We start from the raw sequence: 139,536 nt of genomic DNA, 5'->3' as shown, positions 1-139,536 counted from the left end.
TTTTATTTTTTTTAAATATGAATAGCAGGGATTCATACTACCATAAAAGCTTCAGTAACCCGACAAAGATTGATTATTGTAAGGTCTCCCATAAAGGAGACCTTGCAATGTTCTCAGCAGCTTAGTTAAATAAAGTTACATTATACCAGGTATCTCTAGCTCTGTAATGAAAAATTAATTTTTCACCATCATGATTATTGTTAGTTTATGCAAAAGTTCTTAAGTTGGATATGTGGGATAGGAACGACTACTGAAGTATTTCTATACATGTGTTGGCTCCTATCCATTTGGTTTGGAATGCTATAACACAATGATTAACATCATCAGGGATCTACTTTGTCAAAAGATAGAATCCAGTTTTGAAAAAAATTTGCACACTCCTAGGACTTTCTGCTATATACACATGCAATTTTCTTTGTCACGGCAGGCCGGTACCTTGCTCGGAATTCTTACAGCTAAAGATGCACCTAACATGATTAAACAGGCAAGGCCGCGAGATACTTGGTCTTTCAGAAGAGTTAACTTTCGATTTGTTTTTTCACATGTCATAGACTAGAATACAATATTTTCTACCCTTAGAAACTTCGTTAGTTTAGATTTATGTCACTCACTTTGACTAAATAACATACATTTGCGTAATCTCAGGAAGGGAATTTATCGGACATGGAAGTACTTGGGGATTTTAAGCTTGCCGTGATGAAGTGAAGTTAGAACTTGAATCTGATACCCTGTCTGCTTAGAATTTGGTTGGTAGTGCCTTCTTGGAATTGTTATGTATTTAAAGATGAGGTTAGACCTGTTCTTACACCATTTCAGTCATTCGCTAAAGGGCTTTGTTTGAGTTGGGAGTCTAAATTCAGAGTTTTCCAAACTTTTTTCCTTAAGGTTTTGCAAAATATCTTTAATACAGTGTGCAATATCTGTTTTGGTTTTCTGTAGCTTACCATGACCACATTATGTAAAACTCTTTAGAATTGTACCAGAGACCTATTACTTCAAACTCATGGTACTGGGACAGTCAACCCCATAGTATTTATCTAATGTGACTTTTATTGTCATTGCTAGGGAGTCCCTTGAACAAAATGTTGAAATCCACACTTTGGTGTATAAATAACTATATGACGCTTAGCCGTTTGACGGCAGGAAAGCTGAAGCCAACTGTTATGCAACAATCAGTATTTGGGGGCCCTCTTCTGGATCCTCACAAGTTCAGTGGTATTCACAATATAAGCTTCTTCAACCTAAATGTGCAAAAACTAGTTCACTCATTGCAGCAAACCAGTACCAATTTAATTTCTCTATCATTTCATCTCACATGTAGAGCTAATGAACCTTAATATGCATGGAACCTGTTCCATATTATGGTGGACACGTATGATCTTTCTGTTAGTTACTAATAAAAAATCACAGTTTTCTGTTGTACATTCATTCACTTTTGTTTTGCAAGTCTCTGTAAAGTAATATCCAAGTTTGATGATGGAGCTTTCTGGATCAGTAGAACTTCAAAATATGTGTTAGAGCACATTGCATTTTCTCCAGGTTCCTTACTAGATTTTTCTGTTTTAGGTAAGTCAAACAAAGCTGACAAATAACAAAGAGTATATATATTAACACAAGATTGATTTTACCAAAATGTTTGCTCTTCAGTTCAGAAGCCTAGAGTGAGATTGAGTGTACTTTTTGTGTATTTGGTGTTCTCGATCTATTTATTCTAGGGGTTTTGCCCGTTTGCCCAAAATCATGATGTATTTTTCCCAATCAATCAATCAAGTTGGTATTTTGCCCAAATACACAAACTTTGGGGGAAAAGACTCATAAAGGTAGTCCTTTTTAGGGTAGTGCCAAATATATCCTACGCTGACTTTCGGGTCCAAAATTCACTTTTTCTTAGAAAAACCTGTTCAAACTTCTAAGAAAAACAAAACTAGCCTTCAACATGCCCAAGTTTTTCACCTAACGGTTACTTTAACAGGCGGAATCACTGTTGCTTGTTTCTATCCTAAGCTGAGGCAAATTTTCTTAAGAAACAGAAATTCTAAACTTAAAGGTAGTACAAGATAATCGGCCTAACATAATAATCAACAATAACATATAACTTGAAAATTTAAAAGACTTGATGAAGTGGATGAGCACACTGAAAATATTTATTTAAACATAATTACAAGCTAAGAATTCAGAGCCTCATTCTCAGGTAAACAGCTAAAAAGCTATTTAGCTATCCATAAGAATGATTACAGATACTTACTTGTAATGAAAGCACACTACTTCACACTAAACAGGAAGGAAAGAACACACTACTACTATGACATTCTTCTTCCTCGAGAGAAGACTCTTCTGCTCAAGTTTCTTAAACTATTTTATCTGATGGTGGAAGTTTTTTTATTTTCCAAATTTTCGATGCCTCTACAAATGAACCTAAGGCTCCTTATATAGGGAGCGGAACTCAAACTAGAATTCAAAACATAAAAATGTACGGAACAACTCCGTGATCATCTACTTTCGAGAGTGCTCCTGATGATGGAGGTCGGTTGACGAAAAGCAGATTCCTTTAGGTGAAATGTTTTTCACCTTGTTCTTTTCTGAAAAGCAAAAGCACCTTTTGGGAAGAATCCAAAATTGCTTTTCGGTGCTTTCTACACCTGCTGCTTCACATGTTCTCGTCTGTTTCTGAGTTGTGGCCGAAGACAAAGGAGTTGCTGTCCATCCTGACCATTCTGGCAGTGGTTGCATTTTCTTTGACATTTGTATCTACATACATCTTGTAGTGGTTGTCATTTTCAATCTTTTCAACCCACTGTAAGCATGCTAGTGTCGAGTCTATCTATTTTCTTGTGAGAGATATGAAGAGGTCACTACTGATTGCTTCAGGATGATCATAAGCAGTGATTATTGTCTTTTCTCCTGCTGCCAGGAAAGTATTTCTTGTATCTTCTTGGATGATCTTCTTGATGTATTCAAGAGACATGGCCTTCATCCATGGAATAGTTGAATTTTCCTGGCCATTGTATCCAATACAGGCGGGTTGAAGATTTCATTTTTGAATAATTCTCACATAATGATAAGGAGAAATGTATTCAACTTCACCATTTGTTTTGTGAATCCATTCCGGTGGAGTAGATCTGAACTTCAGTCGAAGAGAGCAGTAAGTTTTTCTGACATTTTTGACTGTGTTAACGACGATAGGGGGCAGGCCTTTGAGATCATCATTTGTTTTGGTCCATAAATTATGGAAAAAACCATTTTCAACAGGCCAAAGCTTGTGTTCTTGAGGATGTTCACTCTGAACATTGACTCAGTACCTTCCAGCATAAGGTCCTGCAACAATGAAGAGGGTTGGAGGAATACAAGCCTCAGAATTGTGACTTCCTATTAGATTGTGGAATTCAAACCAATCTGATTCTTTTAATGCTATGATAGGAACTTTAGCACTTTCTGGATCTTCAAGATAGTGAATTTTTTCACTTCGATCAGCACTCTGCTGTGTATGAACTTCTTCAAACTGTGGTCTAGCATTTTCATGGAGTTCTTCAGCTAAGGCAAACAGAGCTGGGAACATAATACCACTGTTTCTCTCTTGAAAGGCAAATAGAAGATTATCGAGGATTGCCTTCTGGTGGTAAGCTAGCCTCCTGCCAGTTCTGAACACAGGATTAGCAAAAGTTTGTAGTTCATAATTAAAAACATTTATTACTCCAGTTGGAGTTGGTTTTCTTTTTGGCAAAGCAACAGCCTTCAATGGTCTTGATGAGCCTTTACCGTCTGCCGTTTGAGACGGGCTAGCCAATTCTTTACCCTGGGATTGATCAGTTGTAGCTAGTCCTTTTGGGCCTAGCAGGAATCTTTTGAGGATTTTTTTCTTTGGGATCCTCAGTGGTTTCATGTTCTTTCCCTGATCTTCTGCTTCTGGGATTGCGACCTTCGTCGTCATCTTTCTGGCTGAACATTGTCATTTCTCTAGTTAAGGTGTCTGGAAGATAGTTCTTGTTTCCTGCAATTAATTCAACATTATAATCATATTGGTTAAGAAATAATTTCCAGTTTGCTAATCTTCCTCTATCAGCAGCTTTATCGAGTTTAAAAGCTTTGAAATTCTTTACTCTAGCACAATCGGTGCAAACAGTAAAGAGTTTTCTAAGAAAAGCTGGAGAATTTAAAATTGTTTTCTTAACAGCTAAAATTTCTTTTTCCCCTGTGGGAAAATTTTGTTCTGCAGGGCTGAACTTACCACTACAAAATTTGCAGATCTTTTCAATGTCAGTTCCAGGCGTTTTTGCCAAAACAACACTAGACTAGTAATTATCACTCACATCTGTTTGGAGGATAATTTCATCATTTTCCTCTGGTTGTTGTAGAGGAGGGAGGTTTTTGCAGAGAGCTTTTATCTGCTTTACGATTTTCTCATCATCTTCAGTGAAGTTCCATTTTCTCTTGGAACTTGTTTTACTAGATAACATTGCTGTTAGTCCTGAGATTTTGGGAATGAAATCTCTCCCATAATTGATAACTCCTAAGAATCTTTCTAGACTCTTAGTATCAAGAATCCTATCTGGGAACTTCCAGATCTTCTCAAGGATGTGGGGTTGGAGTTTTATCACTCCATTCTTGATGTTTGTTGCTAGGAAATCAACTTCATCTAGGATAAAGCAGATTTTCTTTTCTTCTAGGATAATTCCATGCTGAACTATCAACTTTACAACCTCATAGAGCTGTTTCATGTGTTCTTCTCTGGTTTTGGAGAAGACAAGGATGTCACCAATATAGACGACGCAGAATTCAACCACATGCTTGAAGATGTTGTCCATTTTCTTTGGAAGATTGAGGGGGCTTGTTTTAGACTAAAAGGCATTACTAACCATTCATAATATCCTTGTGGTGTTCCAAATGCAGTGAGAGGAACACTCTCATGATGCATATTGATTTGCCAAAAACCCGACTTTGCATCGAATTTCGAAAAGGCTTTAGCTCCTTGGTTGATCAGTACTCGTACTTGAGCAATTTGATAACCGTCTTTAACAGTCTTTTTGTTGACATCTCTATAGTCAATCACCATTCCAGCTTTTCCTCTAAGGTTTTCTACATGATTTCTCACGTAGAATGTGTAGTAAATATGCACCTTTTACCCAGAACCTTGTTTCTCTTTATAGGCTTATGACTGTGCAAACAATAATAGGATGATGATGCAAAATATCATAGCAGAAAACCACAGCACACGAACACAGAATTTTATAGAGGTTCGACAAAAACTTTGTCTACGTCCTCTGTGTGATCTCTCTTGAGAATCACTAGCACTATGGAGAATAACAACTTGATTACAAGTACTTATTGAAATCCCTATGCTAATCCCCAACCTCTTTGCTAGATATCTCTATCACCCTTGGCTCTCCCTGCCCCTGTGTTTGTATGTTAACTGAGATCTCTCTTTGATCTCTTCTCTGATCTGAGGACACATTATATGAGCTCCCTGCAGCCCTATTTATAGATTATAGGTGCTGGTTACAAACATATCACATTAGGATTCCTAAAACTATTAGAACAATGAAAGAGAGCTAGCTTTCCTATTCCTAACTAGAATAGAACTTACTTTCCAGGTCTAAATCAATAGGAATAACTCTTCCTATTCCAAAACCCATTAGGATACTAGAAGAATTCATGTGCGCACTAATCTTCATTTACCCATCTGGTTTTGCCTTGAATCCTAATCAATTTAGGCATATCAACGAGCCAAATTCACAACAATCTCCACCTTGGTGAGTTGATACCAAACTGATTGCTGCAACCTCCAGGATATCTTGTACTTCTTGAAGTAATCCTGAAACCTTCAAGAACCTTCACCTTGGCAAGACTCTTCTTGCCTCAACACACCTCAAGTGAGGAGGTGCTCCACCTCAATCTCAACATGCTGTAAGATTGAGCAGGTTCAAGTAACACTTGAACTCCTCCATGGCAATGGTCCTGGTCAAACAATCTGAGACATTCTCCCTTGAATGAACTTTCTCAGTTGTTATCTTCCTTGAGATGACCCAATCTTCGCTGCGATGATCATGAACATCAACATGTTTCGTCTCTGCTTGAAACACTTGATTCCTTGTCAAATTGATGACCCCATTCTTCATCACAGCTTCTTGTTGAATTCCAAACTCACTCATTAATCCATTAAGCCATAATGCCTCTGCGGAAGCTTCTGTTAGTGCCATGCAATCTTCTTCAGTGGTAGACAACGTCGTAGCTGATTCTTTAGTTGCTCTACAACTCACTAAACCTTCACCACAAGTAAATACATAACTTGTTGCAGGTATTATCTTGTCTAAGTCTCATGCCAAATCTGAACCCTTAGGACCAGCGATGCATGTTTGATCTTGTTATCTTTCAAACACAGATTCATGCTCCTTGGTGTCTCTCAAGTAATACAGAATCCACTTCACTGCTTGCCAGTGTCGTCTACCCGGATTCGCCATATACTTGGACATAATGCTCAATGCTTGAGCTAAACCTGGTCTTGTGCAGATTCTAGCGTACATAAGACATTCCACTACTCTTGCATAAGACACATTCATCATCTCATCTAACTCCTTCGTAGATGATCTCTGCACACTCAATTGGAATTGTGCTACTGGTGGAGTAGACACGGGTTCATAAAACAGCCATATTTTTCCCGCTTCTCTGTCCCTCCTTTTCTTCACTCCTAGGATCTGTTGTGCAGCTTCCAGATCCTTTATGTCGAATTCCTTCCTTAGTTGTGTCTTTAACTTTGAAATTCTAGACATATCCTGACATGTAGTTAACACGTCACCTAAATAAAGTAGCAATAGTAAAACCATACTATCCTTGAACACATGATGATAAACGCAGCTATCCGCTGGTGAGATTTGGTCATAATTGACCTTTACTTTCTGCGAATACTCCTTGGCCAATACCCGAGCTTTGAATCTCATGGCTTCCTTATCACGCATTCCTTCATTTTTCCTATAAACCCACTTACAGCCAACCTGATTTCTTTCTTTGGGCTTAGGAACCGACTCCTGAACCAAGTCCTTCTATATGGACTTCTTCATCTATTCTAACATAGCTCCCATCCAACTTTCTTGTACATCATTTGCTATAGCTTCCTGATAAGTGGTTGGATCTCCTGGACAGAAACTTAGAGCATACTTGTCCAATGATATGCTTCTCTGGAACTCCTGTCCAAGTGACTGACGAACCGAGTCGTAGGTTCGCAGTGCTAATTGCTCCACCTGAGCTTGTATCAATGACTGTTGTTGTTGCTCTAAGACTTCTTCCTCGATAACCCTTTTATCATGCTCCATCTGCTCAATTTGCTCCACCTGAGCTGGAGTTTCTTCCATGATCCCTTTGGTTAGAGGAACTTCGGTTGCTTTCTCTACAACATCAGCCTTCTTCTTCACCTTACTTGTCTTGACTTCATTGAACGGCATTGTCTCCTCATCAAAAATGACATGTCTACTTAGAACCCTTTTCTTGCTGACAATATCCCATAACTTGTAGCCCTCCACTCCTTTCTCGATACCGAGAAATATGCACTTGTGTGATTTTGGCCTGAGTTTGGTTCGCTCATTGTTGGAAATATGAGCATATGCGTTGCAACCAAACACCCTTAAGTTAGAATAGTCAACTGGTTCTCCAGACCATACCTCCTCTGCACACTTGAAGTCCAAGACTTTTGATGGTGACCGATTAACCAAGTAACACGCATGGTTAACTGCATCTGCCCAAAACGTGTCCGGTAATCCTGCATGCAGCCGCATGCTTCTTTCTCTCTCCAAGAGAGTTATATTCATCCTTCTAGCAGCTTCGTTTTGTTGGAGATTCTCCTTCACCGTGAAGTGTCTCGTGATTCCTTCATCCTTACAAAATTGTAAGAACCTTTTCATTCTATATTCACTGCCACCATTACTTCTCAAATACTTGATTTTTCTGCTTGTTAGATTTTCTACTTCTGTTTTCCACTCCTTAAACTTGGTGAAAACCTCGGATTTCTCCCTCATAAAGTAGACCCAAATCTTCCTCGAAAAATCATCTAGAAAAGTAACAAAGTACTTGAAGCCTCCCATAGACCTTACTGGTGCCGGGCCCCATACATCTAAGTGAATATAATCCAGCAATCCTTTGCTTTTGTTCTCACAATTTGCTAACTTGAATGCCACCTTCTGCTTCCCAAGAGTACAATCCTTGCAGAAGTTCAGTTTGCAAACACTGACACCTTCTAGCGTACGTTTCTTGTGGAGTTCATGCATTCCTCTTTGACTCATGTGCCCAAGGCGATGATGCCATAGCTCGGTCTTGTCTTTTACCTCAGTAGACATTGCAACTCCACCTATTATTGTAGTCCCTTGAAGCTTGTATAAGTTGTTAGGTTGAATGTCGCCCTTCATCCCAACAAGTGATCCCTTGAGAACTTTGAGTCTTCCCTCTTCAGAGCGATACCTATATCCGCCCTTGTCCAAAGTACCCAAAGATATCAAGTTCTTCCTTAACTTAGGAATATATCTGACATTCTCCAGCGTTCTAACAACTCCGTCATGCATTCTGATTTTCACTGATCCAATACCTATGATCCTACATGGTGAGTCATCTCCCCTAAAAACCTCTCCGCTGCTACTCTCCTCATATGTGTCGAACCATTCTCGGATTGCGCACATGTGGAATGTACAACCGGTATCCAAAATCCAATTTCTGAAAGCATTGGAGCTGGCTGCTACCACAAGGAGTTCACCGTCATCTTTATCTTGTTTGATGACTACATTGGCTGTGTTTGAACTCCCTGCCATCGCCGCTGCTTTCATCTTCTCTTCTCTGCAGTTTCTTTTCAAGTGGTTGGTAGCACCACATTTGAAGCAACCTTTCTTGTATTTTTCCTTGGATTTTGATGTACCCTTGTTACCAAATTTATCCTTCTTACTCGTCAACTGACCTGTCTCCTTGCCTTTGACATGAAGGCCTCCTTGAGAGCTTTTGGTCTCCCTACTCATCTTAAAATAAGATTGAATAGCTTCGGTAATCTCATCGTACTTGAGAGAATCCTTACCGGAAACGAGTCTGGTGATGGAGTGCTTGAGTGAAGCTGGTAAAGATCTTAGCAGCATAAGTGCTTTCTCCTCATCTTTATACCTCACATCCACCTTTGATAAATTGGCAACACAAATCTGAATTTTATTCAGATGACCCTGCAGATCCCCGCCTTCTTCCATCCGAAGACTATAGAGTTCGTCTTTCAAGAAGAGTTTATCCGCGTCAACCTCTTTGACATTATCCAATGTCTTACTGCTGTCCATATTCTCACCAATATGAACCTTACCCGCATAAACCTTCTTGAGATAATCCCAGGTCTCCTTGCTGTTCATATTCCTACCGGCACTAGCCAATACATGAACCAATACATGATCAGCAAGATGTAGCTCTATAAAGCTTCTTGCCTTCTTGTCCATCTTCTGCCAAACCTTGTCTGCCATATCAGCTGCCTTATTCTCTATCCCGAGAATAGCCTCATACAAACCTTGTAGAATCAGGACACTTCTCATCTTCCTCTGCCATAATGTGAAGTTATCATTCCCATTCAATATAATGGGCATCACATTGCTGCCTGCATCTGCCTTGTCATCTGCCATCTTAGAAACACCTTGAGCCTAAGCTCTGATACCACTTTGTAGTAAATATGCACCTTTTACCCAGAACCTTGTTTCTCTTTATAGGCTTATGACTGTGCAAACAATAATAGGATGATGATGCAAAATATCACAGCAGAAAACCAAAGCACACGAACACAGAATTTTATAGAGGTTCGACAAAAACTTTGTCTACGTCCTCTGTGTGATCTCTCTTGAGAATCACTAGCACTATGGAGAATAACAACTTGATTACAAGTACTTATTGAAATCCCTATTCTAATCCCCAACCTCTTTGCTAGATATCTCTATCACCCTTGGCTCTCCCTGCCCCTGTGTTTGTATGTTAACTGAGAACTCTCTGAGATCTCTCTTTGATCTCTTCTCTGATCTGAGGACACATTATATGAGCTCCCTGCAGCCCTATTTATAGATTATAGGTGCTGGTTACAAACATATCACATTAGGATTCCTAGAACTATTAGAACAAGGAAAGAGAGCTAGCTTTCCTATTCCTAACTAGAATAGAACTTACTTTCCAGGTCTAAATCAATAGGAATAACTCTTCCTATTCCAAAACCCATTAGGATACTAGAAGAATTCATGTGCGCACTAATCTTCATTTACCCATCTGGTTTTGCCTTGAATCCTAATCAACTTAGGCATATCAACGAGCCAAATTCACAACAGAATGCTGGAGCATGATGAGGGCTAGTGGATGGTTGAATTAATCTCTTGTTCAGGAGATCTTCAATATCTTTTCTGAATTCTTTTTGGTCTTTCTCTTTGTATTAAGGAATTGCTTTGACATGACAGATGACATTCATGTCATGTAATCTTAATTCACAGACCGCTGGGTCTTTTTCCCAAAATTTCTGATGGTCTACATCGATATTATGTTCGAGTAGTTTCTTGATTTTATCAAGAGTAGGAATTTTCTGGGACTCAAGCTTATTCTGGAAGTGCTTGAGATTATGCTCATGGATGAAACTAGCTTCTTCATCTTCATTAGTCTCTTCTTCTTCTTCAGAAGATTCTTCAACAAGTAATTCTTCTTGTTGTTTGATTTGGAGTATGGTTTCGAATTTGGGCTTGTAGGGGGTAAGATCACCACTATTCTGTTGCGATCTCTGACACTGCTTTGTGAAGTTTGGACCTACTGCACTTTTTGCTTGTGTAAGTCGTCTGCCCAGAACACTCGTTCTCCTCTTCTGAAGCCTATCGCTTCTTCATCCTGGATGAATCTCTATTGGAGAATAAAATCATTTCCCAACAAGAAATCTGATCCTTGGCCTTCAAATTGCCAAACGTTGTGGATGATAAATGTTCCTCCACCAATGGTGATATGAACATTTTTAGCTACTTTATTCATTGTACGATGGCTTCCATCAAACGTGACACCAGTAGCTGTTCTTTTCTTATCTTCTTTCCAGAGTTCTTCTGGAATTCCAAATCTCTTTGCAACAGTAAATCCCGATCCATTATCTACAAATGCATGTAGATGATATTTCTTGTGATCAGGAAATTTTAATCCAATCTCTATGTAGTTGCTGTATCTACTAGTAGAGACGATTTTTGATTGTTGAAGCTCATGTTCTTGAGCTTGTTCCTGTGGTATGAATGGTTTGCATTCTTTTAGAACATTTTCTGGTGGTTCAACCAGTTCTATATTTTTATCGATTTTTTCTTCATCAATTTTTTCTTCCTTTATTTCTGAGGAAGATGGTTCCATAATTTCTTGGAACAAAGTTTCTACTTCTTTCTCCTTTTGTTCAGAGAAATATTCTTCATATTCTTGTTCCACCAATTGGCTGATAATGCCATTCTTGGTTTTTCTTCTTGCTTCAGCTATGAAGCATTCTTTGTGATAAGTCTTTTTTGACTCTTCACAAAACATAGGAAGTCTATTCTTTTCGTGACATAGGCAGTAGTCACAAATGATTGTACCAAGGTTCACCTGATAGGAAGACGTCATTGCTTCTGTCTTGCTTTCTTCCCAGTTTTTGACTTTAAGAACATTCATCTGTCTAGATTCTAAGTATTCTACTTCAGAATCTATTTCTGAGTCAGATGATTCTTCTTCTTCAGACCAGGCAGAGTAAACTGACCTGTCATCTTCTTCATCATTAGAATAGGCTATTTCGTAGCCCTTCATATTTGCTATTTCTACTATAGGCTCATATTCTTCAAAGAGAGCTTTAGTAGATCTTTTACCCTTTTCCAGGCATTCGTTGGCATAGTGTCCTTCAGCCTTACATAACCAACATCTGCAAGCTTTCTTGTTTGGCTGTTTATTCTGATGGTTAGTTTGATAATTCTTCTTTTTCTTGAAGAATTTCTTTTTAGGATCTTCATCCTGTTGTTTCTTGACATTGGAACTTTTCTTGAATTTCCAATCTCTTTTCTTATTACTCTTTCTGAATTTTTTCGAGTAATATTTTTCTTTTCTTTTTCTGTGGAACTTGGATTCATGACATCCCCAGTTGGTTGGCATATCCAGTATTTCGTAACAAAAATTTTCAACTCCTTTGAGTTGTTTCTTAGCCATCTTTGCTCTAAGATTGACTTTGCATTGCTCTTTTAATAATTGCCTGATTCTGTCGGCAATTCCTCCAACTGAAAATCTTTAAATTGTTTTTCAGCTATGCTTTCTTTCACAGTTGTTCTCCATGGTTCGGGGAGCTTTCTGTGCAACAGGTTAACTAGATCAGTATTTTCTAGTTCACCGATTGTACAGTAGTATTCTTGAAATTCGTTCAAGTATTCTTCAAAATATCTCATGTCACAAATTTTGAGAGCATAGATATTTGATTTGGCCGTTTCTTTAGCCTTCTCACTTAGATTTGAGAGGTCTTCACAGAACTGATCGTATAGGGGTACTGCAAAATCATACGGAGATTTCGAAGTTTTGATCTCATCTAGCCAGTCTTTTCCTCTAGCAGTCTCCTTGAAGGAGAAGTAGTACTTTTTTGCTACTCCAGTGAGAGTAGTTTCATAGTACACCTAAAGATCTGGTGCTTCAAAATTTTCAAGGGTTAGAGCAGAGGCCATCATCAGGCTATCAACCCATTGGTCAAGAGTTTTTCTCTTATTTAGAACTTTGTCTAGATTTAACCAGATACCATGAGAGGAAATTGGTCTCTGGGTATATTGTCCTCTAGTACAAATCTTTGAGAATTTCTTTCTCCAATTTTTCCCGTGTGGGCTTTCTGTATAGAGAGTTTTACTTTTCCCTTTTCTCGGGTGATGAAAGCTTTGGAATTTGAGCTTTCTCCTTCTTCCATTTCAATATCTTGATAAGGAAGGAGTTTTCTTTCCTTTCCTGGTTTGAATTTTTTTCATTTCTTTGATTAGTTTTTCTAATCGTTCAGGATTTTCGCAAGATCCTGCTTCATCATAGAGATCATAGAGCTTTTCTGCTATAAGCATATTGACTGGTCTGTTTAGATCAGCTTCTAATTCTTCTTCAGTGATGGGCTTTGTTGGTTCTTCAACAGAGAATTTGGTACCACTCACACTAGCTTCTCTAGTGTTGTAGCTTCTTCTAAGAAGATTATTGACAGACGTCACTTTTCCTGTGATCGTCGAATTTGAGACTGATATCTCCAGTCTTTCTGCTTTCATAGATTGCCACTTTGGCATGTTCTGCTGGTTTTTTTGGACCAGATAATTTCCATTCAATAGGAAAAGTTACTTCATTCCAAGTAACCTTGTGAATCTGTTGTGAATGGTTCTTCTGATTGGTGAGGAATCCAGTAGTAAGACCTGGGATATTTGATATCCTTGTCTTGGGTTCTATTGTGGTACTCATCAGTTTATAGTATATTCGGTATACTATAGCTAGTTCTTGCATATCTTTTTTCATTGATATGCCATCTGTCTTGACTCTCAGTCTTAGACAGTGAGCTGCATCTTTTAAGCTAGTTGAGAAATTTGGGAATTAGTTGAAATAAGCCACTTGATTGCATAAAGATACTTCAAGTGTTCCCAACAGACTAGCTTGAAAATCTGTTAGTCTATTGTCTTGTAAGACACATAGAACTGAACAGTTTATGCCTCTCGGGCAAGAAGTTTTATGCCTACTTGGACTGCTCCCATATGCATAAATTGATAATTTTTTGTTCTTGCTCGGGCAACTTCATCAGGAGTGATCATCAAGAGATCTGTTTCTCTTGTTGTAGAGAGGGTTGTGAATTCCAATAATTTGAAGTGATGGCTATCCATCAGGTCAAACTTTCTCCTTTTGTAGATTTGTTTGAAATCTAACTTTGGAATTGAGGAGTTTTTTCCCTCCTATTCAATTTCGTTGAATTAAAATTCCTCAACATTTAGGAGTTGTACTCCTTTCTTTTTTCCGAAAATGCTCATCATTCTAACATCTCAGGTTTTCATACCGAATACTAGTATGACTAGTAGATGGTTCCAGAAAAATCATGTTTGGAACATGATTCTTTTCTGGTCTTTCTAATGGTTTGAATCCATTAGTTTTCTTTGTTTTTACTGTAGACATTTTCTTGTCCTTCAGTATATTTTTCATAGAATCCAGCGTTTTTTGCTGTTCATTGATTTTTCTACTAACACTTGTTAGATTTTCTTCTTCTGTTTTTGGAAGGTCTTTGATAAAGTCTATTTTGTTTTCCAATTTTTCTAATTGGTAGAGTATATCTGGTAGTTTTCTAGATGATTTTGACATCTAGACAATTCTTTCTGTAGGTTATGATGTTTCTCATCAGAGGAAATAAGTAGAGAATTCAACTTCTCTAATATTAATTCAAACATTGTCCCCATTAGGGATTCCCCTTCTGAGCTCTTTGCAAGCTCTGATACCAGTGATTTGCGGATCTAACAAATGCTCATATAATCAAGAGGTTTTTGTTCCTCTTTAAGAGTATATAAGAGATTTTCAATATTCTGCTCAACTTTATAGATTCTTGTTTGGATTCTAAAGATGGTATCCCAGTAATCGAGAGTTTCTCTTTTAAGACTTTCTCTATAGTTTTTCAATTTTTTCAACTTTTCTCTTTCTTTCTTCAATTCTTTGCTCGTAATATTACAGATAGCAATTAACTCAAGTCTGTCAACGATCAAAATTATGAATAGTAAAATTTAACTGTTTCTCTTTGAATATAGAGGATGAAGTTTAGCTGCAATTATAATCTAGACAAATAAATTTAAGATGGGCCCACCACGTTTCATCAAAAGGAAAAAAAAACAAATTAATAGTAAAAGCAAGAATTGGAGAGAGAGAGAGGTACTAATGGTATAAACATTAAGTGAAAGGAATAGTTGGGAGAAAAAGAGAAAACTTTTGTATGAATGGGGTTGAAAATAAGTTGGTGGAGTGTATGAGGTGTATTTTGGTATTTTGTGGGTAAGTGGTCATTATCCCTTTATTCTATTGGAGAACAAGAGGATAAAAGAGATATCACTGTGATATTTTTATGCAGCTTTTTGTTTGGTTAGTTGTCTGTGTTTTATCTTTAATTGTTTTGCATTTGATGGATTGTGGGAGTAGATGTATGTCTCGGTTGCTCAGATGTCTATCTAGGTAATTCATTGCTTACCTCCGTTACTAATGTAATCACCTTACTAAGTATTTGTAAGTAAACCTAAGCGGATATCATTGTTAGTGGACATAGTGGTGTATAACTTCCGCAAGTCACGCGTTAGTGGGTCTATGACGCCATTCTTAAGATGATGTTGGGGAGGATTTTCTGCTTGCTATGGATTCATTCAAGCAAACCGATTCTGCGTTATCTAGATCCACCTCTAAGAGATTTTCTCTCGAGTAATTTCTCAAATAGGTCGGGCCGCCTCTCTCTCTGTCCATTTCATGACTAAAACTGGATTCCGTCTCACCCAGATCCGCCTCAAAGGGATTTCACATCGAGCTGACCAATTCTCCTTATAGTGAGGCCGAGTGGATTTGCCCTTTTAGGAATTTCTTGAATAGAATGGACTGCTTCTCCTTCGACCCATTTATTAATTAGGAATCAATTCCAAATATTTTACAGTCCTACACCCACGTTGTCTCTTTCTGTCTACATTTAGATTGGGCTGCAAGTACCTAATCTCTTCTTGCCCATATTAAATAGGTATGAAAATCCTCCACCTCCAAAAGTTGGCCCAGACCAAAATTAGCTAGTAAGTTCAGTTTATTTTTGTTATTAAAAAAAAAATTTATATTTGGAGGTCGCAAAAGATTTCAGTTAAATCAAATTTATAGTAAATTGAACAAGTCCAGTAAAATCAAAGTTGGAGCAAGCGCGAAGCACAAACTAAAGATTCCTAACCAGAAAAGAAGTTTGCAATTGAAGCACTGCTGTACGACGCTACGCGGAGGAGGAAAAACAAAGCGTCATCTTATTCTGCATTGCCGTAGCTGCCTTTGTGTCTGATAGGACGGAAAGCTTAAAAATTAAACAAGGTAATGAAAATTGATAATTCTTTTCTGCCTCACTATCCATCTCATACATACATATATAGCCTAGTCTCATAATATGCTTCACACATGGTGGGCTCGATCAGCCACTTCTTTAGATGGACAAGAGGTAATTGGTGGGAGACAAACTGCCTTTGGTGGGAGACAAGGTACAGGCTATACGTGCAGGAAACACGGACTAATAAGATAGATTAAAGAGGATTAGTTAGTTTATTCCTAACAAGTCCCACCCCCTTAAAAGGCAGGCCGACCTCGGCTGCCAAAGTGAGGAAAACGTGCCACGATAGTTTGAACCTCTTCCCAAGTCGCGTCATCCTTGTTAAGGCTGTCAATTCCGACACGATCCAATAACACGACTCGAAACCCGCACGAAATAAAGCGGTTTGAATCCGCAAGATTAAAAAGCGGGTCGGTTGTGGGTTAACCCGTCATGACCCATTTAATAAATGGGTCGGCCACGGGTCAACCCACCAACACGAAATGAACCCGTATAACCCGATTATGCTATACTTCATCTTGAAATTTTAGACGTTTGGAATATTTGATCATAGGATTAGACAATTTGAAATATTTTGCTTTATAATTATGGGATTTAATTATTTATGAATTATATATTATTATTTATATTTTTCATCTTGTGGAGTTTTTAGTGAATTTAATACATTTATGCATTTTTTTAGTTAAATGGGTCGCATTGTTAACCCTTAAATTGGTCATTTTGTCAAACACGACACAACATATTTATTATATGGATTAAGCGGGTTGGAAACTGGTAACCCGTTTAATAAATAGGTTGAGTTTGAGTTTAAATTTTTATCACGATTATTAAATGGGTTGGGTTTGGGTTTGTATCTTGCGATAGGACAAATACTTTGACCCGACACGACCCATTGACAGCCCTAATCCTTGTGCATGCCTTTCCATTGCACAAGCCACTATGTCACCGATCTCCCCTTCTTTTGCACTACTGCCATGTCCAACACCTTTTCTAGTGTCCAGATAATCTCGCCTTTATCTTCAAATTGAGGCAAGGTTTGGGAGCTGGGTGATGAGTTGCCAATACGGCGTTTGAGCAGAGACACATGAAAAACTGGATGGATTTTTAAAGATGTCGGCAGCTCGAGTTTGTATGCTACCTTGCCGATCCGATCAAGCACTTTGAAAGGTCCATAGAACTGGGGAGCCAGTTTGTGGGAAGGTCTCTTGATGAGTGATCGTTGGCGATATGGGTGTAATTTGAGGAAGATCCAATCACCGATAGTGAACTCCCGATCGGTACGGCGTTTTTCTGCCTGTTGTTTCATGTGTTTTTGAGCCAAGGTCATGTGATGGCGAAGGGATTGGAGGAGCTCATCACGATTGCGCAGCGCCGTGTCCACTGCATGTACCGCTGTGGTTTCGGGCAGGTAGCGATTAACCGAAGGTGGAGGGATGCCGTATAAGGCTTGGAAGGGTGTTATTTGATGGTGGAGTGGTATGATGTGCTGTACCACCATTCTGCCCAGTGGATCTAGTTGTGCCAGGAGGATGGTTTATCAGCGACAAAACACCGGAGATAATGTTCAAGAGATCGATTTACTACCTCGGTTTGGCCATCCGATTGTGGGTGGTAGGCAAAGCTTTTGCATAGTTCTGTACCTTGGAGCTTGAAGAAGGCCTCCCAGAAGCGGCTAAGGAAGATTGGGTCACGGTCGGAAACTATGGATTTGGGCATGGGCATGGGCATGCCATGTAAGCGGAACACTGCTTTTATGAAAATATCTGCAATTTGGCTTGCTGTGTAGGGATGGGTGATGGGGATGAAATGCCCATACTTGGAGAGGCAATCGACTACGACAAGGATTGAATTCATGCCTTGGGATAGTGGTAGTCCGTCCACAAAATCCATTGAAATGTCACAGAAAACTTCGTCCGGAACCGGCAAGGGTTGGAGGAGACCCGGTGGATTGATGGCCTAGTAGTTCTGCCGCTGGCATTGATCACAAGCTGCTATGAAGGCTTTGACATTGCGACGGACCCCGGGCCATGCAAAGTTATGGGAAAGGTGAACAAGTGTTCGGAAGTACCCGGAATGGCCGGCTTCAAGGGGCGAATGAAATTCTTGTAGGATCTATACCCTCCATTCTGAGGTCTAAGGTACGAACAATTTTCCCTTGTAATACAATTTGTCGTTCATCCAAGAGAAGCCCTTCTTTGTTTTCTGATTTTGTTTAAGGGCATTGGAAATGGCTTGAGCTTCTGGGTCTTTTGAACAGGCATGTTGGATGTGCGTGATACCGTCGAAGACTGGTGTTGAAACTGCTTGAAGGGCACAAAGTTCATGTCGACGGGACAAAGCATCCAGAACGATGTTCAAGTGGCCGGCCCTGTACTCAATCCGGTAGTCATAACCTAAGAGCTTTGACTCCATTGAGATCCACTTGTGTTGTGACGGAGTGGAAATACATTGGTCCAGCAAATGCTTCAGAGTTTGGTGGTCCGTTAAGATCGTAAATTGGCTTCTAAGAAGGTAAGGTCTCCATTTCCCCACTGCATATAGTATAGCAAGCATCTCCTTGTCATAAACAGAGAGAGCTTGATTTCTTAGTGAAAGTGCTTTACTGAGATAGGCAATTGGGTGTTTCTCTTGTGATAGGACAGCGTAAATTCCGATGCCGCTGGCATCTGTTTCCACCATGAATGGTTTGGTGAAATCGGGCATGGTAAGGACTGGGGCAATAGTAACTGCGAGCTTGAGGCGGACAAAGGCGTCCTCTGCTACTGGTTTCCAACAAAAGTTGTCGGTCTTGAGCATAGATGTGAGAGGTTGGGCTATAAGTCCGAATTGCTGGACAAAACGTCTGTAGTACCCCGCAAGGCCAAGAAATCCACGAAGGCCCTTGACTGTTTGTAGTTTGGGCCAGTCCTTGAGGCATTGGATTTTGTCTGGGTCCACAGCAACTCCTTCACTTGAAATGACTTGGCCCAAATAGTGTACAGATGCTTGGGCAAAAGAGCATTTCACCAGTTTTACTTTCAAGTGCTCTTGTTGTAACACTTTGAACACTTCTTCTAAATGAATCATATGAGAGGTAAGATCTGCACTATATACCAGAATATCATCGAAGAAAACTAGTACGAATTTACATAAGAATGATTTAAACACATGATTCATCAAAGCTTGAAATGTAGAAGGTGAGTTAGAAAGCCCAAAGGGCATTACCAAGAATTCATAGTGACCGTCATGAGTACGAAAGGCGGTTTTGTGAATGTCCTCCACCTTCATACGGATTTGGTGGTAACCGGGTCGTAAGTCTAACTTGGAGAAAAATTTGGCACCATGGAGTTCATCAAGGAGCTCATCAACGACCGAAATAGGAAAGCGGTCTTTGATTGTGATAGCATTGAGCTCTCGGTAATCCACGCAAAATTGCCAACTTCCCTCTTTCTTCCTCACCAAAAGCACCGGTGATGAGAAGGGGCTACGACTAGGGCGTATGAGTCCATTCGCTAGCATCTCCTTAACTTGTTTCTCCAATTCTGCCTTTTGGAAATGTGGATATCGATACGGCCTCACATTGACCGGGTCCGTGTTAGGCCTGAGAGGGATGCTGTGATCAATATGCCGGATTGGAGGTAGGCCTATAGGGTTGAGAAATAAATCTCCAAAACTTGTGATCAGTTGTTGCACTTTTGGGTTGTGGGCTGCGGCCTGGGGAACATGAGGGCCCAAGGTGGATGAATTAGGGTCCAAATGTGCCTGTGACATAAGAGCCATGAGAGAGCTGTAATCCATCTTTCTGGTTTTCTTGGTGATACCTTGAAGAACTTGACAGCGACCTTTGGCCGTGAAAACCATTAGCTTTTCTAAGAAATGCCAGCCAACAAATCCTAGAGAATCGAGCCAAGGGGCTCCCAGAAGCAAGTCGCAGCCGGGAACAGGCAGGAGGAGAAATGAAGATTGAAAATCATAGCCTTGAATCGTGACTGGTACATCCATTGCCTGTTTCGAAGTCGAGAGCAGAGCACCGGTGGCGGCTGTGAAACGTAGTGGGGGAGCCTCCTCTATTCTGAGCCCTAAACGCTTGGCCACTTTGGGATTTAAAAAATTCATTGCCGATCCATAATCGACAAATACTTCGGACTGTCATTAATGGTCCCATGAAACCTCATCATTTCACTCACCGAGGTATTGGTGATGGCATGGATAGGCAGAGGTGTGTCAGAGTCTGAGTTGTTGTCCTCAGCAGGAGTCTCTGCGATCTGCAAGTCTTCTAATGGAGCCGGGGCTTCCAGGATAGCCAAAACAGGTCTTTTGCACACATGGGTTTTAGACCACGCCTCGTTGCTGAGACAAAAAAAAAAAACTTCAAAAGTCTAATTCGATGAAAGTTGGAGCCCAAAGCAACAAATATGTAAGTTAATTTGCCCACTAGATCAACAAATCAATTTCATGTAATTGACTGATCGGAAGTGTTCAAACCAAAGGGAGATAAATATGGAGGAAGGCCAAAACTAAATTGCACCTCTTGATGTGATTGGTTAAGTGGTCTCTATGCTTATCTCAAAAGGAATACAAATAGCAAGCCAACAAGAAATGGAGATTGGCTTTAACCATAAATCATTTTGAACTTGTGAGCTTATCAGCAAGTATTCAAAATTATAAGCAATCAAAGCAGAGGATACATGGGTCAGTCAAAGGGGATAAGAGCTTTAACTGCGCATGAAGATTGGGTCAACTTAGATTGAAACTTGAACGTCCGTGTTCAAATTAAATGCAAGCTTATCTGATCAAAAAACCAACTCCCTCTAAATTGCCTATAAAAAGGAGAGTGTACGCAACAAAGAAGAGGGAGGAGAAAACACTACAGAGGGCAGAGGAAAAAAAGAAATACAAAGAGAATAAGAGAAATACAAAACAAAGGAGGAGACGCAGCAAAACGAAACAGAGAAGAAGAGCTACCAGAGAAAGAAAGCTGCAGGTATACATCTGCCTTTCCTATAAAGCCTCTCCAGTTAATCCTCTATGTCTTGTGACCTCCAAAGCTCTAATAGGCCGTTCATGAACGACCATTGTTATTAGAGTTCTTCATCAAAATGACATTGTTGCTGCTCTCCAATTCTTAACGCAATGAAACAAAACGGTTGTTCACGAACGGCCTCGTTTCATTGCTCAAAATTCCTCCCAAATGCTGTTGCAAACTTAATGCATTAAAAAATCTGGTTGTTCATGAACAGCCCAGCTTCAATGCTAAATTCTCCCAAAAGATGACGCTGTTATCGCTTTAACGGAGGTTGTTCACGAACAGCCAAAGTTATGGATGGTCATCATACAAATATTCCTTGAAGCCAATGTCGAAGCTGTGGTCAGCAAACAGAAACTTAGACTAGAACAAAAGTTTGTCTCTCAAAGTCTCATCCATTGCGACCACGTTTCAAACAAAATTGCATGACAAAGCTTGGCGGTGGTGTGAAACCTGCAAAAGAGTTTATATTAAAGCAATACAAAAGGGTCTGGACAAAAGCTTTGACAAGAGCCAGACGCTCAAAAGCAAAACAAATTAAACTTTTGCTTTGTTTAATTGAAGCGGTGGGATGATAAACAAGAAGACAATTAATGGCAAGTGATTGTGAAGACAACACAAGCTGGGAAGCAACAAAATGAAAACAAAGCTTAATTGTTTTCTTCTTAGAATCAGTACCAGGCATGATTAACAAGAAGACAAGAAACATGGCTTTATGGTTCAATCTGAAACTTGCTATATGTCATAAGCAAAAGTCAAATGATGGCAAGCATAATTGAATTAATAAATTCCAACTCTCTTGAAGCGGTGCTACACATGATCAATAAGAAGACAAAAACAAAGGCTTAATTGATCATTCAGAAAGGTGGACTGTACCAAAAAATGGGTCGCAGGCTCTTTGTACACCAGCTGACTGACGAGTTACTGCAATAGAAATTTGTCCTATTGCCACACCGAATTTGCAGCAGCGAAGAATTAAATTTGGAAATCTTGGTCGGCATTTCGATTGATCAAAACTCACTGAAAAGAAATACGAAAGATGGAGGCTTTACCCAGTTCGTGATTATAACATCACGGGCATGAAACCCGCTATTTATACAGAGCCAGGCTGCAAGAGTTAGCTTCCATCTCCAAACACGATCTGTACCAGCTCGAGGCAACTACGAAAGATCCCAGCTTTCTGATGTGAAGACAAGAGTCTATCAGTTTGGTCTCACAGGTGGAGCGGGCTTTGCAATTGGGCCTGACGCAAATTAAAGCTAAAGGGCCTGCAAAGAAAGATGGTTGTCCAATACATGGGCCTGACGCGAAACAAAGCTAAAAGGCCTGGAAAGAAAAAGGGTGTCCAAATCATTTTTATTCGGGCCTAGCCCAGTATGGAGCTAAAGGCCTAGAAATATGGAAGAAATACACACCACCTTTTAAACCCGTTTACCTCGATGTTCGGGTCGGGCCAAATTCGTTTGTCGACAAAACAAAAGCCCATTCACCTGGCCCAGTACAAGATTTAACACATCAGGTGCCCAAATTAAATTCGGGTGTCTACAGAAGAAATACATTTGACGGATTCAAGAATGAATATATGTACATCCGTCGACACAAAAATTCTCCCAACACTAGAAATACAATTTCTATGAACTACCGTCGGTTTGATCCCACAATGGGTACGTAGGCAATCTAGCAACACCCACTAGATGCAACCACAAGTCCAAACAGAATCCCTGACTCCACCAGTCAAAATTCAGCCAGTCCTAAATTGAATCATTGGCTCCAGTCAAGTTCTGCCAACACCAAAAATACAAATTCATATGAACTACAACGGTTTGATCCCTTCACAGGTTATGTAGGCAATCTAGCGACCCACTAGATACAACCGCAAGTCCAAACAAAATCCATGACTACCTGGTTCATCCAATCCGAATCCCGGACCTCATCAGTCAAATTCCGCCAAACACAAGGAAACATCACAGCCTTTCCAAACAAATCCAAAACAAATCAAATCCCTGGTTCACTTACACCAAATTCGTCCAAATACTATTCACATTCCAAAAGCAATACCCTCCAATGGGTCATTCACCCAATGGAATTCTTGAACTACAAGTGGCTTGATCCCTCTCCAAGGGTATGTAGGCAGCCCATTCTAATATCCGGGTGCAACCGCAAAAACAAATAAACAAACACACATCCACAATTGGTTTCTTCATAAATGGAATCAAAGGGTGTTTCCCTGTAACAAGGGAATATAATTAAGAGACATATTCTATCTTGAATGGGTCGAACCCGAAATAATTAAAACTCTATTCCCTAATGAATACGAGTGAAATTATGTTGGGTGACATTTATGCAATATTTTCCTCAACACTCGTCACAATTGAAACAGAGGCCTTTGGTTCTTCTTTCTTTCTGCTCATTGGGTGTTAAGTGACGAAAGGGACCCATTGTTCTTTGCCTGTGGGATGAGGTGGGAGTATAGGGTATCATTTGAGTTGTAGTAGAGTGAGGTGGGATTTGGCTTTGTGTGGGGGCAGGAAGTAAGTTTGATGAAGAATGGGTTTGACCGTGTGCCCTGGATGAATAAGGCTAGAGAGAAGGACGGTATTGTCTGGAAGCCCTAATGTCAGCAAGCTTGAGCTCGAAGCGACGCGCCAGACGTTGAGCAAATGCTAGAGAACGTGGTTCCAGAGCGATTACATCATGCTAAATTTCCGGTTTGAGGCCACCAAGAAAAATTGGGAGCAGTTGTGAATCCGACCAATTCGGAGCCTGGGAGGAGAGCTTGGTGAAGGCAATGATGAACTCATCCACAGAACTAGTGTGCCGCAATTGGGAAAGTGTGGTCTGGATGTCAGAATCGCTGTCGGCAACGTAATGCTCCAAGGAGGTTGAAGCAAACTGATTCCAAGTCGCTCTAGGGTGTCGCATCTTGAAAGCATTCATCCACATGCATGCATCCGGGCCGAAGTGGGATGCGACGGTAGAAATGTGCTCTGAGAATGGAGTCAAAAAGAACGAGAAGATTGGGAGTTTTCAAATATATTTCTCTTCTCCAAGAATGGAGTATATATATACATCAAGTCTGACTAAAAAACTATATAACTAAATAATATTCCTAATAATTCTATCTAGCTTGTCTACCACCATTGTCACCCACCGCTCCACTATTCAGTGTCTACCACCATTCCACTACTCACGCCAACACTCCTCCTCAAGTTGGTGCATACAGATCACGGATGCCCAACTTGTCAAGTGAGTCATAAAAGGCTTTTCTCAAGAAGGCCTTTGTAAGACTATCCGCCAATTGTTCATTAGTAGGAACGAAGGGAAACAAAATGATCTGCCCATCCAACTTCTCTTTAATGAAGTGTCGATCTACCTCCACATGTTTCGTGCGATCATGCTGAACAGGATTGTGAGCAATTTCAATTACAGCCTTATTATCACAATAAAGTTACATGGCCTTTTTCTGCCTGAACCCCAAATCTCTCAACAAATTTCCCAACCAAAACATCTCGCAAAGTCCTCGGGCCATTCCTCTATACTCTGCTTCTGCACTGGAGCGAGCTACCACCTTTTGTTTCTTGCTCTTCCAAATAACCAAGTTACCACCCACAAACTTGAAGTAGCCCGAAGTAGACCGGCGATCTGTAATATTACCTGTCTAGTATGCGTCTGTATATCCGGAAACATCTAAGTGATTGTTTTTTGAAAAAATTAATCCCTTGCCTGGAGCAGACTTTAAATACTGCAGAATACGAAATACAACATCCATATGGACCTTACTGGGGTTATGCATAAACTGACTCACCACACTAACTGCACAGGCTAAATCTGGTCTAGTGTGGGACAAATAAATCAACCGTCCAACTAACCTCTGGTATCTCCCTTTATTTGTAGGTACTTGGTCAACGTACTCTGCCAACTGATGATTCTACTCGATAGGAGTATCAACAGGTTTACAATCCAGCATACCTGTTTCTGCCAACAAGTCTAGGACATACTTCCTCTGACTCAACACAATACAATCCTTCCCACGAGCAACTTCAATTCCCAAGAAATATTTCAAATTACCCAAATCTTTCATCTCAAATTCAGAGGATAACTGACCTTGTAACCTTTGAATCTCCTCAATATCATCACCTGTCACAACCATGTCATCAACATAAATAATCAAGGCAGTCACCTTACCACACCGATGTTTAAGGAATATGGTGTGATCTGAATTGCTCTGTCGGTATCCAATTTTCTTCATGAACTTGGTGAATCAGCCAAACCAAGCTCTGGGAGATTGCTTCAAGCCATAAAGCGACTTCTTCAATTTGCACACCATCTGCTCTCCAGTGGAAGTACCATATCCAGGAGGCAAATCCATATAAACCTCTACATGCAGGTCACCTTCAAGAATGCATTCTTAACATCAAACTGTTGTAAAGGCCAATCAAGATTAGCAGCTAATGAAAGAAGTACCCGAATGGTGTTAATTTTGGCCACTGGTGCAAATGTCTCATCGTAATCCACTCCATACTTCTGAGTATAGCCTTTAGCCACTAATCTTGCCTTGTACCGGTCCACTGAACCATCCGAATTATGTTTTACTGTATACACCCACCTACAACCAACTGTCTTCTTCCCGAGTGGTAATGATACTAACTCCCACATACAATTCTTCTCAAGAGCATCCATCTTGACTGTCATTGCCTTCATCCACTTCTCATCTTTCATGGCATCCTGTACTTTACTAGGAAGAGACACATAAGATAATTGATTCACAAAGGCTACATATGGTTTAGATAACCTATGGGTCAACACATAATTAGCAACAGGGTATTTAGTCTTAGCACTAAGAGTAGGTTCATAGTGTTTCGGAGGCTGACAACGGGCTGAACGACTGGGTAAAGTTTTGATGGGAATACAACCTGACACAGAAGGACTATTAGACAAGGAAGGATTAGGACATACCTCGGGTGATGATTGAGCAGGTGAGACCACTGAAGAGGAGGGAGAGACGAAAGAATTGTCTAAAACACCATCAGAAGACTGCAGAACCTCATCTGAAATGGGATTAGAAATGGTCTCCCCGGCCGACCTGTCAGACTGATTCTGTTGACCAGTTGGTAATACATTTCTCAAAGCTTCTTCTCTACATGAACCCTTGTTTTCCCTATTTTCCTTTTCAATATTAGACGATGGGTCCTCCAACCTTGAGAACTCAGATGCCAGACTCTCACTTTGCCTATTAGACAAATCTTCATAATAACAAGACCTCTCCCCCTGACTAGGAGTCACAGTAGGCAAGAAATAACAAACATCTTCACTGAAAGTAACATCCATGGTGACATAAAATTTCTGGGATTGAGGGTGATGACATTTGTAACCTTTCTGATGAGACTCATACCCAACAAACACACACTTAAGGGCTCTAGCATCCAATTTTGTCCTTTGATTTTTATACAGATGAACATAGGAAACACAACCAAAGACACGAGCAGGAAGAGTATTAGATGATGGGATAGAAACATAGTTAGACAAGACCTCAAGTGGGACACGACCTCGAAGAGGGGCAGATGGAAGGCGATTGATAAGATGAGAAGCACATAATTAAAACAACTTCTCCCCAAAGGTACTTAGGCATATTAGCACTAAGCAAAAGAGATCGAGCCATATCCAAAAGGTGATGATTTTTCCGTTCAGACACCCCATTTTGCTCAGGTGTCTGTGGACAAGAAGTTTGATGGATTATGGCATGGTGTTGGAAATATTCATGAAAAGAATGATTAATAAACTCACCCCTATTATCGGAACGAAAAACCTTGACATGAGCATCATTTTGAGTACGAACAAGACTATGAAATGCTGTAAAGGCAGAGAAGACAGAATCTTTGGACTTAAGTAGAACCACCCAAGATAGTCTGGTAAAGTCATCGATGAATAACACAAAATATCGTATTCCAGAAAGGGTAGAATGTTTAGAAGGACCCCACAAGTCTGAATGAGTTAACTCAAAAGGCATAGTACTAGAATGAAAGCTTGAAGGATAACTAGACCTATGACTCTTAGCCAAAGCACAAGTTTCACAATGCAAGCTAGAATCACTTAGTCCCAAAAATAACGAAGGCATGGACTTTTTCATAACTCCAAAAGATGGATGACCAAACGCCTATGCCACAACCATAACTCACTCAGTCGATTAGAACTCAATGTCAGAGCTAAATGTTGTTCTTGTTCTTGTGTTGGTCCTGCGTACATGCAATCCAAATGAAACAGTCTCCCCCTCAGGTCTCCCTTGCCAATGATCACCTGATTGCATAGATTCTGAAAAACAACATACATTGGATAAAAGGTTACTGAGCACTTATTCTGTGAATTCAATTGAGATACAGATAACAGATGATGAGACAACAAGGCCACATAAAGGACATCATGTAAAACAATGGATGGTGTAACATGAATAGACCCAATACTTAAGACCGGAAAAGACACACAATTTGCATTAGAGACATGAGATATAGAAGGAGATGACATAGACACAAAGAAAGACTTGTCGTAGGTCATATGATCAGACACACCAGAATCAATTATCCATGTATCATTACCAGTAAAATCATAAACATGTAAAGCAAAACCAATTTTACCTCGAGTTTCCTTAGTCAAGGAAACATTACCCTTAGAGAGGTCTTGCCCTTCAACACCATAGAAATCAGGTTCTGGCACCAGTTGGACTGCTGCTTTGCCTCTCTGACCTCTACTTCCTTCAGTATTACTTCCTCCTCTCCAACAGGAATTGTTAGAATTAAACCTTCGCAGCTTAGGACATTGATTCTTGAAATGACCAACTTCCTTACAATAGTTGCAAGTTATTTGGTTATTGACTGGAGCCAGCCCTCGGCTATAATTCTGTTGGTACCCCTGACTCCGAGGTCGATAGTGACTTGGAGATGGAACACGAGATAAATTCCCATACTAAGGAGACAAAGATAAAGGTTGAGGTGATCTACTCTGGACTGCTAAAACTGAAACTTCAATATGAAGACCCTTTGCGCAACCTTGTTGGCTTCATCTTTTCGAATATAGGCAAAGGCTTGCTCCAACGTTGGTGGGGTTGCAAGACGCAATAACTCATTCTTTGCCCCTTCCAAATGAGGATCTAGACCAGCAAGAAAGACATGAACACGCATCTTATCTTGCTCACTCCTGTAGGAAGTGATGTCTGCTTCGCAAGTCATAGGATTAGGATTTCTCTGATCAAGCTCCTGCCAGATTGTCTTCAAATTTGCATAAAATGTTACAACAGGCTGTCCACTTTGAGTTATTTTGAAAGCTTTGGCATTTAATTCATGAACACGAGCAAAGTCACTTCCATCATAATAGGTAGCAGCAACAGAGTCCCAAATTGCTATGGGAGAATCAAAATTAGCAAATAACTGCATTACCTCTGGAGTCATCGCTTTGAGAAGAATTCCCATCGCGTTAGTATTTGCCCTATCCCATTCATCAGCTTTTGGTCTGGCAGCAGGTCTTGCAGTGTGACCAATAACATAACTCCACTTTCCAATCCCCTGAATATGGATCTTCATAAGTCTTTGCCATAACTGATAGTTGCTGCCATCAAGCTTGACACCAAAGCTTGAGTTATCTGTTACATTTTGAACAATCACAACTTCACGAGCCATAGATGTAGCTCCTTCAGCCTGAGAGTCACTGAGGGTCAAATCCACCATCTTACTTCCTTTTTAAACGCCCCGTCAAACAAACTATAAATACAAAGGAACGAAAGTAAAAGCCTTTTTTTTTTTTTTTGGGTACCTAAAGAAGGATTAGAGAACTGAGAAGGTTAAAAGTGGTGGAATGAGAGTGGTGGATAAAAGAAAAAGAATAAGTGGTTTTTAAAGAAAGAAAGAAAGCAGTGGGCTATCACGTGGTGGATAAAAGAAAGGGTTAATGCTCATACACCCCAAATCCATGAGAATATTTCTCATACACCCCAATGTCTTATTTTTATTCCTCTTTACACAACCTTTTCTCCCTTTCCTTCCTACCTACCCATCTTGTCAAAATTCCTACCATCAATACCCTTCCATGCTGTCTATTGCAAAATTCTTTGCTGTCTATTTCAGTGTCTGCATAACAAAAGTTTTGTTGAAACATGGTGGGCCCATCAGAGTTTTATTTGTTTAAATATATATGCAGATGTTAATAGTCATCCTCTATTTCAAAAGTAAACAGTACGCTTTACTATTCATAATTTCGATTGTTGACAGACTAGAGTTAAATATTATTTGCCAAAATACTACAAAAGAATTGAAAAAAGAAAGAGAAAAACTGAAAAAATTGAAAGACTATAGAGACAGTCTTAAAAGAGAAACTCCTAATTACTGGGATCTCATCTTTAGTATCCAAACTAGGATCTATAAAGTTGAGCAGAATATTGAAAATTTCTTATATACTCTCAAAGATGAACAAAAACCTCTTGATTATTTGAGCATTGGTTAGATCCGCAAATCACTGGTATCAGAGCTTGTAAAAGGCTCAGCAGGGGAATCCCCAATGGAGACAATGTCTGATTTGATAATACAGAGACTGAATTCTCTATTAAAATCTTCTGATGAAAAATATCAGAACTTGTAGAAAGAATTATCTAGATATCAAGATCATCTAGAAAAAATACCTGTTATAATCCACCAATTAGAAAAATTGGAAAACAAACTGGATTATATCAAGGAACTTCCAAAAACGAAAGAAGAAAAGCTGACAAGTGTTAGTAGAAAAATCAATGAATAGCAAAAAACGCTGGATTCTATGAAAAATATACTGAAGGACAAGAAAGTGCCTACAATAAAAACAAAGAAAGCTAATGGATTCAAACCATTAGAGAGACCGGAAAAGAATCCTGTTCCAAACATGATTTTTCTGGATCCATCACCGAGTTCTACTAGTATTCGGTATGAAAATCCGAAAGAAACTCGAGATGTCAAAATGATGAGCATCTTCGGGAAAAAGAAAGGAGTACAACTCCTAAATGCGGAAGAATTCGAATACAACGAAATCGAGCATGAGGTAAAAAACGCCTCAATTCCAAAGCTAGATTTCAAACAAATCTACAAAAGGGGAACATTTGACCTGATGGATAGCCATCACTTCAAATTATTGGAATTTACAACCCCTTCCACAACAGGAGAAATAGATCTTTTGATGATCACTCCTGTTGAAGTGGCTAGAGCAAAAGCAAAAAATTATCAATTTATGCACATTGGAGCAATCCAAGTAGACATAAAGCTTCTAGCTCGAGAAGGCATAAACTGTTCAGTTCTATGTGTCTTACAAGACAATAGACTAACAACTTTTCAAGCTAGCCTGTTGGGAACCCTTGAAGCATCTTTATGCAATCAAGTGGCATATTTCAACTGCTTCCCGAATTTCTCAACCAGCTTGAAAGATGCAGCTCACTGTCTAAGACTGAGAATCAAGACAGATGGCATATCCATGAAAAAAGATATGCAAGAATTGGCAATTCTATACAGAATATACTATAAACTGATGAGTACCACAGTAGAGCCAAAGACAAGGATATCAAATATCCCTAGTTTTACTACTGGATTCCTCACCGGTCAGAAGAACCATTCACAACAGATCCACAAGGTTACTTGGAATGAAGTAACTTTTCCTATTGAATGGAAATTATCTGGTCTGAAGCTACCAGCAGAAAGTGTGAAAGCAAAAATTTATGAAAGTAGAAAGACTGGAGAAATCAGTCTAAATTTTGACAATCACAGAAAAAGTGATGTCTGTCCTGAGAACATCAGGATAAACAAGAATCTTCTCAGAAGAAGCTACAGCACTAGAGAAGCTAGTGTTAGTGGTACAAAAAACTCTGAAGAACCATCAGAGTCTATTACTGAAGAAGAATTAGAAGCTGATCTAAATAGACCAATAAATATGCTTAGAGCACAAAAGCTCTATGATCTCTATGAAGAAGCAGAATTTTGCGAAAATCCTGAAAGATTAGAAAAACTAATCGAAGAAATGAAAATTTTCAATCTAGGAAAGGAAAGAAAACTCCTTCCCTACCAAGATATTGAAATGGAAGAAGGAGAAAGCTCCAAAACTTTCATCATTAGAGAAAAGGGAAAACTAAAACTCCCTATACAGAAAGCTTCTACAGGCAGAAATGGAGAAAGAAATTCTCAAAGATTTGTCCCATAGGACAAGATACCCAGGGTACCAATTTCCAATTATGGTATCTGGCTAGATCTAGACAAAGCTCTAGACAAGAGGAAAACTTTTGACCAATGGGTAGACAGCCTGATGATGGCATCTACTCTTACCCTTGGAAAATTTGAAGCTCCTAATCTTCAGATGTACTTTGAAACTACTCTTATAGGAATAGCAAAAAAGTATTACTTCTCTTTCAAAGAGACAGCCAGAGGAAAAGAATGGCTGGAAGAAATCAAAATTTCGAAATCTCCGTATGATTTTGCAGTACCCCTCTACGATCAGTTATGTGGAGATCTCTCAAATCTGAGTGAAAAGGCTAAGGAAACGGCCAAATCAAATATCTATGCTCTCAAAATCGTGACATGAGATATTTTGAAGAATACTTGAATGAATTTCAAGAATATTACTGTACGATTGGTGAACTAGAGAATACTAATCTAGTCAACCTGTTGCACAGGAAACTCCCTGAACCATGGAGAACAACTGTGAGAGAAAGCATAGCTGAAAACCAATTGAAAGATATCAGTTGGAGGAATTGCCGACAGAATCAGGCAATTACTGAAAGAACAGTGCAAAGCCAATATTAGAGCAAAGATGGCTAAGAAACAACTCAAAGGAGTTGAAAATTTCTGCTATGGAATACTGGATATGCCAACCAACTGGGGATGTCATGAATCCAAGTTCTACAGAAAGAAGAAAGAAAAATATTACTCTAAAAAATTCAAAAAGAGTAATCAGAAAAAAGATTGGAAATTCAAGAAAAGTTCCAATTACAAGAAACAATAGGATGAAGATCCTAAAAAGAAATTCTTCAAGAAAAAGAAGAATACTCATCAACATAAACAACCAAACAAGAAAGCTTGCAAATGTTGGTTATGTAAAGCTGAAGGGCACTATGCCAATGAATGCCCGGAAAAGGGTAAAAGATCTACTAAAGCTCTCTTTGAAGAATATGAGCATATAGTAGAAACAACAAACATGAAAGGCTACGAAATAGCCTATTCTGATGATGAAGAAGACAACATGTTAGTTTACTCTACCTGGTCTGAAGCAGAAGAATCATCTGCGTCTGAGACAGATTCTGAAGTAGAGTACTTCGAATCCAGACAAATGAATATTTTGAAAATCAAAAACTGGGAAGAAAGTAAGACAGAATCATTAGTGTCTTCTTATCAGGTAAACCCTGGTACATTCGTTTGTGACTACTGCCTATGTCACGAAAATGATGGTCTCCCTATGTTTTGTGAAGAATCAAAAAAGACTTATCACAAAGAATGCTTCATAGCTAAAGCAAGAAGAAAAACCAAGAATGGCCTTGTCAGCCAATTGGTGGAACAAGAATATGAAGAGTATTTCTCTGAACAAAAAGAGAAAAAAGTAGAAGCCTTGTTCCAAGAAATCATGGAACCATCTTCCTCAAAAATAAAGGAAGAAATCATCGATGAAGAAAAAATCGATGAAAATATTGAACTGGTTGAACCACCAGAAATTGTTCCAGAAGAATGTAAACCATTCATTCCAAAGGAACAAGCCCAAGAAAATGAGCTTCAACAATCGAAAGTCGTCTCTACTGGTAGATACAGCAACTACATAGAGACTGGACTAAAATTCCCTGATCACAAAAAATATCATCCACATGCCTTTGTAGATAATGGATCGGGATTTACTGTTGCAAAGAGATTTGCTATTCCAGAAGAACTCTGGAAAGAAGATAAGAAAAGAACTGCTACTGGTGTCACCTTTGATGGAAGTCACCTTACCATAAATAAAGTAGCAAAAAATGTTCATATCACCATTGGTGGAGGAACATTTATCATCCACAATGTCTGGCAATCTGAAGGCCAAGGCTCAGATTTCTTGTTGGGAAATGATTTATTCTCCAACAGAGATTTATTTAGGATGAAGAAGCAATAGGCTTCAGAAAAGGAGAACGGGTGTTCTGGGCAGATAGGCTTACTCAAGCCAAAAGTGTAGTAGGACCAAACTTTACTACACAATATCATAGATCGCAACAGAATAGTGGTGATCTTAACGCCTACAAACCCAAATTTTACTCCAAATCAAACAACAAGAAAAATTACTTGTTGAAGAATCTTCCGAATAAGAAGAAGAAGAAGAAGCTAGTTTCATCCATGAGCATAACCTCAAGCATTTCCAGAATAAGCATAAGTCTCAAAAAGTTCTCACTCTTGATAAAATCAAGAAACTACTAGAACAGAATATCGATGTAGACCCTCAGAAGTTTTGGGAAAAAGACCCAGTGGTCTGTGAATTAAGATTACATGACATGAATGTCATTTGTCATGTCAAACCCGTTCCTCAGTACAAAGAGGAAGACAAAAAGAATTCAGAAAAGATATTGAAGATCTCCTGAACAAGAGATTAATTCAACCTTCCACTAGCCTTCATCATGCTCCAGCATTGTACATGAGAAATCATGCAGAAAATCTAAGAGGAAAAGCTAGAATGGTGATTGACTACAGAGATGTCAACAAGAAGACTGTCAAAGATGGTTATCAAATTGCTCAAGTAAGAGTATTGATCAACCATCTCAGAAGAGCTAAAGTCTTTTCAAAATTCCATGCAAAGTCGGGTTTTTGGCAAGTCAAGATGCATCCTGAGAGTGTACCTCTCACTGCATTTGGAACACCACAAGAACATTACGAATGGTTAGTAATGCCTTTTGGTCTAAAACAAGCTCCCTCAATCTTCCAGAGAAAGATGGACAACATCTTCAAACATGTTGCGGAGTTCTGCGTCGTCTACATAGATGACATCCTAGTCTTCTCCAAAAACAGAGAAGAACACATGAAACACCTCCACGAGGTAGTAAAGCTGATAGTTCAAGATGGAATTATCCTAGGAGAAAAGAAAATCTTCTTTATCCTCGATGAAGTTGATTTCCTAGGAATAAACATCAATAATGGAGTAATAAAACTTCAACCTCATATCCTTGAAAAGATCTAGAAATTCCCAGATAGAATTCCTAATGCTAAGAGTCTAGAGAGATTCCTTGGTGTCATAAATTATGGGAGAGATTTCATCCCCAAAATCTCAGGGTTAACAGCAATGTTATCTCCTAAGACGAGTTCCAAAAGAAAATGGAACTTTACAGAAGATGATGAAAAGATTGTGAAGCAGATAAAAAATCTCTGCAAAAACCTTCCTCCTCTACAACAACCAGAGGAAAATGATGAAATTATCCTCCAAACAGATGCGAGTGATAATTATTGGTCCGGTGTTGTTCTGGCAAAAACGCTTGGAACTAACATGAAAAGATCTGCAAATTTTGTAGAGGCAAGGTCAACCCTGCAGAACTAATTGTCCCACAGGAGAAAAAGAAATTTTGGCTGTTAAGAAAATAATTTTAAATTCTCCAGCTTTTCTTGGAAAACCCATTACTGTTCGCACCGATTGTGCTAGAGTAAAGAATTTCAAAAATTTCAAAAATTTCAAACTTGATAAAGCTGCTGATAGAGGAAGATTAGCAAACTGACAATTATTTCTTAACCAATATGATTATGTTGTTGAATTAATTGCAGGGAACAAGAATTATCTTCCAGACGCCTTAACCAGAGAACTGGCAATGTTCAGCCGAAAAGATGACGACGAAGGTCGCAATCCCAGAAGCAGAAGAACAACTGGGAAAGAATATGAAACTTCTGAGGATCCCAAAGAAAAAATCCTCAAAAGATTTCTGATAGGTCCAAGAGGCCTAACCCCAACTGATCAATCCCAGGGTAAAGGATTGGCTAGCCCGTCTCAAACGGCAGACGGTAAAGGCTCATCAAGACTGTTGACGGCTGTTGCTTTGCCAAAAAGCAAACCTACTCCAACTGGAGTAATAAATGTTTTTAATTATGAACTTCAAACTTTTGATGCTCCTGTGTTCAAAATTGGCAGGAGACTAGCTTACCACCAGAAAGCAATTCTGGATAATCTCCTATTTGCCTTTCAGGAAAGAAGCAATGGTCTGATGTTCCCAGCTCTCTTCGCACTTGCTGAAGAACTTTATGAAAATGCTAGACCACAGTTTGAAGAAACTCATATACAGCAGAGTGCTGTTAGAAAATAAAAAATTCACTTCCTTGAAGATCCAGAAAGGGCTTCGCACTTGCTGAAGAACTTTATGAAAATGCTAGACCACAGTTTGAAGAAACTCATATACAGCAGAGTGCTGTTAGAAAAGAAAAAATTCACTTCCTTGAAGATCCAGAAAGTGTTTGGGTCCCTATCATAGCACTAAAAGAATCAGACTAGCATGAATTCCATAGTCTGATAGGAAGTCATAGTTCTGAGGCATGTATTCCTCCAACCCTCTTCATTATTGCAGGACCTTATGTTGGAAGATACTTAGTCAATGTTCAAAGTGAACATCTTCAAGAACACAAGCTCTGGCTTGTTGAAAATGGTTTTGTTCATAATCTTTGGAGCAAAACAAATGATGCTCTCAAGGAATTACCTCCTATCATTGTCAACACAGTCAAAAATGTCAGAAAAAATGACTGTATGCTGAGACTGAAGTTCAGATCCACTCCACCATAATGGATCCAGAAGGCCAACGGTGAAGTTGAATATATTTCTCCTTATCACTATGTGAGAATTATTCAACGAAGATATCTTCAGCCTGCCTGTGTCGGCTATAATGGCCAGCCAAATTCAAGCATTCCATGCATGAAGGCCATGTCCCTTGAATATATCAAGAAGATCATCTCTGAAGATACAAAGAATACCTTCCTAGCAGCAGGAGAAAAAACAATTATCACTGCTTACGATCATCCTGACGTAGTCAGCAGTGACCTCTTTCTATCTCTCACAAGAAAGGAGATAGACTCGACACTGGCATGCTTACAGTGGGTTGAAAGACTTGAAAATGACAACCACTATAAAATGTATGTTGATACAGATGTCGAAGATAATGCAACAACTGCTAGAATGGCCCAGGCAGACAACGACTCCTTTGTCCTTGGCCACAACTCAGAGACGGACGAAAACATGTGAAGATACAGGTGAAGAAAAGCATCAAAATTACAACTGTAGACTTTTAGACTTTTCTAAAGCTACTTTTGCTTTTTCAAAAAGTCAAGAAAAAGACACTTCACCTAATACTTTTCTGCTTTTTCCATCCGACCTCCATTTTCAGGAGCACTCAGAAAAGCTGAAGAGGCACGGAGTTGTTCTGTACATTTTTAGTTTTGAATTCTGATTTGAGTTCCGTTCCCTATATATGGAGCCTTAGTTTTAGTAGAGAGGCATTTGAAAAATTAGAGAAACAAATTCAGAAAAATTGAGCAGAAGAGTCTTCTCTCAAATAGTATATAGCAGTGTGCTTCCCTTTCTTTCTAGTGTGAAGTAGCGTGCTTTCATTACAAGTAAGTATCTGTTCTCATTCTTACAGATAGCTAAACAGCCTTTTGCTGTTTACCTAAGAATGAGGCTCTGAATGTTTAAACATGTCTGTATATTTGAATAAATGAATTCAGGTGGTTGCTCACCCACTTCTTCAACAAATATAGTTGTCATTACGTTTCATTAATTATATTTGTCATTATGTTTCATTATCTAGATGCATGCATCCTGTCGAAATCCAAGGTTTTAATTTTACTATTCACCTAAAAAAATCAGTTTTAAACCAAAAATTAGGATAAGCAGCAGTGATTCCGCCTGTTAAAGTAACCGTTAGGTGAAAAACTTAGGCATGTTGAAGGCTAGTATTGTTTTTGTTTTTGTTGTTTGAAGCAAAGTTCTTTTTGGTTGAATGATATTGCTAAAACCACGGGTCAACATAGGATACAAAAAGCATTATCCTGAAAAGACCTATCCCTATTAGTCTTTTCCTTAAGTAATAGTGTAATACAAGAGTGTTAGGCAGTTGGGCAAAACACAGAAACTTTTTGGGTATACGGGAAAAAACCCTAAAAGAAAAAGGAAAGGAAGTTTCTTCATAAAGAAAGTGATGGCAAGCACCCTTTCTCTCTCTCTCTCTCTCTCTCTCTCTCTCTCTCTCTCTCTCTCTCTCTCTCTCTCTCTCACTTTCTCCGATCACTTTCTTCTTCTTATTTTGCTCTGGTTTTCTGGTTTTTCCCACTCTTCCTTTCTCCAAAAAAACAGCTCACTTCACACAAGAAACACATGATCCAATCTGCAAAGGGATTAGGTCTCTGAGAAGAAAAATGGATCCTCCATTGATCAACGAGGCTTCTTTTTCTGCGATGAACCCAGCGGCGTACAGTGGTGGAGAGAAAGCAGAGCTGCTACTGCGGTGCTGCGTCGGTGTTGCAGCTGCACTCCAAATTGGCTCTGTTTTCTTTAGCCTATCTCTAACGCTTTTGTTTCTGAGAAAGCTGTTATTGTTGTTTGGTCTCTGTGGCTCTGTTTGTGTTTCTGGTTTGGTTGGGATTTCGGTTGGGTGTTTCAGATAGTGTAGCAGCTCAGAAGAAGAACCCAAAAGAACCAAAAGAAGAGAATTGGCGTCTGTGTCAGATAGGTGTGCATTAACCAAAAGAACCCAAAAGAACAAAAAAACACAGCGGAACAGACAGAGTCCAAATTGGATCTCTGCTCTGATACCAAGTCAGAAAGAAAGAGAAGATTGGGAGTTTTCAGATATATTTCTCTTCTCCAAGAATGGATTATATATATACATCAAGTCTGACTAAAAAAACTATATAACTGAATAATATTCCTAATAATTCTATCTAGCTTGTCTACCACCATTGTCATCCACCACTCCACTATTCAGTGTCTGCCACCATTCCACCACTCATACCAACAAATGGGATGTGCTGGGTGCGGAGGTATCGTTCCACCATGGTGAACCAGCCCAAGGCATCTTCGCCAGTGAATCGTGGTAAATCAATCTTGGGTGGGCGAAAATTAGTGGTGGTGGAGTGTGGGACTTGAAATTGAGGAAGGGAGAGATTAGGAGAGATCGTGTGAAGGTAATGAGAAAGTGGGGGTTGGGTGGTTGATGTAATGGTGGAGTAGTGGGGAGGAGTGGTGGAGTACAGGGAAGGTGGTGTGTGAGGGGAGGAAATATGAACTGTGGAAATTCGGGAAGTTGAAGGGGTGGGTGGGATGGGTTATGTTACGGTGGGCCATGGTGAGGCTGGAGCAGAGATGGTGCTGAATGTAATAGTAGGGAGATTGACCTGGGTTTGGGGCAGTGGTTGTTGTCGCTGAGTGAGTGCCTGCACGATTGTGCTTTATAAGGCTACCATTTGGGCTGACATGTGGCTTTGGAAGGAATCTTGCTTTTGGTTAATAGCATCCATCGAGTTGTGGAACTCTCCTTGCAACAGTTCAAAGGAATGGTGGAGTTCTTCCACGGGGGATGACTGTATCTCGTCAGGTTGGTATGATGCAGAAGTAAGAAGGTGGATTTGTTGTGTTTCAGTTAAAGGGGGGACAAAAGCGGAGTTGGTTGGGGTGGTGGAGGGGTTTGAAACTTGCAGGTTTCTTCCTGGAGCCATCTGGCTCTGATACCAGATGATAGGACCGAAAGCTTAAAAATTAAACAAGGTAATGAAAATTGGTAATTCTTTTCTGCCTCACTATCCATCTTAGGGATGGCAAAAATCCCCATCGGGTAGGGTACCCATAGGGTATTCGACTCTAACGGGGAGAAATTCGGGGGAAATCGAGTAACGAGGATGAGGATCCCCAGTATTTGAATTCTGAAATCGGGTATGGGGCGGGGATGATATTTTGATCCTCATCCCCATACCCACCCAATAAGAATTATCTGAAATACATATATATATATATTTTTTTTTTGATATTATTTATAAATAAATATTTATGTAAACTTCATCTTTTTGTCAATATTTAAATTCTATTAATAAATATGTTCAAAAAAAGAAGATTCTTTTAATAAAAGATCTTTATCAACATGTTAATTTCCTTGATTGAAACAAGAAATTTATTTTATTTTGATGTTTGATTTTAACTTCATATTTTACAATCCATAATATTTTATATAATAAATTAGTAATATTGTTAACGGAGATTTGAGCGGGTACGGGGACCTAATCCCCAATGGGGATGGGGACGGGGATGATAACATAGCATCCATGACTGTAAAAGTTAACGAACCTGAAGGAAGAAGAGAGAGCTTACCAGAGAGAGAGAGAGCTTACCAGAAAGAGAGAGAGAGAGAGAGAGAGAGAGAGAGAGAGAGAGAAGTTAGAAAATATCTGAACGTAATTTCAGAAAAATGAGAGAGTACTTCTCTTTATTACAAGCTAGGAATTTATAGTAGTCAACATAAAGCAACCCTAACTAACTTTCCAACCGACTAAAAATTAACAGGCTGTAAATCCTCATGGAGAAATCCACATCAGCATAATGATCTGTAGGAAAGCTAGGAGGGAAATAAGGGAGTATGACGACATGGCTAACACCTTCCCTCAATCTCAGTGGGGGAGAACACACTGAGATTGGTCCAATGCCCTTGAATACTGGACTGTGTAGCCCTTTTGTGAAGATATCTGCGGTCTGCTGTGAAGTAGGAACATATTGTAGCAGAAGATCACGTCTTTGAACACGCTCTCTGACAAAATGGAAGTCATTATCCAGGTGTTTAATCCTTGAATGAAATACTGGATTTGAGCACAAGGCTATAGCAGACAAATTATCACATTTGAGTAGTTGAGGAGCTGGAACACGAACATGAAGATCACAAAGAATGTGTCTAATCCAAGATATGTCAGCTGCAGTATTGGCAAGGGATCTATATTCAGCTTCTGTAGAACTCCTTGAGACAGATCCCTGCTTCTTAGACTGCCATGAAATAGGACAATATCCCAAGTAGACAATGAAACCTGTGGTAGACCTTCTTTGATTTATTTCACCAGCCCAATCAGCATCACAATAAGCAGTAATATATGTTGGAGATGAGCCATATTTGTAGAAAAGACCATTCTTTATTGTTCCTTGCAGATATCTCAGTATCCTTTTCACAGCAGTATAGTGACCATCAGTAGGAGCAGTCATGAACTGGCAAACTGTGTTCACTGCATAGGCTATATCTGGCCTTGTAAAGGTAAGATACTGAAGAGCTCCAACAATGCTTCTATAGAGCGTAAGGTTTGCCAATGGTATACCTTCATCTTTCAACATCTGTGCATGAGGTAAACATGGTGTATTACAATCCCTGCAAGTTTCAAGACCAGCTTTCTTAATAAGCTCTTTTGCATAAGTTTCTTGAGACAAGAAGAATCCTTTCTGCATATGCTTAATTTCAATGCCCAAAAAATGAGATAAGGGACCAAGATCCTTCAAATCAAAGACATCACTCAATTCAGTGATAACAGATGTAATACCTAACTTGTCTGAGCCTGTTATGATAATATCATCCACATATATCAACAAGGCCACAACACCATGCTTAATACTTTTCACAAACAAGCTGGGGTCTGAATGAGAGAATTCAAATCCAAGTGAAGGAAGAAAGTTCGTAAACTTTTCATTCCAAGCTCGAGGGGCTTGTTTTAAACCATAAAGTGATTTTTTCAAGTGACACACATAGTCAGGATGAGCAGAGTCAGAGAAACCTTGAGGCTGATACATGTAAACTTCTTCTTTCAGATCACCATGAAGAAAGGCATTTTTGACATCTAGCTGTCTTAATTCCCACTTGTTTATTGCAGCAAGAGCAATAATCAACCTTACTATACTGTGTCTCACAACTGGACTAAAAGTTTCATCATAGTCTAAACCTTTTTCTTGACTATATCCCTGAGCAACAAGTCTTGCTTTATACCTTGAGATACTTCCATCTGGATTTTTCTTGATCTTGTAAATCGATTTACTACCAACAATGTTCTTAGCTTCAGGTAAAGGTACAAGATCCCATGTGCCTTGCTTTTGAAGAGCATGTATTTCTTCGGCCATAGCACAATCCCATTTTGGAATACTAGCAGCTGCTTTGAAGTGTTTAGGCTCAATAGGATCACATACTTCTAGTACAGTGGTGAATCCACAGAAGTAGGGCAATTCATCTAGGAGATTATGCTGAACTATACAGGAGTATGCACAATAGTTTGGAAAAGCCTTCTGCTTAAAGATACCATTCTTTGCTCTTGATAACATGGAATGACTGTTATGACTATTATAATCTCTAGCAGTATCTTCAATAAATTGCAGCTCATGTGGAAGATCATCAGTAATATTTAGACCAACATTTATACTTTGGCCATCTAAAGTGTCATGAAGATGACCATTGGGAATATCAGGGTGAACTTCACTAGACTGCACCATCACACCATTCTCTTCTTCACTTGCATGACTCAAATCAACATTATTATGTCCATTGTTTACACCAACAACATCATCAGAGGACCTTGCAGAACCAAAAGAGGAACCAGATGAAGATGAAGACTCATTAGAACCACTAGGACCACTAGAACCAATCTCATTATCCCCCCCCCCCCCCAGCCACAGGTGGGGAACCAGCTGAGGGCTGAGAAGAAGACGCAAAGGGAAGCACAATTTGGAACGGATTAGAACGAAGGACAAGCAACACATGGGACTGAGGTGTGGACATAGATGGTGAAGAATATTGAAAGGAAGTACTAGAAGAAGAACATTGTTTGGAAGAAGAACTAGGTGAATGGAAATGGTATGGAAAAATGGTTTCATCGTGCACAATATGTCTACTCATCCACAATTTATTCTTCTCAATGTTATAGCAAAACACACCCTTATATCCCAAAGCATATCCAAGAAAAATACACTGAACAGTTCTAGGATCCAACTTATCCTGTGAATATGGTCGAAGATATGGATAGCAGGCAGTTCCAAAAATTCTGAGAAACTTAAGATCAGGTGCAGATCCAAACAACTCAATATAAGGGGAACACATTTGCAAGGACTTACATGGCATTCTATTGTTGAGATAGCTAGAGTGAGCAACAACATGAAACCAGAACATTTTAGGAAGCCTAGCTGCAGCCATGAGTGTGACACAAGTTTCAACAAGATGTCGATTTTTTCTCTCAGCAACACCATTCTGTTGAGGTGTGTATGGACAAGAGAGAAAATGCAGGATGCCTTTGTGATCAAGGAAATTCTTGAAAGCTTTACTGTTAAACTCACAACCACCATCTGTCTGCAGAGACTGTATATCATAATGGAATTGTGTAGAAACAAAATTGGAGAACTTGATGAAAGTAGACAAAGTGTCTGATTTATTGATAAGTGGATAAATCCACACAAACTTTGTACAATCATCTATAAAGGTAACATAATATTTGAAACCCTCAATAGACAAACATGGGGCAGGACCCCAAAGATCTGAGTGAACTTTCTAAAAAGGAGTTACAGACTTTGACAATGACTCCTGGAAAGGCAATCTATGCATCTTTCCACTCAAACAATGAGAACACATATGAGTAGATCTATCCTTATTAAACTGAACTTGAGACAGAGACAACATCTTAGAAGCAATATCATCAGCTGGATGACCAAGTCTGTGATGCCAAAGTGAAGATTTAATAGTAGCACCAAGGAAGCCACAGTGAGTTGTTGACTGAACAGGTTTGAATCTTGGAGTTTTGAACAAAAATAGACCTTCACCATTACTCTTTCCTCTGTACAGAAGAGCTTTGGACACTTTGTCCTGCACACAGATATTAGTTTCATCCAAGGTTATGAAGCATTGATTATCCCTGCATAACTTGTTAAAAGATAGTAAATTGACTGCCAGACTAGGAACATGAAGCACATTATTCAGATAAAAGGTATGCTTGTCAGGAGTAAGCTTCGCAGCACCAATATGTTTAATACTCAAACCTTGTCCATTGCCAATGGTAATTGAATTGTTGGAGTCATATGGTTGAGCAATGGTGAGGTTTCTCAGGTTTGAAGTCATGTGATGTGTTGCTCCTGTATCTCCAATCCACACCTTTCCACAGTTGCTATGTTGTGAATTGGATAAGCTTGCACCATTCCAATTAGCATGAGCAGACATTGCAGTGAGTGAGGCAGGTGGTTTAGCTCCTTGAAATGAGTAATTGCTCCTATGATGACAGTCAAGAGTAGCATGGCCTTTAAGTCCACAGATTTGACACACAACAATAGACTTTGCAGGATGATCAGCAGGAACATCTGTTCTGTAAAAGCAGTTTACAACAGTGTGCCCTCTCTTACTGCAGATTTGACACTCAGGAGTAATGTCATTGTTGTTCCTGTATTCACCATTATTGGTATCTGCAGGGTTTTGGAAGCATCGACTTGTAATATGCCCTTTTTTGTGACAAATGTGACACTCCATGTTTTGGTAGCAGTTACTTGCAGAATGTCCCTTCTTATTACAAATTTGGCACTCTATCCCACCATAGCTCCTGTTATAAGCACTGCTTTGACCATCCTGTTGAGAAAACTTGCCATTGTTGTTGCTCCATGCAGATTGCTTAGCATTATTTCCACTCCAAGAAGTCTTGCCTTTATCATTCCCAAAGGAACTTGATGATTGCTTGTTTCCACCATCATTTCCTGAGTATTGTGTAGTGTTGGTAGGCTTGTATGAGTGGTTTCTTGCTGCCATTGCAGTCATAGATCCTTGAGGCACAAGTTGGCCTTCAATGTCTCTCTCAGCAGCAAGGAGTTGAGCTCTAAGATCTTTAAGTGGAATTGGAGTATCTCTTGCACGAATGACTGTCTTAATCATGGAGTATTCATCAAGCAGGCCATTGAGAGTCACAACAACAATATCTTCCTTAACAAGATTGACTCCAACTGAGCTTAATTGATCTCTTGCATGTTTGATGCACAGAAGGTATTTATCCACAGAATCAGTACCCTTCTTAATAGTCTGCATATCAGTTTTGAGCTAAATAATATTGGCTCTAGAACAAGTAGAGAACCTTTCTAGTAGAGCATGCCAAGCATCTTGTGAGGATTTACTGCCAACAATGATCTCCATGATCTCCTCATCCAAAGTTGCCATTAGCAAGCCAAGTAATTCCTTATCAGTTTTCTTCCAGGCCTTGAATGCATTAGTAATCTCATTTGTCACAGTCCCTTCATCAGTAAGAACAAAACGAGGTGGACATGGACTGGACCCATCAAAGTAGCCAAACAGATCATTTCGTTCAAGGACAGACTGGAATTGAAAGCTCCACTTCACAAAACTGTTCTCATTTTACCGAACAGTAATCATGCTCAACAAGGAGTTAATTTTAGCTTGTGACATTGCTTCAGAATTGTCAACAATCAACAAGTTATAGTAATTATAACAATTTTCCTTTCAATACTCACACCAAGTTATATCATCTAGATGTTATAAAATCACACTTCCTTCCTTAACTAGAACTCACAGATTATCAACAACTCTTGCAAATTATGACAATCACATAACACATGCAGGTATTGATCAATTATAAACCAAGACTAATTGTTCGGACAATAGCACTCAGCGAAGCTATTTGAAATTCTTGTAACAAACTTGATGCAAGTGAGCGAGTACTCACCAGAGATTGTCATCACGATTTGTAAGCTTGAAACGAAGTAAATAACCTTGATTTCAGAGAAGCAGCTAAAAGCACACCTCGATTTACCAGAAATATGAATTAGTGAAGCTTAAACATAAACTTCAAGTAAAACTCTGCAGAATAAGACTTAGTGAACTAGAAATTTCCAGATCTAGAGCTTCAAAGTATGCATGAGTGAAAACGAAGCCACAGTAGTAGATCTAGAGTTCAATCTCACACAAATCTCACAAACTTCGATAAAACTCTACAGAATAAGACTTAATGAACCAGAAATTTCCATATCTAGAGCTTCAAAGTATGCATGAGTGAAAACGAAGCCACAGTAGTAGATCTAGGGTTCAATCTCACACAAATCTCACAAACTTCGATTGCGGAAGCAAGAAATGAATATAACTACTGTGATAACATAGCAACCGTCCCACAGGTTCATGAGCCGAAGCTCTGATACCATGATAACATAGCATCCATGACTGTAAAAGTTAACGCACCTGAAGGAAGAAGAGAGAGCTTACCAGAGAGAGAGAGAGAGAGAAGCTAGAAAATATCTGAACGTAATTTCAGAAAAATGAGAGAGTACTTCTCTTTATTACAAGCTAGGTATTTATAGTAGTCAACATAAAGCAACCCTAACTAACTTTCCAACCGACTAAAAATTAACAGGTTGTAAATCCTCATGGAGAAATCCACATCAGCATAATGATCTGTAGGAAAGCTAGGAGGGAAATAAGGGAGTATGACGACATGGCTAATAGGGGAATCTCCAGTATCTTATTACGGGAATTAGGGAGGATACGGGGATGGAGAATGAAGTCGGATATGGGGATGGTAATTTAATCCCCTTACCCTCCCCTCCCCATTACCACCCCTAATCCATCTCATACATACATATATAGCCTAGTCTCATAATATTCTTTCCACATGGTGGGCTCGATCAGCCACTTCTTTAGAGCAAGTTCACCCGTAGTCAAGAAAAGGCAAAGTCGAGAAGTCAAGAATTCGACCGGTCAAGTTACTATTCACTGCCACTGGACATGGGTTTACACCCGTTGTTTTTCTTGCCTGGTCAACACTGTTCACTCTTCTTTTCACCCAAAGGCACTGTTCACAAGCGGGTTTCACTGTTCATTTTACTGTTCATCGGTTTTAAAAATTTTTTTTGCTATTAATAATGAATATTTATGGATAATTAATGTCATAATTATACAATTTACTTTTTTCAAAAATATTTTAAGGTAGACAAATTATGAGCCACCGACATTTTATCTTGAAATGAGTGAAAGCACAACCGACAATTTATCTTGAAATGAGTGTAGGCACAACGGACAAATTTCCTTGAAATGAGTGAAGGCACAACCGACACTTTTTGAACGGACCAGATCATTTGCATACTATTCAATCTAATGGTTATTGTTGATGTAATCTTATCTAAAATTTCAGATCAGATTACGTCGAACCAGGAGTGGATACGTGTCCTCGAAGTCTGATCACGTTTTATGTGAAAATTGTAAATAAATTGAGCAAGAGGCAGCACACCATTCCTCACAAGCTGATATTCACAAATCTCATTCGTTTTCATATTCTCCAGATCCAACACATTTCCTCTCCTTCCCTCATTTCAATGAAGAGATTGTGGGCTAAGTATCGACAATCTCGAGATGAAGATCTTGAAGAGCTGTGTACGACTAATGCTCTTGTGGTAGCAGCAGTCGCTGAAGCTGAAGCTTCCTCCTGATCACGATGACAGGATTCTCAACCGGGGCGTGCACCGAATGAGGAGCGGTTTAGGGAATCAAGAGGGAAAAACATGATGGAAGATTACTTTGTGGAGCGTCCAGTTTTCAGTGAAGAGATATTCCGGACAAGGTACAGGATGAGTCACAATGTGTTCAACCGCATCTCCAGTGATCTTTGTGGTAGCGACCCGTAGTGGGTCCAGAAATCAGATGCTGCAGGCAAAGTCGGACTATTTCCCCAGCAGAAGCTGACATGTTCCTTAAGAATGCTTGCTTATGGTGCCAGGGCAGATCAATGTGCTGAGTATTGTCGGATGTCTAAATCTACCTCCATTCAGGCTCTGAAACTATTTACAAGAGGAATCATTAATCTGTACTTGGCAGAATACCTCAGGGCTCCTAATCTGGCCGACCTCAGAAGACTTCTCACCAAAGCTGAGAGAAGAGGCTTTCCTGGGATGATTGGAAGCATCGACTGCATGCACTGGCAATGGAAGAATTGCTCAACAGGTTGGGCTGGAGAATACAATGGTCGAAAACGTGTGCCCACTATCATCCTCGAAGCAGTCGCTTCTTATGACACATGGATATGGCATGCCTTCTTTGGAATGCCTGGATTATGCAACGACCTCAACGTCCTTTCTAAGTCCCCGTTGTTTGACGAGGACACCGCTGGTCGAGGCTCTCAGATCCAATTTCAAGCAAATAACAGGATTCACAATTTTGGGTACTATCTCGCTGATTGTATCTATCCGCAATGGGCGACTTTCGTAAAATCAATTCCAAGACCTACACGACCCAAGGATCTGAAGTTTTCCCAGGCTCAAGAGGGGTATAGGAAGGATGTCGAAAGATGTTTCGGCATTTTACAGTCGCGCTTTAGTATTGTTCGAGGAGCTGCTCATGGCTGGGAAAGAAAAGACCTTCGATACATCATGCTGACTTGTATTATATTACACAACATGATAATCGAGGATAAAAGACCAGATGACAGCGATGAGGATTTGGATTCCGATGAAGAAGAGGATAACAATATAAGGCCCAGGTTTGGGAAAGACCGACTGGTGATGACTTCGATCCTGTTGGTAGAGATGGTTATTACTTCAACGGATTCATGGATCGATACGATGCCATTAGAAGTGCAAACAGTCACTCAAACCTTCAAGGGGATCTGATAGAGCATTTCTGAAACGTTCAAGGCAACATGGAGATCTAGATCATAAATGAGCATTTTTTTGGAATAATTGGCTAATATCTATGTTTTGTTATGTTTGTGTGCTTTGAATTTGGCTTGTATTATGTTTTGGAAAGTTGGTGTGCTTTTAATTTGGCCAATGTCTATGTTTTTTATGTCAATGTGATTTGAATTTGGCTTGTATTATGTTTATTATGTACTATGATTTTTAATATAAGGTGTGTGCTTTAATAAGGGGAATTTCCAAATACAACTTTTATTTCCTTAAATTGTCGCTTACATAAATGAAAAGCTAGGAATAAGTACAATACAATTACAAACATGCAGATTGTGGGCTAATTATTTAAATCATAATCCTCATCCTCTCTAGAAATCCAATTTGTGTTTGAAGGCTCATCATTAGGGTTAGGGTTAGTGGAATCACCCGTAGGGAAAGGTGAAAATTGTGGTTGTGTAGGATATCCCCCGGGGTAAGGTGGTTGCGGATAGCATCCACCGGGATAAGGGGGTTGTGGGAAACCACCGGTGAAGGGAGGTGGCGGGAATCCACCGGTTAAGGGAGGTTGTGGGAATGCATCGGGTACGGTGGTTGTGGGTATGCACTGGGGTAAGGAGGTTGTGCGTATGCACTACCAAAATTTAGTTGTGGGAATGCACCACCAAAATTGGGTGGTGGATAGTATCCATCCATAGAAGGTGGCGGCTGCTCTTCAAGATCTTCTTTCTCCGCTATCTTCTTTTGTTTTCTTGACCAATAACGCTTTTTATTTGGCGTCATTTTACTTGTATCAATCTCCATAATACGCTCTTCCCTCTCTTTATTTCGCTCTTCCCTCTCTTTAATTCGATCTTGCCTTTCTTGAAATAGGAGTTGCTCTATTTGTATTTCGATTTGCAAGAGGATACATGCTCTTTTCTCTTCCTCTTGGAGACTTCGAGCGAATTCGTCATCGAGTTTTATCTTGCCCTTGGTTGCCTCTATTTGGTTGTTGGCTATACTCTCGAGACTGCTTGACAAATGACTTTGATCTTTTGCTGCCTTTTTTCCTTTCCGTATTGCTTCTTTCGCAGCCTTCCTGCCTTGAGGCCTCACATTAAGATATGCAGTTTCACCTGCAATTACCTCATCTACATCCATGTCCAAGTTGATGGGGGAATTTTCAGCAATTGGTTGTGTGTGCATATGTTGATTTCCTTCATTTGATGTTCCTCCGGATGTATGACTAGGGATGTCTTTAAATTGTGCAAAGCCCTCCACAACAACGTAATTATCAAAGCTCTGAAAATTGTGTCTTTTGTCCTTCCCAGTTTTTCTCTTCATCCCGGCATGCCGCATGCCACAATTTATGTGCTTCATCTTGCTACATAATTAAAAAAAAAAATGCAATTAGTACAAATAGAACGATATTATGAAGGGTCATCTATTATAAAAGTCATAATTTTAATAAGAAATTATCTCACCGTTTTGCGTTAAAAATCAATAAGTACAAATATAAACATCGTTGTAATTACATCATTATTTATCAACTAATTATCTTAATTGTAACGAAAAATAATTACTACAATTAAAATGATATTATAATTACTAATTATTTATCAAGCCATATTTTACTATAATGTATCAATAAGATTTATCAACAAATATGAAGGTCATAATTTTAATAAACCACTATCTCACCGTTTTACAATAAAAATCAATAAGTACAAATATAAACATCCTTGTAATTACATTATTATTTATCAATTAATTATCTTAATTGTAATGAAAAGCAATTACTACAATTAAAACGATATTATAATTACTACATTATTTATCATGTAATATTTTACTATAATGTATCAACAAATTAAATGATTTATCAACAAATACATACCTCATCAACCGCATTCGAACCGCTCTTGTACCAATGTTTCGTTTGCGTTAATGCACAATGCCACTCAAAGAGTTCTACCTTCAAAATTTTCCACCTTCCCTGCAAAGATTGGGTTGATCGGCTTTTGGGCCAATTTGCGTCAAAGTGTCACTTCACGAGCAACCATAAGTCGTTTTTTTTCTGATTTGTGCCCACAGCCGGACATTGGCCTACAACTTTCCAAGACTTGCATAATTGAACATCTTCCTTATCAGTCCATCTCCTTTTGTCTTGGGTAACCTCATCTTCATTTTGATCTCCCTCTTGTCCGGCGACTGGACGTGTGTTTCCCCTTTGTTCGGCCATAGTGGATAATGAAAAATATGGATGATGAGAGCTATATAAAGAGGAGGAAGGTGTAACTATGAACTCTAGTATTTTGGGTGTGAGATGTTAGAAAAAATTGTAGGTATTTATAGAGAAATTTTTGGTATAATTTTTAGAATTTTTTACAAATTTTTTTCTGCCCGTTTTCTTACCGTTACCTATGTTAGATTCATATTAATTCCTAGCCGTCAGATCCATTTTTTCTGTTGATTTGGTCGGCCCAGATTTCTTGACCGTTGGGTTCAAATTCCCAAAGCAGCCAACGGCAGAAAGCCACGTGGCGGTTGCACTCCCATTAATTGTCGCTACGCGACAAAAACAGATCCTCCTGCTGTGTGATTGGTCCGTGCTCTTCACGGCCTCTCTTTCGCGCTTCATGCACTGCGCTGGCCCATGTGACGTCAGCCACGATCAGAGGCGGGCCGAGGTGGCAACAGGCCAAGCCTGGGCAAAGAAAAAGGCATGGGCTTGACATTTTTCTTACCCTTGGTCAAACAAAGCCAAATGCTGCCCAGGCAAAACAGGCCCGGTGGAGGGGAAAAAAGGAGCTTGCCCAGTCAAAATCAAGGATTGCTGAGGTGGTGCCCGGGCAAAAGAGCACCGGTGCACTTGCTGTTAGATGGACAAAAGGTGATTGGTGGGAGACAAACCGCCTTTGGTGGAAGACAAGGTGCAAACTATACGTGCAGGAAACACGGACCAATAAGATAGAGTAAAGGAGGATTAGTTAGTTTATTCCTAACAGTGTCCGAGTGCTATGAAATTATATTTCTTTTTTCTTTTTTCAATTTCTAATTTTCCTTCGATTGGGAATTTTGAAACCCTAGACCTTTGGAGGGGCTGCCAAGGTGTTCGTTGCCAGTGGAAGTGCCCTTATGTGATGAGTGGGACAATTGGGCGCGAAATCAGCTTATGGCTGCTGCCTCTGACTTGCTTGGAAAGGTCCATAATATTCAGGTATTCTCTCTTTTTTCGATTTTGCCTTTTCATATTTCGTCAATTTATTTATGCTTTGCTCTGATTTTGCTTATATAGGCACACAATTTTGATATTAGGTAACAATATCTTAGAAAATGTGATTCCTTTACCATACTGGGAACCTAAGAAGCTTTATTTGGTGGTGTGAGTGTTTCTACTGAAGAATACGGAACGGGAACTAAGTGTGAATCATGATGGGAGAGAGAGAGAGAGAGAGAGAGAGAGAGAGAGAGAGACACACACACACACAAGCATGTATAGTGGTTCACCTTGCCCTTGAGGCAAGGCTACGTCCACTTAGAGATTCCACTAGTAGTGAGGCCAAGTAGCCTTTGTAGTGATACAAGTATAGGGATCATGGATCCATCCCTTCTAAGAAGGGGAGGACTTCCTCTTATAGCTAAAGGAAGTCCCCATCTAGTTTACATTTCCGATGTGGGACATAATACACATATTGCTTCTCTTGAAGCCTTTTGGAGAGCATGGGAGAGTAGCCTTTCGACTAGATACCGGCCGACCTCCACCATGGCAACCTAGCTCGGGTGTCGGTCTACCGGATGCATGTCATAGGCAGGGCTAACCATGCCGTGGGGCCCACCTAAGAGGTCGTTGCTTATGCTTGGCGGTATGTGATATAGGTGGTATGTACAAGTCCCCCAAGTCCCCGAGTAAGAGGCGCTTCTTGGTTGGGGAGTTTAAATGTGATGCCGCCAAGTATGAGTGATGACCTTGTTGAACGCCATACCCATACTAGTCCCCCAACTCCGTAAGTAAGAAGGGACTCTACGGGTATGTTGGTGCCACGGGGCCCTCATTACGCTAGTACCTGCACATAAGATAAGAGTGTACAAAATACATATTGATTGCGCTAGGGCAATCTAAGTGACATTTGAGTCACATGCATCGAGGTGCATGAATGTTTATGTGAGATGCATGTTACACAATGTGTGTATGCGCGTATTATGTAATGTTTGACATACGACGTATAAGTCGAAAATGTATGTGGTTGTGATATCATACAAAGTGCATATGATGCATAGATGTGTGATGAATACAATGATATGTATATGTTGTATGCATATGATGAACACATGTTAGGACCGGGAGTGTAGTTACTCGCCGAGTCCCCCAAGTCACGTATTTAGTACTTAGGTTACGCTCGAGGATGCCCGTGAGGTTGAGCATAGAGCTCCGGTATTGTAGTAACTATTGACAATACTAGCGAGACTATGGCGTGACCATGATAGTCCCCGAAGGATAGGTTAGAGGAAGGAACGCTAACTTAATTAACCCGAACGTATAAGCCATAACCAGATTGTTTGGCTTATGTGTAACGGGAACGTAAGAGTTGAGCTCGCTCATGTTGAGCAGGTGTGAGTTTTGTTGTATGGTCTTATTAATGGGATGTAAAAGAAATTTAATTGTTGCGATCAACAATAGGTGAAAAATTTCAATATTTCCATTAATAGACCATAGCACGAAAAGTATGAGCGTGAACCCCGATGATAGTCCCGGTCAGGTACTATCTCCACTTGTGATAAGTGGTATGAATAAGTCCCCCAAGTGTAGAGAACGCTCTGGAGGTGAGATGACTCAGAAGCAAGGGATTGGACCTTGGCTAACCCCGCCTCCGGTACCAAGTGGGGTTTTCTGAGGGCTTGAGCCTATGGTACCCGATGGGGTAGAATGAGGATTTGGGTCTCTGATACCCGGAAAGGTAGATTGAGGACTTTCATCCTCTGGTACCCGGAAGGGGTAGATTGAGGACTTTGAGCCTCTGATACCCAGAAGGGTAAATAAGGACTTGGGCCTCTGATACCCGGAAGGGTAGATTGAGGACTTTGAGCCTCTGGTACCCGGAAGGGTAGATTGAGGACTTGAGCCTCTGATACCCAGAAGGGTACATTGAGGACTTGGGGGTACCTCGCCTGGGGCAAGGATTTGGATACAAGGGACTGGACCTTAGCTTTTGTAAGGGAGCTACCCTTTAGTTATCCCGTAGGGGTATCTCGCTCGAGTAGAGGATTTATGAGGGCCTGTGGGCCTCGTGTGCCCGGTGGGGTAGATAGGCTTGAGCCTTAGCACCCTATGGAGTAGATAGGCTTCGAGCCTCTTGTAACTGTTGAGGTGAATGAGGGTTTGGACCTCGTGTACCCGGTGGGGTCATGTGAGGGCATGAGCCTCCTTAACCCAATAGGGTTGAATGAGGGCAGGTAGGCCTCCTTTACCTGGTGGCGTGGCCCCAGGCAGAATGATGATTGTAGCCTCGTAACCCTGTTGGGGTACCCTTTGGGTTTGGCCTCCGGTACCCGGTGGCATGGCCCCGGGTAGGATGATGGTATTGTGCCTCGTAACCCCGTGGGGGTACCTCACATGATTGGAGCGGTTTTATGCAAGGATTTGACCTTGGCTTACCCCTTGGGGGTACTGCCCTCTGGGTGAGGATTTTAAGTGCCGAATGTATGCATATGATAATTTTAATTGGTTGGCAATTAAATTAAAGCATATATGGCATGTATGTTTAACATGTACTTGTAGTGGAAATGTGAGTAAGAATTATGGAGACATTCCAAGCATGACATAAATATCTAGGCATAGTGAATATGCTACTAAGATCGTCACGTTTTGTAAGCATGCTTAGATAAAGGACTAACGAAGCATGTAAAGCATTGAATTTTGCTCAAATTGAAAGTGTAGATGAGAACTTATCTTGTGCTAAATGGGGGAGATGAAAATTGGGATTGACCCGAGTACCAAATAATGGTGGAGTGATCCAAACATGATGCTTCATGTAATCGACAAATAATGATCAATAGTCTGCTTGACTTTGTTCGTATAAGGAGGTGCCCGATTGAGTGAGTGTGACTTCCCAAAAATAAACAAGTGATTAGCGACTTTATCTATTTAGATTAAATGGCTAATTTAAATATGATATGCTTGTATAATTTGTTGGCGTTTTGGATGACTATTGCATGCATCATTGAAATGGCAGAGTATAGCATTAAGATGATTAAAATAATGCATGTGTGGCCGAGTTAATTGGCTACCTCCACATTTAAACCTTTTCGCTCTTTGATGGAAGAGTAAGCAGATACATGCCTAATTGCACGGTGGCGTGAATCCAACAATGGATATAGTAAAAAGTTGTGAGTGTACGTAAGGTACATATAATTGTATATATTACTCCTTAGAAGCTGTTGATAGACAGTAGCTCATATAGGAGTTCAATTGTGTAAATAGAAGCATGTGGCCTTCATTGAATTAAGGCATAGTAGATCATGCATTCAATGAAAATATGACTAGTAGGCTTAGCAGCTATGTCATTTGAAGGTATGCTTCAGTGCTTGTTAGCAAGTGATATATGAATATTGAATTTAGATAGACATATGCAACATATATGCACGAAGTGCCATTGTCTAAAAGCATGAATGAATACATAGGACAGAAATCATGTTGGTCACCTCCATGATTATACTATTCAACGGGTTCTATCACATAGGCACGTGTATGTACGTATATGTATATATATTCAGAGATTTGTATGGTGGAATTGCATGTGCACCAAGACAAGTGTTCCCATGCGATGTGATACGTGGCATCAGTTTAGTATAATGGCAGATTATTGGTAAAGGAAAACATGACAAGTATGCATGGTAGCATGTGTGTCAATTATGATAGCCCGAACGAGTAGTACGAGTTGAAATACTTATCTTGCTGGGAGATACACATTTGAAGAAGTGTTTTGCCAGAACGAGCACACTGGGCCGGTACCCGGAGAGTGTTTATGCAGGCGACACCGGGAAGATGAACTTGGAGGCACCGGGGAGATGAACTTCGAGGCACCGGGAGATGATCGTGGAGGCACCGGGAAGATGAACTTGGAGGCACCGGGGTGGGACGAGCTACAGGGGTGGGATACCGATAGCAAGAGCTGGCAACTACTGGAGCGGATTTGCAGGTGAACTTGGAATCCAAAACTGCTGGTGCCGGAAGCTTGGAAGGTTTTTATTTGGTGCTTGGAGAGAACTTGATCAAAGTGTGCTTGGAACAGGACCAGCGGGTACCGGGGGCTCTTTTTTTTTTTTTTTTTTTTTTTTTGAACCATCGAACAGGATGGGCTTCCAGAAATGCTTCCTTTTTTTAGTTTGTTGCGATACCGCTGAGTATGCATTAATCAAAGCACCAGTGAAACCACCACGCTGAAGCTCTCGCAAAGTACAGATGCCGAGTGGCAAAATTGATGCCGGGAGGGATGTTCCGCTGAGACTCGTGGTTAGTTACCGGGCGGGAGCTAGCCGTGAGGTGATGGAGTTGCCAGTGAGTCACCGAGACATGCTTCTGAGATTGATATCAGTGCCGAGACCGAGACCGAGTGGTGGGTCGCCGGAAGATCATCACTGCTCGAAAGAGGCACCGGGAAGTTGGGGTGCTGGAAGCATTCAAGTTGGGTCACGGAGAGGTGGAGAGGTTACCAGGATTCAAATTTGGTTCCATTCTGGTAAGTCACCGAGAATGGAAGATGTTGCCGAAGACATGGATGGGTGATGCCGGTGAAGAGAAGCTTGGCTACTGCTCTGCTAAAAATAACACGCAATTTAAAACCCTTTTTGTTGTCAAGTTGTAGTAGTGAAAGTAAGGGATCGGTCTACGCCAAGGATCAAGGGTTCACCTTCAATTTATGTAACCTATAAAACAAAGAAAACTAGAATGTTAAACTACAGTATGAAACAAATTGAAAAACACACAATTTGGGGGGATTGTTGATTAATTATGCTGAAAATAAAGTAAGAACAAATGATGAATCTAAAGTAAAGTTTGTGAATATGATGATGAGCAGTTAGGAGTTCATTATCCACCACTAAACACAATCCAAGTTCTAATTTTTCTTCCTATGTTTATTACTAAGTCATGAGAGAGAGATTGACCAAGTTACAAAGCTAGAAGCAAGCTAAGTACCTTATATTACTTCCCTATAATGTTCTAACAAGAACAAGCGCCGTTATTAGAACCTTTTGAAAACATGCAACATAGAGATCACAAGCGGCTCCTACATTTTGCAAGTTCTAAAGCATTAAGCACATATGGAAGGATGTCAATCTAAGTGTACAAACTAGTACAACAAGCGTGTCTAGTTGCATTCCTCATCTTTGGTACACAGTACACACCTAGGCGAGAGGTTTTACTACTTCGGTTAAAATCACAAAACTATTAGGTGAATTGCTATTTAACCTAGCACCAATTACATGCATATCCTATATGTTTGCAACCACATAAAACATACATATAAAAGACTCATCTAATCCAGAACCAAAGAACAATCTCATCGACAAAGTAACTAAAACATAGAAATTTATTATGAAACTTGAACCATAGTTTAGGTCTTCAAACTAGCCCCTAACACAAAAGTATTTAGCTACTCATTGTTCTAAGGTAAACACACAGTAACATATTGAAAATAAAAGGACAAAGTCGCAGAAAAAGAGAGTGAAGAGGCACGGTGGATGTTGCTTGAAAATGGATGGTCACGGTGGTGGCAGATGGCGACTTTGGTGGCTTCTTTTCCTTATGCTTGTATGGAGCTTCGAAAACCAGAGAGCTAGGGTGTTTTTAGGCGTGAATTCTGTATGATATCGTCTGCTTTTGACGCCAAGAAGCCTCCTATTTTATTGTTTACAAACCCCTAACTTTTCTCTTCAAAACCGGGTGAGTTCTCCTTATTCTTCTCCAATTCCACTTGCTTGGCTGGTCCACAATCTTCTGAACCTTCCTTAAGTCTTTCTAATAGTCTCTTGATAAGTATAATGCAGCAAAAATCCAATAAAATTCGTCCCAAAATTCCTAGAATATCTTCAGAAAATATAGCCTTTAATTCACTTTCCTTTCTCAACTAGGACTGATTTCCCTCTCCATGTTTGACAAGGGTTCCCAGCAGATTCGAAGGTGATATTCTGCCACATAATACTTCTGATGTCACCCTTCAAAACCGTAAAAAATATTCTAGAAAGCTTCTTGAAACGTGGCCCAACAACGGTCTTGAAAATGCTTCGCATAAAGACTAGTCAGAAATTCCAGATTTTCCTTATCCTCTGCTCATCTTTGCAGCATCGTAACGTCTTCATTACACCACCTTTCTGGATGATTCTTGATCCTAAACTACTCTACAACATATATTCTTAAATTCTGGGCAGAGAAATTCATGATTATCATCCCTTAAGTTCAGTATAAAAGTCCTTGAAAAAGCTTCCTGAAAAGCTGATGGAAACAGTCTTCTCGAGGATCCAACTTTGAGCACAGACTCCGGCTTCCTCCTTATCATTCTGGACCAACTCTCTGTCTTCAGTTATAGTAGAACATGTGATCTTCAAATATTGCCAGGCCTTTCTTCATAATTCCACTCGAAGGTTCTTCAAAACAGCTTCCCAAAACAGAAGAAAATAAGGCAGACTCTTATACTCTGTTTTCTGCTTCTCTGTAACTGTTTTTAACGCCAACTCTCTCCATCTTCTCTTGAGTTCAAGGACCAACTGAATCATCATAATCCATCCTTTGCATCACTACTTCATGTGAAGTGCCTTGATTTCCCCATTTTAGCTCTCTTTTCTCCTTAACTGCTTCTCAAAGTACCTAAGAAAATAACAAAGTTAAATTGATCTTTTTAAGGAATAAACTAAGTAAAAGTATAGAGGTTTGAACTATAAATTCATAGCATTTTATGCTCCTATCAAATTCCCCCACACTTAGCTTTTGCTAGTCCCTTAGCAAAAATCAAAACTAACAAGACTCAATCAAAACTAAACAAAAGACTCTAAACTCCAAACAAACTAGCCTTTCAACATTGTTGTCTCAGAAATCTCTTACTTTCATAGCATCAAGATTAGCATGCAACCAAGAATCAATCATGAGTAATTCAAGAGTTAATTAAAACATATATTCCACATATAAATATGTAAGACACGGATGTGACAATGGTGATGGATGGAGCTCAGCATGTATCCAACAAGTATGATTCAAACCTCACAGGATTCATCACTCTTTCTTCTCTCAGATCAAGGCTAATGCTTAAAAGCTTTTTCACTCAAATATGTGTGAGAGATGATAATATTTTCGACAAACAAAAAGCTCACATATATAAAGAAGGAAAGGCTATGTCAAAATATATGCATTTTTTTTTTTACGATCTCATGAAGGATACCAACTACTTGCCCAACGGACCGAACCATATGCTCAACTCTTGTAACCAATCTCCACAGATCAAAGGCTGCCCATCTTAAGGATCAAAGAGGTCTTAATACAAGGTTGTAATGGGGCCAAGGTTTAGGGGTTTATAGAAACGAAAGGGTAAGGAAAAGTCACAAAGTTTTCTAAAAACTTAGTGGAGCTTTCATTGAAGCATTGAGACGTCTTCTTCTGGTCACCAAGGCATCTTGCAACATTGAACTTCTTGTGTGTCTTTATTGAGGGTGGATGTCATTGTGTTGGGCCCTTGCTTCATTCTAACATTTCTTTGAACACTTGTGGAATAGGACAAAGACCAAATTTATCGTACTTAGGCCTTCAATTTCAAAACAAACTCCTTATCCACAATGGGGGGACTAAAATCCACAAATGATTGCACTTTTTTTCATTGCCGTACACACTTTTTTCATTCTTCATTTTTTTTTTCGGCATACATATAAATTTTTTCACATGGACAAGTCATTCCCCCACACTTAATCTTTCTCATCTTCCCTTTTGTAATGCCTTCAAAATCTTGTCTGTCTCGTAAATTAGCTCCACTAAATCCTTAGAACAAGGTAGAGATATAGCTATACTAAGGTTCAAGGGTTAGGATTTTGAGGGTGATGAAAGAAAAAGGTTTAAATGTAGGCTCAAAGGGGTTTATCTAGGGGAGTCCCACGATGGGCACAAATATGGACACAGGTTATTTTTGGCTTTGGTGGAAATTCCTAGGTGCCTTTATCCTTTCCGAAATCAGGGACATGTATTGATAAAAGTTTCGACCAGTACAAGAGCAAGTTCTAGTAATCTCTAGAGTCCGTCAAACTTAATCTATGTCAAGCAGTCAATCAAATAGAAAGATAATGAGATCACTAAGCATCGCCAAGAAAATAAGAATATATTTTTCAATAATCACTCACAAAGAATGGCAAATAGGCTCAAATTCTCACAAGGGTTATTATGAATCAAAACTCATCATCAACATGCTCAATATTCTGTATCAAGGTCAACAAAAACCACATCTACTACACATTCATATGCTTTATATATATCGTAATTAACCAAAGAATTCTTTTAACATCATCTCAATACTGTGATCCTCTTTTATCCATAATTTCAGAGATTAAGTTCATCCCAGACAGTTGAAAGCAACCTAAGACTCGAACAACAAAACAAAAACTGAAAACAAGAACTAAAGACTCCAAAAGAAAGAAAAATAACTAACTATTGAAGGAATATCGATTTAGTGTGCCTTATCAAACTAGGAGTAGCAATAGGAGAGAAGGTTCTAGATTTCCCAATCCTACACGGATTGGTATTCCTTGTAACATTAGAACTAGCACTTTGTAATCCCTATATATAGGGCTCCTATTCTCAATAATAATAACACATCTCTCTCATCAATCTCTCTCAAATACATTATACTTAAACACGTTATCAGCACAACTCTAACCACAAAACTGAAAACCAAAACTCATTCACAAAGCAGCCCCTAGCCCGAGCTAGCCGAGCCTTCGCTGCAGCCCGAGCGCCCGTGTGCTTGCAACCTTGCACAGCAGCCCCTGCTGCCCCCTCCCTGCAGCCCTGCATTCCAGCCTGCTGCCACCGAAGCATCCCTGCTGCGCAAACAAGCCAACGCACACCCACTGCATCTTTTTCCCGTTCCTGTGCACATCCGTCTTCTTGCAAGCCTCGAAACGTCTAGTTCGGAAGCTCAGATCGAAAAACTTTCTTCATAAAAGTTGTTCGTCTCTGTCTCTTCCATCTAACTTCCGAATTTCAGCCTTATCGGAGTCATATTAAGATCTGTACACCAATCGAGGTACAAGCTGTTCAGAACAGAATCTGCTCCGAATTTTCACCAAGTAAGTATTCAAAAGAGTAAGTTTTGAAGTTCCTGTAATTTCAGAATTTATATTCCTTCTTCTTTTCTCGGGGACTTGAAAACCTCCCTTCTTCTACATCCCACCTTTCTTATAACGTGGGTTCGATCTTTGAGAAAAGCGGAATCGTGGGGATTCACGCAATTAACGAACTAAGAGCGTTCGTAAGACTTCGGACTAAGAGAGTCCGTAAGCATCGATTAATGACCATATAAACATCATTGTTTCGGTCTAATCCAATTATTCTTGGAAATCGATTTCTTGGTAGCATAGCTCGGAAATCTTATTATTTAGTTGTCGTGGAAGCATTGGCTCTGAAACTAACTTGTCCCTATTTCATCTCTCGAGATGTCAAACACGAACAAACTCGATTTTGTTCCATTGGATTATGCAGGCAAAGGATATTTATACTGGGCCATTGACATTGCGACCCATCTTACTGCCCAAGATTTATTGCATACAATCCAAGAGCTTTGTCCTATAGAAACAGCTCCAGACCCTCAAACTGAGAAAGATAATTCCAAGGCACTTGCCTTTATGAAACGTCACATGGATAGTGACCTCCAGTTTGAGTTCATAAATGAGGATAGCGCTATAAAGCTTTGGCAAGCGCTTCGCGAACGATATGGCAATATTCGTGACTCCATCCTTCCGAATACAGAAGCAGAATGGAACGATCTTCGCTTCTCTGAATTTGACACTGTCATGCAATTTTATTCGGAAGCTCTCAGCATCAAAGCAATGATGCGTCTCTGTGGAAAAACAATCACAGAAGACCAATTGATTGAGAAAACCCTCAATACCTTCCCCGTCTATGCTATGAGGTCCTCTGACTTATTCCAGACTCATGTAAATGCAAGACGGATCATAAGTTTCCAACAGCTTATTGCAGCTATGGCCACTGCTGAAAGACATGGCAATGAACTTGTGAAAAGAGAAATTGATAGGCTTCAAGATAGCTATCAAGAGCATCGTCCTATGGCTAGAGAAAGTCGCCATCGACGTCATGATCCATACGATCGAAATGCTCAAGAAGGTAATCGCTCAAGGCGACAATCCCACGACCGTAGGAGGCGTGATTTTGAGGGAAATAGGGTTGGAAACCATGGAGCCAACGTTGGCCATGGGCACCACTTTCCAACGCCACCAGTCCTAGGGACTATGCATATTGCGCCAATGCGCCTCAATCAAGGGAGAATCCTCTTTATGGTGTCTATTTCTGATATGGAACGTCTGATCAATGGACCTGAATTTGCAATGTACCTACGAAGGTAGTCGCATCATGGTGATCAAGACTTCGAGTTCACAAAGACTTTAAATCTGGCGATGAAGAAAAAATACCGCAGATTTTTATTTATAGTCTTTTATTTTTCCAAGAATTATGTCATGGCAATTATGCCTTAAATCAATAAAATGACTTATTGTATTAACTCTTTCCCTCTAGGCGTACTCAAGAGTACTTGTGATGTCTAGGCAAGGTTTGATCTGAGAGAACGGTTTTAAAAGTGAGCAACGCTCCACCAAAATCTCGCCTTACCTTACCTGGTCACAACTAAATTGAAATTACCGAACGGATAGAGTGACTACGATTTGTCTACGATTTGATTTTTATATTGGATTAGATTATGGTCACGAAACTTTGGTGTCATCATTGGATATTATTAATAAAGTATCGATTTATTTTATCTCATGTCGTAGACATGTTTTTCGAACTTTATTATTTTAAAGATATAAGAGCCAATGGTTTTCATGCGGAAACGCATTGTGAGAATGGACAAGAGTTCCTTTGCATCACCTCTAATGACTACGGAAATAAACGAGTATTAGAGAAACTTATGTGTCGATCTAGTGGGTTGTATGCAACCACTATTCGAATCATTGAATCCAACCATGTCATGAGAGATGATTTATGGGATTCCGACACATATAGGCTTTGGCACGACCGTTTGGGACACCCAGGTCGTGACATGATGATCCGTATCTTAAAGACTTCACACGGACATCCCTTTTTCAGAACGTAAAGAAGTCAAACTCGGTTTTTGGACACCGAAGGAGCCCCTGCGCCTCACTGAGCCGTTCACCCCAAAATCCGGCCATCCTTGGCCGGCGCCGCCATCCCCCTGCGGCCTCAGGGTGGCATTGACTCCACCAAGGCTCCTTTGCCTCCAATTTTTACTTCTAAGGTCCATTGTGACTTCATGGCTCAACCAAAATCCTCATTGGTTGTTTCCAAAGCCCATCATTCGTTCTGCAAAGCCTGCTCTTTAGCAAAGTTAGGATCGAGACCATCCTATGCAAAGGACACCAAAGAAAATATACCATTCTTGCAAAGAATCCAAGGTGATATTTGTTGACCTATTCAACCACCATGCGGACCATTTAGATATTTTATGGTGTTGGTTGATGCATCGACACGCTGGTCACATGTCATGCTATTGTCCGCAAGGAACGCTGCATTTGCTAAACTCCTAGCACAAATAATTAAGTTACGGGCTCACCACCTTGATCATCCCATTAAGTCTATAAGATTAGACAATGCTGGGGAGTTTACATCAAAGACTTTTGATGATTATTGCATGTCCATTGGGATTGATGTTGAACATCCTGTTCCTCATGTTCATACCCAAAATGGTCTCGCAGAAGCCACCATTAAACGACTACAAATGGTTGCTCGAGCATTGGTGATGCGTACCAATCTCCCTATTTCTGCTTGGGGCTATGCAATATTGCATGCAGCTGTGCTTATTCGTCTGAGGCCCACTGCCACTCAACCCTTCTCTGCGTCCCAGATGGTTACTGGGTATGAGCCTGATGTCTCACACTTACGCATATTTGGGTGTGCAGTCTATGTGCCTATTGCGCCGCCACAGCGCACCAAAATGGGTCCTCAAAGACGATTAGGCCTTTATGTTGGATATGATTCTCCAACGATTATCCGCTACATAGAACCCTTGACAGGCGATCTCTTTACCGCTAGATTTGCGGATTGTCACTTCGATGAGATAGTCTTCCCGTCGTTAGGGGGAGATAGGAACATAAATGTTCAACAGGAACGACAGGAATTGTCGTGGTCTGTCCCCACTATGTCTCATCTTGATCCCCGAACCACACAGTCAGAAATTGAAGTGCGGAGAATTCTCGATCTTCAGAACGTAGCAGATTCGAGGCCTGATGCGTTTTCTGATATCACTAAAGTGACAAGATCACACATACCTGCTGCAAACGTGCCTGCAAGGATTGATGTCCCTAAAAGTAGAGGACATGACGCCAACTCAAGAATGCATGAGCATGGTGCCAACGTCCTATCTCTCAATGATGGTGACGTTATGGCTAGGCCCACGGCTCCCGCCAAGAAGCGCGGGAGGCCCATAGGTTCGATGGATTCTCGCCCAAGAAAGAAAGCGAGTTCGGCACAAAATAATCCATTAATCATCGATGTAAATAATCCATCTCATGAGAATATTCAGGATTATGGTTATGTCCAAGAGACATCATTGGGGGACGCTCCAATGTCAGAACCAACTCCAGAGAATAGAGAGATCTCCATAAATTACACTAGTGTACATGAGATGATGGATAGAAATTCTATGGCGATTGATGATGCATTTGCATATCATATTGCAAAAGGAATCATAGAATATGATGATATCGAACCTCGCTCTGTTGAAGAATGTCAACGAAGAGCGGATTGGCCTAAATGGAAAGATGCGATCCAGGTTGAATTGGATTCACTAACAAAGAGACAGGTATTTGGGCCTGTAACGCAGACACCCCCAAATGTAAAGCCTGTTGGCCATAAATGGGTCTTTGTTAGAAAGCGTAATGAGAAAAATGAGGTGGTAAGATACAAAGCCCGCCTTGTGGCGCAAGGTTTCTCACAACGCCCTGGAATCGACTACGAGGAGACATATTCTCCCGTAATGGACGTTATAACGTTCCGCTACCTTGTCAGTTTGGTAGTTTCCGAAAAACTTGACATGCAGCTTATGGATGTGGTTACAGCATATCTCTATGGGGATCTAGATTCAGAGATATATATGAAGGTTCCAGATGGACTTCAATTACCCAAATCAAGTGGCTCTAAACCACGGAGCGCGTTTTCAATAAGATTAAAACGCTCACTATATGGATTAAAACAATCCGGACGGATGTGGTATAACCGTCTAAGTGACTACTTGATTGGGAAGGGATATATTAATAATGAAATATGCCCATGCGTGTTCATTAAAAGAACAAGTTCCGGATTTGCAATCGTAGCAGTTTATGTCGATGACATGAACCTAATTGGAACTCTAGATGAGTTGAAGGAAACTGCTAAATACTTGAAATCCGAATTTGAGATGAAAGATCTTGGGAAAACACGGTTTTGTCTCGGTTTAGAACTCGAGCACCGTAGTGATGGAATCTTGATCCATCAGTCTGCATATACTCAGAAAATCCTAAGGCGCTTTAATGAAGATAAAGCAAAGCCTACGAGTACTCCCATGATCGGCCGTAGTCTTGAGCCCGGAAAAGATCCGTTTCGTCCAAGGGATGAGGACGAAGAACCATTAGAGGCCGAGGTGCCCTATTTGAGTGCAATAGGCGCATTATTGTACTTAGCTCAATGCACAAGACCGGATATCTCATTCGCAGTGAACTTGTTAGCTCGACATAGCTCTGCGCCGACACGCCGCCATTGGATTGGTATAAAGACAATCTTTCGATACCTAAGAGGTACGATTGATATGGGCCTATTCTATCCCTACAGAGAGAAGGAATGACGGAAAATTGGGATTGGACCCCAAAAGGCAAAACGCCCCCGTCCATGGAATGGCCGCCGGCCATATTGCCGCCGCCGGCGCCGCCACCGCCCATGGTGGCCGGCGTTCTCCTATCTCCCTCCATCAAAACGACAATGATGTCTTGATGGGTTTTGCTGATGCAGGGTACCTCTCTGACCCTCACAAAGGTCGCTCCCAAACTGGTTATGTCTTTACCATGGGAAGCACTGCGATATCTTGGAGGTCTACAAAACAGACCCTTGTTGCTACTTCCTCAAATCATGCAGAGATTATTGCTCTACATGAAGCTGTACGTGAATGTGTATGGCTAAGGTCTGTAATTCGACACATTCAAGGAAGTTGTGGTTTGAAGTCTACCACAGATGAACCTACATGCATTTATGAGGATAATGCAGCTTGTATTGAACAAATGAAGTTAGGTTTCATCAAGGGCGACAACACCAAGCATATATCGCCTAAGTTCTTTTATAATCAGCAACAACAATCACTTCTAAAGATTGAAGTGAATCAAATCCGATCAGAGGATAATGTAGCGGACTTATTCACTAAGTCGTTACCTAAATCCACCTTCGAGAAACATGTGAAGAGCATCGGATTGAGAAAGTTATCCGAACTCCCACGATTATAGCAATCAGGGGAGATATCGACATCAGGGGGAGTTATGATGTCTACATGTTCGATCTCGAAGAGTGAAGGACGTGTTGTGCTCTTTTGTCCTTCGACCAGGGTTATTTTTATGGACATTACTTCGCTAACCAGCCCTGGTTAGCTTGGGCTGACCATGGCCAATAATAGATCGACACGTGTATGAAGTGGGACAGAGGCCAAAGCATGAAAACAGGAGATAATAACTCAGCCTGGTTGCATCGACCTCCGCCTCTCCTCATCGTCTCCTACCCATCTCCTCTGCCAAATCTCTCAAACCCGAATCACCGCCTTCCCTTCCTCCACCCGCTACGACCTCATCTGTGGTGTCCCCATCTTCCAAATTGCTGAACCTAAAGCAAAACTCCAGGTATAACAAAGTTTAGTCAACAACTCCAAGTACACTAATTACAATTATCATGACAATGTTGTGCCAAAGATCAGAAATTGAAAGTAGGCAAAGTTAAACCCCTTCACTGGTTTTGAATAGACAGAACAGAGAAGCGAACAGACTCAATAGTTCTAAGAGCACAATCAGAAAGCCAGATCAAGATATAGAGAGTCCAATTCCAATTCTCCAATAAAGATACAAACTTGTTCATCTATTCTCATCACAAAACAAAATTTAACCAAATTCTCAATTCTCAATTCTGAAAACAAAACTTGTTCATCTATTCCCAATTCTCCAATAAAGATACGAACTTGTTCATCTATTCTCCTCACAAAACAAAACCCAAAATTTTATCTAATCCAATCCACCCAAAATTTCAGGTTTTCGGGACAGAGAGAAATGAAATCAAACCCATCAAATCAAAATCACAAACCCAAAATTTGAGTTAATGGGCACCACCCTCCCCATCGCCACCTGCATCAGCATCTCCCATGACATCCCCATGGCCGGCTGCGGCTGTGTTCCAAGAATGGGTCCGATTAGTTCTATCGCGGTGGTCGACGCTTCAATTGGTCGTCGAGAACGAGTGGGGTAGCCGTGATTCGCGCCTCAAGACCGAGCAACTCGTCTTCGATGTCCTCTCCTGGGTCAATCACTCCACCAGTAAGCTTTAACTCGTCAAGCTCTCTCTTTTTCTGGTCAAGGATTTCAAGCCCGGCCAGGTCTACCTCATCATCAAGGACCTCATCACCAGCAGCGCTTCCATTCTCGAGACCTTCGTGCCGCTCAGAGTCGTCGGGTTGAAGGCCAGTGACGCCGTCGTTTCGATCGGCCGGGCTAAGGAGTTATTATCTCCTGCTCTTCATTGCTTTGGCCTCAATTCCCACTTCATACACGTGTCGTTCTATTATTGGCAGTGGTCAGCCCACGCTAACCAGGGCTGGTTAGCGAAGTAATGTCCTATTTTTATCCCACAGGGTTTTTGTTACCTGGCAAGGTTTTTAACGAGGCAACAGATGAAGCGTCACCACCAAGTTTGAAGCGGCACAAGGGGGAGTGTTGAAGGAATATCGATTTAGTGTGCCTTATCAAACTAGGAGTAGCAATAGGAGAGAAGGTTCTAGATTTCCCAATCCTACACGGATTGGTATTCCTTGTAACATTAGAACTAGCACTTTGTAATCCCTATATATAGGGCTCCTATTCTCAATAATAATAACACATCTCTCTCATCAATCTCTCTCAAATACATTATACTTAAACACTAACGAAATTTATTATTTTTTTTGGATTTTTGAAAATTTTCAATTTTTTTGGTTCTTTTTTTTTTTTTTTTAATAATAAGACTCAAATTGGATTCCCTTCCCCCACACTTGAATCATACATTGCCCTCAATGTATGGCAAATTTAATCAAACAATGCATAATAGAAGTGTAAAGAGAGGAAATAAAAAAAAAATTAAAAGAAGAAAGGTGAGAAAGTTGATAGAAAAGCTCCCCTGTGTAGACCTCCCAATGCTCACGACCTTTGGAGATGACAAAAAAAGACCCCAACCTCAAGACCATAAGGTCTTGACTTCCTAACGTAAGCTCCATGTGAAGTCTTGTTGCATCTTCGGAAACCTTAAGTTTGTGTCGGCAGCCCATGTTCCAGGTCCCATAATTTTTCTATGCAGCGTCAGATGATGATGATACCACTTGGAAGTGAAAGTGGAGATTGCGAGCTCTCTGTGCATATGTGGAACACCTTCTAACTCCAAGCGGTTTGAAAGTTATAGCCCTATAAAGTTAGAGAAAAAGCAGAAATTGGAACAGAAAACCTGGCAAAGTGACCTCTACCTACTCAAACCTTTATTCCGGGAGCATCACTGGTCCAATGGACGAGATTTTTGGCCTGAAGGTAGTAGACATATAGATCTGTGAGTCCATGTAAAGAACTCCTCATTTCAACCACGGAAATATGCCCAGTTTTTCTTTTTCTGTGACACAACTGCACAGTTTTCTGTTTTACTGAGCTGACCTTACTGCATTCAAACTGGAACTGGGAACGCATATGAACTCCGAATCCAGTTCTGTAAAAACCTACAGAAACTAGACTCAAAGATATTTCCATTCATATATGGTACATCTTCTGGTTATATCTGAGAGAAAAACGGCAGCAGTCTAAAGTAGACTGACTGTGCGACCTGCACTCTGTTTCGCGTACAGCTACGAGTCTTTCCTTCACTTTTCCTTCCTATCCGACCTGAACACACACTAAACACATCAAATTGAACAAAATTTGAATGCAAATGAATAGAAAAAGGTAAAAGATTGGGTTGCCTCCCAACAAGCGCTTGAGTTAACGTCTTTCAGCCAGACGGTGTCTTCTCTCAAGTTTCAGAAGCTGGGGCGTCGAGGAGGGGTACCTCCTCAACATCATGCTCCACAAAGGCCTCATAGTAAGGCTTGAGACGATGGCCATTCACCTTGAATTCATTGCCAGTTGTGTCACTCCGAATCTGTATAGCACCATGAGGAAAAACATGAGTAACAATAAATGGACCAACCCATCTAGAACGCAACTTACCTGGGAATAACCTTAGACGAGAATGGAAAAGCAACACTTTTTGACCCACAACAAAAGTTTTCCCTTGAATCATCTTGTCATGAAAAGCCTTTGTTTTCTCCTTGTATATGCGTGCATTTTCATATGCATCATTCCGGATTTCTTCAAGCTCATGGATTTGCAACTTTCTATGAAGGCCGGCTGCATCAATGTCCATATTGAAGTTTTTCACCGCCCACCATGCCTTGTACTCGAGTTCAACAGGAAGATGACATGCTTTTCCAAATACAAGCCGAAAAGGAGACATTCCTATTGGTGTTTTATAAGCAGTCCTATATGCCCACAATGCATCGTCGAGTCTGTGGCTCCAATCCTTGCGGTTAGGGTTCACAGTTTTCTCTAAGATCCTCTTGATTTCTCGATTTGACACTTCCACTTGTCCACTTGTCTGAGGATGATAAGGTGTTGAAACCTTATGTGTGACATTGTATTTTCGAAGCAAAGCTTCAATTGTACGATTGCAGAAGTGTGATCCTCCATCACTAATGATAACTCTTGGCATTCCAAACCTAGAAAAGATGTTAGATCGAAGAAAATCTGCAACAACTCGAGAATCATTAGTCCGGGTGGTTTTTGCTTCCACCCACTTCGAAACATAATCCACAGCAAGAAGTATGTAGAGAAAACCTTGAGATGAAGGAAAAGGCCCCATAAAATCAATACCCCAAACATCAAAAATTTTGACAATTAAGATTGGAGTTAAAGGCATTTGATTTTTAGGTCCTATAGTTCCAGTTCTTTGACACCTATCACAAGACATACAGAAAACATATGCATCTTTGAACAAACTAGGCCAATAAAAACCGGATTCTAACACCTTAAGAGCTGTTCTCTTAGCACCAAAATGACCCCCACAATTTTCAGTATGACAAAATGATAAGATATGATTAAATTCATACTCAGGTACACAACGTCTTATCAACCCATCAACACCAAATTTCCACAAGTAAGGATCATCCCAAACAAATTGACGAGCATTTTTCTTTAGTTTATCCTGACTAGCTCGTGATAGAGTATCCGGAACCTTTCTAGAAACAAGGTAATTAACAATATCAGCATACCAAGGCTCACTTACCTCAACTCTGAAAAGTTGTTCATCCGGAAACATCTCCACCAAAGGAATGGCATCACTCTCTTGTACCATGCGACTTAAGTGGTCTGCTACCACATTCTCGCATCCCTTCTTGTCCTTGATCTCTATATCAAACTCTTGAAGCAAGAGGATCCATCGAATCAACCTAGGCTTAGCATCCTTTTTAGACAATAAATACTTCAAAGCTGCATGGTCAGTATATATAATCACTTTAGTTTGAAGTAAATATGATCTAAACTTATCAAGAGCAAAAACCATAGCCAACAACTCTTTTTCAGTTGTAGAGTAATTCAACTGTGCATCATTCAAGGTTCTTGAGGCATAATAAATGGCATATGGTTTCTTGTCATTCCTTTGTCCAAGCACAGCTCCTATAGCATAATCAGAAGCATCACACATTATTTCAAAAGGTAAGGACCAATCTGGAGGCATGATCACAGGTGCATATGTCAAAAGATCCTTGAGCTTCTGAAAGGCACGTTGGCAATCCTCACTCCACACAAAGGCAACGTCCTTTTGGAGGAGTTGATTCAAGGGGCGTGCAATGGTGGAAAAATCCTTAATGAAGCGTCTGTAAAAACCTACATGACCAAGAAAAGAACGAACCTCTCTCACAGAAGTGGGAGAGGGTAAGTAATGCACAGCATCCACTTTAGCTTTATCAACTTCTATCCCTCTTGAAGAAACAATATGCCCTAGGACTATCCCTTGTGTCACCATGAAGTGACACTTTTCCCAATTCAAAACAAGGTTAGTCTCTTCACAACGATGCAAAACTAATTCCAAGTTTTCAAGACAATTTTCAAAAGTATTACCAAAAACACTAAAATCATCCATGAAAACTTCAATTATCTTTTCAATATAGTCAGAGAAGATACTTACCATGCATCTTTGAAACGTACCTGGTGCATTGCAGAGTCCAAAAGGCATACGTCGATAAGCGAAAGTACCAAAGGGACATGTGAATGTTGTTTTCTCTTGATCTTCCTCCGCAATGTGAATTTGATTGTAACCGGAATAACCATCAAGAAAACAGTAGAAGGAATGACCTGCTAACCTCTCAAGCATTTGATCGATGAATGGCAAAGGGAAGTGATCCTTCCTTGTGGTAGCGTTGAGCTTCCTATAATCAATACATACACGATGTCCTGTGATGGTTCTTTGAGGTACAAGCTCATTCTCTGCATTCTTCACAACTGTGACTCCAGATTTCTTTGGAACCACCTGCACGGGTGCCACCCATTTAGAGTCTGAAATAGGGTATATGACACCACAGTCCAAAAGCTTGATGACCTCCTTCTTCACGACTTCCATCATAGGAGGGTTGAGACGGCATTGAGCCTCTCTAGTTGGTTTTGCCCCGTCCTCAAGATGTATTCGATGAACACAAGTGGTAGGACTTATTCCCTTAATGTCCACTAATGTCCAACCAATTGCAGTTTTGTGAGCCTTGAGCACATCTAAAAGTCCTCTCTCTTGCTTTGCCGTGAGCTGTGAGGAGATAATCACAGGCAATGTTTCTTCATCTCGCAAATAAGCATACTTCAAATGATCCGGTAAGGGTTTAAGTTCAAGTATAGGAGCCTGAATCACTGAAGGAAGAGGTTTATTAGTAGAAAGCGGAATGGACAAAGTTTTAGGGGAGTACCTCAATTGTGGAGAAGCTTCAAGGGATGTTACGGTCTCTATCATTGGAGATTCAGCCATATCTTTTAAGTCTTCCATGGGAATAGCCTTTCCTTTGGAGTCTAAGCCAATGCTTTGCTCAATGGTGGTGGCTAACACGTCATCATTCATTGCTTCAAAGAAATCCTGCGCAAGAGTATCTAATACATCAATAGAAAAGCAAGAATGTTCATCAACTGGATACCTCATGGCTTCAAAGATGTTGAAACCAATAACTTCTCCCTCAAACTCCATTGTTAGAGAGCCTGCATATACATCTATTTTAGTACGAGCTGTTCTCATAAAGGGTCTTCCCAATAACAATGGTGTTGGACTTTGGGCACTATCCTCCATCTCCAAAACATAGAAATCTGCTAGAAATATAAGCTTATCAACATGCACAAGAACATCTTCTAAAAGGCCCTTTGGAAAGGCGTTAGACCTATCTGCAAGTTGAATAATAACATTATCTTTTTTCAATTCTCCCAAACCTAGAGATGCATAAACAGAATATGGCATAACATTGATTGATGCACCCAAGTCTAGCATGGCATTCTCAAACCTGTGGTTACCAATGACACATGGCACAGTAAAACTTCCAGGATCTTTGCATTTAGGAGGCAACTTCCTTTGTATGACCGCAGACACTTGCTCACTGACCTTCACCACTTCTTTTTCACGCAAACTTCTTCTTGTAGTACAAAGTTCCTTCAAGAATTTTGCATATTTGGGCACTTGCTTTATAGCTTCAAGAAGAGGGATATTCACTTGCACCTTCTTGAAAGTGTCTAAAATAGCTTGTTCACTTTCTTCTTGCTTCGATTTAGCAAACCTACGTGGAAAAGGCACAGGAGAACAAAAAGAATTAGTAATAACCGGAAGTTGAGAGCTGGACGTCTTACCTTTAGTTTCTGGTTTCGTTGGGGATTGCAATGAGTCTTCAATCCTCGTAGTCGCTGGGTCTGGGATTGCAAGTTCAGTTTCAATCCTAGAAGGGTCAGAAACACTTTTGTCCTTCTTCTGTGCCTTAGGGACGTCATTGAGTACTCTTCCACTTCGTGTTGTTACTACTTTGGCAGACTCAAACCCTCCTCTTGGATTTGGTATCGTGTTGCTTGGAAGTTTTCCTTGATCATGCAATTAATTCAACTTGTTGACACATTCTCCCACTTGTTTCTTAAGGTCTGAAATTTCCTTCCCTTGATTTTGCTGTGATTGAATGAGTTGTTGAGTAGAGGATGTCAAAGCTTCGAACATCTTGTCATACTTATCCAAGATTGGAGTCAATGAAGAACTAGAAGCTTGATGTGGTGCAGAGTTCTGTGTAAATCCCCCTTGAGGACGTTGAGTGAACCCTGGAGGTGGACGGTTGTTGCTTTGAGATGCTTGAAAAGGGCCCAAGACATTATCATTGTTACTCCATCGAAAATTTGGGTGATTTCTTGAGCCAGGATAATATGCATATGGATCATTCTTTACATGTTGTCCTCCTTGCTGAAAATTTCCCACAACTTGTACCTCTTCTTCCTCATATAATTGAGGGCAACGATCAGTATGGTGGCCTTCCATTGAGCACACACCACAAGCCATAGCTCCTTGCTTCTTGTTACCCAAGACCTGAGATAACATAGAGGTTAGATTTGATAATTGAGCTTTAATTTCAGAATCGTTACCTCCTTTTGAAGAGAAATTTTGAACACGTCTTGAGGTATTATTGAATTGTTGTGCATTTAATGCACGATCTGCTATGAGTTTCACTCCATCCTCATTGTACTTGTCCATAAATGATCCTCCAGCTACTGCATCCAAGATATCTCTCTCTATGGGTATGAGGCCATCATAGAACGCTGTCAACAAACTATCCTCACTCAAACCATGCTGAGGACATTGAGTAAGCAAGGTTTGAAACCTCTCAAAGTATTCGGAATAAGACTCATCCATTCCTTGCTGAATTCCAGTAATTTGCTTCCTCAATGCAATAATTTTTGAAATGGGGAAATACTTTTCCAAGAATGTCTTGTGCATGATATCCCATGAGGTTATATAGCCATTTGGAAGCCTATACAACCATGTCTTGGCCTTGTCTGCAAGAGAAAACGGGAAAGCCTTCATCTTCATGATATTCTCATCTGCATTCTCCGGTGTCATGCTTGAGCAAATAAATTGGAATTCTTGGAGATGCAAATTAGGATCTTCATTAGGTAACCCGTGAAAAGTGGGCAGCTCGTGGAGAAAACCAGTCCTAAGCTCAAAATTCCTTGTCTTTCCTTCAGCCGGTTGAGGGTAACGAATGCATGATGGAATACCTCTAGCTATGAGGGACGTTGAGAGCTCCCTAATGGTCCTTCTTGGTGGTGGTGGCAACGGCTGCCGATTGTTTTCGTCGTCTGACATTTGAAAAACGAAATAGGGGATGATGAGTTCGGCCTCTTCTTGAGCAGCTTGTTCTTCTCTTTTCAACCTTCTGTTTTCTCGTACTAGCTTCTCTAACTCAGTATTCAAAGGCACTAACTCCCCTTTTGGGTTGTTCCTTGTATGCATCCACTAGTGAAACTTCCTTCAATGAGAGAAAAGAGACGCAAATTAGTCCAACAAGAAGCTGCAAAGAAAGAGAAATTGAAAAGAAATTCAAAACTAATTGTAAAAACTAAAAGAACAAATACACAAAAACAAAGACACAAAAACAAAAAAATAAAGGTAAAATTCGATCCCCGGCGACACGGCGCCAAAAATTGCTCTGCTAAAAATAACACGCAATTTAAAACCCTTTTTGTTGTCAAGTTGTAGTAGTGAAAGTAAGGGATCGTTCTACGCCAAGGATCAAGGGTTCACCTTCAATTTATGTAACCTATAAAACAAAGAAAACTAGAATGTTAAACTACAGTATGAAACAAATTGAAAAAACACAATTTGGGGGGGATTGTTGATTAATTATGCTGAAAATAAAGTAAGAACAAATGATGAATCTAAAGTAAAGTTTGTGAATATGATGATGAGCAGTTAGGAGTTCATTATCCACCACTAAACACAATCCAAGTTCCAATTTTTCTTCCTATGTTTATTACTAAGTCATGAGAGAGAGATTGACCAAGTTACAAAGCTAGAAGCAAGCTAAGTACCTTATATTACTTCCCTATAATGTTCTAACAAGAACAAGCGCCGTTATTAGAACCTTTTGAAAACATGCAACATAGAGATCACAAGCGGCTCCTACATTTAGCAAGTTCTAAAGCATTAAGCACATATGGAAGGATGTCAATCTAAGTGTACAAACTAGTACAACAAGCGTGTCTAGTTTCATTCCTCATCTTTGGTACACACCTAGGCGAGAGGTTTTACTACTTCGGTTAAAATCACAAAACTATTAGGTGAATTGCTATTTAACCTAGCACCAATTACATGCATATCCTATATGTTTGCAACCACATAAAACATACATATAAAAGACTCATCTAATCCAGAACCAAAGAACAATCTCATCGACAAAGTAACTAAAACATAGAAATTTATTATGAAACTTGAACCATAGTTTAGGGCTTCAAACTAGCCCCTAACACAAAAGTATTTAGCTACTCATTGTTCTAAGGTAAACACACAGTAACATATTGAAAATAAAAGGACAAAGTCGCAGAAAAAGAGAGTGAAGAGGCACGGTGGATGTTGCTTGAAGATGGATGGTCACGGTGGTGGCAGATGGCGACTTTGGTGGCTTCTTTTCCTTATGCTTGTATGGAGCTTCGAAAACCAGAGAGCTAGGGTGTTTTTAGGCGTGAATTCTGTATGATATCGTCTGCTTTTGATGCCAAGAAGCCTCCTATTTTATTGTTTACAAACCCCTAACTTTTCTCTTCAAAACCGGGTGAGTTCTCCTTATTCTTCTCCAATTCCACTTGCTTGGCTGGTCCACAATCTTCTGAACCTTCCTTAAGATAGTCTCTTGATAAGTATAATGCAGCAAAAATCCAATAAAATTCGTCCCAAAATCTGCCAAGAATATCTTCAGAAAATATAGCCTTTAATTCACTTTCCTTTCTCAACTAGGACTGATTTCCCTCTCCATGTTTGACAAGGGTTCCCAGCAGATTCGAAGGTGATATTCTGCCACATAATACTTCTGATGTCACCCTTCAAAACCGTAAAAAATATTCTAGAAAGCTTCTTGAAACGTGGCCCAACAACGGTCTTGAAAATGCTTCGCATAAAGACTTGTCAGAAATTCCAGATTTTCCTTATCCTCTGCTCATCTTTGCAGCATCGTAACGTCTTCATTACACCACCTTTCTGGATGATTCTTGATCCTAAACTACTCTACAACATATATTCTTAAATTCTGGGCAGAGAAATTCATGATTATCATCCCTTAAGTCCAGTATAAAAGTCCTTGAAAAAGCTTCCTGAAAAGCTGATGGAAACAGTCTTCTCGAGGAACCAACTTTGAGCACAGACTCCGGCTTCCTCCTTATCATTCTGGACCAACTCTCTGTCTTCAGTTATAGTAGAACATGTGATCTTCAAATCTTACCAGGCCTTTCTTCATAATTCCACTCGAAGGTTCTTCAAAACGGCTTCCCAAAACAGAAGAAAATAAGGCAGACTCTTATACTCTGTTTTCTGCTTCTCTGCAACTGTTTTTAACACCAACTCTCTCCATCTTCTCTTGAGTTCAAGGACCAACTGAATCATCATAATCCATCCTTTGCATCACTACTTCATGTGAAGTGCCTTGATTTCCCCATTGTAGCTCTCTTTTCTCCTTAACTGCTTCTCAAAGTACCTAAGAAAATAACAAAGTTAAATTGATCTTTTTAAGGAATAAACTAAGCAAAAGTATAGAGGTTTGAACTATAAATTCATAGCATTTTATGCTCCTATCAGCTACTTGCAGCGGTGACTGTCACCGAGATGTTGATGACCTTGCGAAGGATTAGAAATCAAAGAGGTCCCGGACGGTGCGGGTATCCAAAGTGCCGGACAGATGGTTCGTTGACCAAGGTAATGATGAGTGTCGCTCGGACGGGTCTGCAGAACTGTCGGGTTCTAACCGGTGTACGAGAAAGAAGGCCGGAAGCAGAAATGTTAATGTCCGGGTACCGGAATAGGGCATTGGTTACCGGGTAGGTGCCGAAGATCGAGGTTCGGTGCTGACAATCCGGGATGAGGCATGATATGATTAGGGTACCGGGCTCTTAATCATGAAATGTACAAGAGTGGGCCGGAGTTGGGCTAGTAGGTCCAAGTGTGACCAAGTTGTGCTAGCGGGATGCTAGATGCTACGGGCCTAAGTTGCTTAGCAGGGGCCTGGAAGTGATGAACCCGATTCAAGTAGAAATCATCATCTCTATGAGTTGATGTGCAAGACTAGCTACTCCGGGAATGGACCTTGATTTTTGGACTTGCCGCACCTTGGTGGCTTGTGGTACCCGCTGACTCACGTACCCGGAAGCTCATGTACCCGATGACTCGGAGGCTTGGGGAGGAAGGTGAGGAGTGGTACGTGTACCCGGAAGCTCATGTACCCGTACATGACCCTTGCTCAAGGTCGGAGGTTCATACCCTAACTCCTAGGGACCCTCCTTCTAGCGCCAATGTTTCTACTGAAGAATACGAAACGGGAACTAAGTGTGGATCATGATGGGAGAGAGAGAGAGAGAGACACAAGCATGTATAGTGGTTCACCTTGCCCTTGAGGCAAGGCTACGTCCACTTAGAGATCCACTAGTAGTGAGGTCAAGTAGCCTTTGTAGTGATATAAGTATAGGGATCATGGATCCATCCCTTCTAAGAAGGGGAGGACTTCCTCTTATAGCTAAAGGAAGTCCCCATCTAGTTTACATTTCCGATGTGGGACATAATACACATATTGCTTCTCTTGAAGCCTTTTGGAGAGCATGGGAGAGTAGCCTTTCAACTAGATACCGGCCGACCTCCACCATGGCAACGTAGCTCGGGTGTCGGTCTACCGGATACATGTCATAGGCGGGGCTAACCATGCCGCGGGGCCCACCTAAGAGGTCGTTGCTTATGCTTGGCGGTATGTGATATATGTGGTATGTACAGTGAGAAAAGTGGTATTTGTTGCGATGATCAGGGGTAGCGTAATTCCCTTGCATTGAAACAAATAGTTGTTATTCAATCCCAGCATACTTCTCACTTATGGTGATGTTGCTTCAACGCTGTTCCTATCATGTGTAAGCTATTAGAAAAAGCAAGGGGTAACTTCTCTTTTTTGTAAGGACTACCCTGAAACATCGGAGCATGTGCTATTTTATTTTCCCTCGGAAAATGGGGGTTTCGTTTGTTCTGCCTATGAACTATAGAGTAAACTAGGCTCAAATCACTACATTTGATAGTTGGGGTTGGGGTTGGGATAAGTGTTTAATGTGTTGGTTTCTGATTAGGTGTTGTAGGTGGATTCAGTGTTGGTTAGCTTTTACTCTGTGGACCATCTGGAACGTTAATTGCGAGTGTGTGAACATACTTACCCAATCCCGTTGCGGTAATTTATACAGTTTCTTCTGCAGTTTTGAGTTTCTGGAATCTGGAATTCAGAATGAGATAATTCCTATGCCCTAGATTCTAGTTGTTTGGTGGTTGATAGAATGACAGCTATTACTACTGTGCAATTCAAGGCATTTGCTGCTTTTGAGGGGTTGTCTCAAAGGATTTCTAGAATAAAGTGGTGGATACTGACTCAAGAGACTTTGTATCATGCTGTTTAGGGGAAAGCTTGTGTCACTATTTGTGAAAGCTACCCTCTTATCAAGGGGACTAATGCTAATCAGCAGCATTTTCGGCAATTTCAGATTGGCTTGCCAGGCAACCCAAAATGAGAATGGAATGTAAAAATTGGGCCTCATTAGTTTGCAAAAATGATGGCCTTCCTATTCCACCTTATGTAGATGTAGATGAGGATTGGGAGTGATGGCGCTTACTGTAGGTTTTGGTTATTTGGCTGTTTACTGGGATCCCTTTTTTTTTCTTTTCTTTGTGTGTGTGTGTGTGTGTGTGTTTTAAATCTCTTCTCAAAGTAAACATCTTGTTTGGATATTGTTAGGCGTAGTGACAAGTATTGTTCACTGAATGTTTTTTTGGTCATTTTTGTATAATCACATCGGCGCTTATTTAACATTTGAACCTTTATTCTGTTTTGCAGTATATAATTTATGCAAAGATATTGGTCATGAAGATGAAAGATTTGTTATTTGAAGGAAGTTTGTCTTGTACATATGGAATTAGGAGCCTTTCATGGTGGCTCACTAGGGTCACCCTTCTCCATCAGCGCATTCTCGATGAGAGGTCTTCATCTTTGTTTGACCTTTTGCATGTCTTCACAAGTGAAACTTTGACACGTTGGAGAAAGTAACAAGTTATTGGGGTAAGGATTTGCGTAATGGCGAGGGATTGACACTTGTCTCAGTGATTCATCTGGAAGCTGGAATGATGGAACACATCTATGCACGTGTTGATTCCTGCAGGTGAGCCACTGAGTTGTCATGGGGATTTCTTGTTGGCATTTTGGTTCATGTCATTCTACTATCTCGAAATCTACTATAAAAACAAAGCCATCTGATAAAAAATGAGAGGCTGATTAGGTTTTTCTCAATACTTTTATGATCCCTTCTTTAGATTTTTGCTGGGGTTAACTGTCTGCTATCAGGTTGCATTTTGAATCAGCTGAAGCAGCGCTGGTGTTAAGCATTCAGTTACAGGGGTTCTTGGCTTCCATACTATACATCAGGTAATGTTGAATGTGTGTAAAACTTTTTATTATTCATTCAGATTCATTTCTTACCTTTGGACATTTCTTTGGTAAAGGTCGAACCAAAGGCACAAATGGTACTTTTATCAAACACAACTTCATCAAAGAGTGGGGCTCTCTGTTCCTCTGAAAGCCCTGGCCCTCATAGATATGATTCTATCGGCAGAAATGATATATCTAAGCATCCATCTGAGTCCCATGAGGCTTCTGATATATTATTGACTTCAAGATTGGTAGAGAATGAGAGCGATTCTGGAGTTATATCAGATGGGATTCAAGTTGGTGGTACTGCTGCTGACCCTTTGAGTGCAATCCATCAGGCAGTGATCCTGGCTAAATGCCTTCTAATTGAGAAGAGCACGCGACATGATGACATGCAGAGTAAGATATTTTGATATATTTTTGCATTTGTATGAGTGCGTGTGAGCAGAAGAGTTCACTACAGTAGTTGTATTGATTTGTCATCAAGTTTCTGAATGGGGCATTTTGCTCTAGATTCTATCTTTGACAGAAATACAAATTTACTTAAATGCAAAGTTTAGCTTTTGGTGGTGCAAGAAACCACAGACATCTACCATTGAGAGGGTGACCTTGTATCTAGGAATATAAGTGAATTTGTATAACTTATTCGGCTTCATATTCTTGAGGATCCTTTCTCTAGAAATGTGTTGTATACCTGGTAAAGTTATCAAAATAATATGTTGGCCACATTGGTATAACATTCTAGATTGAACTTAACTATCATTTAAAATAATTCTATTATTTTGTTCTTCGGGCGCATTAATTTTCATACTAATATATTTTAGTTTCTACTTTTGATTATTCAACAACCCAAATTTTTATTTTTCAGGATGGGAAATGGCTCCACACATTGAGGTAATTGATTCTCAGCTATCATCATATTTTATTGTAAGAACTGATTTCCTTGAATATATTTTAATGTATGTATAATATTTAAATTTCCCTATATTTTGTCAATTTTAGATTCTTTCCGATGACGGTAATAAATGTTGGTTCATATTGTGAAAGTTTGAATCTGGACAGGAAGGAACTTTTGTGGTGGGTAGGACAATGGAGCTGTTACAAAAATGTATCTATGTTCTTTTATGAACTGTTCATGCATTTAAGTTAGTTCCGATATGTTTTATCATTCTCAGATCAATAAGTATAGCTAAGGTTTTAAACTTGAAATAACTAGTTATAGTAGGTATGAAAAGACTATTTGGAATACAGCTTAGCTGTATCTTGCTAAAACATAATGCATTGAGTGGTAGCATTGGTTGCCAAACATAATTTAGAGCAAACCATATTGCTTACTTGAAAAAGTTTTGTAGGTGTTCATTGGGTGACGTTACTGCTTCAAACGATAAGTCGGCTCGGGCTAAGGTGATCCCATCCTACTATTTCCTCCTGAATCTTTCTCACTTCACTTCTATATAGTTTTCTTAATATTGCTTGTTCCACGTGATAGCGGTCTCTTGCACACAGTGCATACAACAGGGGGGAATATAGAACATCAAAACTTCTGTGGTATTTTATCTTTGAAGCCTTCCTCATCCTCCCTACTTCCTAGATAGGAATTTTCACAACTCTTGTTTTAATAGTCTTGTTCTCGTTTTCTTTTTTCTTATAAAAATGTAACTTTATAACTCATTAACGATATTGATGGACGATGATATTCTGTATGTCATATTCAGGCAGTCTACAATGGCCTTGAATTCTCTGTATCCTGATGGCTAGTTTGCCCTAGGAGCTGCTGCATTAAAGGTAACTTATCTGATCCATCAAATGTTATATTATTAGGTTCAGTTATTATTATTTTTTTTATTATATATGTATATATGCTATCATGTATCGCAATGGTAGAGGGATATTGCATCATGCGCCTCTTTACATTTGTCTTATCTTGCAAATTTTGAACTTTTTGCTGACTGGCTACGCAATATTACAGGATAGGGATATTGAGAAGGCACTAGATGGCCTCACTCGGGCTGTTCAGCTTGATCCTGAAAATGGAGAGGCATGGAATAATATTGCTTGTTTGTATGTGTTCTTCCCCTTGTGCTGTCTTGCTCGTCCATTTTACACATTATTTTATATTTGGTCTGGTTATTGTTAATATTTTAACAATATTTATATGCTTTTACATACATTCTTTATGTGAAATTAGACGTTTGATACTTAATGGCTATGTCTAGATATAGAAAGTATTGGTGGAACTTTTTGTTGTATTCTTTTAGCAGGGAGACTATCTCGCTTTATTTTTTATTTTTTCCTTTTCAGAATATATTTGATAGATTTGGGTCTACCACTGTCCACTAGACTCACATTTTTACTTGTTAAAATTTTAAACTTTAAGGGATTTGGTGGGGTGGTAAGGCTTTGGTCTCATATATAAGAGGTCAAGAGTTCGAGCCCATCAAAAAAAAAAAATCTTTAAGGGATTTAAACCCAGAAAGACCTCTTTGTTAAGGAGTTAACCACCACTTTGTAATAAGCATGTTTACTATTTAATTATATAAAAAGTAATAATAGAACTGGAGTTAGGTTATTCTGGTAGTCCATGCATTGTAATTTGTAAGTGATTAAGAAGAATGGGTTGCATGTCATTTTGATTCCGTTTATTATCTGATTATACAGGATGATACACTATAGTTATTTCCAGCCGCTCATTTCAATTTTTTTTTTTTTTTAACTCTTGCTGTACCAATTGTGCAGGCATATGATAAAAGGGAAGAGTAAAGAAGCTTTTATGGCATTTAGAGAAGCACTGAAGTTCAAGTTCGTTCCTCCTCCATTAGTGACTGTCACTCACTCTCTCTCTCTCTCTCTCTCCCCATATGTGCATCCCCAATTGTGCAAGTTCGTTTCTTTCATTACTTATTTACTTACATTTTATTTATTGACATTTTGTATGCCTGGTGACAGACGAAACAGCTATCAACTGTGGGAGAACTACAGCCATGTTGCTTTAGATGTTGGCAATGTTGCTCAGGCAAGTGCTTTCCTCCAAAGTAGTGGCATATATTTTTTCACATGAGATGTATGCTTGGTGGTGTGTGCAAGTCTTAGCTTTTCTGGATGATCGCATAGGACACTGTATGAACTGCAAAGGAAAAAAAAAATTAAAAAGATAAAAGAAATATGAAAAAGTGATAGTTAACTATTGTATGCCTGGTGGTGTCCACAAGTCTTAGCTTTTCTGGATCGCAGAGGACACTGTATATACTGCAAAAGTTTCAAATAAATATGAAAAAGTTGTAGTCAGAAAGTAATCAGGCAAATCTTCATGTATAAGGTCCATAATGTCTAGATGTTGTTCACTGCTGAAGATGCTCAAGATCATCCTAGGCAGTCCATGTTATTCTTTCATTATTTCTAAGCTTTTTTATCGTCGGTTATTTCTTATAGGCTCTAGAAGCTACGCGGAAGGTGTTGGATCTTACTAATAATAAGAGAATTGATGCTGAGTTGTTGGAAAGAATTATGACAGAGGTGGAAAGCGTGGCTTCACCTACTAATTCAGCAATGACTGATGATGGAGATAACTTTCCCGTCAGTGGGACCACAAATGCAGAATCTGATGTGGGAAAATCTCGGGAAGCTGAGCACTTAGTAGAGTTTCTTGGAAAAGTTCTACAACAGGTGCATTTCACTTCTACTTGTGCTTCCCTAACTCAAATCTGTGTATACTTTTCTACTAAAAACGACGCAAACTATCTAGTATCTAGTAGTTGAGACGGTTGCACTAATTTATCATTTCCCACCCTTAGTACACTGCTGCTTCTGTTCATTTATAATTTTATTTTTTGGTTTACAACTACTTTAAAAGCTTAGTTGTGAGGATGTCGGCAATTACTATTTTATATTTTGATTGATCCCCTGATATATGGATTCTCTGCATAACTAAAGGGTCCAACATGAAGATTCAAGTAGGAGGTTTCAATAAATGAGATTTCATCTCAAGATCTGCTTGCCTTTTCATATCTTTTGTTATAACAGCTGGACCTTTCAGAATTTGTGTCATATTTATTTTTCATTTGTTTCTACATAAACATTGTTGTTGTTGCAGGTGCTTGAGGCCAGTTGTTGCTGATGTTGCTGTTGTCCGAAATGCCACTTGAGTACTTTGTATATACATGAAAAGGGGAAGCTCTTTACCCAACTTGTTGACTTGCTGCAGTTTTATGAAGGATTTGAGATAAATGATAATGTTGGGAAACAATTGACGGATGATGAAGTGCTCCAATCTCATTATGACAATCTTTTCAGCTGCTTGCTTTTAAAAAGAAGGGCTAATGCATTTGCATAGACCTAAAATTTGATGTCCAGAAGTATCTTTTCAATAGTTGGTATGCATACTTGTTCCCATTTCTATCTATCCAAACCTTGAAAGAAACCTGAAAGATATTTTTCCTTTCCATGAAGTGTATGCAGTCTACAATATGCTGCCCGTACGTATGTAATTCATCACACAAAGCTGGCTCTTTATTGTTTGAACCTTTTGAAGGAAGCAATCGTTCCTAATTTTTTTGCAATTAATCACATCTGGCACCTCCTATGGAGTGCATTTTTCATGTCTTTTACCTTTACTTGATGGCCGGGCAGTCAATTTTTTTTGTTTGTCAGGATTTGTATGCATTATCCATTAACTGTTTTTTTTTTTTTTCTTGACAGATAATAGGGGCAACAACTACTAGTACACGTTTTGGAAAGCTGTTAGGAATGGAAAGCTCAAGAATCTTTGTCTTCCCTTCTCGTTCTGGTTTGATTTCAAGGTACTGTTCACTTATTCTAATTCTGCTGTACACAATGTACCTGAAATGGATTCCCTTATTAATCATAACAGATGAATGTGATTCAATATTGTGATTTATTCTTTTCTACTTTTTTGATCCTTTTGCAGTTGATTAGAGTAGTTATGCCTGAACAGAAGATTGTCACTATTTTCAGAATATGGTGGCGTTTTGCTTGATCTTGATACAAAGTTCATCTTCATGTATCATTTAATCTTTTTATTTCTGTTGTAAAGAAATATTACTTGGTTCATGTAGGAACATATATCAGGTATTGAGACTTGATCTGGACTCCAACCGGTCTCTGTCCCCTTGGGGCTTGGGCTACAGATAAGATATAATTAATCTGCAAAATAGTATAGGGGTCTGGGTGTACAACTGTACAAGTACGAATTAGCTGATAAATAAAAGTGCTATTTCATTTTTACCATCTTTTATTTATGTACCAGATCAACCAAAAATAGGAGATATTCTACAATGATTCATTGGCTCATTGTCATCAACAAAGATAGATTCTAATAATTATCCATACCATCACCAATTCACCATTTAAGTTGAGGACTACACACGCCCTTATTAATAATAAAAAAAAAAAATAACCTTATTTCATATGGACAAGATTACTTAAAGTCAGAATTCCCTTATCTTCAAACTCATCGAATTTAGGTTGATGGGTTTTGTGTCGGGTGTCATTTACCATTCCATTGAATTGTGCGTATTGGCCAAAAAGAAAAGAGTGGAAAGTTCGCAAGGGACATGCTGAAGCTGAAGCTTCACCAAAGAAACTTGGACGTTGCCTTGCGCTGTCGAACATATGTGGCCCACATGCTTGTTATCCCCAGCTAATTACTTTGACTTGGTCCTTCAACCTCATAATAATTCTGCAAAGATTTCTCAGTATATCCTTCTTTGCTTCATTGGTTTTGCTGCTTTCCTCTCTATTCTCTTTCCTCTTTACAACTAGAGTTGTACTTCCTTTCAACAAAAGAATATATGGCAGTGGGAGAGATCTTTCTTGCGGCATTCCTTCAGTTGCTGCTGGACAGGTTAACGCCTGGGGAGATCCTTGGCTACTTTGGAAGCTTGGGAGGAGTTGGCAAAGAGCTGCAGAAATGGAGGGGAACACTGTCCGCAATTGCAGCGGTGCTTTCCGATGCGGAGGAGAAGCAGCTGACGAGCGAGGCAGTGGATCTGTGGCTGAATGACCTGAAACACTTGGCTTATGATCTGGACGATCTACTCAACACCTTTTCGAATGAGATGTTAGAACGCGAGCAGCTCAAGCTTCACCAAACTGGCACAAGCAAGGTACGAGGCTTCTTTACCAAAGTTCCTCACAAAGTTAAGTTCAATTTCAATATGAACTCCGAAGTAGACGAGATTGCTAATCGGTTGCAAGACATAGTTGACCGGAAAGAGAAACTCGGTTTGAAATATATTGAGCAAACCTCTACGTCAACATCGTCATCAAAAAGAACACCAAGTTCGCCTGTGTTGGATGGATCTGTGGTTGGGAGAGATGAAGACACAGGAAAGATTGTGGAATTGTTGTCCAGAAATTCTGATCCTTCTTCTCCCACAAATTATCAAGTTGTTGCCATTGTTGGTATGGGTGGACTCGGCAAGACAACGCTTGCGGGACAAGTCTTCAATGATGTAGTTGCAATGAAACAGTTTGATGATCTCAAGATCTGGGTTTCAGTATCCGATAACTTCGATCTTCAAACGGTGACGAGAGCTATTTTTAAGGAAGTTACATCTCGGCCTTGTGATATGGATGAGTTCAGTCGACTTCAAGATAATCTGAGCAAGGCGATAGATGGTAAAAGGTTTTTGATTGTTTTAGATGATGTCTGGAGAACATGTGATTATGATTCGTGGACAAAACTGCAAGCGCCCTTCCGTGGGGGAGCTAAGGGAAGTAAGATAATGGTGACAACACGTGACGAAAAAGTTGCAATATTGATGGGAGCCCCAGCCGGTGATGTTTATCATTTAAAGACTCTATCAGATGAAAGTTGTTTGCAAGTATTTGAGCAGCATGTTAGCAATGACAGGCCACCGAATTTTGAGTTGCTTAAGGAGAAAATTGTTACGAATTGCAATGGATTGCCATTGGCTGCAAAAACTCTTGGTGGTGTTTTACGTTGTGAAGAAACTGGCAAGTGGGAGGAAATACTGAATGACAAATTATGGAGTATGTCAGATAGGAGTAAGATACTCCCAGTACTGAGATTGAGTTATCATTATCTCCCTACACCTTTGAAGAGGTGCTTTGCCTATTGCTCAATACTTCCCAATGACTATGAATTTGGGAAAACCCAATTAATCCTTCTGTGGATGGCAGAGGGTTTCCTTGAGCAACCAGAAGGGACTAAAGCAATGGAAGATACCGGTGACGAATATTTTGGCGAGCTACTATCTCGGTCATTATTTCAAAAGGCGGGCAAAAACAGTTCATGCTACGTAATGCACGATCTTGTTGCTGATTTGGCACGATGGGCTGCTGGAGACACATTTTGCAGATTGGAGGATAAACTGCATGGTAGATGTTCTACAAATACTCGTCATCTAACTTACGTTTCTGGTAAGTTTGATGGGGTAAAAAGATTTGAGACACTTTCTGGAGCAAAACGCTTGCGGACTTTCCTACCACTTCTTGTTTCCGGTGGTTATGAGAATTATCTAACTCGTTATGCTACTTTTGATTTATTGCCACAATTGAAGTACTTGCGGGTGCTCTCCTTCAATGGCTATAAACTGACCGAGGTGCCAAATTCCGTAGGTAAGTTGAGACATCTACGGTACCTTGATCTTTCTCACACATTAATAACGAGTTTGCCAGAGTCAACATGCATGCTTTACAACTTACAGACGTTAATATTAGAGAATTGTTCAAAGTTGAAGACCCTACCTTCAAACATGAGCAATTTATCTAATTTACGTCATCTCAACAATTCAAACATGCCTTCATTCGAAGAAATGCCTCCCCAAGTAAGTCGGTTGACTCGTCTGCGAACTTTGCGTAATTTTGTGGTGGGGAAACGTAGTGCATCAAGGATTGGAGAGATAGGGTCATTGCATCTTCGTGGGACCTTGAGCGTTGGAAGATTGGAAAATGTGATTGATGTTGGGGATGCGAAGACGGCTCAAATAATGAACAAGGAAGGGCTGAATACCTTGCAATTGGAATGGAGTGGCACAAGTGAGAAGGAGTCGGAGGTGCTGTGCAGTTTAGAACCTCATAAAAAGCTTCTACATCTCACTATCAAAGGTTACAATGGTTTCGAATTTTCAAAATGGATTGGATATCCTTCATTCTCTGATATGACATTTGTGAAGTTGGAGAATTGTAAAAATTGTCAATTCTTACCTCCTCTCGGCCAATTACCATCTCTGAAAAACCTTTGGATAGAAGGACTGGCCAGTGTTGAAAGTGTGGGTGTTGAGTTTTACGGAGAGTGTAGCTTGCCTTTTCCAGTGTTGGAAGCCCTGATTTTCAAGGATATGCAAAATTGGAAGGAGTGGCTTCCTTGCAAAAGAGATGAAGAAATTCAAGTTTTGCCATGCATGGAAAAGCTTTTGGTCCTTAGTTGCCCCAAATTGGAAGGTTGGTTACCCAAGATCATGGATTCATTATCAGATCTGCGTATACGTGAATGTGAAGAGTTAGTGGTTTCAATAGCCAATTATAAACATCTTCGTAAGCTGTTCATCGACGGTTGTAAAAGGGTGGTGCACAGAAGTGGAGTTAAGTTTGAGTCACTGGAGGATATGGGGCTTTATAATATTTCAGAGTTCAGACTCGAAATGGACGGGTTCATCAGAGGATTGCCAAAGCTTCAAAATTTGTGGATTACTGGTTGTGAAGAGTTGACATGTTTATGGGAGAATGAGGATAGATGGCTGCAACGTGGGATTTCTAATATTATTGGAGGCAACATGTCTGACTCCCCCTCTCACTTTATTCAAGAGCTAAGAGCACTCAAGCAACTTGTGTTAACTGGATGCTCAAATCTAATTTCTTTACCAGAAGCTAGTTGGCCACCTTGTCTTGAATATGTAAAGATGGAGTCGTGTAATTCTTTGACATATTTCGTAAGGTATCAAGTACCGTCAAGCATAAGAAGAATAGAGATAGCAAAATGTCCAAATTTGAAACTATTAGTGAAACTACTGGAGGGTTGTCTGGAGCACTTGAAGATAACAGAGTGTGCATCTTTGATATCCTTATCAGGCAAAGGAGGCCGACTACCCAGAACGCTCAAATATCTTTATTTACGTGACTGTCAACAATTGGAGTCAATAAGCAAAACATTCCACGATGACACTTGTCTTGGAGATATTAGGATAAAGAGGTGTGCAAATCTCAAATCCTTACCAGAGGGGCTATGCCATCTCTCCGCTCTTCGCATTTTACATATAGATGAATGTGGAAGTCTCGTGTCCTTCCCAAGAGGAGGGTTGCCATCCAACCTGATAGACTTTCGTATCGACAATTGTGATCAATTGGAAGCCCTCCCCAGAGGCATGGACAACCTCAGCTCTCTTCAGACTTTATTGTTGGAATACTGTGGAGGTAATTTGGCATCCATTCTAGAAGAGGGTTTCCCACCCAACCTAATTAATCTTCATATTTGGGCTCCCAAAAGCTGCAAGCCTCTCTCAGAGTGGGGGCTTCACCACTTGGACAGACTCACCTCTCTTAAAGGCTTGTGGATCGGTGGTGTAGATCCAGATCTGGTGTCCTTTCCGCCAAAGGAGGTGCTGCTCCCTAAATCTCTCATTCAACTCGAGATTGGAGAGTTCCCAAATCTGAAGCGCCTGTCATCATCTTTTCAATCACCTCTCTTGAATCCCTTTCCATTGGTTACTGCCCAAAGCTAGCATCTATTATTCCAGAAAAAGAGGATCATCTGCCTCTTTCACTTACACAGCTTCGCATCCGTGAGGGCTGTCCGCTGCTCACAAAGAAATACCAACCAGGTAAAGGACGACACTGGCCCAAACAAATCCCTTACGTTTATGTTGGAGACTTCAAGGACGAAGCCGACGCCGACCGCCGCTGGGCATAGAAATCAAGTACGTCAACTTTTACCGAAAAACAAAACCTTGATTCATTCTATACCTGTTTATATATGTTGTCAAAAAAGAATTATGTTTACCTATTTTCCGATTTCTATTGTGCTTATGTCTCATTATACTTCTTGCACTGATTGCCAATTGAAGACCTTGAACCCTAACACTATGACGCGGCTAGTCAATCCTTACTCCAAGTTATCTGCTCATGCTTCATCTGTTAAGTTTCTGTTTGTGAATGTTTTGCAGACTATAGTACAAGGTTGAGCAATGGATCGACCAGCTCAAGAGTCTTGATCCACGCACCCTTCTAATTCTGGATTAAGGTACTTCAAATCTCTTCCCTTACACCGAGCTGGCACTTTCTTGCCTTGGAGCTTCGAGACCTCTGCTGGCCTGGCTGGATGTTAACACTTACTGGCCTAGCGATCCGATCAATCTTATCTATGAATTGCTCATGAATCTTGTTTTGCATTTTGCAGGGCAGCAGCAAGTAAAAGGTGGAGAAAGTTGTTTGCAATGAGAGGACCTCAAGAATTTTGATCTGGGCTTCTAGTTCTGAAGTTTTGAAGCTTGTTGTGGGATTTTGCATGCGTGTTGAAGGTCAGCTTCTTCAAGCGCGGTTGTGGGAACAGAGCAGGCTTCAGAACTAAAGGAGCAAATTTTTTGGTAAAATCAATCTTCTATTATTTCTTTTCTTGTCAGTGACAAATAGAGTGAAATTGAGATTGAGTGTACTTTTTGTGTATTTGGTGTTCTCTGCCGGAGAACAAGAAGATAAAAGAGATATCGTTGTGATTATTCATATGCAGTTTTTTTTTTTTGCCTTTCCAACTTGAGTTTGTGTAGGAGCGTGTGTGTGTGTGTGTGTTTGTATTTTTTTTTCTTTAATTGTTTTGCATTTGATGGATTGTGATGTATATTCTGGATGTATGTCTCTGAGTTACTCAAATATGGGCAGAGGAATGCACACCTTTTATTTCACTTGCAAATCCAGTGCTATAAAATCCCAAACAAACTGCAACCTTTGGACTTTTAAAAATAGTGTATTAGCATCTAAATTCTATACTCTAAATCCCTATCTCCTTCTGAATAGTAGAATCCTTAGGAACAGTGTTCTTACTGTTTTGTCCCCCATAGCTGTTGTGCTGTCTGTGTCGCGCTATTTGGCCTGCTGTTTGATTGCAACCGCATCCATCTGTCTGTTTCAGTTTTGGTAGTTGAGAGCGTAGTGAGAGATAGAAAGAGAGAGGCCCCAGTTGAAAGCTGAAGAATCTCTTCTTTGAAATTTGATAGATTTATCTCCCAATTGTCCCATCGGTGTGACCGATTTTGAGTCCTTCATCTTACTCTGAAGAATTTGAAGAAGGATAATCACCCAGACACTCGGATCGTTTTAACTTCATATGACAAATCACTGTATCGATTGGAGTCTTTGAAATTATTCACAGTCCAAGTTATGAGGTATTTTTTCTTGGGTCTTTGACCAAAAGCCCCAAAATAAACTAAAGTTATCCCACTTACCCCAGCAACAGATTTTTATTCCCACTAACCCCATTTAAAGTAAAATGATAACTTTACCCTCAACTTAATTAACAAACTACAGCATTGCCACTCAACTCCTCTCTCCAGCCGCATGATGCATTCTCTCTTTCCTCCCTCTCTCTCTTCACTCCGGCAGTGCTCTCTCAGATCTCTCTCTTCACTCCGGCAACGCTCTCTCTCTTCCACAGCCGGAAACAACCGCCACCGCGCCGTCGCATTCTTCCACCCCTACACCAACGACGGCGGCGGCGGCGAGAGAGTGCTCTGGTGCGCCGTCAAAGCCATCCAGGATGAAAACCCCAACCTTGACTGCGTAGTCTTCACCGGTGACCACGACTCCTCCCCTGATTCACTCACTTCCCGAGCCGTCGATCTCTTTGGAGTCAAACTACTTCACCCACCAAAGGTACAGTGCTCTCTTTCGTACTCTATCAATATCCCTAATTCAATTTCCATTGATACCTAATCCAATTGATTAGGTGGTCTATCTGTACAAGCAGAAATGGATCGAGGAAGCAACGTACCCTAGATTGACTATGATTGGGCAGAGCCTGGGCTCTGTGTATCTATCATGGGAAGCATTGACCAAGTTCTCTCCATCTGACGAATCAAATTTTTAAAGAGCAATGCATTTAGTGGTAGTAGTTCATTATAATAATGTTGATTGAAACTTCGCCACATCTGCTATAGCACTATCGGATATGCCTCAACTATGTTGACATTGGTGATATAATCTAGAACTAAACTGGGTGTTTCTTGTCATAATTAGAAAGAGTTAATGGTACATGGAGGTTTGTTTTGCACGAATGGTACATTGATGATGATAATGCAAATTTAACAAAAATGGCTGAGTTGTTGGTCTATTGCCTCCCAATAGACGTCTATTGGGGAGCAATAGACGTCTATTGGGGAGCAATAGACGTTTTGAATTAATATAATCTCCTCTTTTTTTTTTCTTTAATTAAAGTTATATTTGTGTAATTTTAGAAAACTTAGTTCTCATTTCGGTAATCAAAACGTCTATTGGGAGCAATAGGCGCCTATTGGGGGGCAATAGACGTTTTTAAATTGATATAATTTCTTCGTTTTTTTTCTTTAAACAAAGTTTTATTTGTCTAAATTTAGGGAGATTAGTTCATATTCTGGCAAACGAAAGTTCTATTAGGGGACAATAGATATCTATTGGGGGCAATAGACGTATATTGAGGGGCAATACATGGCTGATCGTCTATTGGGGGGCAATAGAGGTCTACTGGGGGATAATACACGGCTGATAGTCGTCTATTGGGGGGCAATAGACGTTTATTAGGGGCAATAGACTATTGGGGCAATAGACGTCTATTGCCCCTCTATTAGGGGGCAATAGATGTCTATTGGGGGCAAAAAAACTTTCCGGTGAGATTTTCAGCAAATTCCGGTTGGTGGCAGCCGGTGACCGGAATCAGGCGACGGTGACCGGATTCCGGCGAAAGTTGGCCGGTGACCGGAGTCCGGCGGCCGGTGACGGGCTCCGGCGAAGTCTCCTATGGTTTCTCTCTCTTCCATTTTCTCTATCTCTCTCTAAGTAACAAAGGGGTGAGGGATAAAATGGTATTAAAAAAAAATCTTAATGGGATATTAGGGAAGACTCCCTTAGAGTGTATTGGATAAGAGAGAATTAAAAAAACTTAATGGGGTAAGTGGGAAAAAAATCCCTAAAAATGGGGTAAATGGACAAAAATCCTTTTTTCTTCTTTTTTGCATTGCTGCCTTTTGTGCCATCAATTCTAGGTTGTGGATGTATGTGATCTGCTTCAAAACCTAGCATCAATTCTATCTGAATTGGATCCTTCTGCTGTAAATTTGGGATCTTTAAATACCTACTTCGGCTTTGGATAGTTAGAGATTTGGGATCTGTTTTGTTGTTCATATATCTATCTGTCTGCATTTATGTACATTTGAGGACATTGAATATTTAGTGTGCATACATGTCTGTACTTATACAAGTATTTGGAATATGGATTCTCATTTTGTTTCTCAAGACTGAAATTTGCTTTCTATAATTTCAGGAAAACAGTGTGGAGAGTTAGAGAATTATATCAGTTTGGGGCATTTTCAAGAAGCGAAGGTACTTAGTTTTGCAAATTTCAGGTCTTCCTTTCTCCTCATTGTTTCAAATTTTCTGTGTTTGTTTATTTTGCTCAGATGTTGTGGAACTTTTATTTCTTCATTGATTATTGTTGTGGTTAGTATTTATCTTTCTTTATCTGTCTTTAGGCAGTCTGATCTGTGGTTTTCTCTGTAATCAGTGCTTGGGGGTTGCATATATTCAAGAAGTAGGGGTTGCATCCCTTACAAATCAGGTAAGTTGACTTCCACCTACAAACAAAACCTTGATTCATTCTACTGTGTAGATCATCTTTTGTTGTAATCTAGATCATCTTCACGTCTACAGAGCCTATGGAGTTCAATTCCCAAACACCACCATCGTCATCGAACTAACTTTACTACTAGTTGTGGTAAGCAATTGAAGACCTTGAACCCGTACACTATGACGCGATTAGTCAATCCTTACTCTTTATAAGTTATCTGCTCATGCTTCATCCGTTAAGTAACTGTTTGTGAATGTGTTGCAGACTATAGACCTGCAAGAAGTACAAGATTGAGAAAGTGAGTTGAGTTGAGCAATGGACCACCTCAAGAGTCTTGATTCACGCACCCTTCTAATTCTGGTTTAAGGTACTGGCTCATAGCACTTTCTTGCCTTGGAGCTTCTTCGTTTTTTTTTTCCTTCCTTTCCCAATTGTCTTTTACTGAATTTGCGGTTTCTTAATGATGCATTCAGTACAGCAATTTTTTAAGTTTTGTTTCTGTTGTTCTTATGTAGATATTGAAACTATGCCCTGGTCATTTGAAATATATAGATACACACATTACACCCTCTGTGTCATATTAAAATTTATTCTTGGAAATTCAGTTTCCATTTAATTTGTGAAAATGTCGACCTTGATTATATATAATATTCACTTGCTTAACCATTTTATACAACCATAAAACAATCAGCTTGCTAGCTGCCTTTTGCCACTAGTCATGTCATTTTAATGTCCATACAAATGCATCTGTAAGGAATGGAGCTAATTGTCCTTGTGTGATTAATTTTGAACTTCAGCATAAAGCTTTTCTCTTCCCTGCCTTCTTTCTTATCAATATTATAGACTTGCATTTTGTGTGAGTAGCAACATAACTTTGCTAATGTAAAATGTCCAGTTATTTCAGCTTCATGGACAGTTTTGATTCTTCTATAGTGTTGAAAACTTGAGGTTCTGATGCTATATTGTTTACTTCTTTTCCCGAATGCTACTTGTAGAAAAATATCTTCTCTTAGTTTTCTATTAGGTGATTTCCAGGGGGCATTACCTGAGTTCACAAGAAGTATAGAAAAATAAGATAAAAATGAAGTAAATATAATTGATAACAGAATTTGGAAGTCTGAAGAAGGCTAAAATACTGGAGATAATATTTGTCTTAGTGTTACCTGGTATGTGGGCTATAGGTTTTGGAAATCTGAAGCATTGGTCATCTTCCATTGTTGAGCATCTACTTGACTATAATGATTTTTATTTTTCATTTTTTCCCAAATCATGCAGGTTATTTCTGAAATTGTTGAAAGTTGCCGTGCACATGACTACACAGATGTTGTGTTGGTGCATGAACATCGTGGTAAACCTGATGGTTTGATTGTATGCCACCTTCCATATGGACCAACAGCTTATTTTCAACTATGCAATGTGGTAAGTAGTGTAATTAATCTTTGTGTTAATGTCGGACAAATATATTGATATTAAAACTGATGTAAAACAGCCGAAAAACAATCCAGCTAACAGCAAATTTATTGGGGACTTAAGCAGCAGAATTTAGGAAAAAGTACACCATACTTGACTAATTGTTTATATTTAAGCTTGCTCTTCCTTTTCTTTGTTTTTTCCTTGCACTTTCTTACTGCTTTTGTGACTGTCATTCTGCATTGGATCTATTATAATCTGGGCATTTTGATAATAATTTTCTACTTATAGGTTTCAAGACATGACATCAAGGACAAGAAAGCCATGGGAACGGTGCCACAGGCTTATCCACATTTGATAATTAACAATTTCACGACTAAGGTATCATATCTCATCTACTCTAAATCCTAATTTTTCTCTCTCTCACTTTACTGTACCTAGTATATTGGCAATATAATTGTTCATAGATGATAGTCCTTGTCTAAATGAATAACTGTTACAGTTTTTATCTCTTAACTATTGACAAAGAAAATCAAGTTTAACTGTTGGAAGCACCATTTATGCTACTTGATTTGATTTTGGTGCTTCGGTCACCTATTTTGATGGTAATATAAATGGATGCTCTCTGTCTCTCTCTCTCTCACATTCATATGTATAATCACATCCCTCCATGTTTGAGTTGGCGTACCTATTAACTTTCTTATTATATATTTACATTTACATTTTCTTGATTGCTGATTGTTGCTAGTTGGGTGAGCGGACTGCAAATATTTTAAAACATCTTTTTCCAGTGCCAAAGCCAGTTACAAAACGCATAATCACTTTTTCGAATGAGCAGGACTACATTTCATTCAGGTTTGTTGTCTCATTCACTTTTTAGTATTGATTCAGTAAGCAGTTGTACCTTTGGATTTATGATTTATCATATAACTTAGATAGTGATATTTTCTTATCTACCAATCTGCTCTGTGGCAAGTGTGCACATGCATTGCTTTGCTTTTTCTTTAACAATTTGAGAACCTACAGGCATCATATTTATGACAAGCCTGGAGGTCCTAAATCCATTGAGCTGAAGGAGATTGGTCCGCGGTTTGAGTTGAAGCTTTTCAAGGTTAGATTCATCAGTTTACATTCACATGATGTATGTTATTGACATTGTTTGGACAACAGCTGTAAAAGATATATGTTATGAACACCCCTGCCCCCTCAGAAAGTGGTGGCTGCGGCATTTGTTTTTCTCTTTTGTGTAGTTTAATTAGTCTATTGTTCTTGTATGTATTTTTCAATTACTTCTATGTTGTGTAGTTTAATCTTACTCTTCATTCCTTATGGCCCAAAAAACTTATACGTTTAAGATCTCCATCTAGCATCTAGGTTAGGAGAATGCTTTCTCTTGGATATGTTATCTTCTTGGGTAATGTTTGAAAGATGGAATTTGAGTTTTTTCATTTTAGCTCAACCAAACATAGCCTTCAACTGGAAATGTTCATTTACCATACCAATCAATCATTTTCAATGGTTGGCGTATGCATTCCTCTAAAAGTTAAAATGAAAATGATTACACTGCCCAAAAAGTTATCTCGGAGTTACCAAATTTTGGAGTGGAGTTCTATACTGCTTGCCAGTTTCTTTGTTCAATAATGTACTTTCCTTTGCTTATGTGTCACATTATTTGGGATTTCTTTTTATCAATATTCTTTTGGGAAGTTTCATTGATATAACTTTGTTTACAACTTTACACTCTGGCTTTGTGTTGCAGATAAAATTAGGAACAGTGGATCAGAATGAAGCCCAGAATGAATGGGTCCTCAAACCATACATGATGAACACAGCCAAGAAACAGAAATTTATAGGGAATTGATGCATTTAGTTTTTAGTTATAATTTTGGTAACCAGTCCTTTGTTATCTCTTTTTCTTTTTCTTTTTTTGGATAATTGGGGGCCAAAAAGCCCAGAAACAAAGAAGAAGAAACTACATATCAGAAGCAGATAGGACTTTCACACAAGTCATCAAGGAAGGCATCACTTGTGGAGGAGGCATCACTCCAATGTCAGTGTCCAAACCAGCCTTGGAAAGCACATCAGCAACCTGGTTAATTTCCCTATAAACATGTGTTATCTCACAACTCCAGAACTGTCTTCTCAAAGAATTGCAGCAATCAATGATCGTTTTTAGAGGATGTAACTCATCCACTCCATGATTGATTAAACTCACCAGGACCTCAGAATCACACTCAACCAAAAGATGATGGCATTGGGAGGCAGAAGCCATCTTTAACCCAATCAATAAGCCCCACGCTTCAGGCTACAAAACAGAACCACAACCTAAATTTGCGGTGAAACCAGAAATCCACCATCCTGTGTGATCCCTTAACACACCACCAGCAGCAATATTACCATTTTGTTGCCTAGCACCATCAACATTTAATTTGTAAAAGTCTGTAGGGGGCTTAATCCAAAACATACCAATAATAGTTTTCTTGGATTTCCTTGTAATAGTATCATTTGCAAACATCCATTCTTTAGCTGCATCAATAATCACCTTGCCCGGATTAAATGGGAAATGAAATCATTGTCAAAAACCAATTTGTTCCTCCATTTCCATAAGTACCAACATGTATACACAAAGATAGTACACCAATTCAGATTGCCATAGCAGGGTTTATTGCAATGAGTATTAGCAAAAAACCATCCATACCAGTTTAGCTGCATAGCTCTTGAAATAGAGTCCAGGCATATGATTTGACTCCACACTCTCTTAGCAACAGGGCAATCACGGAGAAGGTGAAAGGGTCTCAGGTTGATCATGACACACAGGGCAGTAACAGTTTGTGGTCAACCTCCTTTTGCTTCTTTCAACATTAGTGAGAACCTTACCATGACAAAGCAGCCAAAGGAAAGTCTTCAACTTAGGAGGAATAGGAAGTTTCCATAGGAAATACCAAGGGAACTCCTCAAAGTGTTCTTCATTCAAAATAATATGATAAGCAGATCTCACAGTGAAGTGACCATTACTAGTACCCTTCCAAATTATCGTATCAGGACCACAACCCTCCGAACCAACAGGTATTTTAACAATTCTATTAATAACATCATCACTAAAATGCATCTTGAGAAAGTTCAAATTCCATTCCCTATCGCTCCAACACTCATTAACTTTGGTGTCAAGATTGACATTAGTCATATCAGCAATGTTTTGAAGCAAAGGTCCATCAGATGTCCAATTGTCATTCCAAAAATTAACAGTAGCCCCATCACCAATTCGCCAGATTAACCCTTTCTTCAACAATTGAACACCATGGAGAATACTTCTCCAAGTGCTAGAGCTCCTAGAAGGACAAGAATAATTAGCATGGAGAAGAGGAGTGTCTTTTACGTACTTTTGATGAAGAACCTTGCTCCACAAACCCCCATCACCTTGAGTCATCCTCCACCCAATCTTAGCAAGCATTGCCTGATTCATTTGTCTAATCCTTTTTATTCCTAGACCTCCAAATATCTTGGGTCTACAAACTAAATCCCAATTGGCAAGATGAATTTTCCTGCTATCATTGTAGTCACCCCACAGAAAATTCCTGTTTAATTGTTCCAAAGTATCACACACAGAAGCAGGAATTTTCACAGTTTGCATAGCCTTCCATCGAGTCCGGCCGATACCTCGAAGCCTTCACCTCCGCCGACGCAAACCGGCTCGTCTTCAAACTCACCGATTCCGACTCACTCGGCGACCACGACGCCGACCGAGTCTACTCCGAGTTGCTCCGCCGCGTGGAGTCGTTCATATGCGAAGAAGCTGAGGATAATGGGAAGGACCAGGCCTATAGAGTCGTCGTCATACTCTGCATTGCCGTAGCTGCCTTACTTGCTTTCACTCAGTCTAACCTAACCGGGTGAGTCCGAGTTCAATGAAATTATATTTCTTTTTTCTTTTTCAATTTCTAATTTTCGGTTTCAATTGGGAATTTTGAAACCCTAGACCTTTGGAGGGGCTGCCAAGGTGTCCGTTGCCAATGGAAGTGCCCTTATGCAATGAATGGGACAATTGCGCGCGGAATCAGCTTATGGCTGCTGGCTCTGACTTGCTTGGAAAGGTCTATAATATTCAGGTATTCTCTCTTTTTATTTATTTTGCCTTTTCACATTTTGTCAATTTATTTATGCTTTGCTCTGATTTTTGCTAATATAGGCACGAAATTCGGCATTTCCAAAACTAGCTTGGTGTTATAACTTAGATAACTATATTTTAGAAAATGCGATTTCTTTACCATATTGGGAACATGAGAAGCTTTATTTGGCAGTATGAGAAGTGGTATTTGTTGGGAAGATCAGGGTACCATTGTGGTCCCTTGCTTAATACTTGTTATTCAATCCAAGCATGCATACTTCTCACATACGGTGATGCTCCTCCAGTGCTATATCTACTGTGTACCTTCTCTTCTTTCCCTTCTTTGTAAGGATTACCCTGAAACATAGGAGCATGTGCTATTCCTTTGCCCGTGGAAAATGGGGCCTTTGTTTGGTTTACTTATCTTTATAGAGTAAACTTGGCTCAAATCACGACATTTGGTACTTGGTTGGGACAAGTGTTTAGTGAGTTGGTTTCTGATAAGGTGCTGGAGGTGGATTCAGTGTTGGTTAGCTTTTACCCTATGGATCATCTGGAAAGTTAGATGGGAGTATGTGAGCATACTTACCCGTTAAGGTCATTTTTACAGTTTCTTCTGCAGGTTTGACTTGGAGACTTTGTATCGTGCTGTTTCGGGGAAAGCTTGTGTCACTATTTGTGAAAGCTACCCTCTTATCAAAGGGATTAATGCTAATCAGCAGCATATTCAGCTGTTCATATTGGCTTGCCAAGCAACCCAAAACGAGGATGGAATGTGAAAATTGGGCCTCATTGTTTTGCAAAAATGATGGCCTTTCTACTCCACCTTATGTAGATGTAGATGAGAATTGGGAGTGATGGCGCTTGCTGTAGGTTTTGGTTATTTGGCTGTTTACTGGGATCCTTTTTTTTTTTTTTTGTGTGTTTTAAATCTCTTCTCAGAGTAAGCATCTTGTTTGGATATTGTTAGGTTTAGTGACAAGGATTGTTCATTGAATGCTGTTTTGGTCATTTTTGTATAACCACACTGGTGCTTATTTAACATGTGAACTGTTATTCTGTTTTGTAGTATATAATTTATGCAAAGATATTGGTCATGAAGATGAAAGATTTGTTATTTGAAGGAAGTTTGTCTTGTGCATATGGAATTAGGAGCCTTTCATGGTGGCTCGCTAGGGTCACCTTTCTCCATCAGCGCATTCTCGATGAGCGGTCTTCATCTCTGTTCAACCTTTTGCATGTCTTTACAAGTGAAACTTTGAATCATTTTGGCACGTTGGAGAAAGTAACAAGTTATTGGGGTAACGATTTGCGTAATGGCGAGGGATCGACACTCGTCTCAGTGATTCATCTGGAAGCTGGAATGATGGAATACATCTATGCACGTGTTGATTCATGCAGGTGAGCCGCCGAGTGTCATGGGGATTTCTTTTTGGCATTTTGGTTGATATGATTCTACTATCTTGTAATCTACAACAAAACCATCTGATAAATAATGAGAGGCTGAATAGGTTTTTCTCATACTTTTATGATCCCTTCTTTAATTTTGGCTGGGGTTAACTGTCTGGTATCAGGTTGCATTTTGAATCAGCCGAAGCAGCAGCTGGTGTTAAGCTTTCAGTTACCGGGGTTCTTGGCTTCCGTACCATACATCAGGTAATGTTGAATGTGTGGAGATCTTTTTATTATTTACACTCAGATTCACTTCTTACCTTTGGACATCATTTCTTTGGTAAAGGTTGAACCAAAGGCACAAATGGTACTTTTAGCAAACACAACTTCATCAAAGAGTGGGGCTCTCTGTTCCTCTGAAAGCCCTGGCCCTCATAGATACAATTCTATTGGCAGAAATGATATATCTAAGCATCCATCTGAGTCCCATGAGGCTTCTGATATATTATTGACTCCAAGATTGGTAGAGAATGAGAGCGAGTCTGGAGTTATATCAGACGGCATTCAAGTTGGTGGTACTGCTGCTGACCCTTTGAGTGCAATCCAGCAGGCAGTGATCCTGGCTAAATGCCTTCTAATTGAGAAGAGCACGCGACATGATGACATGCAGAGTAAGTTATTTTGATATATTTTTGCATTTGTATGAATGGGTGTGAGCAGAAGAGTTCACTACAGTAGTTGTATTGATTTGTCATCAAGTTTCTGAATGGGGCATGTAGCTCTAGATTGTACCTTTGACAGAAATACAAATCTACTTAAATGCAAAGTTTTAGCTTTTGTTGGTGCAAGGAACCACAGACATCTACCATTGAGAAGGTGACCTTGTATCTAGGAATACAAGTGAATTTGTAAAACTTATTCAGGTTCATAGTCTTGAGGATCCTTTCTCTAGAAATGTGTTGTATACCTGGTAAAGTTATCAAAACAATATGTTGGCCACATTGGTATAACATTCTAGATTGAATTTAACTATCATTTAAAATTATTTTGTTATTTTGTTCTTCGCGCACATTAATTTTTCATACTAATATATTTGAGTACCTACTTTTGATTACTAAACAACCCAAATTTTTATTTTTCAGGATGGGAAATGGCTCCATACATCGAGGCAATTGATTCTTAGCTATCATCATATTTTATTGTAAGTATTGATTTCCTTGAATATATTTTATTGTATGTATAATATTTAAATTTCCCTATGTTTTGTCACTTTTAGATTCTTTCTGATGACGGTAATAAATGTTGGTTCATATTGTAAAAGTTTGAATCTGGATAGAACGGAACTTTTGTGGTGGGTAAGACAATGGAGGTATTACAAAAATGTATATATATTCTTTTATGAATTGTTCATTTAAGTTAGTTTCGATGTGTTTTATCATTCTCAGATCAATAATTATAGCTAAGGTTTGAAACTTGAAATAACTTGGTTGGTATGAAAAGACTATTTGGAATGCCTCCTAAGCTGTATCTTTCTGAAACATAATGCATTGAGTGGTAGTATTGGTTGACAAACTGAGTTCCTGACAAAGTGACTTTAGTTCCATTCTGATTTGTTGGACATAGATTTAGTCGCTGACTCACTATGGAGTATAGCTCATGTAAGTTGTAGTGTTTTACAAGTACAAGGCACGGAACATGGATAATCTAAAATGAGCATATACCCTATGTAGATATGCATACGTTTAATGACTCATGCTGAAATATGGTTGCTTTGTGGTATCTTTAATCATGACCTGCAAGGTGTGTGCCTAGAACTTATCCTTAACTGGTTTATTGCTGTTCTTAAATTTATATCAATTTTAATTCACATAATTTTTTTCTCTTCATCAGATACTACGATGCTGTGATGTCCTACGTATTCGGTGCATGGGAGTCGAGATGTAGTCACACAAAGGAACGTGCATTGATGATGATGGAAACATTGGTATGATCTGGCATCTTTATTGAAGTTGTGAAGTTATGAAGGATATTTTCTGCTTTTCATTCAGTGCTTAACTTTCTTGTTTTCTAAATATATCCAGCTGGGGTGAATTTTTTAAGTCTTAGAATTCCATTTTAATTAGTAGCTTAGAAATGTTAGAAGGCAACAACACAGGGTTTGAGGCAAGCTCTCCTAAGTACTTAAGATGCTCTTTCTTATTGGCAAATGTTAGGCAAACTTGAATCTATATTTCCTGAATTATTCATACTCACTTGCTTGATTTACATTCTTTTTAGTATGGCTTATACATGCTAAATTATAATTACCAGCTGTGCAGTTAGCTAAGCACTGTATTCATATACATAAAACACACAGAAATTAAGTATTATTCAAAGACATGTACTTTAAGTTGTTTGATGGATCGAGCACTCTTCTGATATCTGCTTCTCTTAATGCATATTTGACTTTGAACTATCAGTGCTTGGGGTGATATTGTTCCAGCTCAAGTGGTTCAAAATTCTCAGTTAGTTGTTGGAAGTTTATTTTATAGTAGAAACTCAGAAAAAATTGTTATTTCAGGTTCAGGGCATCAACGATCCCTCTCCAGGAGTGGCAGTCAGGATTCCTTTCTGCTATGGGATTTATATCCCTACAGTTTCAGCCTTGCGGAAGTATTACTTCATCTTTTGTTGACTTTTGATTTTTATAGTGGGTTTGTTTTGCTCTACAAATGTTTTTTTTATTCTCTTGTTGTTTCTTATTTACGGTGCTTGCTGTTATTTTTCTCGTTCCATTTTAGGGAATACGGTGAACTTTGTGTCCGCTGTGGTCTGATAGGAGAGGCAGTCAAAATTTTTGAGGACTTGGAATTATGGGATAATCTAATATTCTGCTATAGGTATGAAGCAACATATTGAAAAACTCAATTTCTCTTTTATGTATTATTTTTCATTTTCATGCTTCCCTTCCAAATTAAGTCATGTGAGACATCATATTAAAAACAGCCTATTGGAGAAAAAAGCAGCAGCTGTTGAACTGATCAAGACACGGCTTTCTGAAACACCTAATGACCCCAGGTTATGGTATGTATTGGGCTTCCTTTCAACTTTTGTACGCAAAAGAATTATTTGTATTTGAATAAGTTTAGTTTTTCTTTAATCTCCAGTTTAGTATGGGTTGCTATTTTATTTACATCCACCATTGTGTGTATGATGCATCACTACGTATGAATAGTGATTTGCTTAGTATCTCTTTTCTAGGTTCATTCACCTACAAATCTATAATATGTGAATGAAAGAATTTAGAGCAAACCATATTGTTTACTTGAAAAAGTTTTGTAGGTGTTCGTTGGGTGACGTTACTGATGATGATGCCTGCTTTGAAAAAGCCCTAGAAGTCTCAAACGATAGGTCGGCTCGGGCTAAGGTGATCCCATCCGACTATTTGCTCATAAATCTTTCTCAGTTCACTTCTATAGAGTTTTCCTAATTGTACTTGTTCTATGTGACAGCGGTCTCTTGCGCGCAGTGCATACAACAGGGGGGGAATATAGAACATCAAAACTTCTGTGGTATTTTATCTTTGAAGCCTTCCTCATTCTCCCTGCTTCCTAGATATGATTTTGTTTGGTTGATAATCATCACAACTCTTGTTTAGTAGTCTTGTTCTCGTTTTCTTTTTTCTTTTAAAAGTGAAACTTTATAACTCATTAACGATATTAATGGACGATGATATTCTGTATGTCATATTCAGGGAGTCTGCAATGGCCTTGAATTCTCTGTATCCTGATGGCTGGTTCGCCCTAGGGGCTGCTGCATTAAAGGTAACTTATTTGATCCATAAAACGTTATATTATTTGGTTCAGTTATTATTTTAATTTTTTGATCACACACACACAATCATGTATCACAATGGTAAGAGTGATATTGCATCATGCGCCGTTTTACCTTTGTCTTATCTTGCAAGTTTTGAACTTTTTGCTGAGTGGCTATTCAATATTACAGGATAGGGATATTGAGAAGGCACTAGATGGCTTTACACGGGCTGTTCAGCTAGATCCTGAAAATGGGGAGGCATGGAATAATATCGCCTGTTTGTATGTGTTCTTCCCCTTGTGCTGTCTTGCACGTCCATTTTAACAATATTTATATGCTATAACATACATTCTTTATCTGAAATTTGATGTTTGATAATTAATGGGGAGATCAGCTATGGCTAGAAATAGAAAGTATTGATTGAAATTTTTTGTTGTATTCTTTTAGCAGGGACAGTGTCTCGCTTTATTTTATTTATTATTATTTTTTTTTCAGAATATATTTGATAAATTTAGGTCTATACACTATGTCGTCCACTGTCCATTAGATTCACATTTTTCCTTGTTAAAATTTCAGACTTAAGTTTTAAGGGATTTGAACCCAGAAAGATCTCTTCTTTGTCAAGGAGTTAATCCCCACTTTGTAATAAGTATGTTCATTTATATAAAAAGTAACAATAGAACTGGAGTTGGGTTATTCTGTGTAGTCCATGCATTACAAGTGAGTAATTAATTCTATAGTTAATTATTTAAGGGGTCGTGACCACTTACCCAATTTCAGCATGGGCATTGCCCACTTACTCCACTAACTCACTAAGAGTTTTTTAACCCCCTTTACCCAATTCAATATTAAATGACAATTTAATCCTTCAATTTATTAAAAAATTACAGCTTCACTCTCTCTCCTCTATCTCTCTGCAGACCGATCTCTCTCTCTCTCTCTCTCCCCTCCCCCTCCACGTCTCTGTCTCTCTCTCTCTCTCTCTCATCTCTTTCCGGCGATCGAGGAACATCCCCATCGAGCAACTCACACTCACCATTCCGGTGACTATGCGAGAGTGAAATCGAAGACGACGAGGAGCTTTTCCCTTGGGGCTTTCCTTTCCCGGGCTTCCTTCGACGGAGGGCAATGTCAGAACTGGAGAACCCGGTAGCGAATATGACTCGCCGACGCCGCCGATGACTAGGTCCTCGTCAACGAACTTGCAAAGCGCGTCGCCAATTTGCTTGAGCGACTGGAAATAAGTTAGATGGGCTGCGTCCAAGGCGTAGCGGGTATCCGACGCCGTTTTGATGTCGTCTACTTTGGAGCCACCACAGTCCATATCATCAAACACGATTTTCTCGTTGATGTGGATTTTTTTTTCATTCTGGTTTTTTTTTTTTTTTGGTATCCTGAGATTGCAATGTAACTGTGTGGGGTTTGTTTGATGGTCTACTGGGGGGCAGTAGACACATTATTGGCCCCCAGTAGACTATGATACGAGGGACAGGGATCACTATAGTGTGGTGTTTTGATAAGTTACCTGTTGTTTTCTGTGTATTAAAGTCAAATTATCTGTGAATCCTACAAAATTGTGCATTTTTGGTGGTCTATTGGGAGGCAGTAGAGACATTGGACTTTGTATTGAGGGGCACTAATATGATTATTGGGAGGCACTAATATGATTATTGGGAGCCAATAATATGATTATAAATTGATCAATTGTGCCTGTAGTGTATTCATTTTGGTTTTGGGAGTTCATACAATTCACTGGACGACAATAACACGATTATTGGAGGCAATAATATGATATTTGGGAGGCAATAATATGTTTTTTAGGGGGGCAATAATATGATTACTGGGGGGCAATAATATGGTTACTGGGTATTCTCCGGTCGCCGGATTCCTGTCTCCGGTCACCGGATTCCGGTCACCGGAGTCCGAGGCCGACCACTAGTCACCGGAGTCCGGTCACCGGAGTCGGCGGTCCGCCGCTGGTCACCGAAGTCCGGCAAGGTGGAGGATGATTTCTCCCTCTAAGTGAGAAAGAAGGAGAGGGCAAAAAAATCCCAAAAATAAATAAAAAGAAATAAAAAAGAATTAATTGGGTAAAGGGGAAATAATCTCTTAGAGTGTTTTAGGTAAATGAGGTTTTTAAACTCTTGGTGAAGCAAGTGGGCAATTTTTAAGCTGAAATTTGGTAAATGATCATTTCCCCATTATTTAAAAGTAATAATAGAACTGGAGTTAGGTTGTTCTGTGTAGTCTATGCATTATAAGTGATTAAGAAGAATGGGTTCCATGTCATTTTGATTGTGTTTATTATCTGATTATACATGATGATACACTGTAGTTAATAGTTTATATTCTAGCAGCTCATTTCAACAATTTTATAACTCTCGCTGTACCAATTATGCAGGCATATGATAAAAGGGAAGAGAAAAGAAGCTTTCATTGCATTTAGAGAAGCACTGAAGTTCAAGTTCGTTCCTTCTCCATTAATAAAACTGTCAATCACTTCCCTCTCCCCCCCCCCCCCTAAAAAAAAAAATCATTACTTCATTTTATTTATTGACACTTTCTATGCCTGGCGACAGACGAAACAGCTATCAACTGTGGGAGAACTACAGCCATGTTGCTTTAGATGTTGGCAATGTTGCTCAGGCAAGTGCTTTCTGTTGAAATTGATTTTCCTTTATCTGTATGTCTACAATTGTACAATTATATAGCTAAGATCTGCTCTACTGTTACCAGCAGAATTCAATGCTATAAATACAAATATTCAAAACTAATCTACAGTTACACAATCAGTTTTGATTGTGGAGAGGTTACACAATCAGTTTTGATTGTGGAGAGGGAGGAAATCAATGTAGGAGAGTGATTTGCTCTAACACCCCCCTTCAAACTGGGCGGCTCAGGACGCACAAGTTTGGTACACAGGAGATTATGCCGCTGCTTGTGAAGTGGTTTAGTAAGAAGATCAGCTGGTTGATCGATGGAAGGGACAAAATGAACCTGATGACTCCCAAGTGCTACCTTTTCACGAACAAAGTGATAATCTAACTCGATGTGCTTGGTGCGGGCGTGAAAGACCGGATTAGAAGCCATGTACGTGGCACTTAGGTTATCACAGTAAAGCCGAATGGGGTACTGAATATGGACACCAAGTTCATATAGTAAAAAGCCTAACCAAGTTGTCTCGGCACTGGAATGAGCAAGGGATCGATATTCAGATTAGGCACTGGAGCGAGCAATGGTAGGTTGCTTTTTGGAACACCAAGAGACAAGGGTATTGCCAAGGTAAATGAGATAGCCGGAAGTGGAACGGCGAGATTCTGGGCAGCCGGCCCAATCGGCATCAAAGTAAGCAGTAAGCAGAAAGGTGGGCAGGTTGGCGTTGAGGACTAAAATGGAGACCATGGCCTAGTGTGCCTTTGACATAGCGGAGAATACGTTTGGCTGCAATGAGATGTGGAGCACGAGGTTGACTCATGAATTGTGACACAGAATTGACCGCAAAGGCGATGTCAGGGTGTGTAATGGTTAGGTACTGCAAGGAGCCAACCATCTCACGAAAGGCAGTTGGATTGTCAAGAAGATCACCATCATGTGTGGTGAGGACAGCTTTTGCCAACATTGGGGTGCTCACTGGTTGACCGAGTAATAGATCATGCTTCTTTAAAATATCATGAGCATACTTGAGTTGATTGATGTGAAGGCTGTTGGAATGAGGCTTGACCTGTAAACCAAGGAAATAGTGAAGGGGACCAAGATCCTTAATGTCAAATCCACGGCCCAAGGCATCAATAAAACTTTGAAGAAGCTGATCACTGCTGCCCGTAATGACAATGTCATCAACATAGAGTAAAAAGAAAATTGTATGCAGTCCATGTTGATAGATGAATAAAAATGAGTCAGCTTTACTATGTCGAAAGCCAACAGAAAGCAGAAAAGAGCTCATGCGTTGAAACCAGGCACAGGGTGCTTGTTTGAGGCCATAAAGTGCCTTGTGAAGCTTACAGACATAGGAGGGCCGAGAGGAATCAACGAAGCCAGGAGGCTGAGTCATGTAAACGTCTTCCTGAAGATAGCCATGGAGGAATGCATTTTTGACATCCAACTGACGGAGAGGCCAACCCCTAGACACAGCAACACAGAGAACGGTTCGAATGGTAGGGGGCTTGATAACAGGACTATAGGTTTCACCATAGTCGATCCCGTGTTGTTGATGGAATCCTTTGGCAACAAGGCGGGCCTTGTAACGCTCAACTGAGCCATCCGGGTTCCGCTTAATGCGGAACACCCATTTGCAACCCACAATATGCTAAGATGGAGAGGGAGGAACAAGGGACCAAGTATGGTTTTTCAACAAAGCATTAATCTCCTCGGTCATGGCAGCTCTCCAATTCACATCTTTGGAAGCCTGAGTATAACAAGTGGGTTCCATGGAATTAATAATAGATAAAAGAGCTTTTGGAATGGGATACTTTACAATGCCATCCGTGCGAATTCTGGGCTGGATGATTCCATCTCGGAGCTGAGTCCGCATGGGGTGTGTTGGGGGCGGCGCCTCCTCCGTCGGGATCGGTGGAGGAGCTGGTGCCGGAATTGGTAGAGGAGGGGGAGGTACAACGACCGGTGATGGAGGGTCAGAGGCGATCGGAGGTTCTGCAACGATAGGAGAATCGGTGATAGGCCTGGCATTTAAACTCGTAACCCGCAAACCCGCACTATACCCGCACGCTAAAAACCGCACAAACCCGCCCATTTATTAATCCGAGCTAAAAAAGCCCGCACTCAAAAAACCCGCAAATTAACGGGTTTTGCGGGCTAAACCCATTGGAACCCGTTGGAACCCGTTAACTAAAAATCCTTCCTAAAAACTCATTTCCCATTACCCAGACGGGTTCCATTTTTTTTTTTTTTTTTTTTCAACCAAGGCATTTTTATAATTTTTCTTATTCCCTATGAGGATCCGACAGTTGGATCTTCGTAAAATTGTGAAAAGACGATTCAAAAGGAGATCCGTGAGGATTCGACCGTTGGATCGTCGTATAATTTTGTGAGGATGTTTCTAAAGGCGATCTGGGACGATCCAACCGTTGGATCTTCGTATAATTGTGCAAAGATGATTCAAAAGGCGATCCATGAGGATCCGACCGTTGGATCGTCATATAATTTTGTGAGGATGATTCTAAGGGCGATCTGGGACGATCCAACCGTTAGATCTTCGTACAATTTTGAGAGGATGAATCTAAGGGCTATCCGTGAGGATCTGACCGTTGGATCGTCGTATAATTTTGAGAGGATGAACCTAAGGGCCATCTGTGAGGATCTAACCGTTGGATCATCGTATAAATCGGTAAAGATGATCATCTAGGTGATCCGTGAGGATCTGACCGTTGGATCGTCGTATAATTTTGAGAGGATTAACCTAAGGGCGATCTGTGAGGATCTGACCGTTGGATCATCGTATAAATCGGTAAAGATGATCCTCTAGGTGATCCGACCGTTGGATCATCGTATAAATCGGTAAAGATAATCCTCTTGGTGATCTGTGAGGGTCCGACCGTTGGATGGTCGCATAATTTTGATTTGTGAATTATTTTTTGTCAAAAAATGAAAGGAAAAAAAAATCTAAAAAGATCGAAAATAAAAAATTTCAAAATAGAAAACAAAAAAAGTTCATATAGAGAAAATGGCAAATGAGGGGGATATATATAAGTCTTAATTGGTTTTAATTGCTTTGATAAAAAGTTAAAAAAAAAAATTAAAAAAAATGTTTACGGGTTTTAACGGGTTCCAACGGAAAACCCGCAAACCCGCCGGGTTTGGCCCGCGAAACCCGTTAAGTTAACTGGTTCTTACCGGGTCGGCCCGTTAAAAACCCGACCCGTTAAGAACCCGCACCATACCCGCACTATACCCGCACGTTGCCAGGCCTAATCGGTGATGACCGGAGGAGCATCATCGTTCGGTTGCTGATCGAGGGTGGACTGAGCAGGCGGCTCGAGTGCAGCCACCGGTCGGTGACGGCGGCGATAAGTCAAGACTGGAGGAGCACGACCAGTGGGCGGCGATGAGGGCAGTTGGGCTGGCGATGAAGGAAGCGGAAGCACGAGATTGATGGAGTGCCTGTCTGATTCGAGAGACGCCAAGGGTGGATTTTCACCAGAGTGTGAACTTGGGTCATTGTGCTGCAGACTTGGACTTAGGTCATTGGGTTGGTCTGCGCGAAAAGGAAGGGCAGATTGCTCAATTTGGTGATCAGGTGGGCTTGGGCCAGATGACACGGAGCTCGGCAGGATGGCCTGCGGAGGTGCAATGTTAACTCGATTGGAGAGAAGAGTGAACTCGAAGTGATCTGAAGCTGAATTAGTGTGTGCCTGCAAATTTTTGTAGGGAAAATTGGTTTCGTTAAATAAAACATGACACGAGATATAGACACGACCGATGTTTGGATCGAGACAACGATAACCTTTGTGTTGGGGACTATAACCAAGGAAGACACACTCGACACTACGACTAGACAATTTGTTGGGAACATTTGTACCTAGGTAAGGAAAACATGAGCAACCAAAAACACGAAGGGATGAATAAGGAGGATGACCATAGAGACGTGTGTGAGGAGTATCCCAATTGAGAGTAGAAGTGGGAAGAAGGTTAATGAGATATACAGAGGTGAGAACAGCCTCAGCCTAAAGAGTTTGAGGAGCACCCGAAGTGAGAAGTAGAGTGCGAGCCATAGTGGCAATATGTCTATGTTTTCTTTCAGCAAGCCCATTTTGTTGTGGAGTGTATGGACAAGAAAATCGTTGTTGGATGCCCAAAGAGTCACAAAACTGGGAGAAGGCATTGTTGACATATTCTGTACCATTATCACTTTGAAGGTATTGTACAGAACTGTGGAAAATAGTGCGAATCATAGCAACCAATTTTTGAAAGTGAGTAAGGACCTCATTTTTCCGGCGCATAGGATAAAGCCATGTATAACGAGAGTATTCATCTGTGAAAAGAACATAATATTTGAAGCCAGTGACAGACAAGGTAGGAGACATCCATACATCACTATGAATGATAGAAAATAGAGAAGAGGCGGAAATATGGTTGGAAGGAAAAGGTAGTTGATGGGACTTGGTAAGTGCGCAAGTATGACAAAAAGAATGAAAAGAAATGGTGGAGCCAAGAGTAGATCCTAAACGAGCTAAAACGGGAAGAGGAGGGATGAACTAAGCGATTGTGCCAAAGAGACGAGTGAACAGAGGAGAGGGCATGGGGGACCGTGGACACGGAAGACAGGCTAAGTGGATAGAGACCATCTTTGCATGGGCCCTGAAATAACAAACGACCAGTACGTAAACAATAGATTTGATAGAAATCTGGAGCAAATAGGAAGAAAACAAGATTATCCTTGGTGATACGAGCCACAGAGAGAAGATTTTTACGAATTGACGGAATGCGAAAGACATTTTGGAAAGAAAAATTGGAAGAACCTAAAGACAAGGGGAGGTTACTAGTATGGGAAACGGGCATTGAGTCCCCATTACCCATATATACATTATGAGGCCCACCATATGGTTGTGGATTGTTGACAGACATAGCTGTCATGTGATGAGTGGCACCGGTGTCCGGGTACCAATTAGGATCAGCAGCATAGTGGACTCCAGCGAAAGGGGGAGCAGTACTTGGGCTGGAAAAACCTTGTGGGCATGGAGAAGAAGAGGAAGCCCAAGTAGGAGAAGGGAATAACCCAGGTAGGTTGTGGTGGTGCTTCATCACGTACAGAGGATTCCTGCCGCTGGAAAAGTATTGCTGCTGGAATATGGCTAGAAACAGTATTGCTGCTGGAAAAGTATTGCTGCTGGAATTTGGCTGGAAACAGTATTGCTGCTGGCAAAATATGGCTGTTGGAAAATAGTAAAGAACAGACACAAGATAAAGGAGAGATGCAGGAGGACAAGAGTAAAGAACACGATGTGAGAAGAAGATGAGACACAGGTAAGGATCCTAGACCATGTTGAAATTGATTTTCCTTTATCTGTATGTCTACAATTGTACAATTATATAGCTAAGATCTGCTCTACTGTTACCAACAGAATTCAATGCTATAAATACAAATATTCATAATCACATACAAGCATCTTTGTTAGGCCACCCTGATTGAAGAGTTTCTGACTTTCTGACTTTTTTTTGTTTTGTTTATATAGTCCTTAAACTTTAAAATAAAAACTGTGGATTTTGCAGTCACTTGTTTTGTTTCATCACAGGGTGATGTTTGAGTTAAACTTGTGCTTTTATATGATGTATTTATCAAATAGAGATACGAATTTGTTTGTCAAATGTTATGATAGTGTATACGATCTAACTTCGTTGTTGAAATTGATTTGTGAGATATGAAGACATGGAATGCCACCTCATCATTTGCTACACAAACTTGGTACCTTTTTTCTAGTAGCATTGCTAATCTCAAATGCGATTTAAGTAAGATTTGCCTATTTGTGGTTCTACAGAATAATTCCCTACCATTCAACAAATATGCATTTTTGACAACCCACAATGCTTTTGCTATCGAAGGAGAGCCATCTCATACCAGAGTCCCTCGTGTTACCTTCACGAATCAAGAAGACACTGTCACTCAACAACTTAACAATGGAGTTAGAGCCCTAATGCTTGATACCTATGATTTTCAAGGAGATGTCTGGTTGTGCCATTCCTTCAAAGGAAAGTGCCATGACTACACTGCATTTGTAAGCAAACCAACTTCCCTATTTCACTTCTTTTCATTACAGATGTTGCCAAAATGTGTTACCTATTACCTTAAAATTGCAGGAGCCAACTATAGATACTTTGAATGAAATCCAAGCATTTTTATCAGCAAACCCAGGAGAAATTGTGACATTGATATTAGAGGACTATGTTGAAGCTCCAAACGGATTGACAAATGTTTTCAAAGCTGCTGGATTGATGAAATACTGGTTTCCGGTATCAAACATGCCCAAAAGTGGTCAGGATTGGCCGCTTGTTAGCGATATGGTCACTAGGAACCAAAGGCTACTTGTATTCAATTCAAAACAAGAGAAGGAACAATCCGAAGGGATTGCATACCAGTGGAACTACATGGTTGAAAACCAGTGTAAGAACCAACTAAATTAAGCAACATAGGATTTTTTTTTCGTTGTTTTAGAAATGCTGTGTTATTTTTGTCTCTTAATTATTGGAGAGCACACAATTTTGCAGATGGAAATGATGGAATGAAAGCGGGAAGCTGTTCAAACAGAGCTGAATCGTCGCCTCAAAATGACAAGACTAAATCATTGGTGTTGGTTAACTATTTTAGGTCAGTTCCCATTAAGCAGCTCTCATGTCAATTCAATTATGAGGATTTGGTTAGCATGCTTAACACTTGCTATGGTGCTGCTGGAAATCGATGGGCAAATTTTGTTGCGGTTGATTTTTACAAGGTAATGCACATACTTCTTCTCTTGGTTGAGTAATTAACCACCGGAAAATTGACAATGTAATTGGAATTAATTACATTTCTGTTGGTTTTGTGATGCAGAGGAGTGGAGGAGGGGGATCATTTCAAGCTACAGACACTCTCAATGGAGAACTCATATGTGGATGTAACGATGTCCATGCATGTGTGGTAAGCTATGAAATATGATTCTTCATCATATATTCCATTTCATCATCTGGCCTAATTTTTTGGTGAGCAAAAGTATGTTTATGAAGATAACAACTTTGATAATTGTTGTTCTTGTTTGTTTGCAGCCAAGATCAACAACACCCTGCAAGGTATAGAATGGAGCATTGTAATTTATCAATAAGCTTATCACGAGATATATGTAGTCTTTATAGACAATCAAATCAGTTAATCAGATATCTTCAAAATGGTTATAAGGTTTTTACAAAATTTAGTTGAGTGAGTTTCTTAAAGCAAACACTGTCGCTTATTGATGGTGGACAAAATACTATCTCTATTCTGAAAGGTGGTTGAAAACAAATAAATCGAAGGTGGTTGCACTGCATAAACATGGGTATAAAATAAAAATTTTCATTGCCGGGACTTGAACCCGGGTCTTTCGGGTGAGAGCCGAGTATCCTAACCAACTAGAGTGCAACGGATTTGTGGCATCTAACAAAATAGGTCCTAACATGCGGTTATACGGGTCGGGCTCAATTATGTTTAGCAGGCTTGGAAGATGCGTGGCCTGAAGCTCTGAAAAACATGATATACACATTAGTGTTTAGACTTTAGAGAATAACAGCTCTAAAGTTTAGGAAGGATACCTACATTATTCCAAAATGAACAAACTTGGAAGACTCAAGATCCCTTAAATAAATAAAGAAATGTCTGTTGGAGGGAAAACCTTCCAGAATATTGAGAAAAATATTTAATGTGGAAACAAATACTCCAAAACAAAAACACAAGGTATATATCTTGGTTGTGTTGCTTCAAATGATGAACAAACTTTTTTTTCTTAATGGATAGAATTTAGAAAATGATGAGCCTTGTACTACTATATGTGGTGGGTTTTATGGAATGCAGGTTGCACAACATTAAGGTATTTGGTGGTAGCGTATAATGTATATATAAGGGCTTCTCAAAAACGGAGGTCCATTCCTTAGCTAAGGAACGGATTTCCATATTTTGACCACTTTTCGATCATAAATTCACATCTTAACCGTTCAGTTTTTAGGTTTTAATGTATAGATCATTTTTGCAAAATTTCAGTCAAATTGATGATCGTTATGGCATCCAAAACTACAATTTACCATTATAAACACATATTTGATTCGTTCATTGATTTAATCAAGTTCGATACTTTAACGATCATCAAATTGGCTGAAAATTTGCAATAGACCTTTAATAGACCTCTATTATCCCAATATAACTCTTTTCTTCTTTTTTTTTCATTTTTCTTTTATTCTAGGCCTTCTGCCCCCATTTTACCAAAAAAAAAAAAAAAAAGGAAGAAAGAAAGAAATTGATTTGGTTTCTTTCTTTGGGCACCTGGTTTATCATTCTCCTCTGCCATCGGCCTGAGTCGAGTGCCAGAGAGCCGGGTCAAGCACTTGAGGTCGAGCGCCGAATCTCCTCATAGATACAGAGTTCTCGAGCATCAGCGTGGAGGTGGAGCTATGATGCTGGACTATCTGGGAAGCAGTGGGTGGAGATCGGTGAGAGAGAAAGAGAAACTGGCCGCGTCAAGTGAGACGAGAGAGAGAGGAAATAGTGGCATTGATGCAATTTCTTAATTATATGAAGGACATAATTGTTATTTTATTATAAATTGGATAAATGGAAATAAAAATCTGTTACTGAGATAACTTTGTCCCATTTTTAGTGCTTTGCGTTAATATGACCCTTGAAAAAAAAAAAAAAATTATACCCAAAGGTCGCAGAAGATTTCAATTAAATGAAATTTATGGTAAAAATGGAACAAGTCCAGTAAAATCAAAGTTGGAGTAAGCGCAAAGCACAAACTAGAAACAGATAGTGAGGGCGGGAGATATTCCTAACCAGAAAAGATGTTTGCAATTGAAGCACTGCTGTACGACGCGGAGGAGGAAAAGCAAAGCGTCTTCGTATTCTCCATTGCCGTAGCTGCCTTCGAGTCCGAGTGCTGCTTTGAAATTTTTTTTTTTTCTTTTTTCAATTTCCAATTTTCAGTTTCAATTGGGAATTTTGAAACCCTAGACCTCTGGAGGGGCTGCCAAGGTGTTCGTTGCCACTGGAAGTGCCCTTATGTGATGAGTGGGACAATTGGGCGCGGAATCAGCTTATGGCTGCTGCCTCTGACTTGCTTGGAAAGGTCCATAATATTCAGGTATTCTCTCTTTTTTCGATTTTGCCTTTTCATATTTCGTCAATTTGTTTATGCTTTGCTCTGATTTTGCTTATATAGGCACAAAATTTTGCTATTAGGTAACTATATTTTAGAAAATGTGATTCCTTTACCATATTGGGAAACTGAGAAGCTTTATTTGGTGGTTGCGATGATCAGGGGTAGCGTTATTCCCTTGCTTTGAAACAAATAGTTGTTATTCAATCCCAGCATACTTCTCACTTATGGTGATGTTGCTTTAACGGTGTACCTATCGTGTGTAAGCTATTAGAAAAGGCAAGGGGTAACTTCTCTTATTTGTAAGGACTACCCTGAAACATCGGAGCATGTGCTATTTTATTTTCCCTCATAAAATGGGGGTTTCGTTTGTTCTGCCTATGAATTATAGAGTAAACTAGGCTCAAATCACTACATTTGATAGTTGGGGTTGGGATAAGTGTTTAATGAGTTGGTTTCTGATTAGGTGTTGTAGGTGGATTCAGTGTTGGTTAGCTTTTACTCTGTGGACCATCTGGAACGTTAATTGCGAGTGTGTGAACATACTTACCCAATCCCGTTGCGGTAATTTATACAGTTTCTTCTGCAGTTTTGAGTTTCTGGTATCTGGAATTCAGAATGAGATAATTCCTATGCCCTAGATTCTAGTTGTTTGGTGGTTGATAGAATGACAGTTATTACTACTGTGCAATTCAAGGCATTTGCTGCTTTTGAGGGGTTGTCTCAAAGGATTTACAGAACATAGTGGTGGATACTGACTCGGAGACTTTGTATCATGTCACTATTTGTGAAAGCTACCCTCTTATCAAAGGGATTAATGCTAATCAGCAGCATTTTCAGCTGTTCGGATTGGCTTGCCAAGCAAGCCAAAATAAGGATAGAATGTGAAAATTGGGCCTCATTGGTTTGCAAAAATGATGGCTTTCCTACTCCACCTTATGTAGATGTAGATGAGAATTGGGAGTGATGGCACTTGCTGTATGTTTTGGTTCTTTGGCTGTTTACTGGGATCCCTTTTTTTTTTTTCTTTGTGTGTGTGTGTGTGTGTGTGTGTTTTAAATCTCTTCTCAAAGTAAACATCTTGTTTGTATATTGTTAGGCGTAGTGACAAGTATTGTTCACTGAATGTTTTTTTGGTCATTTTTGTATAATCACACCGGCGCTTATTTAATATTTGAACCTTTATTCTGTTTTGCAGTATATAATTTATGCAAAGATATTGGTCATGAAGATGAAAGATTTGTTATTTGAAGGAAGTTTGTCTTGTACATATGGAATTAGGAGCCTTTCATGGTGGCTCACTAGGGTCACCCTTCGCCATCAGCGCATTCTCGATGAGAGGTCTTCATCTTTGTTTGACCTTTTGCATGTCTTCACAAGAGAAACTTTGACAAGTTGGAGAAAGTAACAAGTTATTGGGGTAAGGATTTGCGTAATGGCGAGGGATTGACACTTGTCCCAGTGATTCATCTGGAAGCTGGAATGATGGAACACATCTATGCACGTGTTGATTCCTGCAGGTGAGCCACTGAGTTGTCATGGGGATTTCTTGTTGGCATTTTGGTTCATGTCATTCTACTATCTCGTAATCTACTGTAAAAACAAAGCCATCTGATAAAAAATGAGAGGCTGATTAGGTTTTTCTCAATACTTTTATGATCCCTTCTTTAGATTTTTGCTGGGGTTAACTGTCTGCTATCAGGTTGCATTTTGAATCAGCTGAAGCAGCGCTGGTGTTAAGCTTTCAGTTACAGGGGTTCTTGGCTTCCGTACTATACATCAGGTAATGTTGAATGTGTGTAAAACTTTTTATTATTCATTCAGATTCATTTCTTACCTTTGGACATTTCTTTAGTAAAGTTCAAACCAAAGGCACAAATGGTACTTTTATCAAACACAACATCATCAAAGAGTGGGGCTCTCTGTTCCTCTGAAAGCCCTGGCCCTCATAGATACGATTCTATCGGCAGAAATGATATATCTAAGCATCCATCTGAGTCCCATGAGGCTTCTGATATATTATTGACTTCAAGATTGGTAGAGAATGAGAGTGATTCTGGAGTTATATCAGACGGGATTCAAGTTGGTGGTACTGCTGCTGACCCTTTGAGTGCAATCCATCAGGCAGTGATCCTGGCTAAATGCCTTCTAATTGAGAAGAGCACGCGACATGATGACATGCAGAGTAAGATATTTTGATATATTTTTGCATTTGTATGAGTGCGTGTGAGCAGAAGAGTTCACTACAGTAGTTGTATTGATTTGTCATCAAGTTTCTGAATGGGGCATTTTGCTCTAGATTCTATCTTTGACAGAAATACAAATTTACTTAAATGCAAAGTTTAGCTTTTGGTGGTGCAAGAAACCACAGACATCTACCATTGAGAGGGTGACCTTGTATCTAGGAATATAAGTGAATTTGTATAACTTATTCGGCTTCATATTCTTGAGGATCCTTTCTCTAGAAATGTGTTGTATACCTGGTAAAGTTATCAAAATAATATGTTGGCCACATTGGTATAACATTCTAGATTGAACTTAACTATCATTTAAAATAATTTTATTATTTTGTTCTTCGGGCGCATTAATTTTCATACTAATATATTTTAGTTTCTACTTTTGATTATTCAACAACCCAAATTTTTATTTTTCAGGATGGGAAATGGCTCCACACATCGAGGCAATTGATTCTCAACTATCATCATATTTTATTGTAAGTATTGATTTCCTTGAATATATTTTAATGTACATATAATATTTAAATTTCCCTATATTTTGTCAATTTTAGATTCTTTCCGATGACGGTAATAAATGTTGGTTCATATTATGAAAGTTTGAATCTGGATAGGAAGGAACTTTTGTGGTGGGTAGGACAATGGAGCTGTTACAAAAATGTATCTATGTTCTTTTATGAACTGTTCATGCATTTAAGTTAGTTCCGATATGTTTTATCATTCTCAGATCAATAAGTATAGCTAAGGTTTTAAACTTGAAATAACTAGTTATAGTAGGTATGAAAAGACTATTTGGAGTGTCTGCTAAGCTGTATCTTGCTAAAACATAATGCATTGAGTGGTAGCATTGGTTGCCAAACAGAGTTTCTGACAAAGTGACTTTAAGTTCCACTCTGATTTGTTGGACATAGATTTAGTCGCTTACTCACGATGGAGTTTAGATCATGTAAGTTGTAGTGTTTTAGAAGTACTAGGCACGGAAACATGGATAATCTGAAATGAGCATCTACCCTATGTATGCGTATGTTTAATGACTCATGCTGAAATATGGTTGCTTCGTGATATCTTTAATCATGAACTGCAAGTTGTGTGCCTAGAACTTATCCTTAATTGGTTTATTGCTGTTGTTAAATTTTTATCAATTTTAATTCACATAATTTTTTTCTCTTCATCAGATACGACGATGCTGTGATGTCCTACGTATTCGGTGGGAGTCGACACGTAGTCACACAAAGGAACGTGCATTGATGATGATGGAAACATTGGTATGATCTGGCATCTTTATTGAAGATATGAAGCTGTATCATGGATATTTTCTGCTTTTCATTCAGTGCTCATCTTTCTTGTTTTCTAAATACATCCAGCTTGGGTGAATTATTTAAGTCTAAGAATCCCATTTTAATTAGTAGCTTAGAAATGTTAGAAGGCAACAACACAGGGTTTGAGGCAAGCTCTCTTAAGTACTTAAAAGCTCTTTCTTATTGGCAAATGTCAGGCAAACTTGAATCTATATTTCCTGAATTATTCAGACTCACCTACTTGATTTACATTATTTTTAGTATGGCTTATATATGCTAAATCATAATCACCAGCTGTGCAGTTAGCTAAGCACTGTATTCATATACATAAAACACACAGAAATTAAGTACTATTTAAAGAAATGTACTTTTAAGTTGTTTGATGGATCGAACAATCTTCTGATATCTGCTTCTCTTAATGCATATGACTTTGAACTATCAGTGCTTGGGGTGATATTGTTCCAGCTCTAGTGGTTCAAAATTCTCAGTTAGTTGTTGGAAGTTTATTTTATAGTAGAAACGCAGAATAAACCGTAATTTCAGGTTCAGGGTATCAAGGAGCCCTCTCCAGGAGTGGCAGACAGGATTCCTTTCTGCTGTGGGATTTATATCCCTACAGTTTCAGCCTTGCGGAAGTACATCTTCATCTTTTGTTGACTTTTGATTTTTATAGTGGGTTTGTTTTGCTCTACAAGTGTTTTTTTTATTCTTTTGTTGTTTCTTATTGACAGTGCTTGTTGTTATTTTTTCTCATTCCATTTTAGGGAATACGATGAACTTTGTGTCCGCTGTGGTCTGATAGGAGAGGCAATCAAAATTTTTGAGGACTTGGAATTATGGGATAATCTGATATTCTGCTATAGGTATGAAGCAACATGTTGAAAGCTCAATTTCTCTTTTATGTATTATTTTTTTTATTTTCATGCTTCCCTTTTAGATTGAGTCATGTGAGATATCATATTAAAAACAGCCTATTGGAGAAAAAAGCAGCAGCTGTTGAACTGATCAAGACATGGCTTTCTGAAACACCTAATGACCCCAGGTTATGGTAGGTATTGGGCTTCCTTTCAACTTTTTTACGCAAAAGAATTATTTGTGCTTGAAAAATTTTTGATTTTCTTTAACCTCTAATTTAGTATGGGTTGCTATTTTATTTACATCCACCATTCTTGTGTCTATTGACGCATCACTGCGTATAAATCTCTTTTCTAGGCTCATTCACCTACAAATCTATAATATGTGCATGAAAGAATTTAGAGCAAACCATATTGCTTACTTGAAAAAGTTTTGTAGGTGTTCATTGGGTGACGTTACTAATGATGATGCCTGCTTTAAAAAAGCCCTAGAAGTTTCAAACGATAAGTCGGCTCGGGCTAAGGTGATCCCATCCTACTATTTCCTCCTGAATCTTTCTCACTTCACTTCTATATAGTTTTCTTAATATTGCCTGTTCTACGTGATAGCGGTCTCTTGCACGCAGTGCATACAACAGGGGGGAATATAGAACATCTAAACTTCTGTGGTATTTTATCTTTGAAGCCTTCCTCATCCTCCGTACTTCCTAGATAGGAATTTTCACAACTCTTGTTTTAAAAGTCTTGTTCTCGTTTTCTTTTTTCTTTTAAAAATGAAACTTTATAACTCATTAACGATATTGATGGACGATGATATTCTGTATGTCATATTCAGGCAGTCTGCAATGGCCTTGAATTCTCTGTATCCTGATGGCTGGTTTGCCCTAGGGGCTGCTGCATTAAATGTAACTTATCTGATCCATCAAATGTTATATTATTAGGTTCAGTTATTATTATTATTTTTTATTATATATGTGTATATGCTATCATGTATCGCAATGGTAGAGGGATATTGCATCATGCGCCTCTTTACATTTGTCTTATCTTGCAAGTTTTGAACTTTTTGCTGACTGGCTACGCAATATTACAGGATGGGGATATTGAGAAGGCACTAGATGGCTTCACTCGGGCTGTTCAGCTCGATCCTGAAAATGGGGAGGCATGGAATAATATTGCTTGTTTGTATGTGGTCTTCCCCTTGTGCTGTCTTGCTCGTCCATTTTACACATTATTTTTTATTTGGTCTGGTTATTGTTAATATTTTAACAATATTTATATGCTTTTACATACATTCTTTATGTGAAATTAGACGTTTGATACTTAATGGGGCCACCAGCTATGTCTAGAAATAGAAAGTATTGGTGGAACTTTTTGTTGTATTTTTTTAGCAGGGAGATTATCTCGCTTTATTTTTATTTTTTCCTTTTCAGAATATATTTGATAAATTTGGGTCTACCACTGTCCACTAGACTCACATTTTTACTTGTTAAAATTTTAAACTTTAAGGGATTTGGTGGGGTGGTAAGGCTTTGGTCTCATATATAAGAGGTCAAGAGTTCGAGCCAATAAAAAAAAAAAAAAAATCTTTAAGGGATTTGAACCCAGAAAGACCTCTTTGTTAAGGAGTTAACCACCACTTTGTGATAAGCATGTTTACTATTTAATTATATAAAAAGAAATAATAGAACTGGAGTTAGGTTATTCTGGTAGTCCATGCATTGTAATTTGTAAGTGATTAAGAAGAATGGGTTGCATGTCATTTTGATTCTGTTTATTATCTGATTATACAGGATGATACACTATAGTTATTTCCGGCCGCTCATTTCAATTTTTTTTTTTTTTAACTCTTGCTGTACCAATTGTGCAGGCATATGATAAAAGGGAAGAGTAAAGAAGCTTTTATTGCATTTAGGACACTGTATATACTGCAAAAGTTTCAAATAAATATGAAAAAGTCTTAGCTTTTCTGGATGATCGCATAGGACACTGTATGAACTGCAGAGGAAAAAAAAAATTAAAAAGATAAAAGAAATATGAAAAAGTGATAGTTAACTATTGTATGCCTGGTGGTGTGCACAAGTCTTAGCTTTTCTGGATCGCAAAGGACACTGTATATACTGCAAAAGTTTCAAATAAATATGAAAAAGTTGTAGTCAGAAAGTAATCAGGCAAATCTTCATGTATAAGGTCCATAATGTCTAGATGCTGTTCACTGCTGAAGATGCTCAAGATCATCCTAGGCAGTCCATGTTATTCTTTCATTATTTCTAAGCTTTTTTATTGTCGGTTATTTCTTATAGGCTCTAGAAGCTACGCGTAAGGTGTTGGATCTTACTAATAATAAGAGAATTGATGCTGAGTTGTTGGAAAGAATTATGACAGAGGTGGAAAGCATGGCTTCACCTACTAATTCAGCAATGACTGATGATGGAGATAACTTTCCCGTCAGTGGGACCACAAATGCAGAATCTGATGTGGGAAAATCTCGGGAAGCTGAGCACTTAGTAGAGTTTCTTGGAAAAGTTCTACAACAGGTGCATTTCACTTCTACTTGTGCTTCCCTAACTCAAATATGTGTATACTTTTCTACTAAAAACGGCGCAAACTATTTGGTATCTAGTAGTTGAGACGGTTGCACTAATTTATCATTTCCCACCCTTAGTACACTGCTGCTTCTGTTCATTTATAATTTTATTTTTTGGTTTACAACTACTTTAAAAGCTTAGTTGTGAGGATGTCGGCAATTACTATTTTATATTTTGATTGATCCCCTGATATATGGATTCTCTGCATGACTAAAGGGTCCAACATGAAGATTCAAGTAGGAGGTTTCAATAAATGAGATTTCATCTCAAGATCTGCTCGCCTTTTCATATCTTTTGTTATAACAGCTGGACCTTTCAGAATTTGTGTCATATTTATTTTTCCTTTGTTTCTACATAAACATTGCTGTTGTTGCAGGTGCTTGAGGCCAGTTGTTGCTGATGTTGCTGTTGTTCCAAAATGCCACTTGAGTGCTTTATACATACATGAAAAGGGGAAGCTCTTTACCCAACTTGTTGACTTGCTGCAGTTTTATGAAGGATTTGAGATTAATGATAATGTTGGGAAACAATTGACGGATGATGAAGTGCTCCAATCTCATTATGACAATCTTTTCAGCTGCTTGCTTTTAAAAAGATGGCTAATGCATTTGCATAGACCTAAAATTTGATGTCCTGAAGTATCTTTTCAATAGTTGGTGTGCATACTTGTTCCCATTTCTATCTATCCAAACCTTGAAAGAAACCTGAAAGATATTTTTCCTTTCCATGAAGTGTATGCAGTCTACAATATGCTGCCCGTACGTATGTAATTCATTACACAAAGCTGGCTCTTTATTGTCTGAACCTTTTGAAGCAAGCAATTGTTCCTAATTTTTCTGCAATTAATCACATCTGGCACCTCCTATGGAGTGCATTTTTCATGTCTTTTACCTTTACTTGATGGCCGGGTAGTCAATTTTTTTTGTTTGTCAGGATCTGTATGCATTATCCATTAACTGTTTTTTTTTTCTTGACAGATTATAGGGGCAACAACTACTAGTACACGTTTTGGAAAGCTGTTAGGAATGGAAAGCTCAAGAATCTTTGTCTTCCCTTCTCGTTCTGGTTTGATTTCAAGGTGCTGTTCACTTATTCTAATTCTGCTGTACAGTGTACCTGAAATGGATTCCCTTATTAATCATAACAGATGAATGTGATTCAATATTGTGATTTATTCTTTTCTACTTTTTTGATCCTTTTGCAGTTGATTAGAGTAGTGCCTGAACAGAAGATTGTCACTATTTTCAGAATATGGTGGCGTTTTGCTTGATCTTGATACAAAGTTCATCTTCATGTATCATTTAATCTATTTATTTCTGTTGTAAAGAAATATTACTTGGTTCATGTAAAAACATATATTAAGTATTGAGACTTGATCTGGCATCCAACCAGTCTCTGTCCCCTTGGGGCTACAGATAAGATATAATTAATCTGCAAAACAGTAAAGGGGTCTGGGTGTACACATGCTTCTTATCTGCAGATAAGATATGTGGCCCACATGCTTCTTATCCTTCTTTGCTTCATTGGCTTTGCTGCATTATTGATGATGTTGGGTGAGGGACTAAATTATTCTTAAAAATAATTTATTCTTAAGACTAAAATCAAGTACGAAAGATTCCTAGATTACCCAGTCATGTACAATAATGCATAATATAATGATTCGATCAAGTCTTAAATGACTGCCAGTGCCTCTCTCGTTGTTTTTGTCATCACATGACCGATCTAACACAAAACAACAAGAATATGATGTTACCCATTCTTGAATCTTCAACATTGCAAAGCTTTCACAAAACAATTCGATCTGCACTTGTTTTAATTGCTTTGCTTGCTCCTCTGTTATCTTCCTGAAACTAATAACTATGGCAGTGGGAGAGATCTTTCTTGCGGCATTCCTTCAGTTGCTGCTGGACAGGTTAACGCCTCGGGAGATCCTGGGCTACTTTGGAAGCTTGGGAGGAGCTGGCAAAAAGCTGCAGAAATGGAGAGAGACACTTTCCGCAGTTGCAGCGGTGCTTTCCGATGCGGAGGAGAAGCAGCTGACGAGCAAGGCAGTGGATCTGTGGCTGAATGACCTGAAACACTTGGCTTATGATCTGGACGATCTACTCAACACCTTTTCTAATGAGATGTTAGAACGCGAGCAGCTCAAGCTTCACCAAACTGGCACAAGCAAGGTACGAGGCTTCTTTACCAAAGTTCCTCACAAAGTTAAGTTCAATTTCAATATGAACTCCGAAGTAGACGAGATTGCTAATCGGTTGCAAGACATATTTGAACGGAAAAAGAAACTCGGTTTGAAATATATTGAGCATACCTCTACTTCAACATCCTCATCGCACAGGACACCAAGTTCATATGTGTTGGATGGACCTGTGGTTGGGAGAGATGAAGACAGAAGAAAGATTGTGGAATTGTTGTCCAGAGATGCTGATCCTTCTTCTACCACCAAATATCAAGTTGTTGCCATTGTTGGTATGGGAGGACTCGGCAAGACAATGCTTGCGGGACAAGTCTTCAATGATGTAGCTGCAATGAAACAGTTTGATCTCAATATCTGGGTTTCAGTGTCTGATGACTTCGATCTTCAAACGGTGACGAGAACTATTTTTAAGGAAGTTACATCTCGGCCTTGTGATATGGATGAGTTCAGTCGACTTCAAGATAATCTGAGCAAGGAGATCGGTGGTAAAAGGTTTCTGATTGTTTTTGATGATGTCTGGAGCACGTGTGGTTATGATTCATGGACAAAACTGCAAGCTCCCCTCCGTGGCGGAGCCAAGGGAAGTAAGGTAATGCTGACAACACGTGATGAAAAAGTTGCGGCATTGATGGGAGCCCCAGCCACTGAAGTTTATTATTTAAAGACTCTATCAGATGAAGGTTGTTTGCAAGTATTTGAGCAGCATGTTAGCAATGACAGGCCACCGAATTTCGAGTTGCTTAAGAAGAAAATTGTTACGAACTGCAATGGATTGCCATTGGCTGCAAAAACTCTTGGGGGTGTTTTACGTTGTAAAGAAACTGACAAATGGGAGGAAATGCTGAATGACAAATTATGGAGTATATCAGATGAGAGTAACATACTCCCAGTACTCAGATTGAGTTATCATTATCTCCCTTCACCTTTGAAGAGGTGCTTTGCCTATTGCTCAATACTTCCCAATGACTATGAATTTGGGAAAACCCAATTAATCCTTCTGTGGATGGCAGAGGGTTTCCTTGAGCAAACAGAAGGGACTAAAGGAATGGAAGATATCGGTGACGAATATTTTGGGGAGCTATTGTCTCGGTCATTATTTCAAACCTCGGGCAAAAACAGTTCATGCTATGTAATGCATGACCTTGTTGGTGATTTGGCACGATGGGCTGCTGCAGACACATTTTGCAGATTGGAGGATAAACAGCATGGTAGATGTTCTGCAAAGACTCGTCATCTGAGTTACATTTCTGCTAAGTTTGATGGGGAAAAAAGATTTGAGACAATTTCTGGAGCAAAACGCTTGCGGACTTTCCTACCACTTCCTGTTTCCGGTGGTTATGAGAATTATCTAACTCGTTATGCTACTTTCGATATATTGCCACAATTGAAGTACTTGCGGGTGCTCTCCTTCAATGGCTATAAACTGACCGAGGTGCCAAATTCCGTAGGTAAGTTGAGACATCTACGGTACCTTGATCTTTCTCACACATTAATAACGTGTTTGCCTGAGTCAACATGCATGCTTTACAACTTACAGACGTTAATATTAGAGAATTGTTCAAAATTGAAGACACTACCTTCAAACATGAGCAATTTATCTAATTTACGTCATCTCAACAATTCAAACATGCCTTCATTGGAAGAAATGCCTCCCAAAGTAAGTCGGTTGACTCATCTGCGAACTTTGCCTAATTTTGTGGTGGGGAAAGGTAGTGCATCAGGGATTGGAGAGATACAGTCATTGCATCTTCGTGGGACCTTGAGTGTTGGAAGATTGGAAAATGTGATTGATGTTGGGGATGCGAAGACGGCTCAAATAATGAACAAGGAAGGGCTGGAAATCTTGCAATTGGAATGGAGCGGCACAAGCGAGAAGGAGTTGGAGGTGCTGTGCAGTTTAGAACCTCATAAAAAGCTTAAGGAGCTGACCATCAAGGGCTACAATGGTTTCGAATTTTCAAAATGGATTGGACATCCTTCATTCTCTGATATGACATCTGTGAAATTGGAGAATTGTAAAAACTGTCGATTCTTACCTCCTCTTGGCCAATTACCTTTTCTGAAAAATCTTCAGATACTAGGACTGGTCAATGTTGAAAGTGTGGGTGCTGAGTTTTATGGAGAGTGCAGCTTGCCTTTTCCAGTGTTGGAATGCATGACGTTCCATGACATGCAAAATTGGAAGGAGTGGCTTCCTTGCAAAAGAGATGAAGAAATTCGAGTTTTCCCATGCATGGAAAAGCTTTCCATCCTTGGTTGCCCCAAATTGAAAGGTTGGTTGCCCAAGAACATGGATTCATTATCACAGCTGTTTATTGCTGAATGTGAAGAGTTGGTGGTTTCAATAGCCAATTATAAACATCTTCGTATGCTGATCATCGACGGTTGTAAAAGGGTGGTGCACAGAAGTGGAGTTAAGTTTGAGTTACTGGAGGCCATGGGGCTTTATAATATTTCAGAGTTCAGACTCGAAATAGACGGGTTCATCAGAGGATTGCCAAAGCTTCAAACTTTGCGGATTACTGGTTGTGAAGAGTTGACATGTTTATGGGAGAATGAGGATAGATGGCTGCAGCGTCGAGTTTCTAATATTATTGGAGGCAACATATCTGACTCCCCCTCTCACTTTATTCAAGAGCTAAGAGCACTCAAGGAACTTGTGCTAACTGGATGCTCAAATCTAATTTCTTTTCCAGAAGCTGGTTGGCCACCTTGTCTTGAATGTGTAAAGATGGAGTCGTGTAATTCTTTGACATATTTCGTAAGGTATCAAGTTCCGCCAAGCATAAGAATGATAGAGATAGAAAAATGTCAAAATTTGAAACTATTAGTGAAGGATGCTGGGGAGCTAGAGGGTTGTCTGGAGTACTTGGATATAAAAGAGTGTGCATCTTTGACATCCTTATCAGGCGAAGGAGGCCGACTACCCAGAACGCTCAAATATCTAGAGATACGTGACTGTGAACAATTGGAGTCAATAATCAAAACTTTCCACGATGACACTTGTCTTGAAGGTCTTGGGATAGAGAGGTGTGCAAATCTCAAATCCTTACCAGAGGGGCTATGCCATCTCTCCGCTCTTTGCATTTTAGTTATAGCTGAATGTGGAAGTCTCGTTTCCTTCCCAAGAGGAGGGTTGCCATCCAACCTGATATCGTTTCGTATCGACGATTGTGATCAATTGGAAGCCGTCCCCAGAGGCATGGACAACCTCAGCTCTCTTCAGACTTTGTCGTTGGCATACCGTGGAGGTTTGGCATCCATTCTAGAAGAGGGTCTCCCACCCAACCTAATTACTCTTAAAATTGGCGATGCCGAAAGTCTCAAGCCTCTCTCAGAGTGGGGGCTTCACCACTTGGACAGACTCACCTCTCTTAAAGACTTGCTTGTCATTGGTTTCGATCCAGATCTGGTGTCATTTCCGCCAGAGGAGGTGCTGCTCCCTAAATCTCTCATTAAACTCACCATTGCAGGCTTCCCAAATCTGAAGCGCCTGTCATCATCTTTTCAATCACTCACCTCTCTTGAATCCCTTAACATTATGCATTGCCCAAAGCTAGCATCAATTATTCTAGAAAAAGAGGATTATCTGCCTCCTTCACTTACACGGCTTCGCATCTTTGAGGTATGTCCGCTGCTCACAAAGATATATCAACCAGGTAAAGGACGACACTGGCCCAAACAAATAGCCCACATCCCTTACGTTTTTGTTGGAGACTCCACTGAGGAAGCCGAAGCCGACCGCTGGGCATAGAAATCAAGTACGTCAACTTTTACCGAAAACAAAACCTTGATTCATTCTACTACCATGTTTATATCTGCTCATGCTTCATCTGTTAAGTTTCTGTTTGTGAATGTTTTGCAGACTATAGAGCCGCAAGAAGTACAAGGTTGAGCAATGGACCAGCTCAAGAGTCTTGATCCACGCACCCTTCTAATTCTGGGTTAAGGTACTGGCTCATACCACTTCAAATCTCTTCCCTTACACCGAGCTGGCACTTTCTTGCCTTGGAGCTTTGAGGCCTCTGCTGGCCTGGCTGGATGTTAACCCTTACTGTCTAAGCGATCCGATCAATCTTATCTATGAATTGCTCATGAATCTTGTTTTGCATTTTGCAGGGCAGCAGCAAGTAAAAGGTGGAGAAAGTTGTTTGCAATGAGAGCACCTCAAGAATCTTGATCTGCCCTCTAGTTCTGGTTCAAGGTATTGTCCACTTAAGTAATTCCAATTATGGTGCGTTGATATGCATTCTGTTTGATATATGCTTCAGTTACGAGTAATGTGAACAATAAATTTGTTGTATGTGGGACTGAATTAATCTAGTATGACGGATAACCTTTCTCCATTAACTTTTGTCTTTCAAGTCTCTGTAGTGTTATAATCACGTTCCTTACTAGATTTTTCTGTTTTAGGTAAATCAAACAAATCTGACAAATATTGAAAAGTATATAAAGCACTACACTAATTTTTCTGTTGACGTATCTTTTATATTGGAAAATTGTATCTGAAAGTTTTGTTTGATAGGGCAACCTTTCCCAACGAATACTGTTGAAATTTCACATGCTTGCTGCAGAAGAGCATGCATGATTTGTCCTCTCTTTATGAATTTCATATACATATTTTGATCTAGTTTTAGAGTGATTGTACAGGAGGGCATAAATTCATAGAATGTTGATAACTAGTTAGATAGACTACACTGTGTAAATGTACTGTATACAAATAGTAATAACTTCTTTTATCAGGTCAGAAGCTCAGGCATTTCTTGACTATATGCTGCAGATTGCCAGTCAATATTATGATAGCCGATGAGGAATTTAAGCATGCCGCTACCATTTCAGGGTGTTGAACTTCTGGTAAGAATAAAGTGACTCCGCATAAAACTGGAGGTTTTTGAAGCTTGTTGTGGGATTTTGCATGCGTGTGGAAGGTCAGCTTCTTCGAGCGCGGTTGTGGGAACAGAGCAGGCTTCAGAACTAAAGGAGCAAATTTTTTGGTAAAATCAATCTTCTATTATTTCTTTTCTTGTCAGTGACAAATAGAGTGAAATTGAGATTGAGTAGACTTTTTGTGTATTTGGTGTTCTCTGCTGGAGAACAAGAAGATAAAAAGATATTGTTGTGATATTCATATGCAGTTTTTTTTTTTTTTTTCCTTTTCCAACTTGAGTGTGTGTAGGCGTGTGTGTGTGTTTGTGTTTTTTTTCTTTAATTTTTTTGCATTTGATCAATTGTGATGTATATTCTAGATGTATGTCTCTGAGTTACTCAAATATGGGCAGAGGAATGCACACCTTTTATTTCACTTGCAAATCCAGTGCTATAAAATCCCAAACAAACTGCAACCTTTGGACTTTTAAAAATAGTGTATTAGCATCTAAATTCTATACTCTAAATCCCTATCTCCTTCTGAACAGTAGAATCCTTGGGAACAGTGTTCTTACTGTTTTGTCCCCCATAGCTGCTGTGCCATCTGTGTCGCGCTATTTGGCCTGCTGTTTGCTTGCAACCGCATCCATCCATCTGTTTCAGTTTTGGTAGTTGAGAGCGTAATGAGAGATAGAAAGAGAGATATAGATGAGAGAAGGCCCAGTTGAAAGCTGAAGAATCTCTTCTTTGAAATTTGATAGATTTATCTCCCAATTGTCCCATCGGTTTGACTGATTTTGAGTCCTTCATCTTACTCTGAAGAATTTGAAGAACTCAGATTGTTTTAACTTCATATGACAAATCACTGTATTGATTGGAGTCTTTGAAATTATTCACAGTCCAAGTTCTGTGGTATTTTTTCTTCTTCTTAGCATTGCCGCCTTTTGTGGATGTATGTGATCTGCTTCAAAACCTAGCATCAATTCGATCTGAATTGCATCCTACTGCTGTAAATTTGGGATCTTTAAATACCTACTTTGGCTTTGGATAGTTAGAGATTTGGGATCTGTTTTGTTGTTCATATATCTATCTGTCTGCATTTATGTACATTTGAGGACATTGAATATTTAGTGTGCATACAAGTCTGTACTTATACAAGTATTTGGAATATGGATTCTCATTTTGTTGCTCAAGATTGAAATTTGCTTTCTATAATTTCAGGGAAACAGTGTGGAGAGTTAGAGAATTATATCAGTTTGGGGCATTTTCAAGAAGCGAAGAGACTTAGTCACTTAGTTTTGCAAATTTCAGGTCTTCCTTTCTCCTCATTGTTTCAAATTTTCTGTGTTTGTTTATTTTGCTCAGATGTTGTGGAACTTTTATTTCTTCATTGATTATTGTTGTGGTTAGTATTTATCTTTCTTTATCTGTCTTTAGGCAGTCTGATCTGTGGTTTTCTCTGTAATCAGTGCTTGGGGATTGCATATATTCAAGAAGTAGGGAAAGGCAGGCTGTTTTGACACTCTTACAGTGAGGGGTTTGGACAGGAAGCAAAGAGAAAAGGTTTGGTTTTGAATTTGATTCACCTTTTTTGTTGTTTAGTAATTGGTAATGTGTCTGTCCATGGTTTTGTTTTGTTTTTTTTTTTCTTTTTGGGTGCTGAATTTTCGGGTTCATTTCATCATTCTTGAATGAAAGGAAGTTTGGTGTCAAAGTTTGATTTATATGGAATTGGTTAGAGGTGGATAAAATTTGATGCCTTTTTTGATTTGTTTATTTATTAATTATTATTATTATTATTATTTTTTACTGTCTTTTATGCTTTTGGTTTTTCACTAACCAAGCTCTACCCCAGAAGCAACGCTCCCCACTACCACTGCCAACCTGCAAGATTGGAAAAATTGTGGTTTGGGAAATGTGTGTTCTGAGAAAAGGACAATGCTAAATAGTCCACATTTTTGTGTTCCATATTTAGGGTTTAGGATCTGTTCTTATATAAACTCCTTTGGGTTCACGGGTTCACAAATGGACTTATATCTAGCAGCACCATATAAGAAACAAATAATTCTTCTCTGATTCCAGGATCCTTGGTGCTATTGTTTGTCTTCTAAAATACGATAAATCAGAAGATCAAGCTGAGGGTAGACTAAGTAAAAGAAAAGTCTAAGCTATGAATCTAAGTTCTTGATAGGTTGCGAGCATATTTTTTTTGTTTACCTAAAGCTGTAGGAGTATTCATTGTTGATCCAGCTGTTGTACTTGAATTCAGGAAAGAAATTCAGACTTTGGTTTAGAGTCGGTATAGATGTGCAATCTGTTTAGGGTCCAATAGACAGTTCCTACTCAGGTAGAAATGGCCTTGAAGTTGCAAAATTGGGTCAATAATTTGTCTCTAAGAACACTTCAATCGTACTAAACATTATGTGGTTTTAACCTTCAATGATTTTATATCTAACAACACCACATGACAAACAAAGAATTCTTCTCTGATTTTTGGCTGAGATGATAAGTCGTGGTTGTTGATTTTTGGATAGGCAGAACCCTCAGTTTCTGGTGCTACAGTTTGTCTTCTGAAATATAATATAAGTTTTGAACTAGGTAATAGTAAAAGCTATGCCATGAATCTAAATTCTTGACAAGGTAAGTATTCAGGAATGCACAGTAATTTTGTAACCTGTGTGCTATACCAAAAAGTTCATAGACATTTTCTTCTCTTTTTAAATGCAGACTATGATAATGTTCAATTGAAATTGTTAAAACTAATGACTGCCAAAATACTAATTTGCTTTCTGTAAAACTAATAGCAGAATTGATCTGTAATAACAGTTTAATGATAGTAAAAACCATAATAAAAACCAGTGAGATATCTCCTGTTTATGTTATACCGATGACGTTGAGGCATGTGAGATATTATGTCACAGTTTCCAAATTCTCTTATGCTGCAAATGAGAACAAAAATAATGATGGCTGGTGATGACATTATGGAGAAATTGGAAACAATACGTTGTTAATTGAAGATGGTATCATGATATCATCATATCTGGAATCAATGTTTAGTTATTTGGTAAAAAAAACATTGATATTGTGGTGGCTTTTGAAATTTAAAACGATAAAATTATTGCACTGAGTTAATGCTACTTTAGCAGTGTTGACATATTAATGTTGCAGCCCTTTTATTATGATATATATCTCTTCTAGATCTTTGCTTTCTGTTTGTTAATGTTTTCAATTTTACAGTATCTATGTTTCTAAAAACAATTTGGAGGAAGGGGATTAGCTGTTAGACAAGTAACACTGCTTTCCTGTTTTTCCGGTTCGGGATTTTGCTGCTTCTTCTTCTTCAGAAGGAACAGAGATTATAACCTTCTCATTGGTTTTGATAATTGTGAATCTTTCTAATTCCAGGTCAGGAATTGAAAGTTCAGTGTCTCTGTTTTTGTTATTTTATTGCTTTAATTCTACATCTGTGCTTGTTACATATAATCATTTTGTTATCTTGCTATCTTTTAATCCCCCTACAGACTGCAGATCTTTGCTGTACTTGGATTTTCATGAAGGCATCAAACCAAACATCATTACAGTATTACACAGATGTGCCACTTTGATCTAAGTGTCTAGGCCAATCAATCATTCTACTTCTGCAGTTTCTGTCTTCAAGTGAGTCCATTTAGTAGTCTTGTCATCATCATATAAACATGACTACTTTATATTTTATTTTAGTTTTGAAAAGGAAAAGAAAATAATTGAACTCTTACTTATGAACTGGCTAGTCAAACTTAGGCATACCGCACCTTCTGTTTATTGCCAGGATCTACCGTCTATTTTCAACTTATTGGATGTTTTATGATGTTTTTAAGATGTCTAGGAAACAGCTGCCTGTATAAGGATGAGAAAGCCATTAGACGATGGACCACCTCGAGATCTGGTTTCTCTATTTTATGGCTACAGTGCACTGTGTTATTCTGGTAGCCAATCTCTCTTCTTGTACTCGTCCGACAAAAATTATACGGACTAATTAACACTGTTTTAGTCATCATTATCATCAATATAAACTTATATAGACTTCACATGCAAATCCAAAGCTACCTTTCCTTTCTTATTATTCTTAAGATGGTCTGTTGCATATGAAAACCGGGTGCTGGAGCTGTCGGGGCCACTGGAACTCTTAAAGGGCGTTAGAGCAGAAGAATGTATGTGCAGTTGTTCAGGTTCTTTACTAGTTTCCTTTTTCTGTTGTATCATATAAATAACATGTTTCTGAAATTTTGGCCGGCTTACGTCAAATAAATGATGTGGAAAATATCACTTCATTACCGCAGGAAAGCATGATACTATCATCATCTTAGTCGTATTTATAATTACTCGGTCAAAAAATGCTATTCAATACAGAAAAGCCAAAGAATGTATGTGCAACTGTTCAAGAGCCGAGGTACAAGAGGCCGAGAGTCATGCTAGCATAAAATCATTGACTGCCGGTAAGTCACATATTCTGTTATTTTTGTTTACATTACCAGTAACATTGTCACAGTAGAATATCAAGACCTCAGTAATTTGTACATCCGTTTTTACCGATTGGTGCATCTATCCAAATCTTAAAACAAACCTGAAAGCTCCTTTGTCCTTATGTAACATGGAGTCAAGAGAAATGTACATATTGCAGTCCACAAAATGCTTTGCAAAACTCCTTTTCTACACTGAGCTGGTTCTTTGTTGTACAACAAAGTTTAAAGCCAATCAATATATTGATTTGCCCTTAAGGTGCCTCCATTGAGATGTTCTGTTTTTCTTTATTCATCAGAAGTTCAGAGCTGCATTTCTTTTTGTGGTTTGTGTGTGGTTTATGACGTGCCTAGTAAGCTACTTTACTGAAGATATGACAGAAGTTTTATTTAATCACAAGTTGTTTATCTTTTCATAGACAAAATCTGCTTAACCATAGTTCATGTCTATTTCTAGTAGTTAGTGTGAAAGATTGCTTGCTGTGTCCGGATTACTTTACCTAAAAATATGCAGGAATTTTCGTTGAAAATAAAAATATTACTGATACATACTAACTTGCACTCATATCAGGAAAAAAAATAATAATAAACAACTAACCTGGCACTCGGTTTGAGTCTTTAAGAATCATTGAACAATAATCAGAGAATTCACATGCGAACCCCAGTTTGGCCTTTACTTTCTCCACTTCCAGTGAATAATGTGGAATTCTTACTGCAGGAGGGCAATGCCTGAATACATCTTTGGCCGTGTTTTATAGTATCAGGCACTAACGGGGGAGCATAATATCAGAGACTTTTGATATGTCACCCAGCAAGTATGGTGTTTATAAAGATACTAATATCATTTCTCAGTGTGTTCTTGCACGTCTTGGTGCTCCTTATCAGTTGTATGTTTAATTGAGAGTAAAAATAGAATGGTAAAGAGTTGATAAGTCGACTACTTTGGTGCAAAGGTGACGTTCGGAGTGTATTGTGTAAGTAAAGGTCGTCATTGTACCATCAGTATTAGAATCAATTTTGTGTTCTCTCGGTCTTTGTGGGTCTAATCCAGTTTTATATTGGCGGGTTTCCTCTCTATGATGTAATAAGTCGGTTAGGATTAGGCTAGATCAGTAGTTCAATTCTTAATCTATGTAACTAACATAGAATAATATATAAATCAAGCTATGCTTTTGATACTTTAATCTTCTGTTATCGTTGCGTTTTCTTCTTTGTTTTATATCAGACTTCCGTGCAAGTCTTTATGTGGGCTGGGTTGGTTTGCTCATCAGTTCAATCCTAGTTGGTCGCAACGTAAAGCTCTGCGTGTTTCTCTCCATTCAGAAATGTTTGGAAAAATGCATCATGAGATGTTTGTCACCAATAAATTCTGGTTGCTCTATCATTCTTTGGGGGGGGGGGGGGGGGGGGGGGAGAACAATACCTGAAAATAGGCCCACTATGCATGTCTATACATCAATTTACAAATTTTAAACTTTAGTACACTAACTTATAATCTTGACTAACTATGTGTACATGTCGTGACTGTCACCGTCAGTTAGTGTGCCACCTGGCATAATTTGAAGGGTAATTTAGTCTCTTCAGATTTACGCTGGGCACCCCTCTCTCTTACTCTGTGCACCCAAGATCATGGCCATTGCTTCCTCAGCTGCAGATGCAGCAGCCATCCTGGATATCTCGGGAAGTCTTCAACTTTTGAGTTTGATTGTATGTTCAAGATTGGGTTCTGTTAAAGCCCATTGATTTACTTAACTTTGCAGAGCTAGATAGTGGTCGAGTGTAATTGAGGTTGAAGCATTTGCAGGAAGACTGAAAAGTTACAACAAGAGCTGGTAGAGAAATTGGACGCCCTCTGAGAAATTAGGGGCAGAGCATGGACGAAGCTATTGGAGTTGAAGAGTAAAGGGGACTTCGGAAAACGGTCAGAGGTGAGCTTCTCGGCGAGCGGCGGCAGCGGTGGGGGTTGTTGTCTGATCACTGAAAGAAATTGAAAAGGAAAAATTAGAGGGAAAGATGGAAACTTTTGTGTGGTTTTTGGAAATAGGAAGGGTTGAATCGAATTGGGTACCTGTTTGATACTTTGATTCACTTGATTGGGTTTTCGTCGAGGCCTTCTGTGAACATTTTGCGTTTTGGAAGAGAACAGGGTTTTGGGTTTTTGAGGGTTTAAGATTGAAGAAGGATTTTGGTTAATTTGGTCTGAAAGATTTGAAGAGTGAAGAGAAAAGGTGATAGGATTAGTTAGGCCTGGCATTTAAACCCGTAACCCGCACTATACCGGCACGCTAAAAACCCGCACAAACCCGCCCGTTTATTAATCGGGGCTAAAAAATAGGCCCTGAAAATAGGCCCACTATGCATGTCTATACATCAATTTACAAATTTTAAACTTTAGTACACTAACTTATAATCTTGACTAACTATGTGTACATGTCGTGACTGTCACCGTCAGTTAGTGTGCCACCTGGCATAATTTGAAGGGTAATTTAGTCTCTTCAGATTTACGCTGGGCACCCCTCTCTCTTACTCTGTGCACCCAAGATCATGGCCATTGCTTCCTCAGCTGCAGATGCAGCAGCCATCCTGGATATCTCGGGAAGTCTTCAACTTTTGAGTTTGATTGTATGTTCAAGATTGGGTTCTGTTAAAGCCCATTGATTTACTTAACTTTGCAGAGCTAGATAGTGGTCGAGTGTAATTGAGGTTGAAGCATTTGCAGGAAGACTGAAAAGTTACAACAAGAGCTGGTAGAGAAATTGGACGCCCTCTGAGAAATTAGGGGCAGAGCATGGACGAAGCTATTGGAGTTGAAGAGTAAAGGGGACTTCGGAAAACGGTCAGAGGTGAGCTTCTCGGCGAGCGGCGGCAGCGGTGGGGGTTGTTGTCTGATCACTGAAAGAAATTGAAAAGGAAAAATTAGAGGGAAAGATGGAAACTTTTGTGTGGTTTTTGGAAATAGGAAGGGTTGAATCGAATTGGGTACCTGTTTGATACTTTGATTCACTTGATTGGGTTTTCGTCGAGGCCTTCTGTGAACATTTTGCGTTTTGGAAGAGAACAGGGTTTTGGGTTTTTGAGGGTTTAAGATTGAAGAAGGATTTTGGTTAATTTGGTCTGAAAGATTTGAAGAGTGAAGAGAAAAGGTGATAGGATTAGTTAGGCCTGGCATTTAAACCCGTAACCCGCACTATACCGGCACGCTAAAAACCCGCACAAACCCGCCCGTTTATTAATCGGGGCTAAAAAAAACCCGCACGCAAAAAACTCGCAAATTAACGGGTTTTGCGGGCTAAACCCATTGGAACCCGTTGGGACCCGTTAACTAAAAATCCTTCCCAAAAATCCATTTCCCATTACCTATACGGGTTCCCCTGTTTTTTTTTTTTTTTTTTTTTTTTTCAACCAGGGCATTTTTATAATTTTTCTTATTCCCCATGAGGATCCGACAGTTGGATCTTCGTATAATTGTGAAAAGACGATTCAAAAGGAGATCCGTGAGGATTCGACCGTTATATCGTCGTATAATTTTGTGAGGATGATTCTAAAGGCGATCTGGGACGATCCAACCGTTGGATCTTCGTATAATTGTGCAAAGATGATTCAAAAGGCGATCCGTGAGGATCCAACCGTTGGATCGTCATATAATTTTGTGAGGATGATTCTAAGGGCAATCCGAGACCATCCAACCGTTGGATCTTCTTATAATTTTGAAAGGATGAACCTAACGGCGATCTGTGAGGATATGACCGTTGGATCATCGTATAAATCGGTAAAGATGATCATCTAGGTGATCCGTGAGGATCTGACCGTTGGATCGTCGTATAATTTTGAGAGGATGAAACTAAGGGCGATCAGTGATGATCTGACCGTTGGATCGTCGTATAATTTTGAGAGGATGAAACTAAGGGCGATCAGTGAGGATCTAACCATTGGATCATCGTATAAATCGGTAAAGATGATCCTCTAGGTGATCCGACTGTTGGATCTTTGTATAATTTTGAGAGGATGAACCTAAGGGCGATCCGTGAGGATTCGACCGTTGGATCATTGTATAAATCGGTAAGATGATCCTCTAAGTGATCTATGAGGGTCCGACTGTTGGATAGTCGTATAATTGTGATTTGTGAATTATTTTTTGTCAAAAAAGGAAAGGAAAAAAAATCTAAAAAGATAGAAAATAAAAAATTTCAAAATAGAAAAACAAAAAAGTTCATATAGAGAAAATGGCAAATGAGGGGTTATATATATAAGTCCTAATTGGTTTTAATTGCTTTGATAAAAAGTTTAAAAAAAAAAAATGTTTACGAGTTTTAACGGGTTCCAACGGAAAACCCGCAAATCCACCGAGTTTGGCATGCGAAACCCGTTAAGCTAACAGATTCTTACCAGGTCGGCCCGTTAAGAACCCGCACCGTACCGGCACTATACCCGCACGTTGCCAGGCCTAGGATTAGTGGAGGAGAGGGGAGGGAGGGAGGGAGGGAGGGAGAGAGAGAGAGAGATAGGCAAGGAAAAAGAAGGAGAAGGAGGAGGATTCAAATTTGCTCACCACTCTATTAAAATTTGCCTCATCATATTAAGTACTTCAATTATATTTTTTTTAATAAAACATCATCATTATCTATAATTATGTTTTATATCACATGACAGTTTTATATTGAATGGTGGGTATCACCACCAATACACCAAAATATTGGTGGTGAGCAAATTTGGATCCCAATGCGGAGGAGCAGGAGGAGAAGAAGAAGAGAGCATAGGTTTCTCTGTAAGGGTTAGGTTGGGCATATGGACTGACAAAATGATTAACATCATGTACAATTCTTTGGTCGGGGACAAATGTTCGTGTACTAAAGTTTATAATTTGTAACTTTGTGTACAAAATATACATAGTCGCCTTAAGTTGATGTACCGTTCTCAAAAATTTCCCTTCTTGAGGTGTAAAGTGTTTTACCATCAAACTAAGGAGCTTTCCATAATTTTTTTCCCCTTCCGCTTAATAAAAGAAGAAACCACAACAAAAAACCTCTACTACAGCTAAGACTTAATTTATCAAAATTAAAAGCATTAGAGGTAGAAAGAGGAAGAGAATCGTTCCAAACTTGAGCATTTGAACTATGCCTGCAATTGCTTCTGCCAGGAAGTCAATCTCCCTCTTGATATGCTTAAAATTGACATTGTGGAGCTTATTTGCAAGAAATGTAATATCCTTGATGATTTGCTCGATCGATTCAAGCTATCTGAAGCCATGAAGAACAGCAACATGTAAACCCTGAGAGCTAGTGCTTTTGTTGTAAGAACATTTGAGTGACCTGGATTTTTAGAAGCAGCCAATATAAGATCTCCATTTTTATTTTGGAAAAATAAAACCTTCTGCACTCTGTTGATTCATTTTGACTAAACCATCAAAGTTGAGTTTAATGTAGCCTTATCTTGGAGAATTTCATCTAGTCACTTTAGAGAGCGCAATGACACTTTGGTTGGTAGTAATAATATGGATTCTACTTTGGTAGAATCTAGTGTTCATCAGACTAAGTTCTGTTGGAGTGATTTGGAAAATGAAGAACCTCTTGGTCATCATACGTATGCTCAGACTAAGATAAGTCTTTTGAATTTCTAGTTTAACGAGGGTCAAGCAACTTTGGAAGATGAGAATCTTTTTAAGTCTATTCCAAAGTTTCAAAATAAAAAATTGAAGGCTAAAAGAGATTCATGATCTTCGTACCTTATCCGCAACAAGCGAC

The 139,536-nt window shown here is 39.5% G+C and overlaps 5 protein-coding genes, 1 long non-coding RNA gene and 1 pseudogene across 15 annotated transcripts; all 7 read left to right on the top strand.

Annotated features, from left to right (window-relative positions):
* The first annotated feature begins 45,508 nt into the window (after window positions 1-45,508).
* On the top strand, window positions 45,509-83,474 carry LOC121052836 (annotated as a pseudogene).
* Window positions 83,475-84,544: 1,070 nt separating this feature from the next.
* LOC112199460 (putative disease resistance RPP13-like protein 1) lies at window positions 84,545-94,141 on the top strand. Of its 7 annotated transcripts, none has more exons than XM_040513044.1 (8): window positions 84,545-88,836; window positions 89,083-89,159; window positions 89,316-89,502; window positions 92,435-92,508; window positions 92,667-92,720; window positions 92,813-92,876; window positions 92,994-93,096; window positions 94,005-94,141. In XM_040513044.1, the coding sequence occupies exon 1, from the start codon at window positions 84,748-84,750 to the stop codon at window positions 88,639-88,641; it is 3,894 nt and encodes a 1,297-aa protein (XP_040368978.1). In that variant the 5' UTR covers window positions 84,545-84,747; the 3' UTR covers window positions 88,642-88,836; window positions 89,083-89,159; window positions 89,316-89,502; window positions 92,435-92,508; window positions 92,667-92,720; window positions 92,813-92,876; window positions 92,994-93,096; window positions 94,005-94,141. The 7 variants fall into 7 exon arrangements, with proteins under 7 accessions (XP_040368978.1, XP_040368980.1, XP_040368977.1 ...); XM_040513046.1 differs by having other exon boundaries at window positions 92,635-92,720; XM_040513043.1 differs by having other exon boundaries at window positions 92,427-92,508.
* Window positions 94,142-94,930: 789 nt separating this feature from the next.
* On the top strand, window positions 94,931-95,454 carry LOC121051091. Its single transcript, XR_005805077.1, has 2 exons — window positions 94,931-94,994; window positions 95,166-95,454. It is a non-coding gene; the product is annotated as an uncharacterized LOC121051091 (long non-coding RNA).
* A 2,217-nt stretch (window positions 95,455-97,671) lies between these two features.
* On the top strand, window positions 97,672-122,868 carry LOC112199446 (tetratricopeptide repeat protein 27 homolog). The gene is given in 21 exon segments (XM_040518727.1): window positions 97,672-97,692; window positions 97,773-98,029; window positions 98,116-98,245; window positions 99,314-99,645; window positions 99,819-99,900; window positions 99,983-100,307; window positions 100,779-100,837; window positions 101,527-101,562; window positions 101,564-101,620; window positions 102,197-102,288; window positions 102,417-102,515; window positions 102,622-102,699; window positions 102,958-103,042; window positions 103,128-103,157; window positions 103,159-103,187; window positions 103,370-103,439; window positions 103,621-103,712; window positions 105,833-105,895; window positions 106,011-106,077; window positions 121,946-122,179; window positions 122,607-122,868. Coding segments are annotated over 21 exon segments (2,262 nt in total). The 3' UTR covers window positions 122,631-122,868.
* On the top strand, window positions 111,807-113,107 carry LOC112199427 (PI-PLC X domain-containing protein At5g67130). Its single transcript, XM_024340451.2, has 4 exons — window positions 111,807-112,160; window positions 112,243-112,546; window positions 112,651-112,874; window positions 112,973-113,107. The coding sequence occupies exons 1-4, from the start codon at window positions 111,807-111,809 to the stop codon at window positions 113,075-113,077; spliced, it is 987 nt and encodes a 328-aa protein (XP_024196219.2). The 3' UTR covers window positions 113,078-113,107.
* Window positions 115,726-121,659, top strand: LOC112199418 (tetratricopeptide repeat protein 27 homolog). 4 transcript variants are annotated; one of them, XM_040513053.1, is made up of 14 exons: window positions 115,726-115,823; window positions 116,458-116,779; window positions 116,962-117,042; window positions 117,293-117,444; window positions 117,914-117,972; window positions 118,669-118,758; window positions 119,335-119,426; window positions 119,556-119,654; window positions 119,729-119,839; window positions 120,085-120,169; window positions 120,255-120,313; window positions 120,481-120,550; window positions 120,736-120,827; window positions 121,513-121,659. In XM_040513053.1, the coding sequence occupies exons 2-14, from the start codon at window positions 116,742-116,744 to the stop codon at window positions 121,604-121,606; spliced, it is 1,122 nt and encodes a 373-aa protein (XP_040368987.1). In that variant the 5' UTR covers window positions 115,726-115,823; window positions 116,458-116,741; the 3' UTR covers window positions 121,607-121,659. The 4 variants fall into 4 exon arrangements, with proteins under 4 accessions (XP_040368987.1, XP_040368984.1, XP_040368985.1 ...); XM_040513050.1 differs by having other exon boundaries at window positions 117,120-117,444; XM_040513051.1 differs by having other exon boundaries at window positions 117,115-117,444.
* An 845-nt stretch (window positions 122,869-123,713) lies between the features above and the next one.
* LOC112179016 (putative disease resistance protein At3g14460) lies at window positions 123,714-134,979 on the top strand. Its single transcript, XM_024317331.2, has 12 exons — window positions 123,714-123,783; window positions 124,097-128,191; window positions 128,296-128,380; window positions 128,550-128,634; window positions 129,211-129,424; window positions 130,518-130,607; window positions 130,766-130,859; window positions 132,534-132,701; window positions 132,818-132,953; window positions 133,154-133,504; window positions 133,616-133,771; window positions 134,514-134,979. Exons 1-2 carry the CDS (start codon window positions 123,729-123,731, stop codon window positions 128,182-128,184), a joined length of 4,143 nt encoding a protein of 1,380 aa, XP_024173099.2. The 5' UTR covers window positions 123,714-123,728; the 3' UTR covers window positions 128,185-128,191; window positions 128,296-128,380; window positions 128,550-128,634; window positions 129,211-129,424; window positions 130,518-130,607; window positions 130,766-130,859; window positions 132,534-132,701; window positions 132,818-132,953; window positions 133,154-133,504; window positions 133,616-133,771; window positions 134,514-134,979.
* Window positions 134,980-139,536: the final 4,557 nt, after the last annotated feature.

The sequence above is a fragment of the Rosa chinensis genome, chromosome 1, assembly GCF_002994745.2.
Source record: "Rosa chinensis cultivar Old Blush chromosome 1, RchiOBHm-V2, whole genome shotgun sequence".
Taxonomy (NCBI): domain Eukaryota; kingdom Viridiplantae; phylum Streptophyta; class Magnoliopsida; order Rosales; family Rosaceae; genus Rosa; species Rosa chinensis.
This window is presented reverse-complemented; position numbering and strand designations above follow the sequence as displayed.

What these genes read in the sequence shown, in the direction of transcription:
- LOC112199460 (XM_040513047.1), top strand. Translation starts at nt 84,748, where the DNA reads ATGGCAGTGGGAGAGATCTTTCTTGCGGCATTCCTTCAGTTGCTGCTG.
- LOC112199427 (XM_024340451.2), top strand. Translation starts at nt 111,807, where the DNA reads ATGAAGACATGGAATGCCACCTCATCATTTGCTACACAAACTTGGTAC. An exon ending in GCCATGACTACACTGCATTT is followed by an intron (nt 112,161 to 112,242) that starts GTAAGCAAACCA and finishes TTAAAATTGCAG; the next exon opens with GAGCCAACTATAGATACTTT. An exon ending in TTGCGGTTGATTTTTACAAG is followed by an intron (nt 112,875 to 112,972) that starts GTAATGCACATA and finishes TTTGTGATGCAG; the next exon opens with AGGAGTGGAGGAGGGGGATC.
- LOC112199418 (XM_040513050.1), top strand. Translation starts at nt 117,138, where the DNA reads ATGGTACTTTTATCAAACACAACATCATCAAAGAGTGGGGCTCTCTGT. An exon ending in GCGACATGATGACATGCAGA is followed by an intron (nt 117,445 to 117,913) that starts GTAAGATATTTT and finishes TTTATTTTTCAG; the next exon opens with GATGGGAAATGGCTCCACAC. An exon ending in TGATGATGATGGAAACATTG is followed by an intron (nt 118,759 to 119,334) that starts GTATGATCTGGC and finishes CCGTAATTTCAG; the next exon opens with GTTCAGGGTATCAAGGAGCC.
- LOC112179016 (XM_024317331.2), top strand. Translation starts at nt 123,729, where the DNA reads ATGCTTCTTATCCTTCTTTGCTTCATTGGCTTTGCTGCATTATTGATG. An exon ending in TGCATTATTGATGATGTTGG is followed by an intron (nt 123,784 to 124,096) that starts GTGAGGGACTAA and finishes TAACTATGGCAG; the next exon opens with TGGGAGAGATCTTTCTTGCG.